Raw genomic sequence first — 139,830 nt, 5'->3', positions numbered from 1 at the left:
GGCAGGAGGGCAGGCAGCTGGCAACATGGGGTATGCCTCCCACCCTCCTCTCCAGAGACTCAGCCAGAAATGATTCCAGGGCCACATGGTGTCAGAATGGAGCAGGTCTTTGGAGAGTCCCACCCAGGCCCCCATTTCACCAGTAAGAAAGGAGACCTAAGGCAAGTCCTGGCTGCAGTATGGTCCGCGAGAACCAGCTCTGGGGGCGGGTCTCAGACCAGCCCTCTCCAGCAGCCTTCCCTTCCTGTCCTAGTCAGCTCAGGCCTCCGTAACAAAATGTCACAGACTGAGGGGGCCTAAACATTAGAAATGTATCTTTCCACAAGTCTGGAGGCTGGAAGTCCAAGACCAGGAGGCCAGCATGGTTGGGTTCTGGTGAGAGCCCTCACCCTGGCTAGTAGGCGGCCGCCGTTTCACTGTGTGCTAACATGCCCTCTTCTGCATGTGGGGGTCAGGGGGGCATGGAGAGAGTAAGCCCTCTGGTGTCTCTTCTTACAAGGGACCCTGACCCCATCATGGGGGCCGTAGCCTCATGAGCTCACCCAAATCTAATCACCTACCAAAGGCCCTGCCTCCAAATACCATCACACTGGGTGTTAGGCCTTCAACTTAGGAGTTTTGGGCAAGACACGCATCAGTCCATAGCAATCCCCCAGCTTACTTGATGCCCGACCCAGGTCACCGGGGGCACTCCCTCGATCTGAAGCTCCCTCCCAGAGGAAGAGCCGAGCCCCTAACCACAGGAGTTCCCCTCGGCTAAGGTAAGAACCCACAGAAGAGGGGACAGGGGAGTCTGTATGTCCCACCCCATCGTGCCAGACACTTCTACATGCGTCACTTCACTTCATCCTCCCAATAATACCATGTGCCCGGCGATCTTGTGAGCTCCATTCTTCAGATGAGCAAACTGAGGATGAAGCGACCTGCCCACAGGGGTGAGTCAAACAAATGTAGTCAGTCCTAAACAGGGACCGAATGTGGTCAGCTCAATGCCAGGCTTCTGGTCCCAAAGCACCTTTCCAGAGCTTGTCCCAAGGAGGAAAGCCTCTGGGCCCAGCTCCCTGCTGTCCTACTTAGTGACGCACCTTCCCTGTTTTGTTTGAGAAAACCAGGTCCCTGGCTGCCCCTCCCTGCCTGGCAGTGCCCCCTCCGTACTCCTCACTCCCTGAGCCCTGGCCCTGAAAGATCCCAGCCGCACGAAACAGAAACAGCCGTTGTTAGTGCCAGCAAGGGGGATGTAGAAACTGGGGAGAGGAAGAGGCCCCAGGACAACAGACAGCAGAGAGGCCCTCTCAGACAAGACGCCTGGAAAAGCATGCCCCCACGCTGCCGGCCCTCAGGACTCCCCTCCAGGGCCTTTTCCAGCGTGAACTGCCCCTCCCTCCAGAGGCAGGCCGCTGGGCAGTTGTCATACCTCCCCGGCCTTGCAGGCAGCCCTCCCTGGAAGTGGGTGCAGGTCACTCCAGATGGGCCTGGATGGTATCATGGGTGTGTGTCTGTGTGCGGACGGCTCTGGGTCTGTGAGGGCGGTGGCAGTGGTTTTTGGTTTGGGGGTCAGATGTAGATGTGAGGAGACAATAGAGGTTACACATACTCAAGAGCCTGCTGGCGCAAGTTCAAATCCCAGCTCTACTGCTCCAGTGCTGTGTGACCTTGGGCACATCACTTGGCCTCTCTGTGCCCCGGTCCCTCATAAACTGCAGCTAATAATAACACCTACCTCCAAAGGCTGTTGGGAAGTCTTTGAGTTCATACATGCAAAGTGTTCAGAACGGCAAGGGCCGTATGTAAGTACGACGTACGGGTTAGCTGTAATTACTGTGTGTCGTATGGTCTGTGTGGGTCTGCGTCTCCCTCGCTAGAGGCCAAGCTGCTTGAGGGCGGGCACCAAGTCCCCCTCTTCTGTTCGGCACAGCAGCCGCCCAAAACATAGCAGGAAGGGAGTTCCGTCACGCCCAGCGCCTGAACGAAGGGACGTGCCGGGGGTTCATGAGTGTGCGGGAATATTGTGTAAAGGTGTGGACGCGTCACAAGCATGTGCACTGGACACGTGTGCGTCAGCAGTGGACGACGAGCACCTACGCCAGCGTCACTGCCGGGCTGTGTCAGCACCGGGCGGCCAGCGTGACGCGCCACCTATGTCCCTTGGATGTGAACGCAGGTTGGTCACAGGCGTGTCTCTAGACTGTGGGTCAGCAACGGGGTGTCTGTGTATTAGTGTTGGGCACGTGTCTACCACGAGCAGGAGTGTACCAGCACGTGTGTCGGCGTGTGTATGTGTGTGTCCCCATCAGCGCTGCGTGAGTGGGCACCGGGGTTTTCATACGCGTGTGTGTCAGCGGCGAGTGTATATGGAAGTCGGGCTCGTGCGTTGCTGTGTGTCAGCGTCCGGAGTATATGGCTGTCAGCGATGGCACGTGTGTAGGTGTGTGTCAACGGCGGCTCCGTGGGGTGTCGGTGAACGTGTATGTGTCTCTGAACGGCAGTGTCCTTGCATGTGTCTGCATCAGCAGTCTGTCCCTGTGTCCGTAAGCTCTGCGTGTGTGTGTGGCAGTGCTGAGTGTGTGTATGTGTGTACCCGTGACAGTGTGTATGTGCTCCAGTGTTGGGCGTATGCGTCAATGAGTGGCAGCTTGGGGTGCCTACGTGTGTCAGTGTTGCACGTGTGTGCGTGATCAGCCCAGAACATGTCCGTGAACCAGTGTGCATGCACACGTCTGCCCCTCAGCTCCCCACCCTCCCTGAGGGAGGAGGCAGGGAGGGGCACCCTCGGACCCTGGGACCCTGGGACCCTGACACCCGTCCTGCCAGCCCTGGCGCCTGCGCCCGCGCAGCCCCTCCCCCACGCAGCGCTCCCTGACTGGCACCCGAGTTAATAAGTGTTGCTTTTCTCCTATTCTACTCAGGCCTGTGATGGAAAATCCTCGGGCTGGAAGTGAGCCCCGAATCGATAGTCCATTCCATTTAACAGGGTGGCTGTCACCATAACGAGATAAAAGTGGATTAACTTCTGCGCTGCTGCCGCGTCCACAGGGAGCCCATCTGTTCCCTGCACGGCCAGCCTGGCTCAGAGCGGACCTGGCCACGGGGGCTCCAGCCACAGCGCAGGATGGGGGGACCACGGGTCAGAGAAGGCTCTAGACTGGGATCCAGACAGGGTCCAGAATGGGGCTCAGGACAAGTGCCAGGTGGGATCACGGTGGGCTCGGGACAGAGATGGGGACAGGGAGGAGGACAGCACGAGATGGGGGCCAGCTGTGGGCCTGTGGGTCCAGTGGAACCTCTGAGAAGACTGAACTCTCCCAGACCTTCATGTGACTGAACAGTATCTGCCAAGGCATGAATTCCAGAAGCTTCTTGGCCTGGACGCTCCAGGAACCACACATAGTACGTGAAGTCACTTCAAGAAAAGGCTCTCCCACTCTCCTAAGGCCTGAAGGATAGAAAAGCCTCCCACTGCAGCAAGAAGGATGCAGGAGGAGCACCAGGAAGAACTTCCTGAGCACGAGGGTAAGCACTTTCATGAGCAGACGACCAAATGTTCACCTCTCCGGGATTTGCCCTAGCTTTTGCCGATTTTTAATCCCGGGTGTCAGGAGCAAACTAAAATGGAGAGTTATTCAATTAAGCCCTACTCAATTTCTTTTTATTTTTCTATAGTGCATACTGTCAAGATATTTTCCCATTTGGTCTGCTTTTTATTTTTTTATTTTTTACTTTTTTTAAGGTTTATTTATTTATGTGAGAGAGGGACAGAGAGACAGAGCATGAGTGGGGGAGGGGCAGAGGGAGAAGGAGAGAGAATCTCAAGCAGACTCCAGGCTGAGCTCTGAGCCCAATGTGGGGCTCAATCCCATGACCCAAGATCGTGACCTGAGCTGAAACCAAGAGCCAGGTGCTTAACCGGCTGAGCCACCCAGGTGCCCCCAGTCTGCTTTTTAATTTTGGGATTCTCTGTTTACTTCATCAGTTCTCACAGCCCTGTCTGTGGCTTCCTTCCTTGTTTCCTTGGGAAGGCCCACCACATCTGGAAATAATCACCTCTTTCTTCTAGACCTTTCATTATTTCATTTTTTATATTAACATTTTACCCATTGGGAATTTGCATGAAGTCGGTTTCCTTATTTTTCCCAAGTGATTAACAAATTGTCCACCTCCATTTCTACACGAATTTGGAATGCCACTTTTATCATTTATGAGGGTCCGATTTTGGACATCTCTCGTACTTTGTTAATTTCTGTGCTAACCAACTCGGGTTTTATTAAGGATAGCTTTGTGATCTGTTTTGATATTTGAGAACGTGTTTCTCTTTCATATTGATGGCCTTATGCCTATATTATTTAATCGCTGTGTAAGTGCTTTACCTAATGTGTAAACTTTACCGATGAAGGTACCAGAAAATCGTACTACCTGAAGCCTGTGGTGACTGCTTTTGAAATGTAAGCACCAGACCCCAAATACTGTCTACATTCAGGTTACTAAAGACCCCCCCTTTTTGCTGAAGCAGTGTGAAGGCATCAGAGCTGAAGCCCTGGGGACCCCCCATGCAATCTTAAGAAGGGAAAGAGAGATATGGGATGTGCATATCCCAAGGCTCCCTCGGGTGTGTGGGATGGACAGACCGAGAGTCCTGTGTTGGCTTGGGGTCCCTAGAAGCCAACTCTGAGACAAGGATTTGAGTGCAAGCTATGTCTTTGGGAGGCATCCCAGAAACCCAGCAGGGGAGCAGGGGAGTGAGGCAGGGTGGGAGGAAGCAGAGACGTGTGCCTTTAGCAAGCCGGTTACTACAATGGAGCATCATTCGACTGGGGACCTCGGGGACTTGTGTAGACAGACCCCGGGCCTCAATTATCCCACCCACAGGGGAAGGAGCTGGGGCATTTATACACCTCAGCCACTGGCCGAAAGGGGAACTGAGAAGCAGGGAGGGCTCCAGAGAAACTCTGCAGGCTTTTGAAAGTAGGGCAGGCAGCAGGTCCTACCTGGATGGAAGGCCCAGGAGGTCTGGGCAGGGCGCCGACCAGTGAGGAAGCAGGTATGGTGGCACGGGAAGAGGAAGAGACATGGATAAGGGCAAAGGGAGGAGAAGGGAGAGTTAAGGGGCCTTTAGGAAGCAAAATGGACAGAGCCTGGGGACCTGACACTGTGAGGGCATGGGAGGGAGAAGAGACTGGGGTGACCCTGGGATTTCTGGCCTGGAAGACAGGATGGATGATGGAGGGAGGACCTAAATGGAAAACCCAAGAGGTAGCGCCAGGATGGAGTCCGGAGAGTCAGGGAGATGTCCAGGAAGCAGATAGGTGCACGGGCCCGGGGCACAGCTGGCAGGTAAGGAGAGCATGGGGAGTCATCTCTGAAGCCATCGAAGCTGGGGGTGTGGATGAGAAGGGGCCATGCCGAGGAAGGATCCAGGTCCGGACCGGAGACGGGGTATGCGAGNCCCCCGCCCCATTCCCCAGTGACTGGGAGGCCCCTCCCATCCTTCTGGGGCCAGGAGGGGTGATGCCAAGGGAGAGGATGGGAGGGGAGGGAGGGGACAGTGTGATGTGGATTCCAAAGGAGCCGACAGCTGTCAAATAATATAAAACCTCATATGTTAATAATTCTTACAATTTTGCCAAAGACTTAATGGCTGGCCTGTCAAGAGCAGTGACAGAAGCTATTATGGAAACAAGATGGGACTATTTTGGAGGCAGCATCGACAGCACATCCTGTACCGGGCCTCCAAGGACCAGGAGGAACCAGGGCCTCCTGCCCAGCACCCCCACGAAGGCCACGTGCTGGGCCAGAGAGGAGCCGGGTCATTGTGGATTCAAGCCATCGACTGTGGATTGATCACCCATGGGGACATTTTAATTAACCATCAGATGCCAGAGCTGTCCCATCCTGCCTGTCCCCCACCCTCCCTGATGTGCAGCCACCTCTGCTCCCAACACGCACACACACGCATACACACAAGGAGCAACCAGCCAACAGCACAATCCAGCAAGAGGTAGGCCCCGGGAGGGTTTCAGTTGGGGGAGGGAGGGGCCGGGGCCTGATCTGGCTGCTCTGGGGCTCCCGGAGGGGTCTGGCACAGCTCGAGGCCGCCAGGCGGGGGACCAGACCCAGTTCCGTAGCTGACTCACTCAATGAGCTTGGACTCCTCACGTGGTTTGAAATGCCTCCATTTCTCATGTTTAAAATGGGAACGAGAGCAGGAAGAGTAAATAAAACATACGCAAAAATGCTTTATGGAGCTTCAAAATCTCAGACTCACCGTCCTCGACTCCCAGAAGCACCTTCTGCTTCATCTTCCTGGACGCCCCAGTCAGCTCCAGAAGGTGACGTCGTGATCTCCAGTTCTACTGGCGGAGACCGTGAGGCGGGGAGCAAAGCTGAAGTGAGCACACATGACTCACTTGCAGAGCCAGACGGTGAGCCCCCCCGCTTCTCTCCAGCCCCGGAATCTGCCTTCACGTGAGGGCTTCTTATCAGACTCATGATCTTGACAGCTACCACTCGTGAGCGCTCACCCTGTGCCAAGAGTTGTGCTAAATGTGGAAATGCAGACTCGGGAACATTCTGGGGTGGGGCCTGGGATTCTGCATTTCTAATAAGCACACCAGGAGATATCGGGGCTGCCAGTCCAGAAACCGTACTCTGAGTATCAAGTATCAGTGCTTTCTCTCATCCAACTGGCACAACACCCTGTTAAGAAGAAAACCACAGGCTTGGGGGGGGCCTGGCTGGCTCAGTCACTCGGGGTTGTAAGTTCGAACCCTACATTGGGTGTAAAGATTACTTAAAAATAAAACAAAGAAAGAAAGAAAGAAAGAAAGAAAGAAAGAAAGAAAGAAAGAAAAAGAAAGAAAGAAAGAAAGAAAACCACAGGCTTAAAATGGCATTAACTAAGGCCAAGTCATCCAACCCGGGGCTGAATGCCTATCCCAGTCACAGCTTCACCCTCCCCCAGAAAGGTAAGTCTCAACCAGTCAGCTGGGAGTTTTGTGATCAGCACTAAGGAGGTAATCTGTCACCTGGACTCTCTCCATCCCCCAAACATGAAGTAACCCACCGAATGAGACCCCCTGCCCTGTATCCACCTCAGGGCCGGTGGCCTTGCCTGAAAGAATCCTTTCTTTCTTTTTGCTAATAATTTTCTTGCCCCAACTGTCCGTTTTGTACACCTCCTCAAAGTTCCCCTCTTCTCGCTAGACAGGATGCCACCTGATTCGTGACTCGCTTAACAAAGCCAGTGAGATCTTCAAATGTGCTCAGTTGACTTTGGTTTTTTAACAACCCCTAAGAAACCAGTACTCTTATTATCGTCCTTGTTTACAGAGGAAACTGAGGCCTTGAGAGATGGAATAACTCGATCAGGTCCCAAGCTAACCAGCAGAAGCAGGATTTGAACCCAGGTCAGCTGGCCTGTGTGCCCACTTAGCCCCAGAGCTCTGTCGCCTCCCCAGCATTTGCCCAGAAGGTCAATGACCAGGGGTGAGTCCCTGAGGATGAGCGGGCCCATCTCCAAATACCATCAAAAGGAGAGTTAGGGCTTCAACATGGAATTTGGGGGAGGGGGGCACAAACTTTGAGTCCATAGCACCTGGTATGGAAGAAGCGTGTTCCCACAGGACAGACACCCCCTCCCAGGGTCCACTCTCCCACAAAGAACAAAGCCACAAAGCTCCAGGCTGTCCCCAGTGCTCTCTTTCCTGCAGCCAGGAAACATAAAGACCCCCTCTCTGGGTCCCCCGGGGCCCCACCTGCCGTTGTTCCCAAGCCACTGGGCTGTGAGCCCACACGGCCTGCAGCCGCCTGCCCACGAGCATTAATTGAAAATTAATCCGCTCAGTACGTGCCGACGAGCAAATCAAAGCTAAGTGTCTCAATTAGGAAGAGAAATGGAGTCGGGCACTCTTCTCAGGAGCCGGCTTATTTATGGGGATAATATCATTTTTAATGAGGGGAGCTACTAAAAGGCACAACAAATGCAACATTTAATAGAAAAATATTACAGCATTCCATCAACGGAATGCTGCTGGGAGGGTGGACTCGGGGCTACACGAATACCCAGGAATCTATCTCGGGCTGTGAGGGCAGCTGTGTACCAGCATCTGTGTGCACGCATGTCCGCGTGAGCACACACATCTGTGTATGTACGCATGCATGCCCGCACACAGGTCCGTGTCTGGATATGTGAGCGTGTGTGCACGCGTGTCCGCGTGAGCACACACATCTGTGTATGTACGCATGCATGCCCGCACACGGGTCCGTGTCTGGATATGTGAGTGTGTGTGCACGCGTGTCCACGTGAGCACACGCATCTGTGTATGTACGCATGCATGCCCGCACACGGGTCCGTGTCTGGATATGTGAGCGTGTGTGCACGCATGTCCGTGTGAGCACACACATCTGTGTATGTATGCATGCACGCCCGCACACGGGTCCGTGTCTGGATATGTGAGCGTGTGTGCACGCGTGTCCGTGTGAGCACACACATCTGTGTATGTATGCATGCACGCCCGCACACAGGTCCGTGTGTGGATATGTGAGCATGTGTGTCTGGGCCTGGGGGGAAGGGTGAAGCATTCCTGAGTTTTTGGCACAAAAGGTGGATCTCCCACCTACCACCTGAAGTAGCCCCATTCCGGGGGCTGGGCCAGCCAGTTAAGGATTCGGAGTATTTCCAGTACTGAAGGGGACCTGGTCCACTTAGTCCCTGGAGAATTGTAGGTCTCTGTCACCCACCTCCCCGGAGGGTCATAAAAGGGGAAATTAGACTCTGGGCCCCAGCCTCCTCTGGGTCCTCCTTGCCCCACGGGAGCCATGGTGGTTCTAGCCCCCACATCACTGACAGCTGCAGGACAAGGCCCTTGGGACGCTACCACACTGCCCCAAGCTGGCCCCTGGGCCCAGCCACCCCCTTTAGCCTTGGTCTCAGGCTCAAGAGCCAAGCACTTTGCTGGCCAGGCTCAAGTCCAAGTTCCCAGCTGCGGCCCGGATCCGACCCAGGCTCCGTAGCCCTGCCCAGGACGGCCTCAGCTTCAGCATCTGTGGAATGAGGAGGAAGTTGAGGTGGGCAGCTCGGAACCCATCCTGCCCTCCCCTTCTCCCAACGCGGCACGCACACGTGGACCTGCTGGCCTTTGCTCACATCAGAGCCCTCCTGGAGCAGGTCCCAAACCCTGTCCTCACTCCCAGGCCCCGAGCAGCACCCCACCCCACCCCCACTCCCCACAGGCAGCTCCTCTAACCACCTCGCCCTCCTCAGGCTCCTCCTGAGATGGCAAGGTCCTCAGCATCCGATGGGAAGAGCAACAAGGCTTGCGGCCCCCCCTCGGCACATGGGCTAGAGTGGCTGGTGGTCAGCACTAGCATTATCTCTGTGACCCCAATGACCCCACCCACCTCTGCCACCACCCCCCGGTCCCATACAAGCCTGTGGAGGCACACAGCAGGGATTTTCAATCCTTGTTTCTCAGAAGAGGAACCTGAAGCTCAGAGAGGTTGAGAGACTTGGCTGAGGCCACACAGCAGCTGTGAAACCTCAGAGGGTTTGCAGAGGTCCCAGAATGCACCAGAAGCCAGGCGCTTGTGGCCAAGACCTGGGCTGTCCCACCTCAGAGAAACTCAGAGAAGCCTCTAAGCCAGGGGACTCAAGTTTTGCCCGGCGATGCCTTCCACCAGCGATGTGACTTCGGACTCACTCATTAACCTCTCTGTGTTTCCCTTTCTTCACTGTAGGATTTGTCAGGGTTAAAGGAGCTAATACCCATCAAGTGCTTAGAATCAGGCCTGGCACGTGATAACCCTCCAGGATGTATCGAGATGCTGTTACTAATATTAGGCCACCCTACCCCCAAATTGCTCTCTCCTTGGTCAGGCAGCAAAAATCATCCATCAAGCAGTCTGCGAAGGTCCTCAGGGCAGGGCCTACCCCTCCCCCAAACGTCTAGCATGGGCGCCAACACCAGCTTCCCTGACTGGGCCAGGAGCCTTCCCGTACACTGTCCTCATTCACCGGGCTGCGTGCTTATGCGTTCTGTGTGCATTCTACTTGAATTTTTCAAGAGTAAAATAACAATAAAATAAAACCAAGCAGGCATTTGTGCCCAGCAGAGGGTCCTAACCAGGCAGTAGTATTCCGGTGATTATTCACTTAATGTCTGCCTCCCCATGACATGACACTCCACGCGGTCAAGAGCAAGTCCATGTCCTGTCCTGCAGTACCCACCACATCTGGAAAAATGTCTGGCTGAGGTAGGTAAGCGACGATCATTGAAGAGAGGGAGGGAGCAGAGGGTGGGCTCTCCCCGGGGTGGAGATCTGAGGCTTTGAACCCTTAGTCTCAGGAGGGGAGACTCTTATCCCAAACCAGGACCCAGAATGGGGGGGCCTCTCCCTCCCTCCCAGACCCCAGGCGCCTCCAGATTGACGACATTTGAAAGTTAACTTCCCACAAAAGTCACTCTCCAGAATTAATATTTATTTCTTATGAAATTTAAATTTTTCAGTGTAATTAAATTTTTATTCGTCGTGAGTTATAGATAAAAATATTTATAACTTTCCCTTTCATGCCACTGAGAATGAGACTTGGATGGAACCAATTACCCAGGCCTCATCCTGGTGACTGCTCCGGGCTCGGGGGCGGGGGGGGGGGTCAGAAGGGCCAGTGGGGGCAAGAGCTGGCATCCATCTCCCCAGGCAGTGGTGTCGGCCCTGCCTCCTGCTTCCGAGCCCTGGAGGTGACTGGTAGAAGGGGAGAGCTCAGACCTACCCCACCCCCAACTTCCTGGCAAATAACTCAGTGTGAGTTGGGATCAGGGCCAGCGAGAGGCCAGAAGGAGGCTGGGAGAAGACAGGAAAGCCTGAGAATGAGAGCAAGAGAGGAGGGAAAGACTGCAGAGACAGAGGACCCGTCTTCCCACCAGGGCGCCAAACATGGTGGAACAGCCTGTCAAAGGCAACCCATGTTGCCAGAAGATTGTGGCTCTGGGCTCTGGGGCCTTGAATCATTTTGTGCCCAGAATCACCGTGAGCATCCTCTTCAGTGAGAAGCTGCCTGCAGGGCGCGTCTTCAGCAGAGACGGGAGAGATGCGGAGGGGGAGCCCCGGGCCTGAAGCCAGACAGGCCAGCATTCCCATCCTGGTTCTGCATGACCTGGTACATGTTACATAACCTCCCTGAACATGAGTTTCCTCGTCTGTAAAATGGGACCTGAAGATCGCATCAGATGATGTATGAAAGGCCCGACCCACAGCTGGGGTGTCATTAATAGCAGAAGATGCTGGCCCTTTCCTCAACACCGCTAAGGTGCTCGGTCCTTCCAAGGAAGCTAAGGCCGAGCTGGGGTGAGGCTCTCACTTCCGCCGGCGGTAAGCACCACATCCGGCAGCGCCCGCTCAGTGCTCACCCGCACCGTGGCCTCCGTCTTGGAGCTGGCCCGCATCTACACGGCCCTCGCTCGTCCCGCACGACAAGGGGATGGTCACAGAGGATACGATGGATGGCCTGCCCTCATTAAAGCAGGGGGTGTAAATGTGGAACCTTTCCAGCCGGGCTTCTTGCAAAGACACTGGCCAATGTCAACATCGGCAGCCTCATCTGTAGGGGATGGTGGAGCCACCCCAGCAGCTGTGCTGCACCCGCAGAAGGTCCGGCTCCCTCCACAGGGCTGCCCCAGCAGAGGAGAAGAAAGTGGAAGCGAAGAACGAAGAATCAGATGAGTCTGATGTTGACATGGGCTTTGGTCTTATTGACCCCACCTCTTATGTAACCTGGTCATTAAAAAGCTAAACTCCTTAAAAAAAAAAAAAAAAAAAAAGAGGATCCTGGGCTTTCTATCCACTGACGGGGAGCTCACTACCTTACAAGGAAAGCTCATTTGAAAACTCCATCTTCTCACTAAACCTGAACCCTTCACCCTTAAAAATGGAGCTATCTGAACCCCCTGCGATGTCACATGAGCTACTCTGGATTCGATTCCCTCGGGGACTGGAAGATCAGAACCCACTCTCAAAACTCGCCCACGTTGATGTTCACTGGCTGTCAACACAGCCTCAAATCCGCCCACGAACTTGTTGCCTTGCTAGGAGACTACTTGGGTCCCACGTGGCCCTTGACGCAATAGCATTCCCGGCGGCCTGCCTCCAACGGCCTTCCCCAAGTAAGACACACCACCAGCGTGGCGACGTTAACTAGGACAGTCAATCGGGCACTTGTACCCCTCTCCGTCCCTCGTCCTGTGTGCCACAGCCCTGAGGTCCAGACGGGACGAGGGTCAGGGCTCACTTCCCTAAAGCCCCTGGGCAGGGACCAGGCTCCCCCTTCCTCCTGACTAGGATGAGGGTCAGGGCTCACTTCCCTAACGCCCCTGGGCAGAGACCAGGCTCCCCCTTCCTCCTCCCTTCGCGGGGCGGCCAGCGGCCGTAGTGCGTGCTAATTAGACCTGTCACTGGCCCTGAATCATTCTCAGGCCGGGCTGGGGAGGTCATTCAGCCAGAGATGGATAAGTGCTAAGCTGGCCCCGCTCTGGAGATTTACGAGGCTCAGGCTGGGGAGGATTTATAAGGTTTGTTAAATTTCTAATTGAGTTTAGAGTGCAGCGCCGTCGTCTCAGGGACCCAACGGCACGGATGAGAATTAAAACAAGTGCACCTATGCCTCACGTGTGGGAAGACGGGGGCCTCCCTCACTGTCCCCCTCTGCGCCGACCCCCTCCCCCCCGCCCACCTGGCAGCACGGGCCAGGAGCCGCCAAAACACCAGCCCCGACCAAGTGGCTCAGCATACCCCGCCCAGCTCCAGGCCCCGCTGCACAGTGGGGCAGGCCCAGCGTCCGTTTGCGGTTGGTGGATCGTCTGGATTTGTTGTTTGTTCTTTTTTTTAAAACTAGTTAATGGACTCACATGGTTCAAAATTCAAAGAGTGGAAAGGACAGCCAGAGTAAGCCTCTCTCCCGCCCTGTATCCCAGCCACACTGTTCTCCTCCCTGAAAAAAAAAAAAAAAAAAGTGGTGTTATCAGTTCCTAGCAAATCCTTCAAGATCCACACACAAGCAAATAAATACATACATGCACACGTGCATACATGCATGTTCTTTGCATGTACACACTCGTGCACCTTGCTTCTTTTCACTTAATACCAGATCTTAGGAATCTGGAATGCCCGTTGGTCAGCACGGAGCAGGCCTGGGTCGGAGTCTCGGCTTTGCCCCCCACGTGCTGAAGCTCGCTCGCACCCGCACCCAGGAGCCGATCGAGAGCCTGTCTTCCCAACCTCACGTTCGGGGATACCGTGTTGGTAGCTTGAAATCCTGTGGGAGTATGTCCACCACAGAAAGTGGCCGACCCCTCCAGCTCAGGCTTCTTGGTTTTGTTTTGAGAGCTAGCTGTTAACTTGACCGGCACACCGCTCGTTTTGCCCCTTACGAGCTGTGGGACCTCAGGCAAGCCCCCGGACTTCTGTGAGCCTCGGTGTGTTCACGCCTAAAGCAGGCATAAAACAGGATCACATGTGAATCCCGAGCGTCCGTGAGGGTTCAGTAAGACAACGTGGCTGAGTGTTCAGCACCACGCTGGCCCGCGGTAAGTCAGGGGCCGCCGTTGACGTCGTCCCACTCCGGGCAGCCCCACTGAGGAGGTAGGGGAGGGCCCGGGAGTGCTGGCTGAGTTCAGGGCAGGGTGACGTGGACAGCACGTTTGTCCCAGAGACACTCTCGAGAAGAGAAATCAGCCCAGTCTCAGCGACCCAACTCACGCGGTGTCACCACCAAATCTGTGGCAGGCCTGTCCCCAAGCTGGGCATGACGGATGCAGAACTGAACAGTTTCGGGCCAGCCTGCAAAGGGCTCCAGTGGGAGGGGGACTGACATCAAAACAGAACATGCCATCGTGCTACAGACAGGCAGAACAGGCTCGATCCAGGGGAAGGAGAACCTGACTCCCCAGGTGGGGGCGGGGTGACTTCCCGGAGGAGGTGCCCTTGAGGCTGGGCATGGAAAGATGGTTAGGAAACCCAGGTCAGAAAAGGCCGGGGCTGGATGACTGAGTTCCAGAGCCAGTCCCAGAAAGCAGGGCTCTTTTCTTCTCAGCTCGATGAGAGGAAGTCACCTGCTCAAGGTCGCACAGCATGGGAGTGCCTGAGCCAGGATTCTAATTCAGGTCTTCCAGGCCCAGAGCCTGTCTCACCTCCTGCTGCATTGTCTGCTCTGCACCCGGCACCGGGCTGTCCTGCAATAGGCACTCACGGCTCTGGGAGGGATCGCAGGGACACCCAACACTCGCACACAGGGAGGGGGTGCCCTCTACAGCCTCCTGCCAAGACCGGTCCTCTAACGGGGAACTCACATTCTCATGCAGGGCAGTCCTCTTGGTCAGAAACCCCACCTACGCACTTAGCCTGAGTTTGGAAAAGCAAAGGCATGGAGCACCTGTGCAATCCCTGGATTCCCTCCTCTAGAACACCAGCGGCTGAATCCACCCCTCACGGTCCATTGCTCCCCTCCTTCCTCCTCCCATATCTTGTCTTTGGTTCATAAATCAGAAATGCCAAGGCTTCCTGTCTGAGGAATATGCTGCTTATGGGGGAGAGGATGAAGGAGTAAGTTTTAATTTTTTTAAAGATTTATTTATTATTATTTATTTGAGAGACAGAGAGCAAGCATGCGCACACATGAGCTGGGGGAGGGGCAGAGGCAGAGGAAGAGAGAGAATCCGCAAGTAGACTCCCGCTGAACACGGCGCCCGACTCAGGGCTCGATATCAGGACCCTGAGATCATGACCTGAGCCAAAATCAAGAGTCACCCACTTAGCCAACTGAGCCACCCAGGCACCCCAAGGATGAAGGAGTAAGAAGCCCAGAGAGGAATAGGCACATCAGCCACAGAGCATCCCAGAGCCTGTGACCTCCAGGGAAGGGTCGGTGTGACTCTGCCCTATTGTCTGGAGACCTGCACAGTGACAGACAACTCTCCATCCCCTTCATTCACTCGCTCAGTAATACCCAGGGGGACCTCCTACTGTGTGCCATGTGTGAGACGTGGCCCATCAGGGAGCAAGCAGGCAAGGTCCCCGCGCTAGTGGCATTTTCATTCTGACAGGGGAGATGGAGCATAAACCATTAAACCAGGAAATTGGCTGATCTCAGATGGTGATAAGTGCTCTAGAAGAAATAAAATGAGCTGCTGAGAGGAGAGGGACCAGGTGGGGCCAGGGAAGTTTTCTTGGAGGAGGTGACATCTGGCCTGTCGTCCAAATGACAGGAAGGAACCAGCCAGGTGAAGGTCTGAGGGAAAGGTATCCCAGGCAGAGGCAACAGCAGGGCAAGGGCTCAGAGGCTATGTTGGCTAAAGGAACTAACTCTCTGGGAAAGGCATGGCCCAGGCATGGACACACACCCAAAACAGAAGGTGCAGGAGAACCAAGTGCCACACGCCGACATGCGGCCTTCCTGTTCCTTGGGCCTCAGTTTCCCCATCCATCTATGGGTCAGTAGCAAAAACAATTCCACTTCTTGAGAGAGAATGAAATGAGCTTGTGTACATGTGAGCCTCCCCACTCAGAAGGCAACTACCCCTCCTCCTGGGCTTGCCCTGCTAGGGCCTCGGAGTCTAGGGTAAAACCTGCAGGCCGGGGTCTTCCATGACCTGAGGAGGGGCAGTGAAGGGCTCAACCTCAGAAGAAGCCAAAGAGCTGGAACAGGTTTGCCAGGATTCTAGCTTCTTTGAGGGACCCCAAGGATAGTAGGGTCACCCTGCTCAGTGATGAAGGGTTTACTTGTCCAGAGTCACAAGTTGATTTTGGAGTCTAGGACACATAAGAGGCCACTGAGCGCCCTGCACGGTTTCCATCCTAGTGGGCCCACTTCTTCCCTTCTGCAGGAACACACAAGTGAATCATTTCATGGGGTCTGTCAATGGGTGGGGAGCCATGGGAAGGTGAGCAGTGAGAGCTGAGACCCCACACCTTGAGCCCTGGAGTCAGGGCTCCTAGAAACGTCTTCCCATTCCCCACATGCATTTACACCACCTGCATGCAGAGGTCCTAACTGATAGTCAATCACAGTGACTTCTACCAACCCGAAGAAGAGTTAGGGCACAGAGGCCACGGTCTAGAATCTAAGCATAGAGCACCCCCTGGTGGTAATCATGATGCTCTGAAGTCATCAAGCCTTGGATAGAGAACATCTGGCCCAAACCCCTCCAGTATGGTGGGGAACACAACAGCTAAGCCCAGGGTTCATGTGGCACAGTGCACGGTGGGGGAGGATGAGCTGACCTTCAGCCACTGCCCACTAGAAAAGGACATGCCTTGAGGTGGAACAGGACTTGTCTACAGTCACACAAGTAGATTGTATTTGATGGCCAAAAAGATCACTCATTCACTCATTCATTCATTCATTCATTCAATCTGCTTCAGTGAGCATCCTCGGTATGTCAGGCACTGTTCTAGGCATAGATAACCCAAGAGTGACCAAGACGAAGTCCCTGCCCTCGTGAAGCCTGCATTCTACTGAGGAAAAGGATGCTAAGCTCATGAACAAATAAATACTCAGAGTGTCAGGTAGGGATAAGTTTCACAATGAAAAATCAAGCAAGGTATGAAGAGAAGCAACAGGGGTGTTATCTTAGATCAGACAGCCATGGAAGGGCTCTGTGAGGAGGGGATACTTGAGCTGAGACCCGGTGAACAGATAGACAGGGAAATGTCTAGGGGGAAAGCTTTCCAGGCAATGGAAAGAGAAAATATTTCCTGATGCAGGGGCATCCTTGGCATGTTCCAGGACCAGCATTTAATCTGTAACTCCAAACCCAGCAGAAATATCTTTCAAAACAAAGACAAAATAAAGACTATTTCAGACTTTCAAAAGCTCAAAGAATTCATCAAGAACAGTCTTTCACTATAATAAATGTTAAAGAAAGTCCTTCAGCTGGAAGAAAAATGATACCAGATAGATATATGGATTCAAGGAATGAAAAACACCAGAAATGATAACTACACAGGTAAATATATTAGTTTTATTATTTAAACCACTTTTTTAAAATAATTAACTACTTAAGCAAAAACAACGTATATTGTGAGGTTTATAACGTGTATAAGTAAAATGTATGACAGCAACAGAATAACGGCTGGGAGATGGGAAATGGAAGCATGCTATTATAAAAGTCTTGTACTATACCTGAAGTGGTACGATACCATTTGTAGGCTATTTTAAGTTCAAGATATATAGCGTAGGGGCACCTGGGTGGCTCAGTCGGTTAAGCGTCTGCCTTTGGCTCAGGTCATGATCCCAGGGTCCTGGGATCGAGCCCCACATTGGGCTCTCTGCTCAGCAGGAAACCTGCTTCTCCCTCTCCCTCTATCTAACTCTCTACCTTCTCGTGCTCTCTCTCTGTCAAATAAATAAATAAAATCTTTAAAATAAATAAATAAATCCTAAAATAATGACTAAAATAACAAAACTAAAACTTATAGCTAATAAGCCAACAATAGAGTTAAATTGGGATCATAGGGGAAAAAAATACCCAATCCAAAAGACCAAACAATATGAGAAAGGAAACAAAGAACAGGTGGGACAAACATAAAACATAAAACAAGTAACAAGATGATAGGCTTAAGTCTAACCACATCAATAATCGCATTAAATGTAAATGATCCAACCACCCCAGTTAAAAGACAGATTTTCAGGTTGGATAAAAAAGCAAGAACCAACTATGTGTCTCAAAAGAGACACATTAAATATAAAAACATATATAGGTTAAAAGGATGTACAAAAGTTATGCCATGCTAACACTAAACAAGAGAGTTGAAGTAGCTGTCAAAGCAGATATCAGTTCAAAAACTATCACCAGGGATAAAGAAAATCATCTCATAGTGATAAAGAGATCAATTAATACAGAGGGTATAATAATCCAAAATGGTGTGCGTCTAAGAACAGAGCTTCAAAATACAAGATGCACCAGGAGAATTACAAGGATACTAGACAAATCCACAGTTAGTCGAAGACGTCCATACTCTTCTCTCAATTGTTGATAGAACAGGTAGACAGAAAATACTTACGATATTGAAGATCTGAACAGCACTCTGAAACGACTTGACCTAGTCAACATTTACAGAACACTCTCTTCAACATCAGAATATACATGATTTTTAAGTATTCATGGAATATTTTAAAAGATAGAGCCATAAATGAAGTCTGAATAAATTTTAAAAGATTCAAGTCATACAAAGAATGTTCTCTGACCATAACAGAACTAAATTAGAAATCTATAACAGAAAGATATGAGGAAAATCACCAATACTTGGAAACGAAAAACATACTTTTAATAACCCATGGGTCAGGGACACCTGGGTGGCTCAGTAGGTTAGGTGTCTGCCTTCGGCTCAGGTCATGATCTCGGGGTCCTGGGATCGAGTTCCACATTGGGCTCCTTGCTCATCGGGGAGCCTGCCTCTCTCTCTCCCTCTGCTGCTCCTCCTGCTTATGCTTCTCAGACAAATAAATAAATACATAATTTCTAAAAATAACGCACGGGTCAAAGAAGAAATCAAAAGGGAAATTACGAAGTATTTTGAACTGAATGAAAATGAAAACACAACACAAAGTAAAAACACAAAATTCATGGTATGCTACTACTGTGACAGTACTTAAAAGGGAATAAATATATAGCACTAAACAGCAATATTAAAAAAGAAGAAAGGTCTCAAATCATTGACTTCAACTTCCACCTTAAGAAACTGAGGAAGGGGATGGGATGGTAGGGGTCAAAAGATACAAACGTATAGCTATAAAATAAATAAATCCCGGAGATGTAATGTACGGCATGGTTAGGGTTAATAATAGTTAATAACACTGTATTGCATATTTGAAAGTTACTAATAGTACATCTAAAAAGTTCTCAACACAAGAAAAAATGTAAAACTATTTATGGTAATAGATGTTATCTAGACTCATTGTGGTGACCGTTTGGCAACATATACAAACGCTGAATCATTACGCTGTGTACCTGAAACTAACACAATGTTATACATCAATTCTAACTCAATTTGAAAAAGAAGAGGCAAATAAAACGAGGGTGGGAAAAGCAAATTAAGCCCGAAGCAAACAGAAGAAAGGAAATAATGGAAATTAGAGCAGAAATCAATGAAATAGAAAACAGAAAAATAAAAGAGAAAATCCCTGAAGCCAAAATGTGATTCTTTGAAGAAATCGGTAAAATTGATAAACCTTTGGGTACACCAGTAAGAAAAAAGAAAAAACACAGATTACGGGTATCAGGAACAAGAGAAATGACATCCCTACGGATTCCACACATATTGAAAGGAATAAGGGAATATTATGAACAGCTTTCTGCAAATAAATTTGACAACTTAGATGAAATGGACAAATTCCTTGAGACACAAACTATCAAAGTTCACTCGAAAAGAAGGAGATACCCTGAATAGCCCTGTATCTATTAAATAAATTGAATTTGTAGCTAAAAATCTTCCAACAAAAAAAACTGCAGGACCAGATGATTTCAGTGGAGAATTCTAGCAAACATTTAAGGAAGCCATAATAACGCCAATTTGGCGAAAACTCTTCCAGAAAATTAAAGAGGAAAGAATACTTTCCAGCCCATTCTAGGAGGCCAGCATTACAAAGCCAAAGGCATTATAAGAAAACTACAGACTGATATCCCTCATGAACACAGAAGTAAAATGCTAAACAAAACTGTAGCAACTTGAATCTGAGAATATATCAAATGGATTATATATAATGACCAAGTGGGGGTTATCCCAGGAATACAAAGTTGGTTTAACATTCAAAAATAAACCCAAGTAATCCATCCTATTAGCAGAAATTATTAATATCCTAGGGCTCCTAAAAGAAATTACTACAATCCTAGTGGCTTACTACAATACCAACTTACTCTCTCACGGTCCTAGAGATCAGAAGTCCAAAGGGGCTTCGCGAGGCTAAAATCAAGGTGAGAGCAGGACTGCATTTCTCCTGGAGGTTCTGGGGGAAAAACGTTTCCCTGCCTTTTCTGGCTTCTAGAGCCTTCCTGCATTTCTTGGGACACGGCTTCCTGCTCCCTATTCAAAGTCACCAACAGCCTAATGTCCTGGGAGAGGACTCTGAAGGTTAAGGGCAGTGGCTGTCCAGGTGTTCTTTATAAGATGGTATTAATTTTTGTTTGGTTGGTTAATGAGTATCCATAAGGATGAACTGTCACTTGACCCAGCCCCTTGCACCCAGAATAACAAGTACCCCAACCCCCAAAATAGAAGAGTCGGATGTTACTGTTCTTAACAGTCAGAGGTTGGGAAGAGCGGGACGTGGCAGAGGAGACAGAGAAGGGCGGACAGAGAGGCGGATGGAGAGCCCGGCTGTGCGCCGCCCAAGGGCAGAAGTGAGTGCTCAGTGTTCTTCCAGCGAGAAGAGAGAATGGTCCACGGAGGTGTAAGAAGTGACTGTGAATTGGCAATGTGGGGCTCACTGGGACCTCGGCAAGAGCTGTTTCACTAGGCTGGTGGGAGGCAAGGGCTGACTGGGTGGGAGAATGGGAGGAAGGAGGTGGTGAGGGTGAGGACAGACAATGCTTTCCCAAGATTCTACTGCTAAATGGGGGAGAGACAACACCAAGAGTCTCTCAGGGGTTTTTTTGGTTTTTTGTTGTTGTGGGTTTTTTTTTTTTTTTCATAGTTCCCATTTCTAGGGCTGGAGTGGTCACTTCCAACTCAGTGCCTGAAACTTTGAGGATCTCTAGGAATGTTAAACGTTCTCCTGCCCCATAGGAGTCTGGAACACCCCACCCCATAGCTGCTTAGAGGCCACTGTCCCCCACCCCTTCCCACCCACAGCCTTAGCTCGCTCCCCTCTGTGGTAGAACAGTCGGTCCTACTCTACAAAATTCCAGGGTTCGTGGGACCCCAGAGAAGGCAGCTGGTGCAGAGAAAAGAACTCTGGCTTCAGGGCCAAGAGGCTCCAGCACCCACTCCATTCTCGCTGCAGGACCCTGGACAAGTCCCCCTGCCTCCACTTCCACACCTGTAAAATGGGGTGTGCCTGATAGAGGAAGTCTCCCAGCTCCTTTGTGTCCCCAGGACTCTCACTGAGGGTGGCGGGGAGATGGGGGAGCCCCATGCGAGGGCACACTGAGCAAAGTGGTTGAGACTGTTGCTCAGGACCCTAGTGTCAATGAATCTAGGCTGCCCACTTACCAGCTGTGAGACCCTGGGTAAGTGAGATAATGTAAGAACGTGCTTCCACCAGTCTCCGGCCCCAGGGCAGCACAGTGCATGTGGGCCATTATTTGCTTCCACCCAGCCCCCCAGCAGACTCGTGTCCCCCTGGGTCTGAGTTTCCTGTGAGCCTGGGTTCCCTGGGAGGGGCTCCCTCCTTCCCACAGCTTAGCCCAGGGAATTCAGCATAATCAAAACCCCCTAATCCTGCCATTCACCCTCTCNCCTCGTGTCCCCCTGGGTCTGAGTTTCCTGTGAGCCTGGGTTCCCTGGGAGGGGCTCCCTCCTTCCCACAGCTCAGCCCAGGGAATTCAGCATAATCAAAACCCCCTAATCCTGCCATTCACCCTCTCGGGGTCTGGATTAGCTCTGAGACCTCCAACTCAGCTGCTTTCCTCCCCCATCTCGCCCCTGCGGCTCCCAGTTTGGGGAGCAGGGCGGAACCCAGCAGAAGAGCATACTCTCCACCCCCTCCGACGTGTAGTAGCCTAGAAGCTGAGCGAGGACTCTGGAGCCTGGCTCTGCCTCCCCCCCAGGCCTGTGACTTTAGGCAGGTCGCTTGACTCTTTCTGTGCCTCAGTTTCAGAACCTATACACCAGGGCTAAGAATGGTATCCCCTCATAGAGTCAGGGTGCAGATCGAAACAGTGAATAAATTCCAAGTGCTTACAGTTGTCCCTGGCACCACGGAGTGCCACGTAAGGATCTGCTATTCTGCCGATGACAATCGTCTTTATCCCGCACGCAGCCAAGCTCACAGTGGGTTCCAGGACATGCTTATCAAATTAATAGGTGGAACGGATTAATTAATCAACCAACCAACCTCCGAGGTTCCTTAGTTCACAGATAACTGATCACAATAGCTATGGATTTTGAGCGCCTAGCAGGTGCCAGGTGCTTCCTAACATGTGATCTCACGGAATCCTCCCCCAACCCAGTGAAGTGGGTATTGTCATGCCTGTTTCACAGATAAGGAAAGCATGACACTTCGGGGTTAACGTGTCCAAGAGCACAGAGTCATTTTTTCCTCCCCTTTCATTTTTAATTGTACCCAATGGTACAAAATCACTGAGGAAGAAATTTAAATAGAGAGAGGCAAAATAAAAACAATAAAGAGAAAACCACCTGGGATTCCACACCCAGACATTTCCATTAAGTTTTCGCTGACTCTCACGTAGACTTTTCTTCACGCACATATATATCTATGTATATACATATTTTTTAACAAAGATGGGCTCCCATTATGCATACGCTGCGCTCTGAGAGACCGTGGTGCTCTCTCTGCCCATAAATCCCCGCCACGGGCAGCAGCTAGCATTCTATTGTACAGCCTGATCACAATTTATTTCACCAGTTTGCTGTTGTGGGATATTTAGTCTGATCCAATTCTCACCATTTTATGTCATAAATTCCCTCCTTATCCATACAACTTTCTGAACTTGTCCAATTATTTCTGTAGGATAAATTCCTAGAAGTGAAATTTCTCAGTCAGAGACAATACATTTATTTAGGGCTTTTCATATACACAAACCGCCAAACTGTCTCCCAGAAACACCGTGCCGATTCACGCTCGCACGGGCGGTGAGTGAGATATGAGCCACTAATATTGGAGAGACACAAAATAGGGCCGAAACGGTGCATTAGTCAGGAAAGGTTAGGTCAAGCTGCAGTAACAAATTAACCCCAAATCACAGTGGCATCAAACAACGGAGATTTATTTCGGGCCGCATCGCAGGCTCAACCGGGGTCAACAGAACAAGGGTCTCTGCCTCGCCCAGTGAACTTCAAAGACCCAGGCTGATGAAGAGAGAGCCCGCCATCTTGTAGCTCTACCATACGGACCACGGGACCTCCAAGGCTGCCCCAGAGAATTGGAAGAGTGAGAACCCAGTTCTTAACTGTCTCAGCTCAGAAGTGACACGTGCCACCTCCAGTCACTATGTCAGCGAGAACTGTGGTCTTCCCTGTGTCCAAACTTGAGGCACATGACACTAGTCAGGTCTGCTATGGGTAGGAAGGGGTCACAGTCATGGAAGGTTTCCTTTGGTAACAGAAATCTGAATCAGATCCTGTAACTTACACTGGGTATGGCTTTTCTTGAGAAAGGATTGTCTCAGGATAATGAAGACAAGCGGGAAGGCCAGGCAAGTGAGTCAGGCAGTGAGCTGGTGACAGGTTGCCTCTTACCTGCAGGGCAGCCCACCCCCAGTGCTTATCCTGGGCTCCTCACCCAGAGCCATGTGGACCCCAGGGAGGCCGGCGACCAAGTCTATCTTTCCTACAAAGTCTATGGGAGGCACAGGAGTGGTGTCCATGAGAAATTCTGCCCTCTCTAGCCCACTCAGCCAGCCCCCCATCTGTCAGCAGAGAGCAGCGGGAGGTCAGCCCACCCCCGTGGGTCAGGTGCAAACAGGAAATCAGGGGACAAAGATGGTGAGACTCTCTGGAGCAAGACTACCTGGGTTTGTGAACCAGCCAAGCCACTTACCATCTCTGCGACCTTGAGCAAGCTACTTATCATCTCTGTGCCTCTGTTTCCCAATCTCTACATGGGGATAATTAAGAGTAGCTATTTCCAAGGGCTATTAGGAAGCTTGAATAAGGCAACGTTCATGCCTTCACTCAACAACCATGCAACAGACACCCTTATAGACACTGGGAGGCAGAGGTGAACAAAACAAAGCCCCTTCCCTCAAGGAGCTTATATTATCTTAAGGGGACAAGGAACAAATAAACCAACAACAAATAACACAGCTTTTCAAGAGGTAATAAGTGCTATGAAGAGAAACTAAGCAGGGGGAGGGGGTGAGGCAGTGATGGGAAGTGCGGTTTCAGCCAGAGTAGATTCCTCTGTAAAGTGACATTTGAGCAGAGATCTAAGTGAAGTAAAAGAAAGAGCCATGTGGTTATCAAGGGACAAAAGTTCAGACAGTAGGATACGTACGTGCAAAGGCCCTGAGCAGGGGCATACCAGCAAGAAGGCCAGTATGGTTGGGGCAAGTGAACAAGAAGCAAGCCAGTCTCAAAATCTATTCATCGCATGAAGCTTCCTGTAAGCCACACAGTCCAGAGTCACCTTCAGATTCCTCACCTCCACGGCCCTTAGGTGCCTGCCTCTGTTCTCTGCCTGTCCCGGGCATGCCACTTCGTCCTCCACGGCCCACTGCCTGTCAGGAGTCTTCAAGCCTGCAGGGAGAGGGACCTGGTTCCCTTCACCCCAGGACAGCCAGCTGGCAGGAGAGAGAAGGTACAGAAGCATCATTACTATATATTTGCATGAAGAAGAAAAGAGGAAGGAAAACAGGTTGAAAGGAGAGAGTTCTGAACAGTCAGACATGTGCCCCTGGCCTTCAGGAATAGTAACTGATGTTTATTGAGAACTTATCCGCCAGGCGCTGTTCAAACCACCAGTCCTACGAACTAGGTGTTGTTATTCTCCTGGTGATACAGAGGTGGAAACAGAGGAACAGAGAGGTTGTCTTGCCTGAAGTCACACAGCTGCAGAGAAACAGAGAAAGGATTCAAACTCAGGACATCTAGTGGGAGTTTGAGCTTTTACCATTGCCCTAGACTGCCTCTTCAAAGGCAGATTTCTTCTAAAAAAAATTAGAGAACTGAATCTTCCTGCCCCTCGAGCAGCAGGTCAGTTCACTGGGAAGCCACTCTGGGCTGAGCTCATCACCCAGCGGTATGCACCAGAAAGGGACTCAACTGCTGAGGGAGGGACATGAACAGGGAGGAGGAGACAAAGGGGCTGTGGCCCTCCAACAGGCCCAGGGAGGCAGCCGCGCTCTGGGGTGGCGTGTCCATTCTGCACAGTCAGCCACGTAGAAGCTTGGCCTGCAGGTGTCCTATCCCTGATCTACGGGCAGGCAGACAGAGCAGAACAAACGTGGCCAGGGAGAAGGGAGATGGGAGACAGGAGAAACTATGGGCCGGGGGCTCACAGTCCTCAGCTCCATCGGCATCACTAAGCCCCGCGCACATCTGCCACCTCTCACCCAGACCCAGACCTTACACCGACCCAGAGTAGGCGGGGGCTTCGGGAGAGGAGACCACGGGGTGTGATAGGGACCCAGAGGCTGATGGCCCTGGAGGCCACCAACCAGGACAAACCCAAATCCAAACAAGGATACAGTCAAGGCTGTAGACCAGACCCAGTGGAGGAAACCCTACAGAACGGGCTTAGCTTTAGAAGCTTTCGAGAGAGAGAGCTGGTCGGGCGAAATAGCCATTTCTGCCATCTGGCTGGGAGTAAGGAAGGGTCCCTCCCAACATCTAGATACCAGAACTCAGCAAAAAATTCCCAATTGAAGCAAGCCAGCTGTCACTTCCCAGCTCAGGGCCGGGAGTAGGACTTCGGAGTTGACGGGAGAAGAGCAGAGAATAAAACGCGCAGTCATAGATGCCTCCTCCCCGAGCCCTGCGAGAACCTGGAAGAGAGAGAGGTTAATCCTGCAAAGCCCTAGCGGACTCTGGGGCAGATTTCAAAGAGCTGGACTGTGAGGACTCAGAGAAGTCGTGATTATATCTTAGCCCACGACCCCCATTTGCTATTTTGGAACATCCCAGCCATCAGGGAAGGCTACAATCTCCAGGGATAGCAGAGAGCTCTACCCACAAAACCTCATGCTCTCCTACGGGAGCACCAAGGAGAGGTGCTGGGGAGAGCCACCGTTAGTGACCGTCTGTCTCATGACGTGCCCCATGCTTAGGTCAGCACATGTGGCCATGGCGTGGAGACAGCCAGAGAAGGCACCCTGACTCAGTCTCCAGGGGAGAGAGAAACGATGCCACGAACAACAATGCAGGTCGTGGGCTGAGAATCTCTGTTGGCTACCATCGCCGTGTCCCAAGTGGGGCCGCCAGCGCAGGCCCCACAGACGTCCCAGTGCGCCATGATATCCAGGGTAGTGGGCTGAATTTGTAGCCTCCAAAGATATGTCCGCCTAGACCCTGGGATTGTGACCTTACTTGAAACAAGGGTCTTTGCAGATTTGCAAACAAGGGTCTTACTGGCCTTAATGAAGGTAAGGATCTCAAGATGAGATCATCTTGGATGAGGTGGGCCCGAACCCCAATGACAAGTCCTGTTTAGAAGAAACAGAAAAGGGAAAACAGAGACAGAGAGGAGACAGCCTGCAGAGATGGGGTGGTGTCTGGACCTCCGTGAGCCCGAGCCAAGGAGCACCGGGGGTTGCCGGCAGCCGCCAGGGACAAGTGAGGGGCACAGAATAGATCCTCCATCAGAGCTCCAGAGGGAACCAACCCAGCTAACACCCGGATTTTGGAATTTGGACCCCAGAACTGTGAGAGAATTAGTATCTGTTGTTTTGAGCCAACACGTTTGGGGTCACTTGTAACAACAGCCCTAAGAAATTAATACATTTGGTGACCATTTCAGTTTTGCTACATAACAAACTACCCCCAAACATAATGGCTTAAAATAGCAACAGTATATTATTTCTGTAATCCTGTGGGCTGGGGACGCAGGCAGGTGTCAGCTGCATAGTTTTTCTGCTCTGTCGGGTTCAGCCGGGGTTCACATACCGGCTGCATTCAGCTGACACATGGACCAGGCTGGAAAGCCCCACATCTCACTCACCTGTCTGGTGTCCCCAGCGCTGTTCCGTGCACCCAGCTTGGGCTTCCTCACGATATGGCGGTCTCAGGACAGTCAGGCTTCTCACACGGCACCTGTCTTCCAAGAGGGCGTGGGGAGCAAGAAAAGTGAAAGTGACAGATATCTTTAGCTTTGGCCTTGGAAGTGACACAGTGTCACTCGTGCTCTTGGTGAAAGCTGTCAGGGGCCAAGTTAAATTCAAAGGGAAAGAAAATATAGTCCAACTCTTAGTGGGAGGAGTGGCACAGATTGTGGAGTGGGACCATCTTTAACCTGCCATGGACACCAAGACATGGGATGCAGCCACATTCGAAGCCCGGAGTGGCTGTTCAAAACCCATCAGGGCTGTGGCAGGAAACAGACTGCTCGCTCAAAGGGCCTCAGGAGAGGGTTTGATGACTGGACCATTTGCAGGGGTGCCTGCAGGGCTCAAGGGACCCATAGGCTGCCACCCTACAGAACCCTCCCGTTGGCCAGACCCACCTGGAAGCCAGAGGGGGAAGGGTGACAGGTGAAACCCCCCTAGAGGTTCTGCCCCCCAGGTGCAGAGGAGGGTGGAGGGGGTTGGAGGCAGGGTGAGGGAGTGGGCAAACACTGGAAAGATCAGGAGAACTTGTATTTGCAGAGCACGCCTGGTGCTAACCCTACTCTGTGCCCTGCACTTCCTGTCTGTTGTGCCTCTTCCCGAGTTTTCCTGGACTGGAGACTGAGGCAGGGCAGGGGCTAGGCTGGGCCAGGCTGGGGGCTGAGGGGTTCTGCCCAGGTATCAAGGGCTGGCAAAGACTGAGGGTGGGGATGCTCCTGGCCCTGCTGCCCTCCAGCCACGTGCCCCCACCCCTACTCTCCGATGGGCCACTCGGGACAGGTCACCCCCACGCACACCTAACTCCATCCCTGGCTCCCTCCCTCCCCTGGCTAGACCCCACCCTCACCTCCTTAATGGAGTTCCCCAGCTGACACCTCCTAATTCCCCAGTGATTAACTTCCAGCGGATTAGAACCAGGACAGCTATTTAATTAACACGCATGTCTGAGATTACTCGGGACTCATTAAGACTCCATGATTGACTTGTTAACGTACAGGAATTCAATTACTTGCCTGGCACTGAACTCCTGGCCAGGGTGTGGGGGTGGGGGGAGGGGTGGCTACAAATGCCCAGCCTGAGAACCCCAGTCTGAGGGAGAACACAGACCTGTCCCAGAAAAGCTCAAGCATGAGGGAGGAGACACAGCTTGACCCAAGGGGAGCCCCGATCTGAGCAGGAAGTCACAACCCTTGTCCCCAGAGAGCCCCAGACTGAGGCGGAAGATACAGCCTCTATCTTTGTCTCCAAGCGTGAGAGGAGAAATAGATTTCTTACCCTCAAGGAGCTTCCTGAGGGGGAAGACCTAACTCATTTCCCTAAGGGGCCCTGGCCTGGGGAAACACAGCCTCTCTCTTTGGGTACCCCCATTCTGAGAGGGACAAGACAGCAGTCAGAGGGGGACAGTCTGGGGGGCCTCAGTGGAAAGACACACCATCATTGGAGGCCCCAGTCTGAAGGGGGAGACATAGCCAAGGCCATGGGAAGTTCAGTCTGAGGACACATGGTCCCTTCCCAGGAAAGCCCCTGATCGAGGAAGGGAAACAGGGCACAAGGCCAGCATCTCCATTGGAGAAACTCAGGGACCAGAAAGACTGAGCAGTCATGGGGTGAGGGAGGGAGGTGTCTGGAATGGCCCTCCCTCAGAAGGGAGCAGGGAGTGGGCCTCAGAAGCTGATGGGGAAGGGATGGGCAGAGTAGGGCAGAGGACACACAGAGCCAGTCCCAGGCGCCCTTCCCCAGGCCTGGCTGCCCCATCCACACACCGGAAGTCTCAAGGGTGGGACCAAGATTATTCTTTTCTGTAGCCCCATCCCACCCAGCTAGGACCTGAACTGTGCCATCGGAGAAGGACTGGGGAAGCAGGAGAAAAAGGGGGGCCCAGGTAACTGAAGTTCAACAAATAAGGTTGGGATGACCACCATATTGATGGGGCATTTCCTGACCACCTCCTTGACACTGAGCATTTTCCACACATCCTCTCAGTTGTTCTCCCCAAATGTGGAAACTGAGTTCCAGACAGGTTAAGTAACTCGTCCAAGGTTACACAGTAGTAAGGAGGGGAACCTGGCAGGCATTCAGGTGGTCTTGATCATTACCCTTTCCTGCATTGTGCCAGAGCCCTTCCAGGGGCCTGGGGGATGGCCCGCTCACACCTGCTGCTGCAGTCCTTGTGATTATAAAACCCTTTCCACAAAACCGCAGGGAGGAAATCTGCAAAGGCAGAGCTCAGGTCAGCCCTTGAATGAAGCCCCCTCTGCAGCCCCGTGAAGAGGAGACCCCATGAAGAAGCCTGGCCCCCTGTGCCAAGTGGGCCCAACAGGATGATGGCAGTGCAGGGACAGAAACTTGGAGCAGATCCCTGCAAAACTCTGCACCACAGTTTCCTGCGACAGATAACAGAGTTAATGACAACCGTGGGGTGGGAGGGTGGGCCAACAGGGTGTGGGCTCTGGTAGAAGCCAGGGGATGGGCTCCAGGTGTGGCTCTGCCTCCTACAAGCTGTGTGGCCTCAGGCAAGTGACTTCCCCTCTCTGGGACTGTTCCCTAACCTTGAAATAGGGCTGGTAAGGGTACCTTCCTTAGAAGGTTCTTTGGGGGAATAAATGACCCCTGGTGTGTGTACTAACCCTGCCTGGCAGGTGGAATGTGCTCAGTGTGTTGGCTGTTCTGTGGTCATGGTCATTTGTCAACTTTTCAGGAAGAAAAGGGAAGTCCCCAGGAGCCCACAGTGGTTCACCTGGAAAAGCTCCATGTGCTAACTGCCACGCGGAATCACATTTCTGGAATGATGAGCAAGAAGGGCAGTAAGGATACTTCCGAAACACGTCCGATGCTCTCCCGAGAGAGCTCGTCGATTCTGTCGGATGTGGGCTGGGTGAAACGTGGTCCCATGTCGACTGAAGCCGTGCCGCGGTGACTACATGGTGCAGAGGCCACGGCATTGGTGAGGCTCGTTGCAAATACTTCTGAACATGACAAGACGGCAGAAAGCTGGAGGGGCGACGGAGGGATGAAGACGGACCCCGCGAGTCCAAAACAGCGCATTTGGGCCGAGAAGACAACGTGTAACGGGAAAAGGGGAAAGATGAGCTCTTTGAAAACCAACAGGAAGAGTGGCCCACCTACCTTTGCTGCTTAGCAGACAAAGCCGTGAAGGAAAACGCGGCGTGGGAAGGAAAACGTGTGTGTATGTTTGTGTGTCCGTGTGCGCGTGTGCGCGTGCGTGTCCGCCCATGGCCTACAAATACCCTTTAAAATCCTTCCTAATTGCCTTACAATATCTTAAAAGATCTTAAAATAGCCTTATATATNTGGCGTGGGAAGGAAAACGTGTGTGTATGTTTGTGTGTCCGTGTGCGCGTGTGCGCGTGCGTGTCCGCCCATGGCCTACAAATACCCTTTAAAATCCTTCCTAATTGCCTTACAATATCTTAAAAGATCTTAAAATAGCCTTATATATCTTAATATATCTCTGGAAATATCCATAAGAAATTAACAACTTTTTTCGTCTGTGGAGGGAACTAAGGCTACAAGACAGGGTGGGAGGGAAATTTTTCCCTGAATAATACCCTTTTATGATTTTTAATTTTGAACCCTGTGAATGTATTGCCTATTCAAAAATTAAATTAAAGAATGTTAACACTGGTTATCTCTAGTTGCTGGGGTGATCGGTAGTTTTACTTTCTTCCTCGTATTTTCCCGTATTGTCTGAATTTTCTTAATGACCATGTATTATGTTTTTAAATCAAGAAAAATAATAGCGCTGTTAACATTTTCTTTAAAAGTCCGCCTCACTTGTATAGGCTGACGACCTGACTGGGCCACAGCCCATGTGATGAAAGAAATATGGGAGGCTTGCAGCTCCAGGGAAGCCACTGAGAAACGGGACCGGGCTTGCTGGGTGGCCACAGAGAGCAGAAGGAGGAAGCGTGGGCAGAAGGACGTGCTGCAGCTCAGGGTGGCACCCAGAAGGAACTTCCTATCAAGGTTGTCCTGGGAAGAAATGAGATCCCCATCCCTGGAGGCGTAAAAAAGCAAAATAAAACAGAAAACAACCTGCTGTGCTGGTCAGGGGGTTACAGAGAGAATTCCTGCTCAGCAAGGGAGCTCTGGGGTTCAAGGTCGGAGCTCAGGGGTAGAGTTTTCTAAGCCCATGGGTGCAGAGCAGGAAGCCCACGTCAGAGGTCTGCACCGCGCTCATTGTCCCCCAGCTGCCCGGACCGACCATCAGGACAGGGGCGGCATCCCCTGGAACGCAGCAAATGTAAACCTGTTAATAATACAGAATCCTAAATGATCATAAAACAGCTAATGTTTATGGATCACGGACTGTGTGCTAGGCACTACCCGAAGCACTTCCAGAGATTAGCTGATTTAATTTTCAGAACTACAAGGTCGGTACAGCTTATCCCCATTTTACAGATGAGGACACTGACGCAGGGCCAGGTCAAGATGTTCTGGACAGAGAACACTGTGCTGGAGAATTGTTCTCTCCCAATGTTCTGAGCTGAATCGTGCCCACCCCCCCCCCGCCAAAATTCATATATTGAAGTCTCGAGACTTAGCACCTTATATGCAAACTCTCATTTCATACTTACAAATACCCTGTAAAGTAAGTGCCATTGTTGTCCTACAAGCGAGGAAACTGAGGCACAGAGTCGCTCAGTAAGCTCTGCAAGGTCACCCCGCTATGAAACAGAAGAGCCAAACCCTCGCTTTGACCCATCTGCCCTATGCCTCCCGGTACGCACCTTCTTTCCACCTTTCCCTCGCTCTGTGGAGGTATATAATTACTCATCATACAATGGTCTAATATTAAAATGAAATTAGCAGTGACCCAGGCGTGGCAGACACTTTGAAACTTGGTTCCCTCCCCCATTCCCTTCCCAGGGAAAGCCAGAGTGGTTTTAAATGATCGTACATCTCTGCATAATGGCTTTTCCCTTTGTTCTTTTTCTTCCTGACGAAACTGGCCAGAAGGCACACCTCTGTTAAACCCAGAGGCATCCAGACTGGGTCTGATGATAAGCAAGCTTTCGGGTGGGAAAGGTGGAAATGTCCGTTCCCATCGCTCTGGTCTGCACTCTAGAATCCCAGATTTTTCAAGTTTGGCTGAGGGCACCAAGGGGTCAACTGATGGCCTATTTGGAAGATGAAAGGCGGGGCAAAGAGCCTCCAGGACAAAAAGCAAAAGTCACAGCCACAAATTTCCTCTCCAGCCAAGGCCCACGTGTCCTATGAAAACGGAGAGGAAATTGGTAGGAGATACGGATGTTATTGTCCCTTTCGGGTTTATAAAGGCTAAGAGGACATCTTTCTCTTGGAGTCAAGCTGGACCCAAGACTTTGCTGCCCCTCATCCCGTGGAATACACCACCTGTCGATAAGACCTCCAGAACATTCTGCCGGCCAAGCAATCTTGGTCTTAATTTTTGTCAAGCCATGCACAATGCTGGAAGCCCCAGCTATGGAAGGATGGATCCTGATATGAAAACACAGTGGTGAGACCAATATTTATGAAGTAGCTATTATGCGCCAGGAGCTGAGGATGTCTCTGTGAAGAAGCCATGGTCCAGGCCCTCATGAGGTTCGTGGTAGGCTCTGAATAGGGGACACCCCAATGCCAAGTAGGAGCAGGGATGGGCTCTGTCCCAGGCCACAGCCCTTCCTGGGACCTGCTGTGGGGGAGGAAGGGCAGGTGGCAAGAGTTTCCCCCTGTCTGGACACACAGCTTGGAATCCCTTGTACACGGAGAGATGCAGGACCGTTCCCAGAAAGGACAGTGAAAACCCCAGGGATGTTCCTGACATAAGACTGAGAGGTCTCAGCTTGAGGGAAAAGGACCCGTCTCCCTATCATGCCCCTTCCCTACTCCACCCTGTCTTCTTTGCCAGAGCTTCTCCTCTCTCTCTCTCTCTCTCTCTCTCTCTCTCTCTCTCTCTCTCTCACACACACACACACACACACACCCACACACACACACACACACACACCCTCTGGCTCTCAGGACAGATGGGCACCCCCACAAGTAAAGGGTGAGACAAAGAAACCAAAGTGTCCCCAAGCAGCCTTCAGGAGAGGGCTCGGACGCTCATCGCCAACAACAGAAGGCCAGAAGCCTTGGCCCCCGGGGGTGTTCACCACAGGCCAAGCGCACAGCAAGTGCTTTACGGAGCCCACCTCACTTGTCTACACACAGCAGCCCGTGCTGCTGTGCGGGGGTGATTTTCACAGGGCGCGCTCGGGGCTTCCAGGCCGGAAGCAGGGGCTGCCTGGGAGGGCACAGGGCTCACTGAGCAAAGCATCTTTGTGAAAAAAGGCATCCCGCTCAGCCCTACGGCCCCAACCGGAACCAGCACGCCGGCTCTGTGGAATTTGCTACTCCCTCCGCTCCACCCACAGTGATGGGTCGCAAGGGGCAGCCTCACTGAGGTCACAGCTAGAAGTCCGCAGATGTGGGATTTGAACCCAGGTCCCCAAAGCCAAGGCACATGCAAACTTGGCTCTTCGGCCTCCAAACGTGCACACCCCCAGCTACGCATTCACAAGGCGCAAGCTGGGGGGTGCCCCGGGGGTGCCTGGGGACACCTGACTCTCTCTTTAGGGGTCCCTCGATCTCAGAGGAAACATCCCCACACTCAAGGAAGCCCCAGTCAGAGAAGGAGGCCGAGTCTGACGGGGGGAGATCTGGCTGCGTCCTCGGGCAGCCCAGTCTGCGGGGGGACACGGCCGTGGCCCTCCAGGCAGCCAGTCTGAGAGGGAAAGACACGACCCTGTCCCCAGATAGCCCAGTCTCAGAAGGAGACATGGCCATGGCCTCAGGGAGGCCGGGATGAGGGCATGACGGGGGAGACTGGACACAGCCCGCCGCTGGGGTTCTCCACGCTGGTGAGAGTGCTGAGACCGAGGTCAAGCAGAGAAGTCCCGACAGATGACAGACGGACTCTGCCCTTCCTGCCGGAGCAGCCGCGGGCACCGGCCCGGAGCGCAGGCCCCGCAGGGCCTCACCTCCGGGGAGCCGCGCAGAGAGGCGGGAGCCAGGCTGTCACTCAGCAGCGCGGCTCCCCAGGGAACGTTTTACAACTTCACCTATTCCGTGTCGCCTGCTTGACGGAGCAGCCGAAGCAATTCCAGGACTATATTTCATTGTCACATTTATTTGCAAGGGGTGTCAGTCAGGCCCTGGGAGTCGGCTGCTCTGCTGTTCCTCGCTCTTTGTGACACTCGCACAGAGGCACACGCTCACTGGTACCCGCGTTCAGGGACGCCTCGAGACGCACTGAGCACGCCCAGAAGCACCCAGTCACGCACGTGTCGTGGACACCCATGAACCCGGAGCACACAGATCGGGGCCATCACATCGCAGCGCCCCACAGGGCGCCGTTCGTGTCACTGTTCCTCTCACACTTGGCTGTGCAGGTGCGCCCGGCAAGGCGCATAGATGGAGCGTCCCTTGCACACGCACGCACACACATACACACACAGAAACAGACCCTCGGTCACACTCAGATGCCCAGAGAGCCAGAGTCCTCAGGCCAAGGGCAGCACAAGTGAGCCCTTGCCAGGCGAGCAGGCAGGAGAGCCTCCCCATGCCCAGCCCCCCAGGGTCGCTAAGCCCAGGAGATCTGGAAGGAGAGAAGAGCCGGGAGCTCTCCAAAGCCTCTCTCCTCGCCCCATGAGTTCCTCAAGCTGAGAAGGCCCAGCTACCCCCATACACGCATGCACACGCACGCGCAAACACACACATGCCCAGCAGGACCCCTTCAGCTGCGGAGCAAGCTGCAGCCTCCCATTAGCGCTAATTACCACGCTTGCTAGAGAAAGGATTTAATTAACTCTCCACTGAGGCTTCGGAGGGGAGCCAGGGCCCAGGGCAGGCTCGCTGAGGCTGGGCCTCTCTCTCCAACCTCAGGTAGCTTCCCAGGTGTGGGGGAAGCATCTCCAGTGAGGAACTGGAGGGGGCCACCTGTCTGGACGGTGGATATACACCGACACCCGTCACGTGCGTTCAGATGTATGCATGCGTTGCACAGACACACTTGGCAGTGTCCCCACATACATGTGACCCCAGAGTTAAGAACAGATGATACATAGATAAATGGATGGATGAATGAGGAATGAATGGATGGAAACGATAAATAGATAATAAATGGATGGATGAGTAATGGGTAAATAATAGATAACGGATGGTAGGTGAGAGGTAGAGAGAGAGATGGATGGATGGATGGATGGATGGATGGATGTGAGTGGGTAGGAGGACGGTAGAACGATGCACGAATGAGCAAGTATAGTTGCACACGGTCAAGGACACAAGGACACAAGCTATGCAGTCTATGCGGTTCGACGCTGGGCCGTGCACTATAGTCACTGACATACTCACTTAGGTGAACATTCTCTCCTCCTCTCCCCCGTCTCCTTCCAAGAAAGGAGGCTTCACGGCTTAGTGGTTGCGCAGTGAACTCTAGAGTTCAACTACTTGGATTTGAATGGTTGTGCCATTGCCTCACTCTGTGAAATCGGACACGTTCCTTAAGTTCCGTGTCTGTTTCCTCATCTATGAGAGGAGACAATNTAAGTTCCGTGTCTGTTTCCTCATCTAATGAGAGGAGACAATGGGACTAGCATAGAGGGTTGGCGTGAGGAGTCCAAAAGGTGAACAGTCCCCAGAATACGCGGAAGGTGGTTAGGAGATGCCTGGTCTATCATAAAGGCTCAATATACCTCAGCTAATAGTGCTAAGACGGGTTTCTCTCCTCCAGGGAACAATCTGGAGGCCACAAAAATAGCCAGACCAGGCCCATGTTCCCAGGGAAGGAAACTGAGGGCCTGTGGCTCCACTTCTCTTCCCTCCCAGCCCCCACCACTTATACCGCAGAGACCACGTCCTGGACAGAGTCCCAAGGGTGGAAAGAGATGCCCTGTGGATCCCAGGCAGGCAGAGACGCCGTGAGTGCAGACACGGGCTGAGCCAGGCCCCCAGCAATCAGTCAGGGAGAACCAGCCTGCGAGGCCCCCAAGCCCCCAGCCCCAAACAATGATCTATCTTTTCAATTTTCTCAAAGATTATCATTTTTTCCCTCTAGACGTTCATCTTGTGCGTTTTGACCAGAATAAACTGAAAAATAACAGAATCCAGATGGGAAAGAGATAGTCACTCATTCTGCAGACCGTGGTTCTGGCACCAGCCCCCCAGCCCCCGGGGGGCCACTATGGAGCCAGCGGTCAGGCTAGTGCAGGAGGCAGGATCGGTCAGGAGGTGGCTCACAGTCCCCTGGGATGCTGCAGCCCCCACTGGCCTCCTCCCAGTCTGGCGGCATGGAAAGATCCAGAGTATGGAGCTGGGACATCAGGGTCTTACCTCGTTATTCTGACCTTACCTAACCCACTCCCTTCTTGGAGACTCATTTTCCTCCTCTGCACAATCAGGATGGTAATTCATCAGTTGTCTACCTGAAGCGAGGATGGGAAACTTGAATGAGCTCCCATGAGAGGGCTTTGTGAGATGTGACCCCATCCCACACAGGCTGCGTCTGTATCCTGTGGGCCCTGGCATCCCCCACCCACACTCCCAGGGCTGGGCCTTGGGCCTATGTTTAACAAATGGGCCTCTTTATCTCTTCTGTAATTTTCCCTGTTACGTCTCCCTGACTCTGTCATATCCCATCCCTAGACCCTCAAACTCCCTTGGATCGGTTGGAATTCTGTAGCTCCAGAAATCTGTCTAGCTTAGAAAGACTACCAAGATGGTCCCTCTTGTTCTGAGTGACCACCAGAGAAGGCAAAACCACAGACTCTCATTCATCTATATTAGTGTCCACTCCTTTAGGAAGTCCTTCCCAGTGTCTAACCCAAATCCACTTTGTTGCAATGCACTTGCTTATTCTTTTCTTTTCTTTTTTTTAAGATTTTATTTATTTATTTATTTGAGAGAGAGAGAAAGACAGCATGGGGGAGGGGCAGAGGGAGAAGGAGAGAATCTCAAGCAGGCTCCTTGCTGAGCACGGAGCCCAACGTGAGTCTTAATCTCACCACCCTAAGATCATGATCTGAGTCCAAATCAAGAGTGGGACGCTTAACTGACTGGGCCACCGAGGCACCCCATACTTGCTTACTCTCATTGCAGTCCCAACCGGATCAAAACCTGGTTGACCAAGGTCTATCATTTTCTGCTGAACAAAACATTTCTTTTCCAATGCTCCTTCCATGGACACAAGGCTGACTAAGAAATAAAAAAGACATTGGAGTTTGGAGTTCAAGTACCAGCCCTGGCTGGCTGTGTGACCTTGGACAAGTTACCTAACTTCTCTGAGCCCTGATCTCCATAGAGCTCAGAATCCTGCCTTGCCTGTCTCCAAGGCCGATGTGAGATGGGGAAGTCTTGGGTAAACTGAGATAATCCTTGCAAATTGGAGGGCTGCCTGGCTCCCAGGGACCTGTCTCCTCCTCTCCCATACCCCAGCGCCAGCCTCCCCGCCGGGAGTGAGACTTTATCTGCCCGGAGCAGGAGGGCGGCGATCTGGAAGGCGAGGAGAGGGGCTGCGCACTCTGCCCAGAGTAATTGGTGGTAATCCTGCCGCAGAGCCTATCGCCTCACTCCCAGCTGTGGGGAAGCTGTGGCCTCATCATCCGTCATTAACTGGGGCTCTTCTGGCGGTTCCATTGTAGAACATGATTTTAATAACCCTGGCAGGAGGGGATCATTTTTCTTTTGTCACTTAACTCCGATCCTGTTGGAGAGAGACAGAGACACAAAAAGAGAGAAAGACGAGCTGACAGAGCAGCAGAGACAGAGTAAAAGAGAGAACTGGGGACAGACAGTCGGGGAGGGAGAGGCATCTAGATACCCGGGAACTGGAAATGAGGTCAGGAAGAGGGAGAGGGACGCGCCAGGGAGAAGCAGGGTGAAGAAGCAGCAGAGGCTGGGACAGCAGTGGCTGGGACAGGCACCCTTTCTGCCCTGGATGCCCACCGTCACTCCCTCGTCCTGCCCCCCACCCCCTGCACTGACTGCGCGTGTGAAGTCAGGGTAAGACACCGCCTGCCCTGGCAGGCCCACGCTGCTCCCTCAAGCTGTCCCCTCTGGCTCAGCTCAGGGTCCCGTATGGATGCTCAAAGTACCCCAGGGTCACGGTGGTGGAGGAGCAAAGGAGGGTCCCAGATTTGGGGCCATTTGCCTAAAAGCAGTAATCCCTCCAGGACACAGCTACAGTCTAATGATGGGATTAAAACACAGGTGTGAGTCAGACAGGCTGCAGGCCTGGCTCTGCCACATGTTTGCTGAGTACCCTGACCTCGGTGTTCTCATCCGGACAATGGGTACCTACGTCACACAGTTGTGTGATGAGTACCTGAGCTGCACCCAGCACAGTGCACAGCACATAGAAATCGGTGGGGAATGAAACAGCCAGGCCGCTAAGAACAGGCCACCTGGGCAGCAGAGAAACCTCTGAGGATAGCAAGGAGCTGGGATGAGGGGCATGCCATGAGCTTGTGCTGCCTCTGCCAGCCCTGGGAGACATCCTGCCCCCACCAGAAACCACCAGCAGAGGCAGGAAGAGAGCCACGAAGGGGCCTTGGCAGGATGCAGCCCAGCCTCCAACACCAGCAGAGCCCAACTGCAGAGCCAGACCGGAGGCTGGGCAAAGCTGGGGACACAGCACCACCTGCTGGCCATTGGGGAAGATACAAGCAGCCCACGGGAGAGGGAAGCCAGGTTCTTTGTTTTTGGGAGGACCAGCTTTGGGGGCCTGGGTCCCAGGGCCCTTCTCTCTGCCTCAGAGCTATCCAGATCCCCTGGGTAGGGTCAGGAGAAGGTGGTGGCCAGGTCACAGCTCTCCAGATTGGGAGTGACAGCATCAGCAGCTCCATCATCTAAATGGCACATTTCCCTCCAGGCTCCAGGGTCTGGGCCTATCACAGTGAAAGGAACATCTTCTTCAATTCAAGTCTCCAAGACTTTGCTGTGGACTAGGGGTCTCCGAGGAGAGAGGATGCATTTCCCATCCCAGGGGAGCCACAGGCTGGTTGGGGTGAAGGGGCTGAAAGCAGAGCCTGTCGTGGGTCGGGGCTCCCCACAGGGGAGAAAGAACCTGGGATGGGGGGGAGCATGGGGAGCAGCTAGGGTCCTAGAAGTAAGAGGAACCCCATCGTGACTGTCATTAACTCAGTGAGACTCAGTTCCTCCAAGTTTCCATGCACAGGGTTGTTATTCCCAACTCTGTCTAGTGACCGTAAATGTCATCTTCTTTCTGGGTCTCTGTGTTTCCCCATCTGTGAAATGGGACAGGTCTTTGACCTGAGCCCAGGGTTTACAGCCCAACAGTGCCACCTCTGATTTCTGCTTTCTCATGTCCAGGAGGAAGCCATGCTGTTCTGAGACTTGCTGGTAATTCCTCTTTCCCAGGAATGGTAGGCAGGCCCAGGGGTGAGCTCAGAGCCTGGACAGGAAGAGGGGACCCTGATGTCCAGGCCAGGGTTTGAGCGGGGGCAGAAAGGACTGACCACATATTCTCAGCCGGGGAAGCAAAGGCTCACAGCCTATAGACCAGCGGGCTCCATCTCTGTGGCTGACGAGCACAGGTCAGGGTGTCCCAGGACCCTACAGAGCTTCCAGGACCAGCCTGAGGGACAGGCCTGTGGCCAGCTGAGGCCTTTGTCCCCAGGCTTGGACTTGAGTGAGAGGTCTTGCCCTGAGCAGACTTGGGCCCCCGAGCTCCTGGGACTCCCCACACCCTTCCACCCAGTATGGGGCTCCAAGGCTGTCCCAGCAGCCCCTGACCCCAGGGTTCCGGCCTCCTGGAAGAGGGCAGCAGGCAGTCTCCATAGCCCCACTTGACCTCCCGCAGCACCTGCTCATTTTTGGTCTCTCCCCAGAAGCCTCCTCTGAACCGGGATATGGTTCGTTACATGGGGACCTGCCTCGGAAAGGCCCCCCGGGGCATGGCCCCCAGCATCACACTTAGGCAGCCAGGACCATCTTTACATCCTCCGATGGGAGGGAAAGTATGTCCCATGTCATGTCCCCCTGATCACATCCAAAGAGTGTTCAAATCCTCTTGATTCTCCCTCCTTGAAATCCTGCAAATCCATGCTGTTCTCTTACTCCCATGGCCTGGGCCACCTACAGCGGCCTCTGCTGGCATCCCATCTCCCTCCACACCACCCCAGGGAGCAGCACCTTCCAACCCATGTGCCCCTCTCCAACCACAGAGGACAGCTCCAGGAGCTCCTCTGCCACCTCTCCCAGGCCCACCTGAGGACGCAGGGCCAGCAGACTGATTGTCCCCTCACCTGGGAGCAGAGCACCCCAGCAGGGCCCCCCAACAGAGTGCTGGGGGCTGTTCTCAGATCCCAGACATCGGCAGGATGCCCCAGCATCCAATGACTGCTCCCACACCACTATCAGGAGTCAGGCTGGGCTCCCAGCCCAGGAGCCCGCCCCTCACCCCTTCTTTCCCACAGGCTTCCCTCCAGTTTCTCCCTGTGTCAGTCCCAGATCTGTCTGTCCTCAGAGCCCTGCCTTGCTCCTCGGACCCAGGGGCTGGCCCCTGCAGGCTGTGCGTCCCAGGCCCCTGGGACAATAGGAGGCATTCATGGGAGACTGGAGGGCAGGAGGAAGGGAGAGGCCAGAGCACTGCCGTCCTCCCTCCTCAGGTAGCATCTCTGACGACAGCTGTGTCTCCATCTGGGGCTTCAGCTTGTGCCTGGCAGGCCCTCCATGGGGTGACGTGACCCAGCCCTGAGTTTCAGGAACCCTGCTTCTTGCCTTGTGTCTCCTTCCAAGGAGTGGTAACGGCTCCCAGCTGTTAACAGTATCAGGTCTGCCTCATGGTCTCCTTGCTAGCTTCTCGCCCTTTCTATAAGCCATGTGGCCAATACCCTGCACTGAATTCCCTCTGCTTAAATACTCTGAATGGTTTCATTTTCCCGGTTGGCCCTTCCCTCCACGCCACACCCTGGCTCCCCTTCTTTTCTCCCACAGTAGCACTTGAAGGACAGAGCTTAAAGGGCCAGCAGAAACCCACCAGCTGGGTCGTCCCAAGATGCCTTGCACTCACATGCACACACTCACTCCCTAGGAGAAGCCAACCATTGGAAACACAAAGGGACCTGGGCCCCCACAGAGAAGTAATGTCTTTTCATTTATTCCTGCTGATTCAGCCTTGCCAACCAGGGCAGAAGGGAGGGCTTCAGAAAAGAAAAGATGCTCCCACTCTGTAAGACCATTTGTAAAAGCTATAACCTCAGAGCCTTGCAAAGAGCATTGACCCTGGAGGAGAGGGACACGGCTGGTTGTGCCAGCTGGACACCAGAATTCCTTGTTCTCGGCTGCGTCTCCCAAAACAGTCACTATCCCTGAAAAAGAGGCCCTCATCGTGTGGCCACCCTGCTCAGAGGACCTGGGGAGGAGCCTGGATCCTTGTTAACTCCTTGCTTGATGGCCTGGTCTTTCCTCACACCCCCAGGCTGTCCACTGTGTGGAAAGCCCCAAGCGCTCTGGTCCTCCCAGTCACCCTAGGTGAGTAATTCTCAAAGGGGAACAGAATTAAGCACCCTGTCCCACAAGCCACTGCCCCTACATCACCACCCTGACCCTCGTCTGTCCTCACCTCTCACTCCCCACTCCCCACAGCTCTGGGGTCACCGTCCTCAGAGTCTATCTAGAGGGGGGCCCATCTTCTGCCTTGATGATCCCCATGCACCGAGCTCCAACAGGGGCACTTTCATCTGCAGGGCCATCTATCACTTTTCCTGTGGCTCCCCTGCACCTGCCCTGTCGCCCTCTACCTGTCCCATACACACCAGCAAAACCCCACATCTCTCCACCATGGAATGAGGGGCAGCTTCCAGCTCTGTCCTTCCGGGGTGGTTCTCACGCCCCTGCCTGCAGTGACCAGCATCACCAGGGCCCCAGGGCTGGTCCTGTGCTGTTGCAGCAAAGGGCACCCACAGCCAGCTGGCTCAATTCCTGAACTTACCCCGGAGGCTGTCGGCCCTGCGAAGCCACCCCACAGCCTAGCGAAGGGCAGCAGCCCCACAGGAGCGGACCAGCAGAACGGCGCAGGAGCTGAGCGCACGAAGTGTAAAGCTAGGTTGCCTGGGTCTTCCCCGCCCCCTGGCTCAGACACTTACTGGGCAATGTCAAATTGGTTACCGAACCTCTCCTATTCATCTAGAAAATGGGGGTGCTGCTTATAGTTGCCCTGTCGATTCTTGTAAGGACCAAATGAATTAATATCTGTAAAATGCTTAGTTAGAATAGTGACCGGCACGTAGCAAGCCATATATGAATATTACATAATCAAAAATGCTGTCAGGGGAGGTTGGCTGGCTCAGTCAGTAGAGCACGTATGTGACTCTTGACCTCCAGTTCATGAGTTCAAGCCCTGCATAGAGCTTACTTTAAAAATTAATTACTTTATTAAATAAAATTAAAATGCTGCCCATTGGTTCCACTCGTATTCAAGTCAGGATGCCCTCCACATAGACACCCAGGTTCCACAGCCTCCAGCCTCCCTTGCAGCCGGCTCTGGCCCGTCACTAGGGCCTGGTCCTGAAGAGGTGTGTGGCCGCTCCTGGGACCTTATTTAGAAGGAAGCTGGAGCTCGCCTTGCATCTTTCTTCATCCCATCCTCCAGACTGTTTCCTAAAATGTGGATCTGTCACTTTGGACCATGAGGACAACAGGTGCACCCTGGGGATGGTGATCGATAAGCTGCCAGGAGCCAGAGTCCATTAACATCCCAGAGCCCCTCCAACCCTGGACTTGTACATGACAGGGAAAGAAATTCTCTGCTCTCTAAGCCCCCCAGAAAACACACCTTCCCAGCTGCCATGTGAATGGAAATGCTGGCCTCGGACGCGGGCTTTGCAGCGGGAGAGGCATTTCTCACAGTCAAACACCTGCAAAAATGTCCCAATTCAAGTCAATTCCAGAAGGAACCCACATGCTGATGGCTGCCTCGCTCACACCACTGAGGCCACTGTGGCTGCCTTCCGACCCCCACCCAGCACAACAAGCCTGGGCGTCGCAGGCAACTGATGAATCCCAGCCAAGAGGTCTTGATTCTCAAAGGCAAGAAATGTCAGGACGTTCACTTCTGAGGCCCAGTGCCTGGAAGGCTCACCAGGTAAGTCTCCTGCCTGGCTTCTTACACGAGAGGTCAGGGTCCCATTTGTACTTGACATTCTCTGCCATCTCGGAGCAGAAAGACAGTCCGACTAGCTGGAGTTCTGTGCATCTTCAAGGGGCCAAAGCCATCCAGCAGGGCTCGTAAGGTCAGGGAGCAGCACTGGGGGGGCAACCAGGTCCTTCCCCATTGTTCCCACAGCCCTTGGCAGTGTCTCACTGGTGAGTCTGTCTACCTGGTCCTGACAATAACACGGAGGTGCCCGTGGGAAGAGTCCTGATCCTTCCAGCCAGGCCCCTGTTCTTGCCTGCCATCCCCACTCTCTGCCAGAGGCGTGGGGGGCCCAGTGCTCAGCAGGAGGATGCGGTGGGCACCCAGCGCCACGTGAACAGCCACGGATCCCCGCCACCTCTGGAACTCTCCTTCAGGAGTCCCCCTGACCCTGCGGGTCTCCCTGGTGGCCTGTGGGCAAGTCCAGCAGACAAAGCGTTCCCATTCCTGAACTTGTTCTGATGTGTCTGACAGCACAGAACTCGCCAGACTTAGATGTGACGGCAGTCCCAGGCTGCCCAGCATGTGAGTGGGCCTGTCCCGCCCCCATGGCTCTGGTCCTCACCTGAGTGGAATCCGCCCTTTCCACATTTGTCACACCCCTGCTTCTAGCTCTCTGGCCTCCCCCAGAGGACACCCCTGCAGGACTCCCCAGGCACACAGCAGCCCAAGGGTATCAGCGGCCACTTGGCAGGGCAGTTATGGGGAGATCCATCGCTGGCCCCAGGCTTGGGCGGTCCGTGCACCTGAGCCAGGTGAGAGGTGGATATGCCCCTGTCACCCGGACCCCTCCGAGCTGCCGTGAACACACGCGTCTCGCTGCTGCCCCTGACCCTGCGCATTAGCCTCCCAGCGGACAGCCGGCGCAGCCCCCATCCTCCTGACCTCCTGGGGCAGGGAACGGGGATGGCGCTCTTCATGCTGTGAGGGTGCTGGGGAGCCCCCAGTTAGGATCGGGGCCGGGAGTGGGCAGAGGTGGTTCAGAAGCTCAGCTGGTGCCAGGAGGATTTTGTCGCAGGATACGCCGGCAGGTTAGGGATTCGTGGGGCTCTGGGGGAGCTGTGCCAGGCTACTGGCCCACCCCGGACTCTGTGTAATAGGAAGCCATGAAAAGTGACCCACCTGTCAACACGGCCCTCTTAGAAGGGATGATCTCATTTCTGGCTGATGGAGAAAGCATCATCAGATTAATTCGGAGTCAGCCCCATGGGTAGACCTGGCACCAACCCCCAGCCCCAGGGAAATAACCCCTCCTTCCTTGCCCCCTAAGACCGAGACACTTCGGGGAAAAGTTGAGATTATCGTCCTCGTTCCCCTTCAAGTCCCAGTCTGTTGCTTGTCTTTCAGCTCTGTGTATGGTGTCATTTGTCTTACAGGAGATTTTTATTTTTATGAGGTCAAACTTGACAGTGTTTTCTTTTATAGCTTCTGACCTGTGTGCCTTGCTTAGAAAAGCCTTCTCTGTCCCCAGAATGTAGGTGACCTACGGAGGGCCCCCCGCAGCTGTGAAGTGGGAGGCAGCCTCCAGCAAGCGCACAGGCAGCGGACACCAAGGGGGCAGGGAGCGGGAGCCCGAGCCAGAGCACACGGCGGACGCCGCAAGGCACCTCAAGCTGGTCGGATCCTTCATGAACACCGCGCAGAAGCCCCTGGACGCTCCCAGAAATAACTGGACGAGCCCGGCAGGCTTCTGGAAATCCTGGTGAACAGATGGGGAGAGAAGCCAGCCAAGGACGGGTTGTGACTGTTAATGTGACTCCACGGGTACCTCTCCCAGGCTGGCGAGGCCTCGGGGGAAACCGAACAAAGCACCTGTGCCCAGCCACCACCAACATCGAGATTCTCTTACAACCGCATCCTTCTTCCCTGCTTCTTGTCTCTACAACCACCCAGGCTCCAGTGTTCAGTGCGAGACCTTCAAAACAATTGGAGGTGGGGACGCCTGGGTGGCTCAGTCGGTTAAGCGTCTGCCTTCAGATCAGGTCATGATCCCAGGGTCCTGGGATCGAGCCCCGAGTCGGGCTCCCTGCTCAATGGGGAGTCTGCTTCTCTCTCTCCTGCTCCCCCTGCTTGTGCTCTCTCTCTCAAATAAATAAATAAAATCTTAAAAAAAAACAACAAACGGAGGTTTATTCTGTGGCAGACCCCACGTTAAGTAATTTTCAGGAACTATGCTCGTTAATCTTCATGGTGACCTTTTAAAGTAGTGACAATGATGATCCCTATTACAACGGAGGACACTCAGAAAGGTTATCAAATGTGCATGAGAGCTCCGGGGGAGTGACGGGCAGAGCTGGGATGTGCACAGGGGCAGTCGTGCCCCAGGACCACACAGCTCTTGCCAGCACCCCACCGATTCACCCCCTGCTCCCCCCGCCCCCCATCTCTTTGTGTCGTTTCAGTGACTATGCTATGAGTACTGTCATAGTTTTGAAACCCCTGTGTGCTGTATTTCTTTCCCAAAAGGGAACGAGACGGCTTACAACAGGAAAGCCTAATTCGTTCAACAGATTCGTATTGCTCAAGAATAAAAATAGCCATCTGAAGGGTTGCCATAGTTGTTGTAATTGGTCCTGAAATCTGACTTTGAGCTTCCAGGTAGCCAGGGCAAGAAATGAAATGCTAAGTTCTGATACCGATTTTCAGAAAGGAGGAAGCAGATCAGTTCCTCCACAGGTACACTATTTCCAGGAACTAATTCTGAAAGAGACTTCTCATACAGGGCCTCACGTCGGGGACATGGTGTGACATAATAAGAAAGCAATCTTCTTCACGATGTGACAGCAAGAGCAGATGGAGAATCTCGGTATAAGCATAGAGGGCATCACGCAGTCTTGGAAACGACAGATTCAGGGGCCACAGCCTGTGGACTGCCTGTAAGGCTCAACCTCAGAAAAGCTAGAATTTCCCGCCAAGTGTCTGACCTCTTGCTGGGTTTTGTCTTTTGAGAACAGAAAGCTCTAATTGGTTTTGACAGATCCCAAAGTACTGTGGGGTGGGGGTGGGGCGTAGCCACAGGCTACGGAAACCAGAGATGCCCCAAGAAGGGTAGTCCTGTTCTGAAAGTTGAGGTTTCATGCACACAGGCACTTATCAGACATTAACTGTATCCCTTTTGTGGTAGGTCTTGTACCACATGGAGTGGGAACCAAGGAAATAAATAACACAGGGTTCCCAACCTTAAGGAATTCAATCATTAATGGAAAAAAGGACCTAGATTTTTTTGAATACCTACTGTGTGCCAAGCCCTGAGCACATAGCACCTCATTTAATATTTCTAACAAACATATAATAAGTATTATCACTGCTAGCCACAACACAGGACGGCACAGAAACTGAAAGAGGACAAGACCCACAATGGCACATGCCCAACAAGGAAGCCAGATACCCACCAGTCCGTGTGTCCAACAGACCTCATCTAGCTAAAGGAACTTTCTTATTCTGAGCCCCGGTAGGGAACCTCACATCCATGACATCAAAAGATGTCCCCATATGTAAAAGTGCTTCTCAAATAATTTCAGGCAAGAGAAATTTCAGGATGGGAAAAAAGGGTCTGTGTTCAATCCAACAAATGTTATGGAGGGACTTCTCCCTGCCAGGACTGTGCCAAGCAGTGTAAATACCCAGACAGTGAGAAACCATCCCTGACGTCAAGCGGCACCCCCAGTTTAGTGGAGAAGCAAATGCATAAATGGTAACTTTCAACATGAGTTGGTGACTGCTGAGAGAAAGGTAAGCCCGGGGGACTCTGGGAAGACAGAGGAGTCTATCCAGGGGATAGAGGAGTCCCCCAGCTTGTTCTCTCTCCCTCTCTCTCTCTCTCTCTCAAACAAATAAAAAAAATCTTTAACAAAACTGAGGCACATGGGGGGCACCTGGCGGACTCAGTCGATTAAGCATCTGCCTTCAGCTCAGGTCATGGTCCCAGGGTCCTGGGATTGAGCCCCGCATCAGGTTCCCTGCTCANGGGAGGCAGCCTCCAGCAAGCGCACAGGCAGCGGACACCAAGGGGGCAGGGAGCGGGAGCCCGAGCCAGAGCACACGGCGGACGCCGCAAGGCACCTCAAGCTGGTCGGATCCTTCATGAACACCGCGCAGAAGCCCCTGGACGCTCCCAGAAATAACTGGACGAGCCCGGCAGGCTTCTGGAAATCCTGGTGAACAGATGGGAAGAGAAGCCAGCCAAGGACGGGTTGTGACTGTTAATGTGACTCCACGGGTACCTCTCCCAGGCTGGCGAGGCCTCGGGGGAAACCGAACAAAGCACCTGTGCCCAGCCACCACCAACATCGAGATTCTCTTACAACCGCATCCTTCTTCCCTGCTTCTTGTCTCTACAACCACCCAGGCTCCAGTGTTCAGTGCGAGACCTTCAAAACAATTGGAGGTGGGGACGCCTGGGTGGCTCAGTCGGTTAAGCGTCTGCCTTCAGATCAGGTCATGATCCCAGGGTCCTGGGATCGAGCCCCGAGTCGGGCTCCCTGCTCAATGGGGAGTCTGCTTCTCTCTCTCCTGCTCCCCCTGCTTGTGCTCTCTCTCTCAAATAAATAAATAAAATCTTAAAAAAAAAACAACAAACGGAGGTTTATTCTGTGGCAGACCCCACGTTAAGTAATTTGCAGGAACTATGCTCGTTAATCTTCATGGTGACCTTTTAAAGTAGTGACAATGATGATCCCTATTACAACGGAGGACACTCAGAAAGGTTATCAAATGTGCATGAGAGCTCCGGGGGAGTGACGGGCAGAGCTGGGATGTGCACAGGGGCAGTCGTGCCCCAGGACCACACAGCTCTTGCCAGCACCCCACCGATTCACCCCCTGCTCCCCCCGCCCCCCATCTCTTTGTGTCGTTTCAGTGACTACCTGCTATGAGTACTGTCATAGTTTTGAAACCCCTGTGTGCTGTATTTCTTTCCCAAAAGGGAACGAGACGGCTTACAACAGGAAAGCCTAATTCGTTCAACAGATTCGTATTGCTCAAGAATAAAAATAGCCATCTGAAGGGTTGCCATAGTTGTTGTAATTGGTCCTGAAATCTGACTTTGAGCTTCCAGGTAGCCAGGGCAAGAAATGAAATGCTAAGTTCTGATACCGATTTTCAGAAAGGAGGAAGCAGATCAGTTCCTCCACAGGTACACTATTTCCAGGAACTAATTCTGAAAGAGACTTCTCATACAGGGCCTCACGTCGGGGACATGGTGTGACATAATAAGAAAGCAATCTTCTTCACGATGTGACAGCAAGAGCAGATGGAGAATCTCGGTATAAGCATAGAGGGCATCACGCAGTCTTGGAAACGACAGATTCAGGGGCCACAGCCTGTGGACTGCCTGTAAGGCTCAACCTCAGAAAAGCTAGAATTTCCCGCCAAGTGTCTGACCTCTTGCTGGGTTTTGTCTTTTGAGAAGAGAAAGCTCTAATTGGTTTTGACAGATCCCAAAGTACTGTGGGGTGGGGGTGGGGCGTAGCCACAGGCTACGGAAACCAGAGATGCCCCAAGAAGGGTAGTCCTGTTCTGAAAGTTGAGGTTTCATGCACACAGGCACTTATCAGACATTAACTGTATCCCTTTTGTGGTAGGTCTTGTACCACATGGAGTGGGAACCAAGGAAATAAATAACACAGGGTTCCCAACCTTAAGGAATTCAATCATTAATGGAAAAAAGGACCTAGATTTTTTTGAATACCTACTGTGTGCCAAGCCCTGAGCACATAGCACCTCATTTAATATTTCTAACAAACATATAATAAGTATTATCACTGCTAGCCACAACACAGGACGGCACAGAAACTGAAAGAGGACAAGACCCACAATGGCACATGCCCAACAAGGAAGCCAGATACCCACCAGTCCGTGTGTCCAACAGACCTCATCTAGCTAAAGGAACTTTCTTATTCTGAGCCCCGGTAGGGAACCTCACATCCATGACATCAAAAGATGTCCCCATATGTAAAAGTGCTTCTCAAATAATTTCAGGCAAGAGAAATTTCAGGATGGGAAAAAAGGGTCTGTGTTCAATCCAACAAATGTTATGGAGGGACTTCTCCCTGCCAGGACTGTGCCAAGCAGTGTAAATACCCAGACAGTGAGAAACCATCCCTGACGTCAAGCGGCACCCCCAGTTTAGTGGAGAAGCAAATGCATAAATGGTAACTTTCAACATGAGTTGGTGACTGCTGAGAGAGAGGTAAGCCCGGGGGACTCTGGGAAGACAGAGGAGTCTATCCAGGGGATAGAGGAGTCCCCCAGCTTGTTCTCTCTCCCTCTCTCTCTCTCTCTCTCAAACAAATAAAAAAAATCTTTAACAAAACTGAGGCACATGGGGGGCACCTGGCGGACTCAGTCGATTAAGCATCTGCCTTCAGCTCAGGTCATGGTCCCAGGGTCCTGGGATTGAGCCCCGCATCAGGTTCCCTGCTCAGCAGGAAGTCTGCTTCTCCCTCTCCCTCTGCCCCTCCCCCTGCTCCTGCTCTCTCTCTGTCAAATGAATAAATTAAAAATCTTAAAAAAAAAAAAAAGAAAGAAATGTATTTAGGGTAGTGCAGTTGACTGAGCATCCAACACTTGGTTTCAGTTCAGGTCGTGATCTCAGTGTTGTGAGATCGAGCCCCAAGTCCAGCTCCATGCTCAGCACCAAGTCTACTTGAGTTTCTCTCTCCCTCGCCCTCCCTCCCCCCAATTTCTCTCTCTCTCTCTCAAATAAATTAAGAAATATATATTTTTAAAAAAGAAGAAGAAGAACAGCCCTCCAACCTGGAGGAGGATAAGGGAAGGCTTCCTGAAGGACGTGGCACAAGTAATAAGCCTTATAGGATGTATAAGATTTATCCAGGCCAAAAAAAAAAAAAAAAAAAAAAAAAAAGAAGGAAAGAAATGGTGGCAGGTGATACAGTTGGAAAGGGAATTTCAGGCAGTAGAAAAAGCTTGGGCTCAGCAAGGAAATAAACAAATGACATGGAAATGGACTCAGGTGAGAGCCACAGAGAAGTTAGGAATTACTAGAGCATACAGTTTGAGGCCAGAAGCCATGGGGATGAAACTGGAAAGACTACCAAGGGCCAGGCCTTGAGGATCCTGAACTTTATCCTGTGGGCAGTGGGGACCCCTGGAAGGTTTTAACCAGGGAAGTGACTTGATCACATGCATGCTTTGGTAATTCTCTTTAGCATCAGTACGGAGAATGGTTAATAGCCTGGAGACAGGAAGAACATACAAGTCACAGGAGAGAGAGTAGGGGGTTGCACAAAACAGAGGAGTCGTCTCCCAGCAACAGTGTGGCTATCGGGCCCTCAAACTACAATCCTTGAAAGAAAGTGCCTTTCTTTTAAGGCATTGCTAGGCATGCAGGGATAAGGGATTGCTCTGAGCACACCGGCACCATCAGCAGAGAGTTAGGAAAACTTGAGAGCTGAGATCTAGGTGGGAAGAGAGCCGTAGGGAAACAAGGGAGTGAGAACAAGTTCTACCGTCAGGAGACCAAGACTGGGCTAGAAGCAAGGTGTAGGCCTTAACACTAACCCAGGACACACACTGCAACAGAGGCTCACGGGACCCCAGGCAGGGGTCACTCTTGACCCCTGACAAAGGCAAACGAATCCTCGCTGGAGGACAGCATCTCCAATTCAGGGACTCCGGATTCCCAAAGAATATACATATAGACCCACAATTTTTTGAAAACTCAAATACACCAAGAGGCGAGAGTGAGTGGATGTAACAAACAATAGCCTGAGATCACCAAGGATGTAAGAAATTGTTAGCTGTTATAATTATAGTATATTAAATAACTGGTTGAAATTTCCAAAGAAATAAAAGATGAAATCATAAGAGTTACCAAGCAACAAGAAACAATTTAAAAAGTGGCTCGCCAGCTCTAGAAAAGAACACACTAGAACTTTTAGAAATAAAAACGGTAACTTGCAACTGAAAGTCAACAAATGGGACCCACAGTAGATCGGACACGATGGAGGAGACAAAGGGTGAGCTGAAAGAGAGATCCGAGGAAATCACACAGAGCACAGCGCAGACACAAGCAGATGGAAAATGTGAAAGGCAAGGTAAGGGCAAGGTGGCCCGAACGAAGGTCCCATAAAGAGGCAAGAGAGAAGGGGAGGGGGGTTAACTGAAGAAATAATGGCTGAGAATTTTCCAGAACTGCCGGAAGTCACGCCTGCACAGATAAGGAGAGTAAAACACACATCTAACGAGACAGATGAGAAGAAATCCACGTCTAGCCACACATGGAGAAGCGGCATAGCAAAGCGCGCCCTCAGACAAAGTTCTTCAAAGCCGCTCCGTGGAAAAGCCACACCAGCTACAAAGAAAGGATAATTAGACGACAGCACACCTCTCAAAGGCAACTGTGGAAACCGGAAGACAGGGAACAGCTTCAAAGCACTGAGAGAAAATAACCATCAACCTAGAATTGTGAGCTTAGCCAAACTATCTTTCAGGCGGAGGCTGAAATGGAGATTTTTTTTTTCAAGTAAGTAAAAAGAGCCATAGGCAAGTCTCTACCAAGAAGCCTCTGAGGGATGTGCTGTAAGAGAAAGGAAAATGATCCCAGAAGAAAGATGGGGTGTGCAAGAAAGAATGGTGAGCAAAGACTTTGATAAACACGTAGCCAAGTCTACACAAACATTGTATACAATAGTAACAACACACCGGAACAGAAAGAACTAAAATGCTGCCTGCAAATAGCATGCACATCTGTAGGTGATCAAAGTTCAAGTGTTCAAAGCTCATTGCATTCCTTAGAAAGGGGTTTTAAGATACTAATAAGTCTCAGACTTCATTAGGTACGTGGGATATTTCAAATATATTTGAAATTTCAAATTTCATGTATTTCACTAGAAATACAGAAGTAAGAGTATATACATTTCATTTTTTTTAAAGATTTTATTTATTTATTTGACAGAGATAGAGAGAGGGAACACAAGCAGGTGGAGTGGGAGAGGAAGAAGCAGGCTCATAGCGGAAGAGCCTGATGTGGGGCTCGATCCCATAACGCCGGGATCACGCCCTGAGTCGAAGGCAGACGCCTAACCACTGTGCCACCCAGGCACCCCCATGAGTATATACATTTCAAATCAATAAAGGGAGTAGAAAAGGATAGAATAAGAAAATAACCAAACAAAGACTCCCAAGTGGGGGAAAGAATAGGGAAAAAAACAGAATAAGTAAGGATTAAAAAAAAGTAAGTCAAAAGACAACAATAATCACAATAAACTTAAAAGTACTAAACGGGCCATCAAAAAGACATAGTGTTAGACTGGATTTTTTTTTAAATCCAACTCCTTGCTGTTTACAGTTTACAAAAGCTGTTTACCAAATGCATTATTAGGGGGAGAAAAGGTGGGACACAAACATTTAAAAATTCACTTTTCCTGGAAGACAGCAATTCTAAATCTGCATGCACCTAATAAAATAGCCTCAAAAATTAGGCAGCAGAGGGGCGCCTGCGTGGCTCGGTCGGTTAAGCGGCTGCCTTAGGCTCAGGTCATGATCCCAGGGTCCTGAGATCAAGTCCCGCATCGGGCTCCCTGCTCAGTGGGAAGCCTGCTGCTCCCCCTGATTGTGTGCTCTCTCTCTTTCTCTCTCTCTCTCTGGCAAATAAATAAATAAAATCTTTTTTAAAAATAGGAAGCAGAAATTGATGGAAGTGCACGGGAAGATAGAAAAACCCACTTCATGGGGGTAAATTTGAATACTCACCTCTCCATTACTGGTAGTCCAAGCAGACAGAAAATTGGTCAGAAGGACTTAAACGACATAATAAGCAGATTTAATGGAAGTTTCTAGAATGCTGCATCCAACAATTAGAGATTATACTTCTCAAGCACTTATTTTTTCTAAGTTATTTTAACTGATTACATACTAGGTTATAAAGCAGGTTTCAATTCCAAGGAAATGTCACACAGATCGTGTCCTCTGACTGCAGTGCATTTAAAGTAGAAGTCAGTAAGAAACAGATCAATTTAAAATCCCCATACATTCAGACATTTCAAAGTTTTCTTCAAGTAATTCATAAATCAAAGAAGAAATCCAAATGGAAATCTAAAAACACTTAGAACAGAACAATGAAATGAAATAGTGCCTGTCAAAACCGTGGGGGTAGAGCCAAAGTAGTGTTTCTAGTAAAATAGAGAGCCTTGAAAGTTTCTATCAGAAAAGATGAAAAGCCAAAAAAATTAATGAACTAAGCACCCGATTTAAGAATTATAAAAAGAGGTGCCTGGGTGGCTCAGTCGGCTGAGCATCTGCCTTCGGCTCAGGTCATGATCCTGGGGTCCTGGGATGGAGCCCCCCCCCCACCCCTCACCCCTGCCCATGGAGCACCCCCACTCCCGCTCCCTGCTCAGTGGGGAACCTGCTTCTCCCTCTCCTTTTGTCCCCCCCCTGCTCATGCTCTCGAGTGCTCTGTCTCTCTCTCTCATAAATAAATCTTTAAAGCAAAAAAAGAATTTATAAAAAGAACCACAGAATAAACCCAAAGAGATTTTTAAAAAGTAATAAAGCTAAGAAGAGAAACTAAATTAATGCAAAGCAAAGCAAAAACAATCAACAAAGTCAAAAATTGGCCTTGTGAAAAGAATAATAAATAGACAAATCTCTGGCAAGGTTGATCCAAAATTCTGTATTAAAAAATAATTTTTATTTTTTTTAAAGATTTTATTTATGTATTTGACAGACAGAGAGACAGCCAGCGAGAGAGGGAACACAAGCAGGGGGAGTGGGAGAGGAAGAAGCAGGCTCCATAGCGGAGGAGCCTGTGCGGGGCTCGATCCCATAACGCCAGGATCACGCCCTGAGCCGAAGGCAGACGCTTAACCGCTGTGCCACCCAGGCGCCCCTAAAGAATAATTTTTAAAGGAACATATGTTCCAGAAGAGATTAGGAAGACAGAAAGTGAACACCATGAACGACTCTGTGTCAAGGAGAAGATCATTGCAACCTATACAAACTTACAGAAACTAGAAAAAGAGCACTTCCAAGCTCATTTCATGAGGCCAGTATAACCTTGATTCCAAAACCTAACAGAGAGAATACAAGAAAGGAAAATTATAGGCTAATTTCACTCAAGAGCATAGACGCAAAAAATCTTAAACAAGGTAATAACAACCTGAACCCGGCTGTGCATAAAAATGATAATATATTATGGCTAGGTTGGGTTTATCCTAGAATTGCAAGGATGTTTTAATATTTTAAACCTACAAATGTTATTCATCACGTTAACAAATTAATGGAGAAAAACCACATTATCTTTTCATTAGATGCAGAAGCGTTTGAGAGGATGTAACAGCTTACTCATGAGTTTAACTCTTAACAAACTAGAACTAGAGGAGAAAATTCTTTTTTTTCCCTGGAGGAGAAAATTCTTAAATAATAAGGTTACCTACCCAAAACCTTTAGAAAACTTTGGGGTTTTTTTAAGATTTTATTTATTTATTTATGCGACAGAGAAACAGCCAGCGAGAGAGGGAACACAACAGGGGGAGTGGGAGAGGAAGAAGCAGGCTCATAGCAGAGGAGCCTGACGTGGGGCTCGATCCCGCGACCACGCCCTGAGCCGAAGGCAGACGCTTAACGACTGCACTACCCCGGCGCCCCAGAAAACTTTATTCTTAATGGGTAACATTAGCATCTTCTTTAAAATAATAAACAAGACAAAGATGCTACTACCCTGTCTCCTCTTCAAAGCCAAACCAGTAGTCCTAGCCAGTGCAGTGAGACCAAAAAATGAAATAAAAAATGTAGAGATCGGAGGGAAAGAAACGTACATCATTCACAGATTACATATTTATTTCTATAGAAAACCCAAAAATCTACAAAGAAAGTGTTAGGATAAGAGATGTAACAAAGTTGTTAGATTTTTCCTTTTTTTAAAGTACACTCTATGCCCATCATGGGGCTTGAACTCAGGACCCAAGATCAAGAGTTGCAGGCTTGGGGCGCCTGGGTGACACAGCGGTTAAGCGTCTGCCTTCGGCTCAGGGCGTGATCCTAGCGTTATAGGATCGAGCCCCACATCAGGCTCTTCCGCTATGAGCCTGCTTCTTCCTCTCCCACTCCCCCTGCTTGTGTTCCCTCTCTCGCTGGCTGTCTCTCTCTCTGTCAAATAAATAAGTAAAATCTTAAAAAAAAAAAAAAAAGAGTTGCAGGCTTGACCAACTGAGCCAGCCAGTTGTCCCCAAAGTTGCTAGCTTTTGAAAACAATATGTAAGAGGGAAGGAGAAAAGTATCTTTTCCTGAATGGGAAAAAAAAAAATCAGTTGCATTTAGAAGATGTAATTTTAAAATATGTATCATTTACAATGGCAACAAAACCAGAAGGTAACCCGGAGTAAATCTAATAAAAGATGTATAAAACCTGAATGGATGGGGCGCCTGGGTAGCGCAGTCGTTAAGCGTCCGCCTTCGGCTCAGGGCGTGATCCCGGAGTCCTGGGATCTGAGCCCCACATCGGGCTCCTCCGCTATGAGCCTGCTTCTTCCTCTCCCACTCCCCCTGCTTGTGTTCCTTTCTCGCTGGCTGTCTCTCTCTCTAATAAATAAATAAATCTTAAAAAAAAAAACCTGGGGGCGCCTGGGTGGCACAGCGGTTGAGCGTCTGCCTTCAGCTCAGGGCGTGATCCCGGCGTTCTGGGATCGAGTCCCACGTCAGGCTCTTCCGCTATGGGCCTGCTTCTTCCTCTCCCACTCCCCCTGCTTGTGTTCCCTCTCTCGCTGGCTGTCTCTGTCTCTGTCAAATAAATAAATAAAATCTTTAAAAAAAAAAAAACCCTGAATGGAAAGAATCCTAAAACTTAAAGACATTTCCAAAAGAAAAAAGAAGAAAAAGAAAAGAAGTCCTTCATGGATAGGGAAACAGTATTTAAAGATGTCAATTCCTTCTAAATTCGTCTATAGAATCAATGCTGCTCCAATGAAATTTTCAACAAAATTGTTGTGGATCTAATAAAGCTAAGTCTAACCGCCTTAGAAGAGCACACGCCCAAGCATAGACGCTGCTGGCAAAGAAAAATAAGGCGAGGGCACTTGCGCTACCAAATATTAAGACTTTGAAAGGTCACATAATAAAAATAATACGGCATTGACATAGGGACGGTCAAATAGACCAACAGAACAGAATGGAGAGCCTCAAGCCACAAATATTTGGAAATCTGATCTATGACATAGAGAGCAGTGCCACTGCAGATCACTGGGGAAATCAAGAGCTATTATACGTGAGTAATTGGATATCCACACAGAGAAAAATGAAACTGGATCCTTTCCCCAAATCATAAATGACACCAGTCCCAGGTGGATTAAAGCTTTAAATATGAAAGCCAAAATGCGTAGACTCATAGGAGAAAATATAGGAGGGTATCTTTATGACTTCAGAACGGGAAAGGCGCTCCCCAACAAAATAAAAAGCACCCACCATGGGAGAAAATATTCATAAATTCAATTACCTTAAAATTAAGAACTTTTACTCATCAAGACATCACAAAGAAAATGAAAAGACAAGCCACCAGCTGGGAAGAAGTTATTTGCAACATGCACAACTGACAGCCCCGTTGAACACACGAGCAAAAGACAGGAACAGGCATTTCCCAGAAGTAGGACATGAAAGCCAATCAACATATGAAAAGATCAACTTCATTAATAGTCAGTAAAATGCAGACGAAGACAACACGAGCTACAATTTTACACCATGTTGGCAAAAAATGAAGAAGCCTGACCTTGCTGAGGGTTGTTAAGGATCCGGATCAATAGGGACTCTTACACGTAGCTGGTAGGAATGCAAATAAGCACGTTGGAAGCGTGGTGGAAGACAAGATGGTGATCTTTGCAAGCTGGAACATTTGCATATCCTCCTTGCCGGGTAATTTCTCCAAAGAAACTCAGGAACTCTGCGTCAGGGAAGCTGTGCAAAAATGTCCCTAGGAGCAAAAAAAAGGGGGGGGGGAGAGAACTACCTCAACCTCTATTAATAAGAAATGCATAAAACTCATTTTTGGTATGGCTATACAATGAACTCTACAGAGAGGAAGTGAAAAAGCTCCAATCAGGGGCCGCCTGGGTGGCACAGTGGTTAAGCGTCTGCCTTCGGCTCAGGGCGTGATCCCAGCGCTCTGGGATCGAGCCCCACATCAGGCTCCTCTGCTGTGAGCCTGCTTCTTCCTCTCCCACTCCCCTGCTTGTGTTCCCTCTCACACTGGCTGTCTCTATCTCTGTCAAATACATAAATAAAATCTTAAAAAAAAAAAAAAAGAAAAGAAAAGAAAGAAAAGAAAAGAAAAGAAAAGAAAAAGCTCTAATCACCCCAAGCAACGCAGCAGAAATCCAATGCTGACAGAAAAAATCAGGTGGCCAAAGACTGCATTTCCTATGACGCCATTTTTATAAAGTTCAAAAACAGGAAAACCAAACAATATGTTGCTGATGGAAAACAAAATAGGTGATACCTGTATTTTAATATACATTTCTGGATAGAAAGAGAATAATAAATCCAAGATTCAAGACAGTTGTTAGCTCTGGGGGTGCCGAGGAGAGGGAGAGGTGGAACAGGAAGGAGTTCACAAGTGGATAAAAAGGCTTGGGCCGGGCTTTCCAGCACACTAACCATTAGCCACACTGGGCCTATTTCGATGGATATTTAAGTGAAAATTAAGTAAAATGTAATCAGTTGCACTGGCCAGATCTCAAGTGCTAAATAGAGGAACAGGGCTAGTGGCTACGCTCCCACACAGCATGAATTTATAGGCCACTCCCGCCCTTCAGGAAGTTCTATCGGACGGCTCTGTCATAGACCAGAGGCTGGCAAACCGTTTTGTAAAGGGCCACGTGGTCGGGGCGCCTGGGTGGCTCAGTCGTTAAGCGACTGCCTTCGGCCCAGGGCGTGATCCCAGCGTTCTGGGATCGAGCCCCACATCAGGCTCCTCCGCTGGGAGCCTGCTTCTTCCTCTCCCACTCCCCCTGCTTGTGTTCCCTCTCTCGCTGGCTGTTTCTCTCTGTCAAATTAATTTTAAAAAATCTTTAAAAAAATAAAAATAAAAAATAAAGGGCCACGTGGTAAACGGCCCTTGTGGCTACAGTTGGCCTTTGAGCATGAGGTCTCGGTCACAACAACTTCACTCTTCATTGTGGCCCAAAAGCAGCTACAAACATCAAGTAAACGCACGGCTGTGACTGTGTTCCAGTAAGTTCTTATTAAGGAAGACAGGCCATGGGCAGGAATCGGCCTACAAGCTCATAGTTTGTGGACCCTTGTTCTAGACCGGAAGTTGGGTGATTGATGGACAGATGGTCATTTTATTACAAGGCTTCATCGTTTGCAAGCATGCTTACATACCAAATAGTAGAGAAGAATTTTTTAACAAATTTTAAAAACATATCTAGGGACGATTGGTGAAATCTGAATAAGCTCTATAGATTAGATAATATTACTAATTTTTTATTTTTATCATTGTACTGTGGTCAGGTGAGAGAGTGTGCTTGTTTTTAGGAAGTACACAATGGTAGCACTGAAGGGCAATGGAGCATCACGTGTGCAGCTTACTCGTAAATGGTTCAGAAATAAATTGTGTTCATATATGTACGCACACACACACACACTGTATTAGTTTGCTAGGGCTGCCATAACAAAATACCACAGTTCAAGTGGCCTAAATAACAGAAATGTATTTTCTCGCAGTTCTGGAAGCTAGAAGTCTAAGATCAAGATGTCAGCAGGGTTGGTTTCTTCTGAGGCCTCTCCCCTCAGCTTGCTGCCACCTTCTCACTGTGTCGTCACGGTGAGGGCTTTTCAGGGTATGTGTGTACCCCTAGTGTCTCTTCCTCTTTATAAGGACACCAGTCCTATTGAATTAGGGCCCTATATTAATGGCCTCATATTAACTTAATCACCTCCTTCAAGACCTTATTTCCAAATACAGTCACATTCTGCTGGGGGTTGGGACTTCAACATATGAATTGAGGGGGTGGGGCACACACCTCAGTCCATGATAGATTGATGATAGATGATAGATAGATAGATAGATAGATAGATAGATAGATAGATAGATAGGAAGGAAGGAAGGAAGGAAGGAAGGAAGGAAGGAAGGAAGGAAAGAAGGCAGGAAGGAAGGAAGGAAGGAGGGAAGGAAAAGAAAGAGGGAGGGAGGGAGGAACAAAGGAAGCATGCATATTTGGCAAAATGTTAAGGATCTGGGTAAAGGACAGAAAAAAGTCTTCTGTACTATTCTTGGGACTTTTCTACAAAGCAGAAATGATCTCAAAATAAAGAGCTTAAAAGTACATACGTAGCTATAAATACTAACAATAAGGCCAAAAAATACACTTAAAATTTTACAATGATGCATATATGTTATTCCTCAACAAAAATCCATTAAGTCAAAAGAAATAGGAGGTTGACCTTGGCAAAGCCAGCAACCCAGCTGAGGAAGGAGAGGACTGAAAAGAGTCCAGTCACCAGAAGGTTGTGGGTGATCTGGAGAATGACATTCTTCTGGATTGATGGGGTGGAAGCCAGATTAGTTTGGGCAGCAAGGAAACGGAAAGAGCACATGTTGACAAATCTTTATCGTATTTTGGCTTGAATGGGAGGAGAAAGATATAGTACCGAAAAGGAGATTATGTTAAAGGAATGGAAGAAACTGGATCATGGTGAAATGTGCTGGCAGAGCCACAGAGCAGGAATAGCCCACAAGCCCATGGTATATCCACAGTGGAGTCAAGCTGACTGGTTCAGAACCGGATCCTGACTCTGCCACTTGCCCGCCCTCTCAGTTTTCCCATCTGTGGTATGGGTTGATGTGAGAACAAATCCTACCCATTGACCAGTCATAAAGATTAAATAAATGAATAAATATAAAACACCTAAAGGAGGTTATGGCCGTTACTATTAGCACAAAAGCAGGGGAGAAGCGATGGAAAAGAGGGCAGGGAAATGGAGGAACTTGGGAGAGCAGTGCAGGGTGAAGTTGGACCATGAGAGGGGTGCCTCATTCTTGGGAAATACCATAATACACATGGTGGAAAACCAAGAGTCGTCTCTCTTCCCAGCCAATCAAGGGTTGGTGGGGAAACTCTTGAGAAGGGGACTCAAGTGTCTCAAAAGCACTGAAGGGACAGTTTGAGGGTGAAAGACAAGAACAGAGTTTGAGGGGCGGCTTGAAGACCCAGGGAAAACTGGAGCCAGGACCAGGCCTCTGTCTGATCTTCCAGGAGGGTCTTCACAGGACCCATGGCAGGCCTGGATGGGGTGGGGAGGGGGAATGGCTGATGACAGCCGGGTCCGTGAGGCCCTTCTGGCTAGGGAGGGGCAGAGCTGCCAAGTACTGAGCATACAGGAGAGAATCACCAGTGAGTTCAGGCTGGGCTCCTGAAGCAGGAGGAAGGAAAAAGACAAGGTCAAGGCTGATAACAAGAAAACAGGGGAACCGGGGCCTGGAGGTCTCCCTGAGCTCAGAGAGCAGGAGCTGTGAGAGTGGCCGGGAGGACAGCTACACAAAGAGAGGGGGATGGTCAAAGAGGGAGGTGTGGGGTGTAAGGTCTTAGAAGTTGAGCGGTACCAGGTGACGGTGAGGTCCACAGTGTGGCCACTGTATTCGCGGCTAACGTGATGAAGGCCTTGCAGGTGATTGGTCAAGGAACTGAACAGCCAGTATGTGGGTACATCACCCATGTGGCTGAGAAGACCCCCAGATGGTGGCAGGATGGTCGTGGAGAAGGACGACGATGAGGCAGCACCCAACTCAAGAGAATAAGGCCAAGTGACGGGAGAAAGTAGAAGAGTAACAGGCAGAAGAGGGTGTCGCAGCTCCACTGAGGGCAAGGGCTTCACATGAGGACCCAGGAGCCACGTCTAGATCCAACACTGGGATCAAGTGGGAAATTCGACCATGCTTCTGGCTCGTTTCATACCTGGAACTCGATAGAAGGAGCTGCCTGCATTCCTAACGGCTGCAGGGAGGTATCCTTAGGGATGGGAGGCACTCAGAGGTTCTGTGAAGAGCCTGAGGGGATGGCAAGTTTGTTCATCAAAGACCACACAAGCTCGCCTTTTATTCATACACTATCCTCAGGCTCACATGCAGGGCCTGGTTGATAGTAAGTGCTCAAAAATATTGGCTGAATATGGATGGGTGGATGAGTGAGTGCATGGTTGGCAAATGAACAATCGGATGGGAGTGTGACGGATAGATGGGTGGAAACACGAGTGGATGGATGGATGGAGTGGTGGATAGGTGAGTGTGAGGGATAGGTGGGTGGGGAGACAAGTGGGTGGATGGATGGATGGATGGATGAGTGGATGGATGGATGGATGAGTGGATGGATGGGTGGGTGGATGGATGGATGGATGGATGGATGGATGGATGGATGGATGAGTAAGGGGATGAATAGAAAAAAAAAGAGTGAGAAGGTAGGGCATAGGGGTGAGTGAATCAACAAATGCGTGAATTAAATAAACTGGGTATTCCGGGAAACATGAGAGGCGAGCCTGGGTGGCAGAGGTGATACATCAGGCCCTTCCCTTAGCAGTCCAAACCACTCATAAGAACAGTTACAAGCACAGGGAGGTTGCAAAAGCCGCCATCCCTCTGCTCCCTGGTGGCCCCCCCACCGCCAGCCCAAAGGCTTATCTGTGGCCAGAAGCCCCCACCTGTGGCCCTTGCATCTAGACTGGTGGGGCAGAGGACATGGCACAGGGAGCACTGGATAGTGCTGGGGACCCCTCTTCCCTCTCAGGATCCAGATCGAGCACCCCAGGAAGCAAAGAAGAATGCAGACCCCAGTTCTCATCACAGGAGTTACAGACCTGCCTTCACCTCTCTCTTGCCTTAAACAGGTCATCAGGTTTCTCCTGGATACTCTTCTTGGCAGGATTTTTAGGAAAAATGCCCCTGTCTTGTCCCTTCCATGGGCCCACCCCAGTGCTGTGGGGAGGCGACCAGCTGCCTGATTTAGCTCCCCCACCCAAGGAAGCCCCTGGTGAGGGCAGTTGCTGGGCTGGCCTGGGGAATCTCCCCTTTATCCGGCTGCCCCCCACCCTGCCTGCCAGCCACAGGGTTGCAGAAGGAATAGGTTTCCTCCAAGCCAAGATAAGTATCTGAGCTTTAACTCCCCTCAGCCTCTGATCTTCCCACACCCTGCCCCCAGGACTGTACCCCCTCCCTGGCCACACCATGGAGAGTAGAGATAAGGCCCTCCTGGCCAGCAGACCACAAGGGGGGGGTCTTCCCTTTTGCCCACCCAAAGCTCGAATTCTGCTTCCTTCCCTAGAGGCAGGCCCTAAGAGAGCATCTGGACAGCCATCCCGGCCCCTTCCCAGCCTGGGCCCTGCACTTCGCCCTCCAGCATCCAGCATTGATTGCATCCTAACGGATTCATTTCTCATTTGGGGGCACCAAACCGAGGGGAAAACTCTGCCCATTTGGGCACCGGGAAAGCAGGATAGCAGAGTGCTGGCTGCCACCGGGTGGAAGAGACTCCTCCAGATTCTTGGCAGGAAAACTGATGGCTGCTGGGACCCCTCAGGCCTGAAGACCTGGGTCCACAGTCCGAATTGCTCAGCATCCTTACACGGACACCTCCTCTATGCCAAATCCCATGCTGGCCACTGGAGTCACAGATCAAGTCCCTGCCTTCACAGAACACCTGGGAGCCCAGGTGAGCAGAAGCTAACCCAGCCTTTGAAATCCAGGGAGGCTTCACAGAGGAGGTGACATTTCCCCTGGGTTTTAAATGATGAAAGGGATTTCTTCAGGCATAGAAATAAAGGGAAGGGCATTCCAACCACAGGCAACAGTGTGGCGAGGTCTTGGAGCTGTGAAAAAACAGCATGTGACTGGACAGGGGTAATAACTGGAGCAGCAGGGCTATCGGGTCCAGGAAGGGGAAGAGGAGGCTTAGAAAGAGAGCACGAAGAGAGGCGCCTGGGTGGCTCAGTCGGTTAAGCGTCCGACTCTTGATTTCGGCTCAGGTCATGATCTCAGGGTGGTAAGATCGAGCCCCACGTCGGGCTCTGCACTCAGCGCACAGTCTGTTTGAGATTCTCTCCCTCTCCCTCTGCCCCTCCCCCCCACTCCCGCGCACTCTCTCTCTCTAAAATAAATAAATAAAATCTTAAGAAAAAAAGGTGGGGGCAGGGAGCGTGAAGAGATGAGTCTCCAGCATCAGGGAGGGTGAGGGGCTGGTTTTGAAGGGCCTCGAAGGCCAGGAGGAAGACTCGGAACTTTAGCCCATGGGCAACAAGGCACCAATGGAAGGTTTCCGCTGGGGCAGTGGCCAGCAGGGACAGTGTTTAGAAGAAGCTCTCCAGCTGAGTATAGCAAGGGCGGTATCGCAGGAATGAAGATGGGGAGAGCAAGCGGAGGCTGCCGCCGTCACCCCAAAGAGCGAGGCTGGTGGCCTGACTCCCGCAGTGGCAGGGAGGTGGCAGAGAAGGGGCGGACCCACACAAAGGGCTGACAGGCTGGATGTGCGGCAGAAGGGACAGCAAGGAGTCCAGGTTTCCAGATGCCGTTCACCGGGATGGAAAAGCAGGTTGTGAGGGGGAAACGTGCAGGAGCTCAGTGCGGGGCCGTGTTTAGCCTGGGCTATCTCTGGAGTGCCAAGGGCAGATGGGGATCTGAGAGGCAGACCTGTGAGGGGTTGCCCAGGGTCATACAGTCAATGCTCTGGGTCCAAAATGCAAGCCTGCCCTACCCCCTTCCCCTGCTGGTGCTGTCTCTTCCGACGATGCCCTCCATACACCCTCTTCCTGTTCCTTTGGTCTTGCTGTTCCCCTGCCCAGAGTACCCCTTCCTCCTCTGTATAATCCCACCCACCCTCCAGTTCCAGCTGGAGTCCCAGCGCCATTTAGGGGCTGGAGTACAGATCCACAGTCAGAGGTGAGCGGGGTTCAAAAGAGGGATGGGGAGCATGACAGAAAGCTCAAAGACCAGACTTAGAGCCCAGCTCTGCTGTGAGCTGGCTGTGTGACATGGGGCAGGTCACTTTCCCTCTCTGGGCCTCAGTTTCCTAACCTGTCTGAGGTGAACAAGGAAAGGTCCTTGTCCCCAGGGAGCTCAAGGTCTAGAAAGGGCCACAAGGTAAAACAGGACCATTGATTTAGAGGCATATCGCATCCCTGGAGAAGTTTATGGAGAAAAACTCAGTGGTATTTTCTCTGAGCCATGAAGAATGGGTACAATTTCAGCAAGTGGAGAGAGGCAGGAGCGGGCCCTCGGGCAGAGAGACCGGCACCAGCAAAGGCCGGGAGGCACAGAGTTCGGGGTGTGTTCAAGGAAGAATGAGTGTCCAGATTCTGGTTTCTTTCTGAGTCAACAGCTCAGGCACTTTTTGTAAGCAGGCAGTCCAAGGCAGGCAGCCTCCAGTAAACACCTATTTGCACAATCGAGGTCACACACAGGGACGTGTTTGCACAATGACCTGTTTGCACAATCTCAGCCGACGGCTATATTCCAGCCAAACCAACCCCGCGGCTGATGAGCACAGCCCCCACTTCCGGACACTCACCCTGGCCGGCCCACCCACTCCTGCCCCCTGGGGACAAACAGCTCCCTGACCCACTCAGGGAGCCCCACGCACCACGGGCAATGACAGAAACTGAAACGATCCAACCTGCAGGAGGCCCGCCAAGAGCAGGGTTCCTCCCCTGGGCTCCCTGACTGGGCTTTCCAGCCCACCGAGGTCACTGTCTGATGGAGGAGGGGGCCAGAGACAGGAGCGCTGGAAGAGGAAGTATCCACAAAGCAGACACTGGGTGTGATGGAGGGGAGATGACCACATCTGTCTCATGCCATTCAGCTCACCAGAGTAAACATTTATTGAGCACTTACTGTGTACCTGGCTCTGATCCACGTGCCTCACGTGCATTATTTCACCAATTTCTCTCAAAAATCCCGTAAAGCAAATACTACTATGCCCATTTTAAAGATGATGAAACCAAGGCTCAGAGAGGTTAAACAACTTGCCCGGGACCACACAGCTAGTAGGTGGCAAACCCAAGCAGCCTGACTCTTCAGCCCCACTCTTAACCTCTCAACACTAATATAACGTCGCCAAGGTCTCTCCCCTAAGGAAAATTCTTCCTTCAATCTAACTTTCATTTCAGCTGCTACAGTTTTGTTTCCTGGTGCAGGTCTTCGGCGGAGAATGAAGCACAGATGAGTTCAGTAAAATCTTGCTCTGAAATACTGAACTATGCACTGGGGAGAAGGGAAAAGAGTTTCACTGAACACCTACCACGCTGGGGTTTATGCCTCCCATAGTTCATTTAACCCTCACAAAACCCCTGGGAGGAGTTATTTTCCCTGTGGTGGATAAGGCAACGGACGGAGGCTTGGACAGGGAGATTCTGCAGCCTGGGAGATCCTTTGTGCGGAGGCTGGAGGCAGAGATGAGACTATGGTTCCTGCCCTCAAGGAGTTCACAGTCTAATGGAGGAGGCAGACAGCCAACAGCCCACTGCAGTAATACGGGATCGCCAAGGAAGGAGGGCACCCGACCCAGCCCAGAGAGATGCTCAGCACAGGCTGGAGGTCTGAGCTGGGTCAGAGGCAGGACTCAGCCAGCTGGAGGTGACAGGGGGTCAGCAAAAGCAAACACACGGAGGTGTGCAGAGCCTGGGGCAGGCAGGGAGATGAGAGCCAGTGCTGCATGACTACAGCCCGAAGAAGGGTGTCTGGGGAAGCGGAGGCAGGTAAGGCAGGGGAGGGATGTGGTGCCGGCTGGTGGGGTATCTTGATTGTTCTGTGAATGAATTAGGATGTATCATAGGGCCTCTGAAGAAAGGGGACCAGCATGGTCAGCTGTGTGTAAGAAAGCTCATTCTGCCAGGTGCTGACAGAGGGTGGAGGGAGAGAGCCCAGAGCAGGGAGCCCGCGGGGAGTCCCGGTGAGGGCTGGGGAGACCTGACAAAGGCAGGGAGAGAAGATGAATTTCAGAGTTGTGGACAAGACAGAGAGCTCCGTAAAGGCAGGACTGAAAATTGCTTTGGTCACCATTATACCCCTGCACACGTTTTCTGAATGCTGAACCAAAGGCCCATTCTCCTTCATGATGGACTGGTTGGATATGGGAGTGTGGAGAAGGGGGTGTGAGGAAGGACTCCTGGGTGCCTGCGTTGGGTGACTTGGGGGAGTGGGGACAGTGATACACTTTACCGAGATGAGGCACATGAGGACTGGGGACAGGTTTGGCAAAGTGGGGGGAAGATTCATTCATTCAATCATTCATTCGGTATGCACTGAGGGCTCACTAGGTGGCCGGAAGTGTTGTAGACAATGGAGATAAAGTTTTGAACAAAACAGACTAAAACCCTTGCCCTCGTGGAGCTTCTATTCTAGTGGGAGGTGGGGGGTGGGGAAAGCCAATGACAGATGGTGAAAAGGGACATGGGAAAAAAGAGAGGGCATAGGGGGTGCAATTTTTTGAAAGGGTGGTCAGAGAAAGCCTCAATGAGAAGTTGATATGTGAGCAAAGACCTGAAGAAGGAGAGGGAGTGACCCATGTCATTATTTGGGGGGAAAGAATCCAGGCAAAAGAAACAGGAAGTGCAAAGTCTCTGAGGCAGGAGGGAGCTTAACAAATGTAAGAAACAACAAGAAAAACAGAGTAGCTGCAGCAGAGCCGCAAGGCGGAGAATAATAGGAGAGGGGGCCCCGTGTTGAGTGGGGCCTTGTAGATCATCGAAAGAGCCTTGACTTTGACTCTGAGTGAGATGGGAACCACTGGGGGGCTTTGGGACAGAGGATGACATGAACTGACTATTTTTTGGGTCAGTATCACACTGGCTGCTGAAGGTACAATAGATCGGTGGCGGACAAGAATGAATGGAAGTAGGAGACCAGGAAGGAGACGACCTCAACGACCTAAGTAAGAGATAAGGGTGGTTTAATCCTGACTGGTATTGGGATAGGTGCAATTCATATTCTCCAACTTTTTATCATGAAAATATGGAAACATAGAGCCAAGGTGATCTATGTAGGAAATACCCGTCTACCCAAGATTCTGGTTATATTTTGAAAGAGCAGTCGACGGGGTTTGCTGAGCACGCGGGGCCTACAGGACATCTTGGGGAGGTTGCCACAGAAGGTGGGTATTTCCATCTGGACCCTCCACAGCAGCCCAGGTCTGCCCCTCACACCAGACTCAGAAGACTTCTTTTCCTAAAAAGGATCATATGTTATGGACACTCTGCTAGCCATTTGGTATCTAACCTTACTGGTTATAAATCCAACAAGCTATGAACAGTCTGAACCCTCTGCAGAAAAATGCACAGAAAATTATTTATAAGCAGTTCCACCAGGCGCCTGGGGGGCTGAGTCAGTGAAGCGTCTGCCTTCGGCTCAGGTCATGATCCCACGCCTCTGGGATCAAGCCCCGCCTCGGCTCCCTGCTCAGCGGGGATCCTACTTCTCCCTCTCCCTCTGCTGCTCCCCCTGCTTGCTCTCGCTCTCTGTCAAATAAATAAATTTTTAAAAAATCTTTATAAGCAGTTCCAAGGGAATCATAGATACAGACAATGAAAGACACAAAATTTGGTCTACCGCACTCAATCCAAAAATATTCACAACAGAATCGTGGTGAATAAACCAATTTCAAGGCAGCATACAAAGACCCTGACCCTCCCCACGCCATCCCCCTGTCTTGTTTCCAGAGTCCCCATTTCCCCATTGCCAGTTAATGGTGGAAAATACACAGTGAAGAGGGGCACAGTGAGTCAGGTACAAAACTTCCCATAACCTGGAGGCTGCCCCCTCAAGTACTGTGAGGATTGGGGTCCCAAGGCTAGAGCCAAAAAGAGGCTTAGGGCTGAGCGAGCCTGCGAGTCAGGGTCTGTCTCCCACTGAGGCTCTCCCAAGGGGTGGGGGCATGGGAATGGCACCCAGGCGGCTTGAAGCCTGGGCCCTGGCCAGCCCCAAAGCTTTGAGGTCAGGAAATCCGGAGGCAGGGGAGAGGGACACCATTGCCACATTCCCCGGCCCCTTTGAGACCCCCGAGGCAGGAAGGCTGTCTAGCCTCACCAGCTTCCCTCCCAGGCTCCTTCCTGGGAGGAAGGGGCTGCCCTGTGCTTCAGCGACTGACTGACAGCGCAGGGGAGGGAAGGAGGCTGGGCAGGTGTTGCAATCGGCGGCCCCTGGGTCTGTCAGAGACCGAGCCAGTAACGACAGGGCTGGGGAGAGAAGCTGGACTGAGGCTGTTTTCAGGAACTTGCCCTCAAGAGGAGAGCAGAGACCAGGGAGGCCAGGCGGGTGCCCGCCGCAGGCTCCAGCGTGAGTAGGGGATCCACAGGGAGGGCTGTACCTTGGGCTTGACGGGACCCTCGAGTCCCGGGTCCGCTCCCCCCAGCTCTGCCAAGGGCCCATGGGCAGGCCTGGGACCAGGGCTCCTGCCTTCAGCATTGGTCCCTGGGAACCAGGAGCCCTGGACAAGGAGTCTCTTTTACCAGGGCTGCCCCCACTTTGGGGGGGGGGTGCATTGGGGAAGTCACAAACCGCCGAATCTCTCTTTGGGGACACCGAGCTGGGCTCGGGGAAGGGCATGATCACCATCTCTCTCCACGTCCCCATCTCAGACCCTATGTCTCAGCCTGTCCCTGTCTCCCCTGTTTCTGTCTTGCCTCCCCAGCCCCTCCCTGGCCTATCTGGGCTCTGGGTCTCTGTCTGTCCATCTGTCTCCAAGTCTTTCTGTGCCTTTCCCTATCTTTCACATTTCCCTCTCTCGAATCTTAAACTCTCCTGGGGACCTCTTGCTTCTCGGCCTTGAGCACCTGGGCCTCTGGGTCAATGTCCTCGTCCCCTGGGCTCTTTCTCTCTGCACCTGTCCCACCCAGCCTTCACCACCTGTGTGCCCATTTCACATTCTTACTTCAGCAGCTCTGCCTCCCTCTTTGTCGCCACCACATCTGGGAGGGCCTCTCCCTCTGTTCAATCCCAGCCCCCTCCTCCCACAGGAAGAATCTCCCTGAAGGAGAGGAGACATGACAGGGCAGAGACGGTGTGAGCTGGGGCAGGGAGAGGAGGGCAGAAGGCTGAGTGCAGGGAAAGGAGAGGAGAGCAGGAAGAGGCGGGTGATGGCAGTGCCTCCAGGAGGCAGCGGGTTCCGCTGGGACTGATCAGGGAGAAACGAAGTAAAGGGGAGACTGGGGGGCCAAGGAGCTACAAGTAAGAGACCCAGAAACGGGGCTTTGAAACCATGTAGTGTGACACAGACAAAAACAAGGTGGCCGTCCTAGGATGCTGTGACCACACAGCCTGCGAGGGGGAGAGGAGGCCACATGCTGGATTCCATGACACGGTGTCCCACTTCACGGAGCGTGAAAACAACTTTTGGTCACTGAGTGTGCTTTTATCCCAGCCCATCTCGGTGCCTTCTCACTACCATCCTGAGAAGTGCATGCTAATGGTCTCCCTCTTTCACAGATGGGGAAACCAAGGTTCAGAGAGGTGAAGTAACTTGTTCACGGTCACAAAGCTGGTAAGTCGCGGAGCTGGGGTTCAGAGCAGGTGGCCTGCTTCAGAGCTGGGCTCCCACCCTCTCCACATACTGGCCCCCAGAGAGTGAGCCGTGTTCCAACAGGTCCCTGGTCACACTCAATGGGGCGGGGGGGCACCCCGGGCTGCCGTGAGGGACCAGGGACTGCTGCCAAACATGCCAAGGGGAGGATGCCAGGGCCTCTCGGAGTGGGGCTTGGTTGCCCATTCTGGACAGGAGCCGGAGGAGAGGGAAGAAGTAGTGCCCTGCTGGGCACGGGCTAGGCCTTACGCCGATCCTTGCTGGGGCGGCAGGGCTGGGCTGTGATCAAAAGCACATGGAGATGGAAAACGGTGTCCCAAAGTCTGGGCCTAGGAGGCTAAATCTTCCCCAACGAGTGTGCTTGGGGGATAATCAAACTGTTATGCTATAGTAAGAAAGTTGCCAACCACTGATTGGCAGACGGGATACTCTGAACAGTTGTGCGTGTTTCTCACTGCACAAAGCTGCTCAGCTGAGGAGCAAGTGGAGGCTGAAATCCAGCCTATTCTTCAGTTGCCTGGTCTTAGTGTCAGGCTGCATCTGTCCACAGGAAGGGGCACGTTTTTCCTGATTTGCAAAAAAAAGTGACGTATGGGCTAGCAGTCCCCTGGCATCCTGATATGGAAATCTATATGAATAGCCCAGGGGCTGGGGTAAGGCCCCTGTGAGAAGGAACAGCCTGGGCAGCTCTTATGCACTCTTATGCACACCTCTGTCTGGGAGGGAGAGAAAAGGGAGAGAAGCTTTCCCGCCTCTAAGCACAGGGGATCCCCCGGGACACCACGTGCACACACGTGTTCCTGTACATACATGTAGGCTCGTCGGGGATTTCCACTGACCAGCTGCCAAGAGCGCCAACTGGTGCTGGAGAATCAGGTGCCTGGTCCCAAGACCCCAGTGGGGGCAGAAGGGAGGGTTAGGCTAGAAGCCCACCCCAGTGGCAGAACACGCTTTGCATAGTTCCTGGGACACCTGGCCCCGGAACACCTCCACAGTTCTGAGCCCAGAACTGGGGGTGTGTTGGACCCCCTGTGCCCTCCCGTTCCCGCCATCGCCATGGAGGCCAGCTTCCCACAGGCGTAACCTGACAGCCCCTTGCCTCAGCTATTCTGTGCCATTACCCCTTTCTGCCAGGGAGCGTCTCTGACCCTTCTTGCACGGCTCCTCCAGGAGAAACTGCCTCGTACTCACGCGTGTGCAAGCCGGATGTCCCAGGAAGTTAATACCCCAAAGAATACCCCTTGACCGATAGGGGACAGAAGTCAGTAGGCAAATGTTCCCATCCTCCCTCGTGTTCAAGGGATAAATTGTCCCTTGAGTGGATAGTCCTGAGTCATGTTCCACACAACTCCTTGGAAGGTTCCAGCAGGATGGAGCCCCAGTTGCCCCTAGAAGATGACCCCAGTTCCATGATGTACCCTTGTGAAAGCTTTCCTTCCTTGCCTGTTTCATTCTCCCCAACCCCTCACTCTGGCCCTGGGATCTTTCCAAAGTAAACTACCTGCATACCATGCAAGCCCAGCTAAGATAAAAGGGAAGGGGGAAGAATGCTGTTCCCTGATGCTCCTGTCCCTGCTCTCTCCCGAAAGGCAAATATAGTAATGACCGTGGCCGTCACTTACAGAGTCATTGCCTATGTGCCTTCCATCATTTTGTGTCTTCTTCCCAAAGTCCAGTCCAGTATAGGCTGTTATTACCTCCATTCTGCAGACAAAGAAACTGAGGCTCAGAGAGGTCAAGTCACCTGGCCAAAGCCACACCGTGGCAGAGCAAGGGTTAAGCTCAGCTCTGACTCCAAAGCCCATGACCTTCACCATCCCCCTCTACCTCCAGGCGAACACCAAACTGGCACTATGGCAGGGCTGGGAACCTGGAGCCTGACCGTGGCCGCCCTGATTATCCCACTGCTCCCCAGAAGTGAGTATGGCCGGGGACAGGGGTGCTGTGGGGAGAGGGGAGTCACAGGGAGAGAGATACAGGGGTAGAGGAGGGAATCATTTGCCTGCACTGCCACACTGCTCCAGGGGTTCCCAGTGTATCAAGGCTGAGCACAGATGTGGGGTAGCCAGGCTGCCACCCACAGACTTCTGGGGGCAAACCACCACCCATGCAGAAAGGCCAGAGGGCCTGGGCTGGTCAGCCTGGAAAAGGCCAATGGACCCAGGTCTTGTCCGCAAATCTCTGCCAGGCTTGTCAGAAGGGGGCTCTGGGTGCTCCACAGCCTTCATGGGCGACAAAGGAATCGGGGTGGGAGCCATAGGAGGCAGGTGTCCTCCTGGAATAAGGAAGCCCAGGCAGAGCTCTCCAACCATGGAAACTATCTTGAGAGGTGGAGAGCTTCCCATCTCTGGGGGTATGCAAACTGAGGCCAGAATTGACAGGGATGCTGCATAGTAAGGGTCAGCAAACATTGCTTGATAGCCATAGTTAGGCTTTGCAGGCCACATACAGTTTCTGTGGCGTGTTCTTATCTGTTTTCCGTTTTGTTTCCACCCTTTAAAAATGTAAAACCCACTCTTAGCTGGCAGGCCGTACAAAAACGGGCCACCCTAGCCCTGCTGAAGAGGATCCAATGTTAGGTGGAGTCCTGAAGTAAAGAGTTTTGCGAGGTTCCTCCCAGTCCGAAATTCTGAGTCGGTGAAGTGATAGGAGCCCCACGTTGAAAGTCATGAACTTGCTCTGTGATCCTGGGCAAATTCCTTCTCCTCTTAGGGCCTCAGCATCTTCAACAGCAAACAGGCGTCAGAACACATGACAGAGGAAAGACGGCACGGTGGGCAAAGTACAGTGCTTCGTTATTTGTTCATACAATAAATATTCACTAAAGGCCTATTCTATGCTAAGCTCTGGGCATACAGTAATGAGACCAACAGCCAAGGTCTCTGGCCGCACGGAACCTCTGGTCTAACTGGGGAGACAGACGAGCAACTTATCACGTGACTATAACTATGAAGGAGAATAAGAGCTTTAGGAAAATTCAGGGCACTTGGCCTGATCTGGTTGATCAGAGCCTGGTCTGATTCCCCCAAGATGCTAGATGTTAATCAGGTGAGCAATATGAAGGTGGGGACTACTTTTCATCCCCATTCTACAGATGAGAAAAATCGAGGCACAAAAAGCCTCTGTAACCTGCCAGGGTCCTATAATTAAGAAGCAATAGAACCCAGGCGGTCTAGTTCCAACACCCGTGCTCTTATGCACCACACCACTAAGGTGCTGGGTAGCTGTGGTCCAGACGGGGTAACACAATCAGATTTGAATTCTGAGAGCTGTGGCTGTGGGCTTCTTATCACTCCAACCATTGCTTTCACCACCTCTGGGGAGGGAGCCGCGGAGGGGCCTCGTCCCTGCCAGGCAGTGTGCTGGTGGTGGCCCGCAAGACCTAAGTGTACACATTTCCTCCCAAGTTCACGTTCAGTGATGTCACGCTGGCAGCTTGACAATCCGTCTTGGAGGGAATATTTACACCAGAGAAAGCAGCCTATGCTACCCATCGGGATCTGGTTTTCTCGTAGAGCCAGTTGAGAAACATTGATCAACACATCACCAGCTCTCTCTCACCCCTGAGAGCCCCTCACCGTCCCCATAGGCATTCACCCCATCCCAGCCCCCATATCTTAGGGGGTGAGGCAAGGGGGTAAGGGCCTTGAGTCTAGGAATACAAAGGCCTAGGTTTATAGCTCAGCTCCGCCGGGCATAGGAGTGACTCACGGCCCATCCTCTTCTACCCCAGGCCTGGAGGAGTGCGGGCGCATCAGCCTCCCAACCCCCATTGTCCACCTGGGGGATCCCATCACAGCTTCCTGCATCATCAGCCCGAACTGCAGCCACCTGGACCCCGAGTCCCAGATTCTGTGGAAACTGGGAACAGAGATTCAACCCGGAAAGAGGCAGCGTCTGGTGGATGGAAGGCAGGAATTCACCATCACTGTGGCCCATCTCAACAGCCCTCGGGTCCTTCTCTCCTGCTGCCTGCGCTGGGGCACCAGCCTGCAGATCCTGGACCAGGCTGAGGTGCAGGCCGGCTGTAAGTGCCCGCGGCCATCCACCCACTCCGCCTCCACGCCCTCCTGCCGTCACTCTTAAGAGCTCGTAGTATTTCCTGAGCTCTTGCTGAATAAGCACGCTACGGGTACGGCATCAGATAATCTTCCCTACCAGTGCAGAGTGCTGTGCAGCCCCATTTTGCAGATGAGGAAACTGAGGCTCAGGGAGAGTAAGTGATTTGGTGAAGGTCACAAACTAAGGATGTAGCTGAGATTTCTATCAGGCGGCATGGCTCCAAAGTCGGTGGAGTAACCACGACTCCCTCTGGCTGGCAAGGAACCCCAAATACTCAGCCATCGGACGGTGTGCCCAGGGAGGACACTCGACCAGCTGGGCCTGCTCCTAGTTTCTCAGCCTTCTACTCAAACTGAGAAGCGAGGACTTTCTGCCAAGCCAATGCATAAGAAAAACACTAAGACCAGTTTCTTTCGTTAAGAGTCACTCAGAGTACGCCTAACACTGACATAGCACTTACCAGGCATGGCTCTGAGCGCTGCGGAAATAGTAAGTCATTCAGCCCCCACAACCCCAGGGGGTAAGCATATTACCATCACCCCTGTTTCACAGATGAAGAAACTGAGGCACAGGGCAGTTAAGCGACTTCCAGATCTGCTAAAAATGGCAGAACCAGGATGAAAAGCCAGGTGGACACTGTCCCTGTCCAAGAGGGCAGAGCTGAGGGGGTGGGACGCTCTGTGGCGCTTGCCCCTGTCCAGGCCTGCATTTGACTTTCCCCACGGCTGCCCCTCCAGGGTCACCTGATAGGGAGACGAGCAAATAGACAAGGTGACCCCAGAGGGAACTATCTAGAGCAAGGAAACAAAGCTGACTATTTCCGATCGGAGCTTTCTGCATGGTCCTACCCAAAGCCCTCACTCTTCCCACCCTATGTCCAGACCCTCCCGCCGCACCCCACAACCTGTCCTGTCTCATGAACCTCACAACCAACAGCCTCATCTGTCAGTGGGAGCCAGGACCCCACAACCACCTGTCCACCAACTTCACCCTCAAGAGCTTCAAGTAAGGGTCTCTACACTAGCCCCTGGTTCTTTTGGATCCTAGGGTGGGGCATGGGCGGGACTGTGGGTTGGGGGAGCCAGAGGCAAACATGAGAGGGAGAAGGGAGCCTCTCTTTCGTCTTCTGCTAGACACCCAAGCCTGGCCTCTTGGCAGGAGTCGCGGCAACTGTCAGACCCAAGAGGACTCTATCCTCGACTGCGTGCCTAACGATGGGCAGAACCACTGCTCCATCCCACGGAGACACCTGCAGCTGTACCAGAACATGGGCATCTGGGTGCAGGCCGAGAATGCGCTAGGGACCAGCAAGTCCCCACAGCTGTGCCTCGTTCCCATGGATGTCGGTGGGTGACGCCGGGTACGGGGGAGGGTAGAGGCCCCCACAACGGGCCAAAACAGAGAGGCACAGCGAGGAAATGACAGACCCAGACAGACAAGAAGACACTGGAAGACCTAGAGACTGAGGCAGACAAGAGGGACAGAGACAAAATGGAACACAGGTGGGGACAGAGCCATGGAGACACAGACACACAGACACGGAAGAAACGGAGGCAAGGAGACACCTTCATTAATTCTCTCAGCAAGTTTCTCAAAGCGCCCACTAATTACTAGGCATTGCTCTAGGTGCGGGAGAGACAGCACTGAACAGAATATCAAAACTCCTGCCCTTGGAACATTACATTCTAGGGGGCAAACTAAATAAAACAGAATGTCAGGTGACAAGAAGTGTGATGAGGAAGTTAAAACAGGGAAGGGCATAGGGAAAGCTGGGGTTAGGGGACAGTTGCCCTTTCAGTAAGGCGGTCAGGGGTGGCCTCACTGAGAAGGGGACAAATTGGAGAAAATCCTTGAAGGAAATGAGGGAGCAGGCCATTGGATATCTGAGGGGAAAGGGCTCCAGGCAGAGAGAACAAGTGCAAAGGCCCTGGGGCAAGAGGATGAAACAGACCTAGAGGGAGACAGACACACGTACAGAGACAGACCCGCAGAAACGTGATGACATGGAGATGAAGAGACACAGAGAGACAGAGAAAAAAGAGAGAGACAGACTGACAGAGACCCCAGGGGTGGAGACCCGGGGCTGAAAGTGCAACAACAGGCAAAGAGAAAAGCAGCAGTAAGGCAGACCCCTACGGGATGGGGCAGGGGACGTTTCTGACAACGCCCTCTCCCTGCAGTGAAGCTGGAGCCCCCCACCCTGTGGGCCCTGGCCCCCAGCCCTGAGGTGGCCCCACCCCAGCCAGGCTGCCTGCTATTGCGCTGGGAGCCATGGAAGCCAAGCCTGTACATAGAACAGAAATGTGAGCTGCGCCACCAGCCACAGCCTGGAGAAGCGAGCTGGGCCCTGGTGAGGCGGAGGGCGACCTCAAGAGCCTGGGGGGTCGGGGGGCTGAGGGGAGGCTGGCTGAGCTGGCCCTGAAGGGCACAGGATCCAGGCTCAGAGCCTCGGCCACCCCACCAGGTGGGCCCCCTGCTGTCACAGACCCTCCAGTATGAGCTCTGCGGGCTCCTCCCATCCACAGCCTACGCCCTGCAGCTGCGTTGCACCCGCTGGCCCCTGCCTGGCCACTGGAGCGACTGGAGCCCTAGCCTGACGCTGACCACTGCGCAACGGGGTAAGTGGGCGGTGAGCGGCTGGGAGTAGCTATCAGGGCAAAGTCCAGCCTCCAGGGCCCTCCCTGACCCTCTTCTTGCTCCCTCCACAGCCCCCATCGTCAGACTGGACACATGGTGGCGGCAAAGACAGCTGGACCCCAGGACGGTGGACGTGCAGCTGTTCTGGAAGGTGACCCATTCTGACATCCCTCCATCCCTGAGACTCCTTCCACCCGGACAGATCCCTGCGGGTCAGGACTCCAGTTGGTCTGGGAGGCTTGGATTTGTATGTCATTTGCAGGCACTTTGCATGTGCCTGGGAAGCTGGGCAGTGCCCTTCTGGCGAGACTAGAACGCAGGACTCACTTATGACAAAGGGCCGGTTCAGGGATGAGTTAAGTGCCAACCTGCTTCTTCCTTTCCGCCCTCCTAGGACCTGGCACAGGGTAAACAGGGCAAGAAGGAAGGGAGGGAAGAAGGCTGGTTCCCAGCCTGTCGACTCAGTTCCTATGACCCAACCACCCCATCTAGAAGCCCCACCCCACTCAAGATGAGCTGTGCAGCCCCCTTATCCTCTTCTTCCCGTGCCCACTGCAGCCAGTGCCCTTGGACAAATACAGCGGACAGATCCAAGGCTACCTGGTCAGAGCTCCAGATCAGGCTGAGACAGTACCCCCCCTCTGCAACACCACGGAGCTAAGCTGCACCTTCCACTTGCCCTTGGAAGCCCGGGAGGTGGTCCTTGTAGCCTATAACACAGCCGGGACCTCTCATCCCACCCCAGTGGTCTTCCTGGAGAGCAGAGGTAAAGGGGGCTGGTGGCCAGTAGAACGTGGTGGGTAAGCATGTTAATTTGGAAGCTAGGTTGCCTGGGTTCACATCTAGTCCTGTCACTTGCTGACAGCATGACCGGGGCAAGTGACCTAACCTCCCTGGCCTCTGTTTACTCACCTAGCAAAGGGGGATGATACAGTGCCTACTTCAAAGCATTGTTATGAAGGTTACATGCGTCCAGACATGTGTCTGGCACCAAGTTACTGCTCAGTATGTGTTAGCTACTATTATTATCACGAGCCAGAACCAAGTTAAGCTGGTGGTGGTATCACACACACACACACACACACACACACACACACACACACGAGTGCAGATAGTCATAGGCACACACTCCCATGTGCACACACAGAGGCCATCTGCCCAGGAAGATGGGGAGAAAGCCCTATGTTTTTCCAGCTGAAACATGGTCCCTGAGTTAACTGCTCGTTCTCAGGGGATCAGCCACCACCACCCCCCCCAGGTTCCCCGAATATGGTGAGACTAGTGATAACAAGAACGAATATTCCAACTTACTAGCCATGTGACCTTAGACAAGTTACTTGGCCTGTCTCAGTTTTCTCCTTGATAAAATGGGGCCAGGGTGGCGGCTCCCTCAAGGGACTCTTAGTGGACTCAGGAAATTAACACGCTCCAAGGACCACAGCGATAACACCACGAATGACACAGCGTTAGCATCGATCACCATCAGGCACTCCTCTGCACGGGGCACTGTGCTAGGCTCGTCCTAGGCATCATCTCATGGGATCTGCACCAGACCCCTTGCAGATGAGCAAACTGAGGTCCTGAATGTGACTGACTCAAGGTCACCCAGCTTGTAAGTAACAAAGCCAGGACTAGAACCCAGGCTTCTGGCTCTGGTACCTGCATTCTTCTCGCTTTGTTCTGTCACCTCCTACTCTGTCTCCAGGCCCGCCCCTGGCCAGACTCCACACCGTGGCTCGAGATCCCTACAGCCTCTGGGTGGGCTGGGAGCCCCCCAGCCCTCGGCCTCGGGGCTATGTGATTGAGTGGGGTCTGGGTCCCCCCAGCCCCAGCGGCAGCAATAAGAGCTGGAAGATGGAACATAATGGAAGCATTTCTGGGATGCTGTTGCAGGGTGAGGCGGACCCCGGGGGCGGGGCGGGCGGGCCGGGCCTCGGAAGCAGGGAGGCAGTGTTAGTGGGACAGTAAGCAAGAGGCAGCCAGAAGCACCTGAGAGAAGCATCTTTCTTTCTTTTTTTTTTTTTTAATGATTTTTTATTATATTATGTTAGTCACCATACAGTACCTCCCCGGATTCCCATGTAAAGTTCGATGATTCATTAGTTGCATATAACAAACACCCAGTGCACCATGCAATACGTGCCCTCCTTACTACCCATCACTGGCCTATCCCATTCCCCCACCCCCTCCCCTCTGAGGCCCCTTCTTGACTCTTTACTGTCATCTCCTATCCCCAGGATCAGGACGTTTTCTCCCAGTGTGACCAGATGCTCACTTTTCACAGCCCTGACACTGCCACCTTTCTAGCTTTCCCAATTTCTGCCCTTACCCCCAGCGAATGATCCGAAGAAGAGATAGAAGAGGCTAGCTCTGCAGTGAGAGCCTGGGTTATCCCCAACTGGAGGTCTGAGGTTAGCTCCCAATAACCTGCAGAGGTCAGCCCCTCACCCAGGGGCCTGCCTCATCTTCTGTCTACAGAGAACATCAGGCCCTTTCAGCTCTACGAGATCACTGTGACCCCCCTCCACCAGGACACCGTGGGACCCTCCCAGCACATCTACGCCTACTCCCAAGAGATGGGTGCGTCAGCCACCAGGCCCCTCCCAGAATCTTCTCCTCTCCCTGCCTGCCTGGGCCCCAACAATCAGGATGATGAGGGAACACTTCCTTCCTCCCCCACCCCTGGCCCAGAAGAGGCTCTCTCCCAACCCCAAGATTACCCCTGGCTTACACTGGACCCCTGCAACCGGACAGAAGTCAGGTGGTGGGGTGATAAAAATTAGGGATTGGGTTTGGCAAAATTCGAGAAGCAAATCTGACAAATCTGGCAAAAATTAATCAATTTTGCCCTGACAGAAATCAAGTGTCACGTGTGGCAGAAATTAGACAGAAGGCCTGGCATAAAGTCAGAGAGCAAGAGGCAGAAATCAGATAATGAACCCAACAAAATGAAGCCTGTCAGAAATCAGGCAAGGCTTTGGAGTCAAAGAGAAACAAGTTCAAATCCTGACTTAGCACACTTATTAGCGGATGGAATTCAGTCAAAGGTCCTGGCAACATGAGGCTTAAGGCACGAGTCCCCTTGGACTCTCTTTTCTTACTCCACACCACAGCGTGTCTCAGTTCTGGGGTCTGGGGAGCCACAAGATGTCCCTCTGGCCCTCCACTCTGCCCTGCTCCTGTCAGCCCCTGCACCTCTCTCTCCCGGCAGCCCCCTCCCACGCCCCAGAGCTGAACTTAAAGCACATTGGCAAGACCTGGGCCCAGCTGGAGTGGGTGCCCCAGGCCCCCGAGCTGGGGAAGAGCCCCCTCACCCACTACACCGTCTTCTGGACCAATGCTCAGGACCAGTCCTTCTGTGAGTCTATCCTCAGCACCGCACAGCCCCAGAAGGCTTGGGAGGGGGGAGCTCAGCAGCCTTGGAGGGAGCCCCGAAATCTGGACCTAGGCTGACCATTCTCTTCTACTCCCAGCCACTGTCCTGAATGCCTCCTCCCATGGCTTGGTCCTCCACGGCCTGGAGCCTGCCAGCTTGTACCATGTTCACCTCATGGCTACCAGCAAGGCCGGGGCTGCCAACAGTACAAGCCTCACCCTGATGACCTTGGCCCTAGGTAAGGGGAGATGGGGGCCGGCCAGACAAGGCTATTGGGAGGGTTCCTCACCCATCGGATCTTTCATTCTGAGGGCTTACCTGGATCCACTGGTCTGAGGGAGGAGACCCAGCCCTGCGCATGAAGCTCAGCCTGAGGGAGGAGGCCCAATCCTGCCTTCAGAGCCCAATCTGAGGAAGAGACCCAGCCTTACTCGCATGTACTCTAACGTCTTCTGGCTTTCCCCTCACCCCAGAGGAGTCTGAGCTGCATGTCCTCCTGGGCCTGTTTGCCTTCCTGCTCTTGTTCACCTGCCTCTGTGGGGCTGCCCGGTTCTGCTGCAGACCCAGGTGAGTCCTTTCAAGAGACCTGAGCTAGCCCTGCCCACAGGGAATTGCAGCCTGGAGTGGGCCAGGCCAAGGTCCTCCTCGCCTTCGCAGGCCTCAGGGCCCATGTCTGCATCAGGCCCTCCACCAGCTCCTCTCCACCCAAGGGGCCTTCAGCTGCTGGGACTGGGTGGGAGAAAGAATGGAAAGATGGGAGGGCATGACTGACCCAGCCTTCACTTGCCTTCTTCTGCAGCAGGAAGAATCCCCTGTGGCCAAGTGTCCCAGACCCAGCCCATAGCAGCCTGGGCTCCTGGGTGCCTACCATCATGGTGGAGGTGAGAACCCCAGAGGGAGAGGGAAATGGGGCCAGAGGGTGCTGGTCCAGGCTCCAAGTGAAAGGCTACTCCTCCCATCACTTCCTGGCAAGGTCACCTCCCTCTGGAGGAAAGCAGATCTGAGTTTGAAGCCCAGCTCTATCCATTTCAAAGCCTCGGCCATCTCACTGTGAAATGGGACGTACCTCATTCAAAATTGTTGGGGACATTCACCAAGCTGTCTGAAGCACATAGCACGTATCAGGAAAATATGAGGTGCTTTCCAGGTGTCATCCTTTGGGTCCCAGCAGAAAGCAGCAGGAATAGCCCCACAGCTGTCCCAACACAGGAAGGGACAGTGGTTGGGATGAACATCTGAGATGAATCATGCCCTCACCCTACATCCTTATGTCCAGGAGACCTTCCAGCTGCCTAGCCTTCGGGACCCCGGCATGCCACCCATCACCAAGATCACAGTGCTGGAGGAAGAAGAGAAGAAGCTAGGGCCCTGGGAGTCCAATGACAGCTCAGGGTCCTGTGGTCTCCCCACCCTGGTCCAGGCCTATGTGCTCCAGGGGGACCCAAGAGCACCTTCCACCCAGCCCCAGCCCCCGTCTATCACCAGTGACCAGGTCCTTTATGGGAAGGTGCTGGGCAGCCCCACAAGCCCAGGTCCAGGGCACTACCTCCGCTGTGACTCTACTCAGCCCCTCTTAGGGGGCATTTCTCCCAGCCCCAAGTTTTATGAGAACCTCTGGTTCCAGACCAGCCCCCTAGGGACCCCAGAGCCCCTGGTCCCAAACCAGGAGGATGATTGTGTCTTCGGGCCACTGCTTGACTTCCCCCTCCTGCAAGGGCTCCAGGTCCACGGGGTAGAGGGGCTGGGGGGCGTCTAGCACTTCCTGGGATCCCACCCCCGGGCCTGCCTCTTGAAAGGACTGGCCCATCCAGAGGAGAGGAGAGTGTCAATAAGCCCATCAGAAGGGCAGAAAGGGTACCGGGATCTCCCTATCTCCAGCCCCCAGCACCCTTCCTCTATCTTCCCAGTCTCCACAGGCTGGGCCTCTCACTTTTGTGGCCAGAGAATGTTTCGTCCAACCCTGCCCACTAGCCTCTTATGCTTATTTCCTGTAATTTCAGTCTTTTAAACCGGTCCACGGTTTGGTTTGGTTTGATTTTGAGAAACTCGAGTGTGCCTGCGCCTCTGTTCTTTTTCTTTTCAGGGCCCTCACAGTGATGGGGGTACTTATCAGAAGTGTTCTTTTGGGTACTCCTGCCTTCGCTCATTCATTCCACCGCCATCAGCTAGCATGTAGGCCCTGTGCTGGCAGCAGGGATTCAAAAATGATTTGGCTCAGTCCACACTCAAAGGACTCAGAGACTTGAAGACTGGCCATTAGGACACAGTGGTCAGGGTTGAGGGGTGTCACAAAGTGCTGTGGGACATGGGGAATAGACTCAAAAAGCCCAACCCTGCTGGAGAAATATAATTAAAAACAAAATCTACTAGGGCGCCTGGCTGGCTCAGTGAGTGGAGCGTGCAACTCTTGATCTCTGGGTTGTGAGATTGAGCCCCATGTTGGGTGCAGAGATTGCTTAAAAATAAAATATTAAAAAAACACAAAATCTTCTGCCAACCTAGAACACCTCTCCATGAGGGTAGAAGAAGACGAAATCAGTTTTATTACTGAATGAGCGTTAAACCAGGATGTGATTCACATCACCAGCAATCTCCTAAAGAGCTTGAAAAGACAGAAAATCTTACCCTTGTATGTAGCCAAGTGGATACATTCTCTCAGGATAAATAATACCTAGGCCTCAAGCAAGTGGACTTCATGACACCATCTGTCACACAGAGGTCATCCTAAATTCACCTGGTAAATGGGGTAACCACCTGTGTTTGCTAATTGCCTTTATCCCAAAGAAATCGAAATTTCTCATAGCTTTATGAGAAGAGGCGGGTTCGCAACTTAGAGCCAGGCAGAAACTGGGAGTCAGGGCCACTGTCTTCCTTAATGATTACATTTCAAGAGATGACTCCTAGATCCTCGAGAAGGACATTCCTGGGCTGTAAAACTGGCAAGAGGCTTACTTAGTTTTTGAAAAGATCTGCATGGGTCTCAAAAGGACAGAGGAAGAATTCACAATTACAACTTTTCAAAAGTCAGTGCTTTAAGAAAAGTGAGGGGGAGGAGAGCTTTTTCCCTTTTTGCACTAAGGGAGAATTAAAATGTTATTTTTATTTCATTAAAAATTTATTTTTTCCTGCTTTTAATTTGTAGTTGTCTTTACACACCTCCTTTCACAAATATTATCACAGCAAGTTATCTATTGAACGTCTACTATACAGCAGGTCCTCTGCACACAAGTGCCTCAGTTAATCCCCCAACAACCTAGAAAGTGGATAATATTATTATCATTCCCGTTTGATGAATGAGCACACCGTGGCCTAGCAAGGTGGGGTGGTTTGCCCACAGGATCACAGTACACGGCTGAGCTTCAGTTCCAGCCCAGGGCTATCCCATCCCCAAAATCAGCGACCTTCATCATGAGGCTTACAAGGCTGCCTGAGAGGACGCTGAATGAACCCAGCAGCTCTTCCGGGGCCTCATCCTGGAATGTGGTGGGAGAGAAAGAAGAAAGACTAGGTTGGGGGAGAAGGCTAAGGCAGCCCCTACGAAACCTTCCAAAATAACCTGGGCTCAAGGCCAAGAACACAGAGTGAGATTAAGGGCGGGATGCACGCCCAAGAAAAAAAAAAAACCAGCATCTTAGAATTTATACAGCACCGCACACCACTGACCAGGCCCGCAACCACCCACCCTCGTGCCCTGCGCAGCTGCTAACCAGACCTCTCCCCTCGACCCAATCCCGCCGCACCCCGAATCTTGCCTTTCTAATCCATTCTCTCGGTCCTCATCTGCTCTGGTCTCGCAACTGCGCTCCATTGGTCGAGCCTGAGCCAGCATGGCGGCGCCCATGTAACCCTGTCCGTGCCGCGAAAGAGACGGCGGCCGTGGTGCCGGCCCCGCGGGGTCACAAGTCACCATGCTGAGGACGGCGTGGAACGCGCTGAGGTCGCTTCGGACCCAGGCAGTGGCCCAGGCCCCAGTCCTTGGGCTTCCGGGCGGAGCGTGTGCCAGGCCTCCCTCCCGCCAGTGGGGCCTTCCCTCTCCTCGAGGTGAGGCGCTGAAAAGCGGGGCAACGCATGGAGGGAATCGGGGTTGGGCGGAGATGGAGGATACGGGGACGAGGATAGGGGAACAGAGCAGTGGCAGGTTGAGGGAGAAAGGCCGGTGGGTGTGGAAGAAGTAAGACGAGGTGGGAGAGGTGTGGCGCAGCGGGGTGCGGAAGAAATGGGGCGGCGGTTAGGCGCCGAGGCGCAAAGACCATGCAGGAAGGGTACACAGAAGACCATGCAGGGGCCACAGAAAGGAATCGAGGCTGGGCTAGTTAAGATGGACCTCAGCCCTCTCTCTTCTGCGTAGGTGTCATCTTCCCGGCCGTTCGCGCATATGCAGCCCAGAAACCAGGTAGGAGCTCTCGGGTGGGACTTCCGCGGAGAGGGACTGCCTGGAGGGGCGCCGGGTGGCCAGAGGGACGGAGGTGGCTAGCTAGAACCACTTGATGGTGTGGGCAAACGCGTAGGCCAGAGGTCCTGAGCAGAAGACCCCCACGTCTGCCTTGCCACCAGGCTGTAGCCTGAAACCTGTCTGGGGTGGAGAGAAGCGGGGGGGTGGGGGGGAGCCTGCGGACTGGGTTTGAGTGAGAATGAGCTAGCTTGAGGGAGGGGGTGCGGGCACTACCCAGGCCTACCTAGAGTATAGGTAGACCCTTTGTGTCTGCCCTTCTGAGGTGGAAAGCTTGGTTTCCCATTCCAAGGCAGTCTGCATAGTGGGAAGATCTCTCTTCCTAGTTAAATGATACTGGACGAGTTACTCCCTCTCTCTGAGTCTCATTCTAAAAGGACTGTAAAAGTATCTATTTGAAAGGATTGTTGTTAGGATTCAGTGATAACACGTGGAGAGAGCATTCTCCGGACTGGGTGCAAAATATATAGTATATATTAGCATTTGTTGCTGTGATTTGCATAGCGGCAGAGCAGGATCAGACTGGAGAGGACCAGTTGATCTCCCTCGTGCTTCTCCCTCACTTCCAAGGGAATATGACACACACCAAAGTTGAGGGTTTCCTATATGTGGTCTTTGTTTGGTGCTTACTGCGTCCTAAAGCTCGTGGTCCCTCCTCAGCCCCCTTATTTCATTCATGCTGTCAGCCAGCAAGTGTTTCTTGAGTGTCTGTTTTACATGAGGCCATGGACCAGACCGGGGAATTCAAAGAGAGGCAAACTCTGGCCATCCATAAAAGGACCCATCCTGGTGGGGGATCTAAAGAGGTGTGAGAGGTAAAGGCACAATATGGGACCTTAGGAAGGGTTGTCTACTCCCAGCGTGAAATGTCAAGACAGTTGCCTGCAGGGTTTGCAAAGGAGAACATGAGCCCAGAGCTCCCTGGTACCTTGCTAGAGGTCCTGGGTGTCTGTGACAGAGTTGGTGAGAAGAGCCAGGATGGAGAGGATGGGCAGTGAGAGTTGACTCTGGGTGTTTTCTGTCTCTACACTTGACAGTCCAACCCAGCCAAGTAGATGACCTGCCCCCTTCCACGCTGCTCAAAGACTACCAGAACGTTCCTGGAATGGAGAGGTAAGCAGAAAGATCTCTCTCTGATGAGGCATGGAGACCTAAGAGAATTGGGGAGGAGAGAGGGAAGACAGTGGCTTCGAGCCCTGGCCCGCTGTATCTGAAGCTTGATGATAGAATCAGGCAGAGAACTACTGAAGCCCAGGGTTGATGAGGGGCAGCAGAGGCAGACTGGAGTTCGTGGAGCTCAACTGCTTGCCTCTTTTTCCTTCTGTGGTTCAGATAGAAGGAGGCAACGTGCCTTACAGGTCTTTGTGAGATCTCCCGTCTTTTGATCCTCACAAAAACCCTGTGAGGGAAGAAATAGTGTCCCCATTTTATAGATTACTAATGTCTGCCCAATGTCATACAGCTCCTTGGGGGCAGGGCTGAAAGACACCAAAGCCAGGATCCTTCTGCTCAGCCCCTGCCTGGTACAGCGAGAGCTGGGCAGTCCTTCCACTGTACTGTGTGACAGGTGAAAAAAACAATGATTATAGAATTGAAATGTCTCAAGACAGACTGAGCCATATTCTAGCTGAAATGAAAATCTTCCCTTTGCCCACCCTGTGAGGAGCCTGGAACAGTCAAGCTGACAGCCCCAATTTTGTGCAGTTATCACATCATTCCATGTTCTCAGCACAGCAAATCAGATTCGTGCTGACTTTTAATCCCCGACAAATGGCTCCCCACTTCCACAGAGACACTTTTTGTTATAAAAGAAATTTTCGATCATTCTTGCTTTTCAAACTAAAATGGAAACAGCATCGATTCCCCTTTCCCCCCACACACACCTGTCTGTCATTGCTATGTTTTTCCCCCAGGTTTGACGATGTCGTGAGAAGACTCTTGTCTTTAGAAATGGCCAACCAGGTGAGTGGCCTGTGTCAAACCTCGGCCTCTCCCAGTCCTCTCCTCTGGGACTCGCTCCTACTGTGGTAACACCTCCATCCCATGCTTCTCAAGTCACAGTATTTATTCCGCTGTCCTTCTGTGTCCACTTGTCCATCCCCCAGACCAAGCATCTCCAGGGCAGGGATAATCTTGTTCTTTCACTGTATCCCTAGCACCCAGCACCCAACAAACAGTAGGTACTCAGTAATGATCTAATGCCTGAATGAATGAGCACGGTTTGGGGACCCTCATCTAACAAGCTATGTCACCTGTCATTGGCCTTGGGCTCACCTAGATGTGAATAGCCATGTGCTGACCAGAGGCCATGCCCTGGTGATGTGAAGAGTGAACAGAGTGAAGCCAGGCACTGAGCTTTATGGCCTGGTTTCTATGACTACAGCCAGGGCCTTTGAGGTATGAAGGCTAATTCTTGGGGGGGGTGGCAGACCTCACAGATTCTCTGTCTCTGTCTTCAACAGAAGGAGAAGCTAAAAATCAAGCAAGAGCTGCTGATGAACAAGATTTTGGCAAACCCTGAGGACACCAACTCCCTGGAGGCTCGAAGTTGGTCAGGGGGCCCTTGGGGAGTGGGAATGCAGGGGGGTCTGCTAGCTGGTACTTGATCCAGGGCCCTTGTCTCCAAGGGCACCAGGTATCAGATGTGGCTTGATGAAACGAGAGACAAGAAGGACCCAGGGCAATGAAAACTGGACTCTGTGATGCTGGAGTCAGCGCCCAGGTCCCTCCTCCTACCTCTCTTGCGAGCTCAGGCAAGTCTCCTCAGGAACCAAAGCTCGTCTCTGTGTCTCTCTCTACTCTGCGGCTAAGGTGGTGCAAAGGGCCAGGTGGTCCGGGCCAAGGTTCCACCTCACTCTACAATCAATGCTGCCAACACTTATTGTGTGTATCGGAGGGGCCTGCTGTAGTGAGAGCGTCCCCTTGGCGCCACCTTCCGCTTCTGCCTTTGGCCCCATCTTTGCAGCACAGGCAGGAATCAAACAAGAGGCTACCTAAGGAAGGATATTGCAGGGCTTCAGGAGAGGATTGGGAGCTGATAATTCTGAAAACTCATTAGTGAAAACAGAATTAAGGGTGGTAGCTGAAAGGGGAGAGGCAAGGAGTAGCCCCTTGACAGTTCAGGAATCTAATCTTGCCTGTTGGCTAGGACTGCCAGCTCAGGGTTGAATCATTAAGAATGATAACATGTATCGTAGACTAATTCCTGAATTTAATAGGAATGCTCTGAAGCTTTACCATTAAGAATGCTATTTGCTACGGTCTGGGGATAATACCTTTATAAGAGTAAGGAACGTTCCTTCCTTAGGCTTTGCTTTCCGAAGGAAAGATAATCCAGAGTGTTTTGAGATCGTGAAATTCAGAGTGCTTTGGGAATTGTAGAGAGCTGCACCAGAGCATTGCTGATTGTTATTCCTTGAGGTCTTAAAACACAACCCAGGCCTGGGCGCTTCCTTCCTCTGTGCCAGCTCTCATCCTCTGTGGTTTGTGGTTTCAGTTGTTGCCCTGACTGTCAAGATCCGCAGTTACGAAGAACACATGCAGAAACATCGAAAGGTAAACCTTGGCCATGGCTCACGGCTAAGCACCAGCCCCCAGGGGAGAGGAGTCTGAGAGGTCAAGGGCTCTGGGTCCAGGGAAGCAGCTGGAGAAGGCGAGTGGCTGCAACACCAGGGCGCCCACCTCTCAGCTGCAGTGGGGAAAATGTTTCCCTCCTGCCTCCAGTGGAAAATGGGAGCCTTACAGGGCTGCGCTGAGTGTCACCCATGGTCAGGAACACGACATTCAGGACGAGGTTGCAGTGTCTGGCACATAGTGGGTCCTCAGTAAATATTTCTTGAATATTCTGGGACTCCGTTCAAATTCTCAGCTTTGCCATTTCCACTAACCAGACGTGTGACTTTGGGGAAGTTACTTTACGTGCCTAGGCCTCAGTTCTCCTGTCTGTAAAGTAGGGATCACAGTAGTACCTGCTGACAGGATTGCGAGGAGCGCGTGAAATAACAAAGTACCAGCATGGTCACGGGAAGTACTAGGCCTGGTGCTGCGTCCTTCACATACATCAGCTCATCTAACCCTTAAAACTGCCCGTCTGTTCCATTTGACAGGAGTGGTCCAGGCATGGGGTGATTGGGTTATTCCTCAAGGCACAGCACTGGGCAATGATGCGCTAGGACTTGAAACCAGGGGGTCCCGCTCCAGGGCCCATACTCTTAACCATGATGCCATATCCCAGCACAGCACTGGGCACAGAGTTGCTGTAATTAGGCAATTGCTGGTATTTTTAACAAACGTACCGTTGTAAACACAGACTGGTCCCAGCGCCATGCAGGGGCGGCCCCTCAGGGGCACCTGGAGCCGGCTGCGCCTGCTCTTTGGAGATGAGATTTTTGCTCATCCGGAGTGTGGAACAGCAGCCCCACTGCAGAGGTCCCTTACAGAGGAGCCCCAGGCCTTCCCTTCTCTCCACCCCAGCTGACAGTTGGCCAAGCTGTGGGGAGGCTGAGCAGGGGGTGATAGGGGAAAGAGCCTGAGATTTAGAGTGAGACCCGTAGACGCAGATTCAAGACCTGACCTCACGCGAGGTCCCCACCCTGCATAATTCTAGGACCTTCTATGAATCAGGTGACATCTTTGAGCCTTTTTTCCCCCATCTATAAAATGGGAATAAAATGACAATACCTACCACAGAAGGACACTAATGTTTGCATCAGATTGTCAGGAGGTTTCAGTGAGATGATAAGATGACGGTCCTTTGTTACCGTAAAGTGGCACACCGCTTTTTTGTGTAATACTAAGAGCAGTACACCCCCTCTCTCACAGGACAAAGCCCACAAGCGCTATCTGCTGATGAGCATCGACCAGAGGAAGAAGATGCTCAAAAACCTCCGGAAGACCAACTACAGTGTCTTCGAGAAGACGTGCAAGGAGCTGGGGATCGAGTACACCTCTCCCCCGCTGTACAACCGGAAAGGCCACCAACGCTGGGCAGCCAAGAAGGCCCTGTGCATTCGGGTACGAGTCAGAATTGCTGCTTTGGTTGGCCCCGCTCTGGGACTGTGGTAGGGAGAGCAGCAGGGAGGGTTGTCTGTTCCTGCCTGAGGCACGGAACTGGCCCCCAGACCCTGAGGAGGTGCACTGGCCATCACCCCCACGGAGAAAGGCTGGCATGCCCATCCAGGAAGGCCTGTTCCCGCCCCACCTGCTCCACACCGGAGGTTTTGCATAGGATTACAGTCTCTTCCTGCTCCCTTTCATCCCCAGGTCTTCCAGGAGGTACAGAAACTCAAGAAACAAAAAAGGGCCTTAAAAGCTAAAGCAGCAGCCCAGAAACAAGGCCAGAAGAACCCGGAGAGCCCTTCCAAAGCCGGACCAGAGGCAATCGAAGAAAACCAATAAATTTTATTAGAGTTATGTCTTTCTGCCTAAAAGGATAATAGGAGAGAAGGTGGGGCTCTGTGTGGCCTGAGGAGGAGGAATTCATTCTTTCATTCAGCTCCGAGATCCCAGTCTTGTCGGAGGCAGAGCCTCTGCCCTCAGACACTAGAGGACACATTCTCACAACACACCTCACACACACTCACATAAACAGCACCCTGTGGTCCAGGTGACGTATCTGCAGAGGTGAGACTGAGCGCCCAGCTGCACAGAGGAAGCGTGGCTGGCTGGCTGCCTGGCTGCCAGGTGAGAAGGCCAGCTGTAAGAGCTGCCTTTGGTACTGGGCCCTGAAGGATGAGTGGAAGTTCACCGGGCGGAAATGGGGTGGGAAAGCATCCTGGGCAGAAGGCATTGCAAGTGCAAAGGCAAAGAAGTCAACAGATGCATGCCGTGTTCAAGGAGCAGTGGGAACAGGAAATAAAGCTTGACGGGTAACCTGAAGCTGGGCTGGGAGAGGCTTGATGTGTTGGCCACCCCCTAGGGAGCGGGGAGACAGTTACACTTTAAAACTGAAGGAGTGATGACAGCACCAGGTCTGTGTTTTAGATAGTTAAGCAGCAGCAGTGTAGAGGGTAGACGGGAGGTGGAGACACGAGAGCAATTTATTGGTTTGGGGTCAGGGGTACTGGTGCTCAGATTGAGAATCGATAAAAGCTACAATTCCTACCCTCAAGAAACTGCGCATATGCAAAACATTCCTGATAAATTCTGGGGAGTTATGGATACCCTTTTCCTGCAAAACTCACCCAGTCACACCAAGTGAAATGTCAAGGTCTTGCCGTCTGAGTATGCTTAACATGTTTGAAGAACCCAAGGAAGACAGTGTGTCTAAAACTGAGTGAACAAAGAGAAGAGTGGGGAAAGATGAAGTCAGAGGGGAAAGCAGACACCAGATAATACATGGTTTTCTGGGTGTGTTAGTCTGCTCAGGCTGCCATTAAAAACTAAACTGGCTTAAATCACAGAAACTTAACCTTCTGGAAGTTCTGGAGACTAGGAAGTCCAAGATCCAGGTGCCGGTCAATTTGGTTTCTGGTGAAGAATCTTCCTGGTTTGCAAATGGCTGCTTTCTATGTCCTCACATGCAAGGAGAGAAAAAAAGATCTCTTCCTCTTCTGGTAAGGGCACTAATCTCATCATGAGGACCCTACCTTCATGACCTCATCTAATTAATTACCTCCTAAAGGCCCCACCTCCAAATACCATCACACTGGGGCTTAGAGCTTCAGTATAAGAATTTGGGGAGGTATACAGACATTCAGTCCACAACAGTGGAGGAAAGACTTTGGACTTCATTCTGAGAAGGAAAGCCAAAACGGGGAAAGTGTATTAAAGTGACGTCCAAAGAACAGCTGGAAACAGATCTGGGACTACAGCGAGGCCTGAGGTAGAGACAGGCTTAGGGGTTAGGTTTAGATGGTGACTGAAGCCATGGGTGTGAGTAAAATTGCTCAGGGAGGGAGTATAAACAAAGGGCCATGTCAGGAAGGGAAGGATATCTCAGGAGCAGCTGAGGGTCCTGGGTGAGGGGAAGGGGGTAGAGTGAGGATAGAACAGAGCCTGGGGTCCTGCAAAATTAGAAGTGAGATGAGAGGCTAAGAACTGCAGACTGGCTGTTCAGATGTCACCTCCAGGAACAGTAGGTAAGGCCCTTTATGGAGCAGGACTTTGAGTGGACATAGCTACATGCAGATCCCGCACTGGGGGGCCAAGTGCTATCATTTAGGCGGACCAGTGGAGGTGAGAAAAGTGACACCATGGAGCAGGCCCTACAGGAAAGGCATCATTGTAAGTGCTACCTTAGGCATAATATCTCATCTCCTTAAAGCCACCTTCGTCACCCATCCACCTCATATTGGCATGGTTATCCTCATTTTACCGTGTAAGAACTGAAGCTCAGAGGTTAGGTAACTTATTGAAGTTCACACAGCTGCTTAGAGACAGGCCTAGAATCAAGGCCCCATCCATTTTTACTCCAAGCCTGTGTTCTGCTCATTATACTACACTGCCTAGGGGCAAAAAATGACCTGAGATGCTATGGGAGGATTCTAGAGCATACTAAAATGCCTAGCATTTTAGAGCTGAATCCTAGCTGCAGTGGGTAGGGAGTGAAGATGTTAAGGAAATTCAGGTTGTGAATGTAGACCACTTAAAAACTTGGCTGGGAAGGAAAGGGGACCAGAGAAGGTGTGGGAACAACTTGAGCTTGCAAAGGTCAGAGCAAAACTTTGGTGGTAGGTGTGATTAGGAGGAAGAGGTGATGTCCCATTGAGGGGGCAAAGCTGATGAGGCAGATGAGTTCAGCTGGATTAGGGAGCAAGAAGGGAGCGCAGAAGGCATCTCTAAAAAGGTAGTTGGAGGGGGCCTGGGTGGCTCAGTCCGTTAAGCCGTTCAGCTCTCAATCTCAGCTCAGGTCTTGATTTCAGGGGTGTGAGTTCAGGCTCCATGTTGGCCTCCACACTGGACATGGAGCCTACGTTAAAAATAATAATAAATTAAATAGAAAGGTAGTTAGAGTCTGAGTGGAAAGTCCTGAATGCCATGTTGAGGCATTTAAACTGTGATCTGGCAAACAGCTGGGAGCCACAAAAGGGATGCCTCATATTGACCATGGCAACTGCTGAAATTTAGCCTAGCAATCAGTGCCAGTGTTGGAGAGAAAAGGGCAGTTGACACGGAAGAACATACTAATGCGGGCAGAAAAAGAAAGGAAGAGATAAATGTGAGAACGATTTTGGAGGAAAAAGCAGAAGTAGTGACTGATAATTGATAATAGGACCCAGGGAAACAGTTGGAAGCCAAGGGCCAGATTTCAAGCCTGAGCGGCTGGAGGGAAAGATGTTTCGTAGGTTTTAGGAGTATTGAAATTTCCGGAAATGGTTGCTCATCAAAGTAAAAATGTACAGCAGATAATAGGAAGGTGATGCTGGAGCTCAAGATGGGGATGAAGTACAGGGTCGACACCCTTAAAACAGAGAAGCAGGTGGGGGGCCTGCTCAACAACACGAAAGAGAGCTTCGGAGAAGCCCCAGCAGGCGTCCTCCGGGAACAGGACAGACAAGAAGAGGCCTGGTTTGCTTCACTCCAAGTAGCTTTTAGGAAGGAAACGCAAACTGAAGGACTTTCGGTCCGTCGCCATTCAAAAGCAAAGTCCGTTCTCATTTTGAGTGCTTTCGTGGCATTTTGCATATCTCATGGATTCCCCTCTGCACCCAAGAGAGGTGGGTCACGCCTCCACGTTCCGAGCGGGGGAAGGCCAGCCTCAAACACCTGCCCAGAGTCACACAGCTAGGAAAGGGCGGAGCCGCCCGGAAGTTCTGCTCGGGCTTAACTCGCTCCCAGGCGGGGTGGGGTGGAGGGGGTCGCGCGAATGCGCTGGGCCAGGCCCTCTCCCTGCCGTCCGCTCGGGAGGGAAAACCGCCTCGAGAACCACGGACCCACACAACCTACCGCGAGGGCGCTGCCGCCGGCCCAATCAGCGTCCGCTCCGGGTGCCTCCCAACAAACGGCCCGCTGATTGGCTTCTTCTGCCATCCGCCGCGCTGCCCTGGCAACCAGGCGACCGGACGCGGGGGCCGAGCATCCAGGCCTCTGGCTACCAGCCCCGTGGCCCTTCGCCTGCCCCGCCGGCATCCGACACCATGTCGGTGCGGACACTACCGCTGCTCTTCTTGAACTTGGGCGGGGAGATGCTTTACATCCTGGACCAGCGGCTGCGGGCCCAGAACATCCCGGGAGACAAGGCCCGCAAAGGTGAGAGGCACCCGGCCCCACAGCCAGCCCCACGCCCGGCAGCCCGTTCCCCTCACCGCCGCCGCGGCGCGCGCAGCCGGACCGCCACAGCCAGGCCCCCCTGCAGACTGACCAACACCCCTGCACCGCGCGCTCCTATAGCCAGGGACCTTTGACACAACGCCACAGCGCCATCTGCTCAGGGCCCCTCAGGAGTCAAATTCCCCCAAAAGATGTTTTTACAGCAGAAAGATTTAATACCCGCGCTGTTATTAGGGGACCTGACACACACACACCCATACCCTCATCCCCTCAAATTGGAGAGATGATTTCCCTATTTCTCTTGACAACCAGTCCCTCCCAAATGTGGGAGACCGAGCTGCCCACCACCTGGCCAAACATTCTTTGCTAGTCCAAGCATCCTCTCCCCCCACCCCCACCCCAACAGGTGCTGAGTCTCCCGTCCTCTGTGTGGTATCCTCCTTCATGAGCTGGAGGCCAGTCTTGCTCATTTCGGAAGCTAATTCTGGGTTCTGAAATAACGGATGAGTCTATGGCCATACCACCCTGAACGCACCCGATCTCGTCTGAAATAACAGATGAATAAGAAAAACATAAGAAAGTTATGTTATTCCCTTCACAGTTATTGGAAGAGAAGGCAGTTCTGGAAATAATTATATGAGAGTTTCTAAAATGCAAAATCTGTCACCCATATACATAATCTCCAGAGAAATGACCACCCAGAACTCTCTGCTACCATTTTCTTCATCTTTTCCTCCCTTCTCAACCAACAACGGCTTTCACCAGGTTTCCTGGGATTAAGTACAGACGAAAATATATATTTCAAGGTAGAGAAAGATAAATTGGTACAAAGGAAACTGACATGACCCCAGATTAAAAATCTACTCTCTCAGAGATCCGTGTGCTCAACTGATGTTAAACGTACATATTCAGATGTTAAGCATACATATTCAGATATTCACTACTGTGTCTGTGAGACTGAGTCCAAGTCCACGCACAAAGAGATTAAAAGAACTCCCTATCGCATACCCCCTCCCTTCATTCTGCACACTGCTGCCCATGAGCTTTCTAAAATGCAAATCTGTCCATACCCCCTGCTACTTAAAACCCTTTGTCAACTTTCACTGATGTTTGGATGGAGACGACGTCTTTGGCAGGACATTTCAGGGCCCCTGCTGACCTGATCTCTCTCCACCTCTGCAGTCCCACCTTCCACCACTGCCTACCTCCTACTTTGTATCTTAATACCAAGCTGCTTATAGGTCTACATTTAAAGCACGCTCATTCACATTTACCTGCTAATAATCCCCATTCTCCCCCAAAGCTCCCATTTCTATGCTAATGGTTCCTCTTCCATACTGCATTATTCAGCTTGAGAATCAGCTCCTTCAGGAAGCCTCCCCACATGGGGAAAGGGTCTGAGAATACTCCCATAGCACCCCATGCATGCCTCTGCCTATCTTATCACTGGCCAAGTTATACGGAAATGGTCTGTGGGTGTCTCCCCCACAGACCTGGGGGGGCACGTAATTATCTTCATCTTTGTACTCTAGCACGTAGCAGAGTGCCTAGACCAGAATGAACTGGTGTTCAGTCAATGTTTGTAGCCGATGATCTAAATTGGCTGTTTTATATGATGTCGCCATTTCTTCCTCAAGAGGGTTCTGTTTTCCTTGGCACATATGTTCTGTGATTGCATTTGGGCTAATGGCACAGTGAGCTGACAGGTAGCCCTTGCACTGGCGCTCTGCTTCTTGGAAAATGGCATAAATTAGCAATTAAGAGCATACTCTCTGCAGCCATACAGTTGGGTTCCAATTCCAACTTTGCCATTGAACTAGCTGTATGACCTTGGAGTGTAACTTATATAAGCCTGTTTCTTTTTTCTTTTTTTTTTTTTTAAAGATTTTTTATTTATTTGACAGAGATAGAGACAGCCAGCTAGAGGGAACACAAGCAGGGGGAGTGGGAGAGGAAGAAGCAGGCTCATAGCGGAAGAGCCTGATGTGGGGCTCGATCCCAGAATGCCGGGATCACGCCCTGAGCTGAAGGCAGACGCTTAACCGCTGTGCCACCCAGGTGCCCCTGCCTGTTTCTTTTTTCATAAAATGGGCATCATACATACTAACAGCAAAGTTGTCAGAATTGAATGAGATCATGTATTCAACATCAGGTATTGGCTTTCAAGAGGGGGTCTGGGCAAGACCCTGTGAATACAAAGGGACTGGTTTCCTTTGTTTTCAGGAGCTATAGTTCTTCTGGGTTTGCTAAATACAGCTTTAGGGAGTTTCAACCATTTTCAGTAATTCACATTCACACACTCATTCCTTCCTTCCACAGTTTAGGTGAGTGTCAGACATCATGTGGGATGCTGGATGGAGCCTGATCCAGCCCTTTCCTGCATTCACGGGAGGTAGGGCTTTGGATCATTCTCGTCCAGTAACTGCTTCTAAAACTGGGGGTCCTATCTTCCTAACAACAACAACATTTATTAAGCACTTACTGTCTACCAAGGACTTCTCTGAAGACCTTAATCCCCACAACTATACTATCATGTAGGTAGTATTATCCCCATTTTACAGATGGGGAAACTAAAGTTAATTTGCCTGGGGTTACATAGCCAGTAAGAGGAGTTAAGGTTTTGAACCCAGGTCATCAGGCTCCAGAGCTCATACTCTTAGCCAATATGTTCTTAACTGCTACACTATACTTCCATATGAGGGGGGATTCTATCAGAATCTTTGGGGGTTGGGAGAATGGGAGGTCAGGAAGAGAGGGAGAGCTCTGAAAAAACTGTCCAGTGGACCCACTGATTTTATAAGAGAAATGACACAAAGTAACTGGCTCAGGGGGGCTCATAGAAGACAGCGAGAAAACAGGGTGGAGGGTGGAGGGTGCAGGATTCAGAAAGCTGAGAAACACCCATCTGTCCCACCACTGAGCGCTGGTGTAGCTGCAGGAGCCACTGTGACAGCTGCTGGTGCACAGAGGCCTAGACAACACCAGACACAGTAAACGAGGCCCCGTTGATGCTGTGAATGGAAATCGTATTTCTTCTAGGTGTTTTCATTCTCTTGCACAACTAATTGGTCTCCTGGAGGCCCTGCCGCTCCCCAGGGCCAATGCAGATACTGCAGTTTTTCACCACAGTGGAGCCTCTAGTTTAGGATTCAACAGAAAGGAAGTGTTCTCGCCATGGGGCAACTTTTGAGTGTTGCATATGAATGTCGTTCTCCCCCCCCTCCCCGCCCCGTTTTAAGCAATACCAAGAATAATAAAAGCTGCCTTTGCCTCACTCCAGTCCTCTTTAAACTACTCATAAATAAGGCCCTATTACATTTTGTTTACATTCCTCATTTTACAGAAGGGGAAACTGAGACACACAGCCAGTAAGTGGTTTTTCCAGGACGAGCAGATCACAGTGAAGTACTGAGCAACCAAATGGTGGTGAGGTTCTGTTTTTATTTTTCTAGTTCCAATTTAGCAGGCAGCTCTGGATAGCCTTGGGCCTTCGTCCCACTCAAAATATAACTAAAGTGAAATTGGCATAAGCAAGTCATCTGGAAAAATAACAGAAAGAGGGGGCATCCTTTACCTTCCCCTGGATCCTCCGGAGTCCTGGGGCGGGGCGCGCGCAGCGCTCCAGCGACCTCTGCCGGAGCTGAGCATCATTGCCTGCAGGAGTGCGCGAACACTGGGCATGCTTCTGCCAGCTCCACTTTGTCAACAGCAGGGAGCCGCTGTCCCCTAGTGTATGTGAGCCCCTTGTGGCACCACCACCCCGGTCCTCCTGAGTCAGATGCTTAACTGACTGTGCCACCCAGGCGCCCTTGTAAAGCCTTCTTTTGAATGATGTGTATTCTCATAGCATTACAGAAAGTGACCTCTCGGGCCTTCCAAGATAAATCCCAGGGGAGCTAGTTCTGGGTTTCCTCTCCCATGAGGCCCCTCTCTGGAAGGTATAGTCTTTCCAGGGCTTTTTTGGAACTTGTTATTTACCCATCATCCTTTTCAAAGTTTCAAATGGAAGGCAGAGTATTGGCATTAGACATTAATGCAAACATGCAAAAATAAAGTTTCATAGACCAGATCATTGGAATTGGTATTTTTAAAGCCTCCTTGAAAAGAATGTTCTTGCTTCATGAACCGGTGTTTTCTTTTTATATGCTTCATGTAGATGAATGGACAGAGGTGGACAGAAAACGAGGTACGCTATCTCTGGGCTGCATGCGTTCAGTCTGCATCCACAGGCTCACTCGGTCCTTCATCACTGGGCTTACTGGGGGACCCCTCTAACTATGTCTAAGGAAGAACACAGGCATGAGTTTCTCTTTAGCCAAGAGACTGGTTGTACGTTGGAATCTCTTATTAAATAAATATAGCATGTAAGACGAAAAGCAAGCACACTTTGGCCAAAGGACCATGTGGCACCTGCGGTATTTGTCTCTTCATCTTGTCCAAGTTTTGCAGGGATTGCTGGGGCAGTAGCTACACTTCTAGGTCAGCTGTCCTATTTGGTAGTCCTTTAAAACAATTCTGTGACAGTATCGCGCAGCCAAAGAATTGTGCTTTGACACCAGTGCACCCCCCTGAGCCATTCTCCCCAGCACACAGAGCGCTCTACTGAGCAATGGAGGAAAATGGAAGCAGGTGGCTGCAGGGCTGCCAGACCTGTGGGCCGAAGCACGCCTGCACTATGGGCTTGTCGTGCCAAATCTTCAGTTTCCCCTTCACCCACAACTAGCAGCCAACCTGAAAAATGTGCCGATTCCTCAGAATAAATCCTTAGCCTTTCTTACCCTTAAATGTCGCAAGGACCTTCCATCACTTGACATTCGGGTGCAGTCGATGCATGTCCTCACCCATCGTCCTCAGTATTTTCAGTGCTCTCAGCATACCAGCTATGCTGAGGAGATGATGCATGTCACGTTTAAGAGCACGGGCATTGAGATCAAACACCCCATCCTAATTTCACTTCCACCACCAGCTGTGTGACCTTGGACTTTAACATCTCTAAGACTCAGTGTTCCTCCTTGATAGAATAAGGAGAATAATTCAGAGTTGTCTTGGGGTTTAAATGAGAGAATGCATGGAAAGTTCTAGCCCAGTGCCTGCAACATAGTAAGGATTCAAAAGTGGTAACCATCCAGAAGCTATAGCTTCTCCCTTTTACCCTGGGTTCTAAACTGCATGTTCCCAGTAAATAAATGTATAGCAGAGGTAGTTGGTAAAAACTCAGTTGCTTTCATCGAGAGAATTATTCATCGGGCCAGGCTCAAAGAAAAACCCAAATGAAGTGCTTGATAGAATTCTTTTGTCTTTTACCATTTCCTGTGAGCAGTTTTTGGCCCATCTCTTGATGCGGGGCAGAATTTCAGGCAAGAGACGTGGATTATGAAGACTGTGAGCGTACATAATTTAATCATTGGAATTTATTTTAACTTAGGCATTACAAAATAATGAGCAGAAACTGACTTCCTAATCAGAACCCAGGACGAGCAACCCGATCTGTTAAGAACTCAGTTACTAACACTCGTGATGCACCTGTGAAAAATTACCTCCTTGCCCGCCCTTAGTCTCTGCCCCACCCCCAACCTGGCTTCTAGTGCGTTCCTGCCTCATGAAAGCTCATGTGAGTGCCAAAAACTAACACCAAAACCGACCGACAGGTCTGCTTAAACCCATTTCTCAGGTTTAACTTAGATACCACGTGGGCTGCTTCCCTAGGACAGGGATAGCTGCCAGTTCCACTTTGTGCCCTGGTGTTTATCTCATGTCTGGTACAGATTTAGGCCCACCTCAACCAAGTGCTAGGTAAAGCACAGTGTGAGATGTAAACTTGTCAGTTTGTGCCCCCATATTCTTTCCAAAGACTTAAATTCAAGAGGCGGGAGCTCCGGGTACCAGGGCCCAATCATCAAACTGCCATTTCCTCTGTGGTTCAGTGCTCCGCCCACAGGGCAGGGCGTGCTGTACTCTTAACAACAGGTAAACTTTCTGGTAGTTAGGGTGCAAGGAGCCCTGATGATGTATATAGCCTATTCACTTCCCAGGGGGAAAGGCTTCATTTTGCTTTTCACTTTGCCAGAGTGACTAACCATGCCCCTGCAATTTTCTTTCTTTTAGAACTGATGTATTTGGGTCTAAGCTATTTTCATTGATACTGCTAGGGACTCAAAGACCCTAGAGAAACAGCTCAGCACCCAGGCGAATGGCAGCTTCTGTAAGCATTGACATAATCGGGGCTGATGCGATCCTTCAACTGGAATTCTTCCCCTTGGGCACTCCTCTTTGCCCTGCATAAATCCGTGGAAAATTCTTCAAATTCTCTCAAGGGCTCATGTGTGGCTTTTCATTTGTACCTATTTCCTTGCAAATTCTGCATTTGATATAGGCTATGGTAAGAAAAAGGTAGAAAACCCAGTTTCTTGCAGGTCCTTGCTTGCTTAGGTCAAGGACAAAAGACCATTCATGAAGCAAACCCAGAGAAGTTCCTACGTCTGCAAGCTGTCCACACTGCAGAAATGTTAGCGTGCATTAAGGGCAAGCTGCAATGCGTTCAAATTGTCAGATGTGAGAGGTAGCCTGTGTTGGTAATGGATTTGGTTCTTCCTCACAAAGAGGATGGAGCCTCAAGTAAAGTCCAAGGTCAAGTGTGAGTTCAACACATCTGTAGGGAGTTAGTCATTTAGTTCTTTTGTGTCAAAATGTGGGGAATCCCCTCCCCCATCTCTGTAGCCCTTCCATATAAGATTTAAATACAACCAGCCCTCAGCTCCCCCTTGTCACCAAAAATGCTCTTTGAGATGCCTTTTTTTAAAGATTTTATTTATTTATTTATTTATTTATTTATTTATTTATTTATAAGTAGGCTGCACACCCCGCGTGGAGCCCAACACAGGGCTTGAACTCACAATCCTGAGATCAAGACCTGAGCTGAGATCAAGAGTCAAACGTTTAACCGACTAAGCCACCCAGGCGCCCCGAGAATTTATTTTTTTTAAGTAATCTCTACACCCAAAGTGGGGCTCAAACTCACAACCCCACGATCAAGAGTCGTGTGCTCTACAAACTGAGCCAGGCAGGCACCCTGATGCTGGCCTGGCCCCCAGGGTACTTCTATCAATTATTTAAAGTTGGACAGAGTGCCTGAAACCATGACCTGAATGAGCCACCTTGCCTTCTGTCTCTAAAATACACCGTCACAACCAATCACCTGGTGCAAGAGAAAGGGGCATTTGTATCTTTCAGGAATAATCACTCATGTTTAATAATTGATTTTGTATAATTATTGTAAGTCGTCAGTTTTCTTTCAGGTTTTAATTACTATGAATGTATATTCTCAGCATCCATATACTGTCACCCTTAGGCCAGGATATATCTGGCTTAATTCAGAATAATCTGTGTTCATACATACCTGTTCCTATTTCTTGTACCAGAGGGTTTTCCTAGCCTTCAACTAATATTATTTGAGTAGCACAAAATATCAACAAGAACAGGTGAGTGAAGAACTAGAATTATAGACACTTGAGTTTGCACATGCCTTAGGATTTTCATTCTCACCAGATGGAAATTTTCCATTTGAACAAAATATAAGACAAAATATAATATCAATATTATAGATCAAATGTAGAAATTAGGGCATTTTAAAATGGGGCTAATCTGAAGTACATGTCTTGTAGAAACATTAGAAATGTTTTCATCTCTAACCAGTGGGCAGGCTGGTCTATTTTCATAGAATGTTTTTTTCTTTGAAAAGAGTCAATTACCATTATTGGTCCCGTTTTTATGAAATTTAATTTTAAGTAAAAACGTTATAGATGAGCTAAACAAACCAAAAAAAAAAAATGCTGTTTCTCATTTTAAGGAAGAGCTATAATCTAAAACGTTCATAGGAATCTTTTTTAAAGAAACATCTCCCCTATCATCAAGTGAGATAACGTACATATCAAAATCGTTTATAAGCACTGAAGCACAACATATCTGTACATTGTCACATTTATGCTTGCTCCGAGACAGTCCCATAAAGCACTCTGGACCCTGCTTTCTATCGGGACACCTGCGTGGTTTCTCCTGAGGGAGCAGATCTCACAGCACATCAGCAACCCCACTCTGCATAGGCCCAGCTCCTGCATCCCATTCATATACAGAGAGCATTTCCTGCATAAAGCTTCCTCTGGCACCTTACTCAGCTGTATTCTCTCTTGTCTCTACAGTTCTGAATGACATCATCTCAACCATGTTCAATCGAAAGTTTATGGAGGAATTGTTCAAACCCCAAGAGCTCTACTCCAAGAAGGCCCTGAGGACTGTCTACGACCGCCTGGCTCATGCCTCCATTATGAGGCTGAACCAGGCCAGCATGGATAAGGTGAGCAGACAGCTGCTTCCATCCCGTCGGTTGCATTTCTTGTACCTTTGGTGCATGAGCACAGACTGGGTCAAATGGGATGATATACGCAGGGGTGCCTTGCCAAAAAAAGACACTTGTAAGTATCAGTTGTTGATATTGAGTTCCGGAGTTAGAAAGAACCCGAAGTCATCCATCCCGTCCCCTCTGATGTTAGTGTCATTCCACCTGCCCAAAGAGAGAGCTGGCATTCATGGCCATATTTAGGAACACACAGTTCAATCCAATGCAAGTGTCTAACCCTAAAAACTTTAATTCTGCTTCATTCTTAACAAATCTCAGCTCTGTAATGAGGAAACCGGGCATTTTTAAAGCAAATTCAAAACTGCTCAGTCTTTACTTAGAACATGAACATATTGGGGCACCTGGGCAGCTCAGTCGGTTGGGCGTCAGCCATCATCTCGGGTCATGATCCTGGGGTCCTGGGATCAAGCTCTGTGTCGTGTGGGGCTCCCTGCTCAGCAGGGAGTCTGCTTCTCCTTCTCCCTCTGCCCCTCCCCCTGGCTCATGCTCTCTCACACTCTCTCTCTTAAATGAATGGATAAAGTCTTAAAAAAAAAAAAAAAGGAACATATCTATTTCTTTGGGAAACGAATTATCTGATTTTTAAAATAATAATTCTAAATAAATAACGGCAGAGAATAGACAAACCTCCTATTCAAAAAACTCTCCAGTTCAGAATACAGATACCCCCTCCCTGTGTGGGGGCTATACTCAGTGACTTCCTTCCAAAGGGATGGTATGGAGAGGGAAGAGAACAGGTGATTTCTAGTGGAGAAATGACAAACACTAGAAGGTCAATGACAATGGTGATGAGTCATGTTGGTTGTATGCACCCTGGTGCAGTGTGATGCGGATAGCACTCTATCTCCGTGGTCTTCCTTCCAAAAACCGACACCCCATTCTGATTGTGAGAAAAACATAAGACAGATGGGGCGCCTGGGTGGCTTAGTCGGTTAAGTGTCTGCCTTTGGCTCAGGTCATGATCCCAGGGTCCTGGGATCGAGCCCTGCATCGGGCTCCCTGCTCATGAAGAGCCAGCTTCTCCCTCTTCCTCTGCTGCTCCCCATGCTTGTGCTCTCTCGCTATCTCTCTCTCTGTCTGTGTTTAATAAATAAATCTTTTTAAAAAAAATCAGACAGATAACATTTGGAGGTCATGTTACAAGTACCTGACCAGTACTCAAAACTCTCAAGGCCACCAAAAACAAGGACAGTTAGAGAAATCATCACAGCCAAGAGAGAGAGGCCTAAGGAGACCTGATGACTAAATGTAACGGGTCCTGAAACAGAAACAGGACATTAGGGGAAAACTAATGACATCTAAATAAAATACGGACCTCAGTTACTTTTAATAATAGCAATAATAATAACAATTTTAAGATAATTCATTTTTTAGTTCCTTCATTATGTGAATTTTTTTGAATCCTGAGGACTGATGGTAAGCGCCAACTGTACAAAATCCATGCTCACTTCCTGCAGGTACCTGGCAATCTCAGGGAGCCATCTCCCTTTAACTGTGCCCTTACCTCCTCTCACTTACTTCTGGAAAGCTACTTTATCTCCTTGAGCCTCCATTTTCTCATCTATAAAATGGGGATAATAGCTCTTTCATCAGTTTCAGGATTCAGTCAGAAAACATAACACACAGAGGCCTGGCACATAACTGATGTTCGATCAGTGGTGATCATCTCTACTCTGGTTGCTCTTCTCCTTCTGCCTTTAAGAAGGTTTAAGTTTCCATGGAGAAAGGGCACAGAATTTGGAATCAAAAAACCTGGATTCAAGTCTTAGCTCTACCAGTTACTAGCTGTAGACTCAATTTACTGAATAGCTCTGAACTTTCATTTCTTTATCTTCTACCTGGTTTCATCCTTTATTCCTCTCATGGTGTCCTAGCCACAACAGGAGCTCAACGTGTGATAATGATGGCAGAGAGTCCCAAGTCGATATCTTTAGTATTATACATTCCCCCCCACACACACACCCCAGGGTATTCCTGGGTACTTCCCTCTCTAAATGAAATGTTTATCTGCATGTTGGAGAAATGGAATCATCTAGAAAGTTCTAGCAAATGCCTTAGGATTTGAACGTCCTGAGTTCAAAGCTCACCCCGCCACTTATTACCAGCTACATGAAATTAAGCCAGTCTCTTCATTTTTGAGCTGGGACTAGCATCTTTGTCATAGAGTCCGTGTGAAGATTAAATGGGACCACAAAGGGGATGTGTGTGAGTGTCTTAGCACTACCCTCCATGGGTGTAGATTACGGTCTCCATCCTGCATCGGTCTCGCCCACAGCTTCTCTCCCAGACTGGTTCCTTCCACCTCCATCCCCCAGACTGCCCTGCCACTGGCAGTGTCAGCCTTCTCCAAGGCACTAGGTGGGAAACACTGTGGTCATTTCGGACAGCCCTCGTCTTCGGCCCCAAACCTACTCAGGCAGTCGCCGTATGTGACAGTTATTCCTTCGAAGAATCACACGCGCTTCTTTTCCTGGCTTTTTCCGTGCCCACCATCTTTAGTCCAGGCCTTACATCTGGATTATTCCAGCAAAGTTTCTTTCACTCTTGTCGTCACTAGATGTTATTGTGCACCTATCAGGAGCCAGGTACTAGCTCATCTCCCCACCTCCAGCCTCCCTTCCATCCCATCTCATCATTGCCAGATTCACTAATCTGGCTTAACGATCACTTCCATCACGGTAGCTCAGAGAACTTCAGGAGCTCCCCTAGGCCCTACCATGTCTAGTCTGAATTATTTTGCCTGTCTTTCTAAAATCTTCTAATATTCTAGCCTTGCCATATTTATCCAACTGTGCTTCCCACCGACCCCAACACGAACTGCCCTCTCTTATCAGGCTGTTCTCCTCATTCTCCCAGGAAAAGAGCACACTCGTTGCTGCCTCCAGACCCCCCTGTGCACCGTTCCCCTTACCTAGAACGCCTTTCCCCTCCCTCAGTCCGTGTGAACCTGTGACTGCAGCCTTCTGCTTCCACAAAACCTATCTTGACCACTTTGGTCCACAGCAGTGTCTCGCCTCCGATCATTCGCAGACGGTCAGACCACACATGGGCCTTGCCGATAGCTCATTAAGTATTGTTCATCATTTAAAATTGCTTTGACACGGTGGTAGGACTTCACACTTGCCTCCTGCACACACACTGTCTCCTTGACTCCTCTCAGCAGTTTAGCAATGACAGGAAATTAGGGAGTATTGTTTTAAGGTTTTATTTATTTATGTATTTATTTGAGAGAGAGAGAGAGAGAGAGAGCTCGAACTGGGAGAGGGAGAAGGGGAGAGAAGAATCTCCAGCAGATTCCACACTGAGCCTAGAGCCCGACACGGGGCTCGATTCCATGACTGTGAGATCATGACCTGAGGGGAAATCAAGAGTTGGCCACTCAACCAACTGAGCCACCCAGGCGCCCAGAGAATATTTTTTACACATGAGAGAATTCAGGCTCAGAGAGGCAAAGAGACGTGGCCAGGGCCATCCGCATGTCAGCCGTAGCTGCAGAGGGCTGGTTTTTGAACTTTCTCTCTCCGAGGCCAGCACCCAGTCCGGGACCCCATGGCTGCCGATACTGTTCCAAATGTGTTCCCTCAGCAGCACACATAAGCTGACCAGAAAGCCTGGTTTTCCCGGGAGTGCCCTTGTTTCTACCTGTTGTCCTGGCTTCATTATTCACATCATCCCCTTTTACACTCTTGGTTGGAGTGGTAACTGACATGGTCACCTGAGCTGTATGACATGGTTTTCAGTAAATTCTTGGCTGGCCGCTTGTGTGGAGGTGCTGACGTCTGCCTCTATTTATTTCATTCAGCTCTATGACCTGATGACTATGGCTTTCAAATACCAAGTACTGCTGTGTCCCCGCCCCAAGGATGTATTGCTGGTCACTTTCAATCATTTAGACGCCATCAAGGGTTTCATCCAAGACTCCCCAGCCATCCAGCATCAGGTGGAGGAGACTTTCCGGCAGCTGACTGAAGTAAGCGGGTCACCGGGTCATCACCTCTCAGCCCCGTTCTTATCCTCATTCCCCCGTGAAACACAGCCAGATTCTATGACAGACAGAACAGGATGAGGGATGACAAAGCCTGCCACTCTCCCGATAAATTCTAAAATCCTACAAGGATCCATTTTGGTCACATAATAGGCATTACCACCTTAGGCCCTCTCACTGTCGCCTTCCACATCGGGAAAGCAACGACCCAGAGCATGGCCTTTGTCCCCTGACTTCTCTGAAAGGGAGTTGGTGGTGGACGTTCGGCTAAATGTTGGGGAAGGGCCCCTGCAGGGGTGTGGGGAACAGGAGGGGTGACGTGTCCCCCTGCTCGGGTGTGGCATGATGGGGTCAGCCGTGCTGGCTGTCTGCTGCCCCCTCACCCCTGCAGCTGAGTCCCCTGCCTGCTCCTCTGGCTCCCGCCCCCGAGCGCCCAGCTAGCCCTGCCTGTCTGCACTTCTCACCTCGCTTCTGGAAGTGAAGCACTTCTCTCTGCTTTGCCTCTGGCAGGTATACGGAGGACTCCCTGCAGGCGAGTTCCAGCTGATTCGCCAGACCCTCCTCATCTTCTTCCAGGACCTGCACATCCGGGTGAGTGAACGGGCGGCCCCAGGAGCACCCTGCCACTGCCGTCCGAGGGAAACAGGGTGCCAGGTGGTCGGGCAGAAGAGGGCTAAGGTTGCCCAGTTAGTGATTCCTCCGTGGTTGGTTCCATGATGATAAATTTTCTGATAACAAATCTCAGCAGTTTTTAAATGGGCCAAGGAAGACTGATACTGCCACTCCTTCCCAGTTACTTTATGTGTTCCTTTAAAATATGATTTATTCTCTTCTCTGGAGGAAACGTGTTCTCAAGGCTACCAGCCTGATCTCCGTGATAAAGCTTTTTCTCAAACCATTAATATCCTTGACGTATCCAGTGTCTGATGCTGTCAGGAGGCTGCCCTCCCACCCCACGAAACTCACCTTTCCTGGACTCTCGCAGACCGTCCCAGCCTTGCCTTACCCCTCCCAGCTCTGTGCCCCTCACTCCTTCCTCCCTCTTTCCTTCACCTTCACCTAGGACTTCGGAGTCTCACCTACACCCTCCCCTTGCCCAGCCCTGCCACCTAGACCCCCACCTCCACCTGCTTGCTGAGCTCTCCATGACAAGGCGCCCAGTGCCTCCAGTGTAAGGTCTGCAGCGAAACTCCTCTCCAGAATTCCAGTCCTGCCCCCCTTCCAACTTCCCGATTTCTTTTGAGGGTCCCCCCACTTCTTCACTCAGCTCAGAAGCAGTGTCACCTTTGATTCCCCTTCTCTGATCTTCATCTCAAGTTCTACCAAGGCTGCCTTTTCAGGGTCCATGTCCTCTTTTCCCTTCCAGCTGCCCCTAGGCCGGCTCAGGCCCCCCTCTGCTTGTTGGCTGTTGCTCCCAACTGACGCTGCCTCCTGACTTTTTGGGGCCTACTCAGGACAACTCCACATCCAACTTTTAAAAACACATTGCTGAGCCTCTGAATGTGGGGCCTGTCTCTCTGGGACAGGACTTCGTTCCTCTGCATAACAACACACTACTAAGGAAAGGGTGGATGATAGGGCAAAACGCGCGGAGGCTCGGGAGTCAGACATCCTGGCGTCTGAATCCCAGCTCCCAACACAGCTCCATGACCTGTCTTGAGCCTTACCTTCTTCACGTGAAAACTGGACATGATGATGCCTAATTCCGAGCGTATAGCTGATGCGGCATGTGTAATGCGTGTGTGTGTACGGTATAGAGAGCTTCCTTCCAGAAACTGGTCACAGGGATTACCTCCTGGTTGTAGAGAACCACATGCAGGATGGGAATAGGACAGAGGCTTATGTTCCATTGTGTACCCTTTAAACCTTTTGAATCTTGTACTTGTGTAGGCATCACACATTCACACAATACAATTCAAAAAACAGAAGCAATAGGAAGCACTTAGGGCCTGATCGTTATTTCCCTTCTGTGGACCAGGGAAGACAAACAGATCTCAACTCGGAGGCCAATTTTATGTTTAACCCTCATGAATAATTTTGTTTGCTATGGATCAAGTAATAATAACACCAATATAAATTAAGATCTCTAATAGTCATTGATTAAAATAAAAAATATGAAAGTACAAATAAGATTAAGTTTTGTATTGCTTTAAAATATGGAAAACCCTGCATCAGATTCTTGTCAAAATGGTGCCAATTTGGACGTTGTTTTATGGACTGTAGTCATACAAGCTGCCATATTGCTTTCTCAGTTCTGACAAGATACAATTCATTATAATGAAAAGACACTCCTAATAATAAGTTTATAACAAAATCATTAAAATATATTAAACTACAAAATATATTAAGCTTTAATTGCTAAATAGGCAAGCAATGAAACATCAGAATGTTCATAAAGAAAAATAGGAATCACATATCCTGACAACATTCAGCCATGGCTCTGTGACACTTGGCTGGTCTTCTGAGTCTGGTCTTGAATGGTATTTCTGCTCAGCCACAATTTGTGATTGCCTCTGCAGATTTTCTCTGTTTTCAGAACAGCCTTGATAGTCTTTAGATTTGTCAGTAAAACCAACTAACTAGGGGTGCCTGGATGGCTCAGGCGGTTAAGCAGCTGCCTTCAGCTCAGGTCATGATCCCAGGGGTCCTGGGATTGAGCCCCACATCGGGCTCCCTGCTCTGTGGGAAGTCTGCTTCTCCCTCTGCCTCTGCCCCTTCTCCCTGCTTGTTCTCTCTCTCTCTCTCTCAAATAAATAAAATCTTAAAAAAAAAAAAAAAACTAACTGAATCAAGACAACACAGGTCTGATCTAACACTCCCTTGCTCACTGTTTAACCAAAGCAAATACAAAACGCCTCATCCTAATAGCCACAGCTTTCTGTGGTCTCAAGAAACAACCTGAAGTGGTCTGAATGTGCTCAAGGGCCTGACCTGCGCTGGGGCCTGGCCAGAGACTGCCTGAAGACCACTTCCACGTGGAACCCTGAGCAGTTCTTTACAACCATCCCAACCCCCAACCCCCTCCGCCCTCCAGAGTTCTTCCAGGGTTGCCTCCACAAGGGCAGCCGCCTCAGGTCGCCCACCCTGTCCTGTGCTCTCATTCCCATTCATGCTTCCTTCCCTTGTGGGCTTCCTGTTGTTTCAGTCGTCAGAAAACATCATTCCATCTTCTCCTCTTCGTAGAATGTTCCCTAATACCTCCCCTCCATGATCCACTCCACTTGGAAATATTTCATGCCTGTAAAACTCGTCAGGCTAACACATGTTTATAGAGTGCACTGTTTCCAGTGTTACAGATACATAGGTGAACACAACCGAGGCCCTGCCTTAACGAGGCTCTATGCTAGTAGAGACAGGGAGGATAAGTAAGTCATGTTCTTGTTCCGGTAACTTTAGAAAGATGGCAAGATAAGGTAAAGTTATAAAGGTCAACAGGGATGAGATATCGCGTGAGACCGGTGCTGTCCGATAGCACTTTCTGTGATGATGGAGAGGTTCTCTATCTGTGCTGTCCAATACGATAGTCACTGGCCACCTGGGGCTATTGAGCACTTGAAATATGGCTAGTGTCTGAGAAACCGAATTTTTAATTTAGCTTCATTTTATTTGTTTTGAAGATTTTATTTGTTTATTTGTCAGAGGGAGAGCGTGCACTAGCAGGGGGAGGGGCAGAGGGAGAAGCAGACTCCCCGCTGAGCAGGGAGCCCAATGCGGAACTTGATCCCAGGACCCTGAGATCATGACCTGGGCCGAAGGCAGATGCTTAACCGAATGAGCCACCCAGGTGCCTCTAATGTAGCTTAATTTTAATAGCCACACTTGACTAGTGGCTACTGTAGGGGACAGCACATGCTTAGATGACAGAGTTAGAGTTAAGTCAAGGGCAGGCTTTCTGAGGACAGACATTTTAGTTGAGAGTGTAACTAACAAAGATCTCAGGCAAGCACGTCTAAATGGAAGGGACAGCAAGTTCAAAGGCCCTGAGACGGAAAAAGCACGATGTGTTCCTTGGACAGAGAGGAAGCCAGTGTGAGTGAAGCCCGTCTAGGCAGGAGTGCTACAGTTCACAGGTGTAGTGTGCTGCGTGGGCTCTAATCAGACCAGACGCCAGTCATAACCAAACTAGTACCAACCAGCTCACTTAGCTTTATACCCTAGTGAGGAGTTTGTTCTAAGAGTAAAGAAAACACTTCAGGCCTCCTAAGGTGAGTGGTAACATGATCTGTTTTGTGTTCTGGAAGATGAACTGCATGGGACAAGGGTGGAGGTAAGACAGCAGTGAGGACACTATTGTAGAAATCTAGGTAGAAAGTGAAAGTTCTTGGCGTAGGTGCTGCCAGTGGGGCTAGTGAGAAGTCGTCACATCTGGGTATACCTTCAGAATTTGAACATGGGGAGGAAGGAAGAGAAGAGTGAAGAATGACTACTATGTTTTTGGCCTGAGTAGCTGCTGGTGTCGGGTGCCACTGAGAGGGGGAAGGACTGAGGGAAGTATATTTGGGTAGAAAAATTAATTAACTCTAAGTCTGATTTGCCTATTAGACATGCCAGTAGCAATGTCAAACAAGCAACTGCATATGCAAATCGAGAGCCCAGAGGAGAGATTATCAGCGTACACCATAGAGATGGCATTTGAAGGCTTCTGGCTCTTGATGGAGGCTGGTCATTCGCCCTCATCCACTGGTAGGGTGTGAGAAGCAGGGTCGGCATCCTGCCACCTGCCCCCTCGCTTTCAGATCATCATTCTCCTGCCCTCACCAACATGCCCCTCCTCTAGTGAGGCCAGACCAGCAACCACAGCACCGGGCAAAGCCCTGCACTCATCACTCACTGCTGAAGCTGCCCGCCAGGCCACCCCTCCGTGTTCCCGGGGCCTGCACATCCCTGGCTCCCTCACCTCCTGGCCCCCAGAGCCCTGCCACCACCCTGGGGAACGCAAATGCTCAGAGACACGCCTCATCCAGCCCTCTGGCCCCACAGCTCTGTAACCTTCATTTCCTCTTTCAGAAAGCCGTCAGGAACTCATTAGAGAAGGGGAAAAGGCAGCAAGGGCCTTACAGATGTTTGGTTTTAAAACAGAAGAGTGGTCTGTGCTACCTAAGAGAATCAGAAAAGTCAGGGCGCCTGGCCGGCTCAGTCGGTGGAGCATGCGACTCTTGATCTCTGGGTTGTGAGTTCAAGCCCCACGTTCGGTGTAGAGACTACTTAAATTTTAAAAAAAGAAAAAGAGGGGCGCCTGGGTGGCACAGCGGTTAAGCGTCTGCCTTCGGCTCAGGGCGTGATCCCGGCGTTATGGGATCGAGCCCCACGTCAGGCTCCTCTGCTGTGAGCCTGCTTCTTCCTCTCCCGCTCCCCCTGCTTGTGTTCCCTCTCTCGCTGGCTGTCTCTATCTCTGTCAAATAAATAAATAAAATCTTTAAAAAAAAATAAATAAATAAATAAATAAAAAAAGAAAAAAAGAAAAAGAAAACGAAAATNTCCCTCTCTCGCTGGCTGTCTCTATCTCTGTCAAATAAATAAATAAAATCTTTAAAAAAAAATAAATAAATAAATAAATAAAAAAAGAAAAAAAGAAAAAGAAAACGAAAATTCTTCATAGAGGATCTGATATCTTTTTTTAAAAACGGATTTTCACAGGCCCATGGGAAATCAGGAGAGGGGTTAACTGGACACGCAAGGGGGAGAACACCATCTCAATGAAGGCATGAGGCACGTAACCACCTGGTGTGTCTGGTGGTCCAGGGGGTGCAGAAGGCGGCAAGCGTCTGGGAGTGTCTGGAACGTAGGATTCAAGGAGGAACGTGCCTACAGAGAAGAACAAGGCCCAACTGGACGTTATCTGGCAGGCAATAGAGAGCCACTGAAGCAGGCGAGGGACATGGTCAGACAGAAGTTGAGGTGTCTCTTCAGCAGCCAATTGGAAGAGCGATCACAACCGCATGAGAGGGGAGGCAGGGAGGCCAGCTCGGAGGCACCCGCAGTGGCCAAGTCAGACATAACAAAGGTCTGCACTAGGGACTGGAGTGGAGAGAAGGGACCAGACACAAGGCGTGATCGCTGGAGAGGCAGGGCTTGACGACTGAATAGACATGGGAAGGTGGGGGTCAGGGGAGCTCAGATTGCTGGCTTGGTACCCTGGGGGCGTCATCTGCTACGACTGGGAACACCAGACGAGGATCAGGTTTGGGAAGGCAAATGGTGTGCCCTGTTCTGCACAGGGTGAGTTTGAGATGCACCCTGTGGAACCTGTAGGTGGACATGTGTAATAGGCAATGGGCTAGATGCATCAGGCACCCAGGGAAGAAGGCTAAGTGGGAGCCATCAGCGTGGAGGTGAACACTGGGAATAGACGGGATCAGCTGGGCGGGGGGGAGGGTGGAGTAAGAGGAGAAGGACAGGGGAGAGTCACACGTACAGCTGAGGGCCAGCAGAGGGGCTGGGCAAGCAGACAGACCCCACAGTCCCATCCAGCTAAGGGCAGGTTGTTGGGTCAAACACAGCTACACACTGGACTGAAGCATGTACATTCCAGACCTGCTGTGACATAGTCAACCTTGTTAGAATTAGGCTTCCAGGGGCGCCTGGGTGGCACAGCAGTTAAGCGTCTGCCTTTGGCTCAGGGCGTGATCCTGGCGTTATGGGATCGAGCCCCACATCAGGCTCCTCCGCTATGAGCCTGCTTCTTCCTCTCCCACTCCTCCTGCTTGTGTTCCCTCTCTCGCTGGCTGTCTCTATCTCTGTCGAATAAATAAATAAAATCTTTAAAAAAAAAAAAAAAGAATTAGGCTTCCAGAGGGTCTAGCACATATATATTCCCACTTCTGCAAATTTTCTTTCTCCATGCTCATGTTCACATCCCTTGGTCACAGAATCTCAAGGTTAAAAATTCCTTAACAGTCGTCCAGCCAAACCTTCCAATCAAACAGTTTATACATTCCCCCCAAAACATGCCTTGTGCCCTCCCACCTCTGCTTCTAAAATGTCTTCACACCCACCTTCCTCTAGGCCCAGCTCCAAGAACCCACAGTTACCCCTACCCCCATGCCTGTGGTCATTCTCTTCGGTGGGTTACTTAACTATGCATATGCTACCCAGCATCTCCCGCTTTATACTGTCCCTGTTTCCCATTTTATGCTTGGGTCCTGTGCCGGTTAGACTGAAATACTGAGAATAGTAGCTACCATGTATTGAGTACTCACTATCTGTGATAACTGCCTTTTCATTATCTGATTAAGCAGATAACACTCGCCCATTGAATAGATGCTGTTATTACCCCTAGTTTACCAAAGAGAAAACCAATGCATAGAAAGGTTGTGTAACTTACCCAAAACCCAGAGCCAAGGAGTGGCCCAGCTGGGGCATGAGCCAAGCCAGTCTGACAGCAGCGGGCCAAACTGCCAGCTTATGAGTTCTTACCGCTTCACATTGTCACTCATTTGCCCGCAACAGATGCTTACTTTTGATGATATTATAAATATAATCTTGTAGCATTTTAGAGTTTGAAGGGATCGTCAAATTTATCTCATTTTACAGATGAGGAAGCCAAGGTCCAATAAAACTGATTAACTGCTACAACCTTTACGGGATTTAATCTGACCCTGACCTTGACACAAAGGATGCAAACCAAGGGGGCCCCAGCGGGCTCAGTCGGTAGAGCGTGCGACTCTTGATCTCCGGGTTTTGAGCTTGAGGCCCACGTTGGATGTAGATATAGAGAGTACTTTAAAAAAAAAAAAAAGTACTATACAAACTAGGGAGTAGGAATAAGCATAATGTGGTGTTTTCAGTCACATAGAAAACCTTCAGACCCTAATGCCAACAGAAGCGACGTGCTCTGGCCCCTTCCCACCAGTCCAGCACATGGCCAAAAGATTGGGCTCCGGAGTCAGAAGCACAAGGGTTGAATCCTCAGTTCTGCCCCTTACGAGCTGGCTGGCCTTGAGAAAGCATCTCAACCTCGGGGCTGCCGATTCCTCATCTGTAAAATGGAGGCTCTGATAGCTCCAGCCTCACAGATGTCTGGGAAGTTCCACAGGGAACCAAGGAACGGGTGCGGAGTTAGTTTTGAATCCTGGCCCTGTCTCTTACTATTCTCTTCGGGCGAGTCACCTCAGTCTGGGAGCCTCAGCTTCCTCATCTCTAAAATGGGGGTAATACAGTTCACCTGGAAGACTTGCTATGCACTTCCGAAGAAGGTCTGTTTGTAACAACACCATAACTCTCCAGGGCCAGTCATGCTGAGTCTTTCTCTCTTGTTGTTATAAATTCACTAGGTAACATCCCCAAGCCATTATACATTTCCCATCCTGAGAGTGCTTGTGTCTAGGAAAATATACCAAGAAAAATGACAGTGAGTATATTTTTGTTTCCAGGTATCCATATTTCTAAAGGACAAAGTCCAGAATTCTAATGGTCGCTTTGTGTTGCCAGTGTCCGGGCCCGTTCCCTGGGGAACTGAAGTTCCTGGACTCATCAGGTGAATTCTCAACTGTAATTTTCAGACCAGCATTTGGGGTGCCAGGAAACCAACATGTGGGCCACCACAGAGAACGCGGCCCTGCTGGGTCCCCCCCTTCCTTCAGTAAAGCATGGCAGTGAGAAGGTCAGGTTCTCATCCCAGCTGTGCCACTGAGCAGACACCTGAGGCCAACCACCCAGTTCTTCAGGATTCACGTCCTCATCTATTAAATGATTGCTGTGAGAGTGAATAAGATAATAATGCTCTAAAGTGCTTCCACAGCACCCAGCACATAACATGTACTTGGTAACTAGTATTATTATTGCATTATTATTATTATTATTATTATTATTATTATTATTATTGCTTCAACCAGCATCTTTATCTTGAAAGAGTGCATGAATTCCTTTTTATCCCATAGTACAAAGAATAAAGAAGCCTCCAGGACTCCCCAAGCTTGGAGAACCTTCCATCATGTCATATTTGTATTGTAGAATGTTCAACGACAAAGGCAAAGAAGTGAAGAAGGTAGAGTTCAAGCACGGTGGGCACTATGTCACTGCACCAAAAGAAGGTTCTTTTGAACTTTATGGAGACCGAGTCCTGAAACTGGGAACCAATATGTAAGCAAATTCTCCCTCCCTGAATGAATGAACTCAAGTCCGAGGGAGGTCACTTCACTTAAAACACCAGCTTGACTTCCGCTATGAAAATCCCTGCTGACAAGTGAAATCACTTCCCCTCAGATACAGTGCATGCAGAGCCCTGACATTTTCAGAGGGCCCCCAACATTTCCAAACATAAGGCAACTCACCAGGCTGAAAAGATAAGTCATTGTAAATAGCCACGGAAGAGAACCAGCCCAAACCCATGTCGCAGTGGAGGTCAGAAAGGTGAGGCCTGCACATTGTGCTCACGCTGTTTGCAGTAATATACATTCCTTTGCCAGAAAAGCCATTTCCATGCAGGTTTGCGGGTATTTTTCTCTGGGAAAGCGTGAAATCTGAGTGGTTGACACCCACTGTACTCCCAGCACATTTTTGGATGCTTTTTAATGTCTCAAAAGTTGCTTGCTATATTTATGAGTTAGAAGGAAGTCAGTGTGAAAGGGCCGGACAATGTTTTCACGGTTTTCCATTGGTAACCAGGTACAGTATGAACCGGCCCGTGGAAACCCACACGTCTGGAGCATCCAAAAGCTTAGCTTCCCGGACACAGGTGAGCCGCTGCCTTCCTCCTTCACCTTCAGAGCTATTTCTCGACACAGAAATCTAGATGGGGAGGAGGGTGGAAACTCTAGACTTCAAAGCTAGCCAGCATTTCCCTTGGTGTTTGCAATCTTCTCAGTTCAGCCTCACAAGTACAAAGGTTTTTAATTGTAGTTTCTCATGAAAACTTCCAGTGATCTGACTAATTAGGTAATTTTAGGCTTGGCTCAACCACCATAATTAAGCTGGAACCACACACCAGGCCACGTGAAATAGCATCGTTCCAGTGCCACTGGGTCTGTGGTTGCTGAGTCCAGTACTCCTGTCTTCTGATCATTACAGCAACCCTTTTCAGCGCGACCCTATATAATGCCATGGTAGCTAAGTTCAAAACGGGGTTTTAGATTCTCTGAATTCCCTCTTTATAAATTCTCACAGAAGTAGCTACTAGCTAGCTCTAGGACAGATCAGGAAATACTCAGTTATTTGGCAAACAGTTACTGAACTGCTTCTATGGGCTGGGAACCCAGGGACACAAAGCTGGCTTAGAAGGAGAAATGGGCATGCAGATCAAGGTGTCAGTATAAGCAAAGGCACCAAGGGACAAAAGAGCAGAGTGGTATTTGGGGGAAGCAGGGAGGCCGTGTCTCTCCCACATGGCTAGATCTTAATGCAACTGAGGCAGGTGGCCAGAGATTCGCCTATACCAGGACAGTGGGTCCTGATTGCAAAGTGGCTTAAGCAATTTGGACTTCGCCATTTAGGCAAGAGGCGGAGGGGTCTGTCTCCACCGAGGTAGAAGTGAGAGAACTCTAGGTAACTGGCAGCAGAGTAACCCCCCCCCAAAAAAAAAGACAGCCAAAGAGGCACAGCAGGGGACTGGGTTAGAGGAGCGGGGCTTGGAAGGAGGGGAGAGGGTTGAGTGGGGCCAGACAGCAAGAGGAGGGAATGGATCCCGGGTGTGTTCACCACAGTCACCACCTGAGGGCAGTGTGGTAGCTCCTATGGAAGGAGTGCTGTTGGCCCTGGGCCGTTTGCTGAGGCTACTTGTAAAAGCCCAGGGAAGAAGATCGATGGAAGAGGAAGCAGTGTTCTTCTCCTTCAAGGAGGAAGGTCGTCTGAGGAGAATGGGGATGCCTAGGGCACTCCACTCATCTTGAAAGTGTGAGAATCTGGTTTGCTGCCTTGCTAAGAGTCCTTCTGCTTCTGATGTGGATTATTTCTGTTTGGGTTAAGCCTATTTTCTATGCTTTATTTGGACACAGTTCTTCCCAGGATAATTTAAACAGTTATTGTTCTGCCTGGTTCTATAATACCACCGCGGGTCTCTGGGGTCTCAGCAGGAAATGTGATCACCTTCATGTGGCCAAAAGTCATGCAATTGTTTCTGCAGGAAAGCATTGCTCCAAACCCTCTTGCTAAAGAAGAGCTGAATTTCTTGGCCAGGCTGATGGGAGGAATGGAGATTAAGAAACCCAGTGGCCCTGAGCCAGGATTCCGGTTGAATCTCTTCACCACCGATGAAGAGGAGGAGTACGTTTTAAAACCTGTTTCTTACAAGGCATATCTAAAAATCCTAAGTGTGATAAGAACCAAAAAATGGCCATTATAAACCAATAACACTTATAAATATAGACGTAAAGGTCACAGAGGAAAAACCAGCAAATTAAATAACCTAGTTAAAGAAGAATCCACCAGTATCAAATAGTCTGACCCTTCTGGATGCATTCAAGAAATAGTTCTAATGTTTTACTTAGCAAAACATAGCTGAACAAGAAGTGTTGGAAGTCAAGATAATCATAGTAAGAAAAATCTGTTAAGAAGCCAGACGGGAGTCAGGGCCTGATGTCTTTGGGATAAGGCAGTCTCCCGCAAAACCAAAAGGGAGGGTAATCCACCCAGAGTTCTACAGAGCTTTACAGTTCATAGAGCCCTTTCGCACCATTATCTCACGTGATCCTCCTTGCAACCAAATATTTGGGGTGGGGGTCACCTTCTATTTCCGTATCCATTGAACTAACTTCTGTGCACTTCTGTGTGACAAGTACTGTGGTAAGTGCCAGGGACACAAAGTTGGGAGCGTGAGACCCAGAGCCTGTCCTCAGGAGCTCGCAGGGTAGGAAGAGAACGTACCGGACACGAGTTATTTCAGGGCCGTGTCATAAATGCTCTAATGGAGGACACAGTGATTGACTTTGCTCCGGCAGATGGAGGGAGCTGGCATCTGGGCTTGGTCTTGGAGTTTGCCAAGCAGAGGAAGGGGAAAAAGCATTCTTGGCCCAGTTCAGTACATGCAAAGTCACAGAGACAGACAAGGGCTTGACTTTCTGGAGCATAGGGTGTACTGCTTGGGGAAAGGGCAGAAAGCTGAAGGGAAGTGGCAGAAGGCGAGGCAGAAAAAAACAGGCTGCCAAAGTATCAGATGCCAGTGTGCCACGCTGGCAGGGATACAACCCTAACCTTTGGCCCGTTTCTCTACCACCTCCTGCAGACAAGCAGCACTAACCAGGCCAGAAGAGTTATCCTATGAGGTTATCAACATACAAGCTACACAGGTGGGTGCAGGCGATGACACGGGCCAAGCATCAGTCCCTCCTCATCTCCTGCTGACCTGAACGTCCCAGGCCCTCCCTTCTCTCTCATCAGCATGTATCCAGAGTCCCTATTCTGACACGCATCACAGTGGTGGGACAAAAATTCAACACCATCTGCTCGGAGAAGCCACCATGCTGACACAGCCCCTTCTCGGCCTTGCCCTCTCACTTTTCCAATAGGACCAGCAAAGGAACGAGGAGCTGGCTCGCATCATGGGGGAGTTTGAGGTCACGGACCAGCCGAGGCAGAGCGCCAGCAAGGGGGACGATCTGCTCGCCATGATGGATGAGTTATAGCTGTGCCGGCCCGGCACACCCCCCCCGACCCCCCATGGGACAGGCTGCCTGATAAGGACCCTGGGGATGTCCCAGGGAGCACAGTGATGCTGCTAGTTTTCTCCCAAGTGAGCAGTTACCTCCCGTTCCCGTTTATGTTGTAACGAGCTACAAGTCTCCCTCAAGGAGCACCGTGTCTGGAAGACACACGCACACACGTTTTCAGCAAAATAGATTCTGGCTTTTAAATTGGACCTTTTCCATTTTCTTCTGGTTTTATGGCAACCATCCAAAAGCACCCTGAGCTGTAGGTTCAAGCGTCAGAGTCGCTGAGGGGGCGCTCCCGTTGCTGCATTCAATTGTGGCTTTCCTTTGGATACCTGCGGCCCACAGATGCCTGTCTGCGAATCATCGCGGAACTTCAGAGCTTCCTGGGAGGTACTCGGCCTTGTGAGTGAGTTTGAAATAGGTGGCAAAGGCGGTTGGGGCCGAGTTTAGACAGTCCTCCTCTGCCCGGCACCCTGGAAACTGTAACCTCAGAGGCTGAGTAAGCCAGGCCATGACAGGGAACACGCAGCTGGGCCCCACTCGGAGCAGGTGGGTGTCCGTTGTTCTCTGCACATCTCGATATCCGTATGTGGGGTGGGCTTATCCCACATGGAAATGCGTACCAAGGAAACGGTTTGCTTGATATGTACGCCTCACCCCCAGTGTCTTCCTCAGTCACTTAGTGTTCTTGCCTTCCAAAGATCCCCCAGCATGACGGGCCTTGACATCTACCTCCACTTCCTCCTCAGTGGCCAGGCAGAGCCTTAAGTGAGTGCAATACGTGGGAGCCACTTTCCCTTCCACAGGCCAGATGAGTTACTTCCCCTGGCAGGAGGCCAAGTCTAATAAGATCCACGTAAAACATCTCAGGCCAGGGCTGCCCTAATTGCTTTGGGAAGGAGCATTAGCCCTCCACCACATGCGCATCCTGGACGGAGTTACTGGCAGGCTCAGAGCCAGCCAGCATCTAGAGGTCAAGTCCATTGAGTCCCATGGAGGGAATATCCAGAATGGCAGAAGGCAAGAAACGGAGCTAAGCTGGTCATTGCCTGAGGTGGAGCCCACCACAGGGACCAATCGGGCCCCTCACGCCGTGGCAAGAGTGGAGGCAGATGTGGTTCTGGAATGTGAGGGCCAGGGAAGCTGCCCTTAGCCTGCCTAAGGCATAGTGTTTGGATACAGAAAGATAAATCACCAAATGAACTTACTTATGTTGCTTCCTACCGACGAGAGTTACACTTCTCACCTGCAGAACCCCGCAGAAGGTCTCTTAGAAAGGAGAAGCATATCGTGCCATAAGCTGCTTGTTACAGCTTACAAAGTACCCTCTGCTTTAGTCTCTTAGCCAGTCTGGCCACCAGCGGGGTGGCCTAAAAGGGTGACAGATGAAGGGAAAGGCTCTATCCTGTTCTGAGTTGGGCTCCCACCACGCTGCTACAAACCCAGACTTCACTGCCTGCTCCAAGCCTGTCCCAGGGCCTTGGAGGTGGGCCACCAGCTGCCAAGAAGCAGCCTCCTCCCTTCACCTATTCCAGAGCCATGTGGATGATTTCAAGAATGTCTGTTCCCTCAGTAAATAAACAAGATACAGATCTCTGGTAGGGCAGCCTTGTGATGAGGCAACCTTTGACTTTCATGTCTCTAGACTTGCACAGATATTGAGAAAAACAAGTTTACCTGCGTGGTGGTTGAGGGCATGCAGAGAAAGGAGGAAGGAGGAGGCAAAGAAAATGGAAGACAGGGATTGCTCTGGCAAGAATGTGGACTGGGTACTGATTGGGTACTAACAACGCATCAGCGTTCATTTAAAACCAGAGCCCCAGGTACGAGGGTGTCCTACCACAGTAACCAGTGCGCTTCAGGGGAAGGTGGCCCATCGTCAGAGTCAGGGTACTGGGCTCTGGCCCCAGCCCTGCCCTGAATTCACCATGGCCTCTTGGGCAGTCACTTTCACTCAGCCTCAGTTCCCTTATCGGGAAGAAAGAAAGAACTCATTCACTGGCTTAAAGCCGGCTCACCCAGATAGTGTTGAGTGTACAGATTGCTAGGTCCTGCCCCAGGTGGGAGCCGAGAACTGGGATTTATACCCGCGCTGCCCCCCACTCCATGCTTTGGGGGTAGATCTGCTCTCTTTCAGCTCTCCTGTGACTAACCTCTTCTCAGCTGAGTTTCAGACTGTTCCATTCCTGTTCATATAGTGTTGGCATGCCCTACGTATTATGGAAGGCAAAGTTCTAGAAAAGTCTTCTGAACTAAAGTTCTTTAATGGCTCCCAGAAGAAAGGTGTAAAAAGTAAGAGTGAAGGAGAAAAAGAAAAGGGGAAAAGGTGTATTTAGCACTCAGTTCTAAGAGGAAAGCCACCCCATCTAGTCCACATATGTATCTAGCAATTTTTTTTAAGATTTTATTTATTCATTCGACAGAGAGAGAGAGCACAAGCAGGGGGACCAGGAGAGGGAGAAGTAGGCTCCCCGCTGAGCAGAGAGCCCAATACAGGGCTCGAACCCAGGACTCCAGGATCATGACCCAAACCAAAGGCAGACGCCCAACGGACTGAGCCACCCAGGTGCCCCAGTATCTAGCAGTTCTTAAAGGTGAACTCACTTTTTCCACCCCCAGCATGGTAACCAGACCCCCGAGATCCCCAGGTCTAAACAGGAAATCAATCTCTCATCCACTTGCACCTGGTTTATTACTGGTTTATATCCGGGATAGAAGCCAACTTAAGCCACAGGAAACCACAGAAAGAGAAATGCAAACTTTAGAAAATATATCTATTTACCATAGTACCTAATCATAAAGACCCAAATTAAAGTCTGAAAACTAATACAACCTTTATTAACCTTCACTCCCCTATGCCCTGGGTAACTCCTCTTCGGCTGCCGAATTCCTGGGCAGCTGGCAGGAGAGGGAGTTAAAGGAAGTGTTTACCAGGGGTTGGATGAAGGAAGCCCCATCACAGCTGGATCTTCCCTCAGAGCTTTGTGACTTAGTGTGAAGTAAATTCTCAGATCATAACTAACCCTTTTCAAATGTCAAAATGCATTCCAAGGGCCAATGGAAATTACTCTGAATTATTTTATTAACACTTCCCCCCACTACACACACACACACCATTCTTTTTGTTTCTGGCCAGGGGTGCCTCTCCTGACAAAAAGAACATTACCTTCTCTGTCAGTTCCCCAAACGACGTGAAACCCCAGTTGTCATGGTGAAGCCACTCCACTAAGAGCTGGGGGCAGGCCCAGGACCCCTAAATCTGAGATGCGTGCATTTTCCTCAGATCACTCTGCCCTCTTTTGTCTTTATAGAACTCTCTTAACTTCCTTTTGAAATGTTGGGGCCATCATTTTTTTGGTTTCTCAAGGGGAAGTCATGGTGTCGGCCAAGGACCTTTGACACGGTTTTCTGGATGCCCTATCCTAAAGACCTCTCAGCTTCAGTTAGACTTTTTCATGTGCTTTCCTTCGTCTCTCCTCCCCACTTCAGCATATCTTTTATCTGTACCCTTCCTTCCCTCAGTCACACCCAGCCTTCTTTCTGCACCTCAGACGTGTATCTGAATGGCTGCTAAGGATGAACTCCCAGCCAAACTGCTCCCACCCACACCTTGGGCCTCTGCTTCTCCAGGTGGTCCTTGTTCCCCTGTTCACTCACCCGCACTCCAGGCTTCCTGGCCACCTCCCCTCCCCCTCCTCTAGCTCCTGTCACTACACAGATCCTTCTCCCTTCTCTTCCAGCCCCGACTCTGAGATTCTGCCCCATGCAATGGCCTGCTCTCCTCCCCTTTAACCTGAGCCTTTGGAAGGCTCTTCTTGGCCCTGCTAAACTCCATTTTCTTCCAAAAACTCTCTCTGCTTTTGGCCACAGTAGCTCACATCCTACTTTCTGACCACACTTCCTGTCTCTCCCTCATTGGCTCCTAATTGAGGATTGCCCTGCATGGTACAGATGTTGCTGTAGCCATTTTTAAAAGTCTGTCAAAATGGCCAGGTCAGGAGCACCTGGGTGGCTCAGTCCATTAAGCATCTGCCTTCAGCTCAGGTCATGATTCAAGGGTCCTGGGATTGAGCCCTGGGGTGAGCTCCACACTCAGCAGGCAGTCTGCTGTTCCCTCTCCCTCCTCCCCTCCCCATACTCGTGCTCTCTGTCTCTGTCTCTCTCTCTCAAATAAATAAAATCTTTAAAAAAAAAAAAAAAGGCTAGGTCAATTGCCAGATGGCCCCTATTTTACCCCTGGCTTCTCTCCCCATTCCTCACTCTCCTCTCATCTCCCCCCTTACCCTGCCCCCCAGACCACAGGCTCTCCTGCGCCCTGCAGCACCCAAAAGCGTTGACATCACTTTCTTTCCAAAAGGCTGTTATTTTCAACTATTACTATTGACTCGCAAATCTCTGTGACCCCCTCCTCGCCTGGACTGCAGGCTCACTTTCCTTGAGATCTTCCACGTCACCTCATAACTCAGTGCCCAACACTGATGTCATTTTTACTTATATGGTACATTTTCCTTACTTTCAAAAGGCTAAAGAAACTTCTAAAATTAAATATAATACAGGGGCGCCTGGGTAGCTCAGTCGGTTGAGCGTCTGACTCTTGGTTTTCGCTCAGGTCATGATCTCAGGGTTGTGAGACTGAGCCCTGAGTGGGGCTCCGTGCTCAGCAGGGAGTCTGCTTCTCCTCTCCCTCTCCCTTTGTCCCTCCCCAGCTCCAGGGTACACATGCACTCTCTGTCTCAAATAAATCTTTAAATGTAACACACAACAGGACAGTTTTCCATAGAAAGGAACTAGAAGCAATGGGGAGAAGTTACCAAAAACATCCTAACAGTGGAGTCAGACACCTGGGAGCAAGTGACTGTTGAGGGGTTTGGGTACTGGGTGCTGAGTTGGAGCAGGTGACCTGGGAATTGCCGCCTCGGGATTCTGTGATCCTCTGACAATTAGAAACTAAACCACTACAGCTCATCTAAAGGGAACAGAGACATTCAAGGCTCCTGAAATGAACGCAGTCCAAGTGGGCCCAGTACTAGGCTAGGTGTTTAGCTACAAAAAATTGAAACCAATTCTGGCTACTTAACTAGAGAAGGAATCTACTTAAGGGACTTCAGGCAACTCACAGTTGTCAGGAAGACTGGAGAAGTGTGAGAGAACGGCCAGGAGCCAAGGAAGGGCAGACAGCACAGGAGAGGACTCCAGCCCCAGCAGCAGCCCCAGCAACGAGGCCTAGATGGTGCAGACACCAGGATGGAGCCTGAACAGTCCCTGCTGGCTTAGGTCACAAGCCCACGCCATAGCTGACAAGGATCAGAGACGATATCTGGCCCTTACATCATCTGTCGCGGGCAGCAGAACCCCACTTCCCACCGAAATGCATAGAATGTCCGATTTCCCCAAATGCGGGGGAAGGAGTTTAATTGGCTGAGTAGCCAAAAAATGAGATATCCCCCACAGAGTCATTCCACCATCTCTTGAGGTACCCAGAGTTAAAATTTATATCATTGAGGGACTCCTGGCTGGCTCAGTCAGAAGAGCATGCAATCTTGATCTGGGGGTTTTGAGTTTGAGCCCAAGCTGGGTATAGAGATTACTAAAAAAATAAACTTAAAAAAAATGTTTAGGTGTGCCTGGGTGGCTCAGTCAGTTAAGCGTCCAGCTCTTGATTTCAGCTGAGGTCATGTACTCAAGTGGGGAGGAGAGATGAAGGAAAGCCCATGAAAAGGTCTAGATCATGTGCTTAGCGGGGAGTCTGCTTGAGATTCTCTCTCTCCCTCTCCCCCTCCCCCAGAGCATGCCCACTCTCTCTCTCTCAAATAAATAAATAAATCTTTTATCCATTTATTTGAGAGAGAGAGAAAGCATGAGTGGCGGGGAGGGGCAGAGGGAGAAGAAGCAGACTCCCCGCAGAGGAGGAAGCCCGATGCAGGGCTCGGCTCGATCCCAGGACCCCAGAATCATGACCTGAGCCAAAGGCAGACACTTAACCAACTGAGGTATGCAGGCGCCCCAATAAATAAATCTTTTAAAAAAAATATGTTAGTCATTGATTCCTCCTCTTCCCGCCCACACTCCCAGATCTAATCAGCCTTCAGGGAGGCAGATTAGCTTGTTCAGTCTTTAACATTCAGCCCTTCTTTCCATTCCCTCTGCCACCATCTTCATTCAGATCCCAGTCACCTCACCACATTCATTAAGCCAGTGTTCCTCATATAACCGGCTTGTAGTGTGAAGCATTCGGGCCTCCTAAGGGCTTCTCTTTGTCTCAGCACCCAGGAGACTAGTAGGGGAGGAAGTAAGATTAACATAAGTATGGTGAATCGGCCTACGACAAGCAAACATACAGCAAGCAATATGTTACAGGGGTTAGAGGAAAGACATCACTCCCAAATGGGATAATCAGTGAAGACTTCAGAAAGGTACAGCAATTGAGCCAGGCTTTGAGGGAGGGATTGGATTTAACATCCAAAGATAAACAAGAGAGGATCCAAGGCAGATGCAGAAGGATAACAAAGGCAGAGGCAGGAGTGGAGGGCTTGTCTGAGTTGCTGAGTGGCTAGGCCTAACTAGAGAGGAGAGCACTGGATCTCAAATTTTAGCATGGTTGTGCAGATTTCCGAGCTCCGCTTCTGATTCCATGAAACAAAGCCTTCCATGAAGGGAACTTGTTCCCATACCACACTTTAAGAAACACTGGTTGAAGGGTTTTGAGTAGAGAACCTGAAAGAGATCCAGCTGGAACGTGAGTTGGAATCAGGTTCATGTCAGCATTGGAACATTTATTCTGCTAGTGAATCAAAAGTTTTCTTAGCAGGTAAATGATAAGATCATAACTATATTTTGAATCTGTTGGCAAATGATCATGAGACACAAAGACCAGTAAGATGGTTTTTTATAATGAATCAAATGAGAGAAAGAAGGTCTCAACTGGGTTGGTGGCAGTAAGAATGAAAAGACAAGTGAAGGGTGGGAGACCATTCTTCCAAGAATTTGCAGGGCTCAGTGACTGACAGGTGTAGGGAATCAAGAAATGGTCAAAGTTATCGTGTTTATTCAAGGTACCCAATTTGAGTAGCTGAAAAATGGTGGTAGCAACCACAGAAATAGAAAAATTCAGAGCAACAACTGATCTGGGATGGACTTGATAATCTGTCTTGTAGACATGCTGACTTTCAAGTACCACTAAGACATATGGGAGTAAGCAACAGACAGTTGGAAAATGGAGTTCCGTAGAGCAGTCTGGGCTGGTGAGCTAGACAAGAGACTCAGTACATAGTAGCAGGCAGCATGGACAGACGTGACCAGTTAGAGAGCAAGGCTGGGAACACAGCCTCAGAGAAAGCACACACATTAGGGAGCAGGAGAATAAAATGGGGTTTAAAAAAAGAGAGAGATGGAGAAGAAACAATCAGAAATCTGTGAAACCAAATTATACAGTGCCCCGGGGTGGGGGGGAGGAGAATGGTCATGAAGTTGGAAAAAGGACTACATTTGGAGAACCACAGGTGTAGAGGCCTTCTTGAGAAGTTCAACCGTGGAAGGTAGGAGAACAAGAGTAGCTTACATGGAGGACAAAGGCAGATTCTATTTTTAGGATGAGAAGAGACTAACTGTGATCTTTGGGAAAGGGGGAAGGCTCCTGGGGGAGCTGGAAATCAATGAATTAGAGAGTGAAGGAATGAAACAAACCTACCTCCTATGGACCCAGGTGCTTTCACATATGAATGAAGGTCAATTCTTAGACAGACATTACCTTGCTTTTTTCTAACAGGGAAATTGAGGCTTTTACCATGGCTATAGAATGACCTTTGAAAAATGTAAATCAGATCACGTCACACACACCCCCTTTGATAGCCCATCATTGCACTTCTAGTAAAACATGGGGAAACCTGGGCACAAAGAGGATGATTCACTTGTGCAAAGTCAGTTAGCAGGAAACAGATTTGAAGCTAGGTCCTGCCTCCAGAGCCTGCACTCCTAAACAGGTAATCCAAACCCCTTACCTTGGCTTACAAAGCCATAAGTGCTCGGGCTCTTGCCTTCCTCTCCCACCTCTTGGCATACCACTGTCCTGTCTTACTGGCTTCTCCGTTTTTCCAAACTGGCGAGCACATTTCTACCAGGGCTTTGCACAAACACTTCCCTCTAATTGCAGTGCTGCTTTCCTAGTTTTCACAAGTTGGCTTTATGTCATTGATCTCAGCTCAGATGTCACCTCAGGACATCCCTGATCATCCAGTAAAAGCCACCCAGTCACTATTACATCACCCTATTTTTATTCTCTGAAGGACTTTTTATCATTTTCTTGTTTTCTTATGGACGCCCGCCCCCAAGTAGATTTATGGGTCACTAGATCAGGGAGCTCGTCTCCTTGGTCACTGCTGTGTGTCCAGAGCCTGGGAGGGAGGCCTGACGCACGGCGAAGGCTCAATGAATATTTGTTGAAAGAATGAATGGCTCCAGTGTAGGAGACGCCCCAAGACGCAGGCCCAGAGTCGCCCGAGCGCGAGCACGCTGCCCGCGAGGCATTCTGGGGGTTGTAGTTCCGGGCGCGTCCGCGGTGGCGCGGGCCTTCCGCGGCCGCGCTCTCTATGCTCCAGGAGGACCAAGCGGCCCAGCTGTTGCCATGGCTTCTACGTCCCGCGGCGGGAGGGAGGCGACCCCTGCAAGAGCCCGCTAGCTTGGGCCGCGAAGTGGACCGGGAAGCGGAAGAAATCCGGTGCGGTGGGTCCGGGATCCTGGGGCGGAGCGCGGGGGCGCCGGAACCCCGGAGAGCGGCGGGGAGCGGGAGAAGCGCTTCCTTCCCTATTTGCTGACTAGAGCCCATCTCCCCACGCCCACCCTCACTGCTCCGTGAGTAAAGGGTCGTCGCCATCCCCATTTTCCCGCTGGGCGAACAGGTTGAAGCAGCTAAGCGGCTTGTTCGAGGGCGCTCTCCTGGGAAGTAGCAGAGTCCGTCCTAGAGCCGGGGACTGCCCCTTTGCAGTCCCCGGGCAGCCCTTAGCCTCATCAGGGCGCATTCTGGTGAAGCCTGGGTGGGGTCCTTACATTCCTCCGGCCCGACGCCCCCATCGGTGGTGTGGTCTGGCTTGCCACACTTAATGCCACCCTGCACAGCCCCGGTCGGGGTTGAATGAGGTCTTAGGGAGGGAAGTTCCACCACCTTCCACTGAGGGTCTGGAAAGAGTGGCTAGGTAAGACAGAGTTACATTAATACAACGTCAGGACGTGAGGAAAGCAAAGTACATTCTGTTAGCCTCTGGTTTAATAGATGTGGAAACAGGTTCAGAGATATTGAGTAATTATCCTAGGTTTACAGAGTTTGTGGGTGGAGTGAGGATTCCAACCTGTTTTTCTTTGCCTTCAAAACCTATGTGCCTTATATGCTGCCATGTTGGGGTTTTTTGGTTTTTTTGTTTTGTTTTGTTTTGTTTTTGCAATTTGCCAAAATTTCTACTTCCATGGTGGCTGCATGGTGTAGACCGGTCATTCCGGGAGCATGGGCCCCAGACCAGCAATATCAGTGTTAACTGAGAACATGTTAGAAGTTACCATTATTGGGCTGCACCTCAGACCTACTAAGTTTGAAACTGAGAGGTGAGCCCAGCATTCTGCGATTTAACAAGTCCTCCAGTGATTCCAATACACACTAACATTTGAGAGCTGGTAATTGATGTAGGGGTCAATACAAAGTGCAGATTCTTTCAGTTGGTCTGGGGAGAGACCACAGATTCTACATTCTTTTTTTTTTTTTAAGATTTTATTTATTTATTTGAGAGAGAGAGAGCTCACACACAAGCAGGGGAGGGGCAGAGGGAGAGGGAGAAGCAGGCTGTCCACTGAGCAAGGAGCCCAACGTGGGACTTGATCCTAGGACCCTGGGATCATAATCTGAGCCGAAGGCAGATGCTTAACCAACCGAGCCACGAGGCGCCCGAGATTCTGCATTCCCAGCAAGTCCCTGGGTGATGCTGAAAGTACTCATCCACAGACCATTCTTGAGTAGCAAGGGTGTAAACTACACTTTAGAGAACCACTTCTCAAACTTGGATGCACATCAGAATCACTCGTGGAGCTTTTAAAAATAGGATACCCAGGCCCCACCCTTGACCAAATGAATCAGAACATCTGAGGGGTGGCAGCAGGTAAAAACTCACTGGGTAATTCTAAGGTGCCGTGAGGGTTCAGAAGTAGCAGTGTGGGGTTGGGAGTAGACAGTGATAGATTTGAATCAACTATGTGACCTTGGGCAAGTCACTTCACATCTCTTGGTCATATTTTCCTTATTTGCAAAATGAGTAGAAGTAATTCTTGGCTTGCCTGGTAGCGTAAGGATTCCGTGAGGCGTGTGCACGAAGCACCTGGCACAGAAGGGGGTTCCGCAGGCACAGAGACTGGGGAGGTCGGCAGACTTGGAGAGGTCTGTGCCAGAGCCTAGTGGAGGTGAGTGGGCAGCTGCAGCCCCCAGCCTGCTACAGCCCCCGTCTGTGTGCTCCTCCTCCCACAGCCAGCAGCCTTCCGTGTGCAAGAATGGCAGTGAGCCACTCGGTGAAGGAGCGGACCATCTCTGAGAACAGCCTCATCATCCTGCTGCAGGGCCTCCAGGGCCAGGTGACCACCGTGGACCTGCGGGATGAGAGCGTGGCCCGCGGCCGCATCGACAATGTCGATGCGTTCATGAACATCCGCCTGGCCAACGTCACCTACACAGACCGCTGGGGGCATCGGGTCGCGCTGGATGACCTCTTCGTGACGGGCCGTAACGTCCGTTACGTCCACATCCCAGATGACGTGAACATCACGGCGACCATAGAGCGGCAGCTGCAGGTCATCCACCGGGTACGCAACTTCGGCAGCAAGGGCCAAGGCCGGCAGGAGTTTCCCTCCAAAAAGTATAAGTGAGCCTTGTCCTCGGCCAGCCTCTGTCCCCACTCAGGTTCCTCCAGAGTTCTACTGAGCCAGCCGCCTGCTACCCTCCCTGCCCGGAGCCGGGAAGGAACGTGGGGCCAGGCCAGAAACTGGTGTCTCCGACAGACGCCCCCTGTCCCAGCTGCCTTTCACAAGGTCCCGTCTCCTAGACTCACTTGGGGATCCTACTCAGCTGTCTGTGGCCTCGATCATCGACAGCAGAATCTGATGCACTGATTTAGGGAGTCTGCCACATAGTTTTCAGCCCTCTCCCAGTGAGGGTTCTCGAGTGTACTCAGCCTGAGCCAGCCCCGAGTGTTCCAGGTTCTCACAGTCCTGTTTGCTTTCTCATAAAAGTTCACTATGAACAAGTCCATGCCTCATGCTTTCCCTGATGTGTGCTGGGCTGCCTGTGCGTCCTACGTAGTGGGGCAGTGGTGCTCAAAGCTGGCAGCACATTGTCCCACCATAAGCTCTTCAGATGTAATCGGTCTGGGTGTAGCCTGGACATTGGGATTCTTTGTAAGTTTCTCAGGTGAGGGGTGCCCGGATGGCTCAGTCGGTTCAGTGTCTGCTTTCGGCTCAGGTCATGATCCTGAAGTCCAGGGATCGAGTCCCATGTCGGGCTCCCTGCTCAGTGGGGAGTCTGCTTCTCCCTCTCCCTCTACTGTGCCCCCTGCTCCTTCTCTCTCTCTCTCTCTCTCTCTCTCAAATAAGTAAAATCTTTAAAAAAGAAAGTTTCTCAGGCCATACTAATAAGCAGCGAAGTTGAGAAATGTAGGGAATGCTTCAGTCTGGCCAGATGGAAAGTGGCTTTTCTGTTCAGATTCCCTGTTGAAGAGGCTCTTCGTCTCATTGCTCTTTCCTGAGGTAGAGAGGTTGAGGTAATCGGGGGCTCTCCCCCCGAGTGTGGGAGCTCATCCAACAGCAAGAAATCAGGCTCCGATTCTGAGAAGTGTTGGGGTCCTCAGGAAGAAGGGGTTCTTGGGTAGAGCCCAAGTCTTTGCCATAGCTGCCTTGCAGCCCTACCAGCCCTGCCACAGATGCACAACCATCTCAATAAAAGTAGCTGTGTCCTCATCAAACATCCACAGAGCAGCAGCTGTGTGCCGGGCCTTCTGCTGAGCACGCACTGTCGAATTAGATCCAGTCCCTTCCGGAGGAGGGCTTACAGCCTAGCGGAGGAGATGGTCAAGAACCATGAGCTGAAATCCAGCCTGAGAATAGCTGCATGACAGTCTCAAGTGAGGCAGGGCCTTTGACCTTAAGATGCTCTCACTTCTGCAGGGGGACTTGAGAGGAGTGCCCACTTGCGTCCTAGCAGCCCGGGGCATCCCGTTCACCTTCCCTCTCAGGCTTTGTCGAAGTGTTGTCCTTGGGCCGCCTCATCAGAACCAACTGGGACGTGTCTGGAAAAGCTGCTTTGCTGGCTCCCCCTCCCCAGATGGGAACCAGAATCCAGAACCCAGGAATCTGCATCATTAACACCCGCACAGCCACCCACTGTGATTTTTTTGAAAACTGTTTCATTGCCTAGAGGTCCCAGAAGTCCCTGAGACTTGACCTGTGCCTTCAGGAGAGAACAGTGGCTTCTAGCAGGGAGAAGACAACTCTGAGTTTCCAGGCCCCTCTGACAGCCCCAGCTAAGGGAGTGACACCACAAGGTGACTGCTGCTCCAAGAAACCGGAGGGCAGGCACAGAAGGGAGGTCCTCACTGTGCAGATGTCGGGGAGCTTGCAGTAAGCCAGGAAGGCCACCCCATCTGGAGTGACAAACCGGCGGGGAGTCCCACAGCGGCCTCTTTTGCAGACATTTCCCGCACATCTGCGAATGTTTCCAAACGTGAAGAGAGCTTATGCTGGGAGTTTGGCCTGGAGATGAAAGAGAGGTCCAGCTCTTTTAAATGATGTGCCAGCAGCTTCTGCAGCCTCAGCAGAGCAAGGGAGAGCCTCCGGGCTGGGGAGCAAAGCTATGAGGCTAGTGCGGACTGCTGAGACCAAAGCACCATGTCCTCCTTCCACAAGCATCGTGCGCCAGACCTCGCAGGCCCACTGTCATCCCTCTGTGAGGGGCTGGAAGGATAGAGCAGGAGAGGAGATGGGCCTGTGGAGACACACTCATGCTGAAACCCCTGGGGTAGAGCACAGCTAGATCTTCAAGCCCCAGGGATATGGGGCTTTTGGCATCTGGTCCAGGATTGCTGGGAAAGGCTGTCAGGGCCCCAGGAAGGGAGAGGGGGAGCTTAGTGCCCACCAGCCTGTGGCGAGCCAGATTTCCCCAATTGCTGCCCACGATTCGTTCCACTAAGCTATCTCTAGTCATGATGCCAGCTATTGAGGGAACATCAGGATGGACAAGGGTCCTGCCCTCAGGAAGCTGACATTGTAGAGGGGGAGACTGACAATTTAAAAAGTAAAAATTCTTATCGATGTCATGAAGGAAATAAACAGGGTAACTGAGAGACAATGCAGAGGTGGTTTTATCTTGGAAAGTGTGGTCTGGAGAAGTGAAATGTAAACTGAGAAGTCTGCCATTTAAAGAGCCAAGGAAAGGGTTGCCTGGGTGGCTCAGTCGGTTAAGTGTCTGCATTCAGCTCAGGTCATGATCCCGGGATCAAGCCCTGCATTGGTCTCCTTGCTTCTCCCTCTCCCTCTGCCAGCTGTTCCCCTTGCTTGTGCTCTTGCTCTCTGTCAAATAAATAAATAAATAAAATCTTTAAAAAAAAAAAAAAAAGCCAAGGGAAGGCAGAAGAAACTGCCAGTGCAAAGGTCCTGGGGTGGGAACCCTGGGGGTGGGGGGCAGTAACAGGACCACTGTGACCATCAGAGGGGAGAGAGTCGGGTGAGGCTTCAGAAGGGGACAGGGCTGGGGCAAATGATACCCGGCCTGTGCGTGAGGAGTGTAGCTGGTTCCAGTTTCCAGTGCGTGAGAAATAGAACTTGAATTTTTCCTTACTCAGCTGAGTTCCTACTTCACCCCATTCAGCCAGAGTGGCAGAAACTCAATGCCACTGATTGAAAGTTCTCCCTTTCCTGGGAACTGGTTGAATTCTAGAATTTCCCTTCAAGGTGGCCAGCGTGGGAAAGACGGTCTGATGCTCACCCAATCACATCAGCATCGCTGAGATGTCCTCATTTTCTTCTGGCCTTTTGTGGTCAGTCCACTCAGGCAGCCACCAAGTTGCTCCTTCCTGACCCACAGACCCCTTCAGGAGTAACCCATACCTCTCTCGGCATTCAGATTTTTATTCTACTTTTCCCAGGCCTTATTAGGCCCGGGAAATTCTTAGGCTCTTGGCTTAGTTCGGCCCTGTTTGCCCAAATGCAGCACACAGCTGTTTCTTTGGAGGGTTTTGTTCCTTCCTGGCACCCCCCAGGAAAAGAGCATAGCTCTTGGTGCTCCCCAGGCCCTGAGACCCAGCTGACACCCTCCGGCTCCCAGGCTCAGGAGAACCTTGTCTAGTCTCAGGGACCACCCCCCTCCCCCCCAAGTCTCAGTCTCCCAGATGCCCCTTGCTACACAGTTTTCTAAATTTGTACGTGCACAGAAATTCTTTCCATTCCTCCCTGAAGGCTAGGCTTTTGGAATTCAGAAGCTAAAAATGAGCTCTGCATGCTGTTGTATCGTTTGTTTCCCGAAGTCACGAAGGAAGAGTAACCTAACTATCTGCATAAGGGAAGGGAGGGACACCAACGAAAAGATGATAAACATATTTCCAAATGGTATCGACCCATTGGATTTGGTGTTTTGCTGCTCATTGCCGTGGCCTTTGTTCAAGCATGTGCACACACCAACGTGGGGGGGCCCAGTTGATGACTGAGCCCCCAGAAATTCTGATTGCTCAGGTGGCCTGGTGGGTCCCCATCTTGCCCTCCCCTCCTGGTGAGAAGAGTGCAGGGGGTCTCTGTCATTCGGAGGAGGGGACTGCCAGGCTGGGCCATCCAGCTCCCTGAGCTCCGGTCTGGTGTCCCCAGTTGAATGGCCCCTTCCAACAGGGGTCCTTTGAGCTCCTGTCGATATTCCATAAAGGACCCAGAGAAACAGCACATAGTATGTGAGGGGTGATCAAGCTGGTGTGCTCTCTGCTTCGGGCTGTAATTACACGAACAGAGCGGTGGTCACGCTGACTCGCTCCCCCTGATCACAAGCCCTAACGTCTGTAAAATGCTTACGATCAATAAAAGGGAAGAAATGACTTGATGTAGGTTGTATGGGAGACAAAATCTTAACCAAAGATGAGGTTCGTGTGGAGGGAAAATACTAAGAGAAGCTTTGATGGCAAGAAGATTGGGAACCACTGATCCAATCCAACGCCATCATTTTACAGTTGAGGAAACGGAGGCCCAGCTTCTTCAGCGTGAAGGGGAAGGGCTCTCCCCAAGTCCCGTGGTGAAGTTAATGGCTGAATGCCAAGATGGTCATCATAAATAGCTACCACTTGCTGACCCTGATTGTGGGCCGGGGCCTGTGCCAGGGACGGCAGGAGGGCAGAGCCATGGTCTGTTTGGTCCCCCTGGGCCCCCACCGTCTAACTCAGTGCTCTGCAGGTAGCGGGCACACCGTAAATCTTCACGAAATGGAAGAATCATCTCCTTTCATCACAACAACAAGCCTCATGTTCCAAGTGGGTCAACAGGCCCAGAGAGGTTCCGTGCCCAAGATCTCAAGATCGAGGAGCCAGGGAACAACACAGTGGGGATTTGAACTCAAGTCTGTATGACTCCAACTCCATGATCTTAACTACCACACCGTTCTGCTTCCCAGCGCTCCTGACAGCACACCGACGGCAAATAGAGGCAGTGCCTCTGCTCACCTCCATGGCGGCCCCCACCAAGCATGGGGCTGGCCCTCGAAACTTTGCCGTACCCGGGCCTTGGGGCTTGGCCACCAGGAGAAGCCTGAAGCCAGCAGGAAGTAGGGTGTGCTGCTGGGTCACAGCAGCCTGAAGAAGTTCCTCAGGGTTGAAGGTTTCTTCCTCTCCTTCTGTGACAGGCAGATCTGCCTATGCCTCGTCAAGCAAGCATCTCTGCTGTTGTGACAGGCATCACTTTGTTATGGCAGTACCATCTGCCAGCGTGCCCAGAGTTGGAGAGCCAGCAGGAGCGTGTGTCACCGTGTGTGTGTGTGGGGGGGTACAGCCAGTCTCCTCATGTTGGTGTCCTGACAACAGTTTTGCATTTCCTCTGGCTGGCACCTTTCATTTCTATTCATTACCTCTTCTCCCCTCTTTTTTCTTCCTCCTCCTCTTCTTTGTTAAAATGCTATATTGTGAAGCAACTGAAAGTCTCTGGGGGTTGGGGATGGTGGTGTCAGCTCCAAGTGATTCATCTAGCTGATAATTAGAGCTCTGGAAAACCCAAAACTCATTCCTGGCAGAGTCAGGGCTTCCGGAATCCCTAGGCTTTTCCCTTTGTCAGAGACAGAAGCTGGAGGGCCGTGGCCTGGCTCCTTTGTGCCTGACTTTCAGGCCCCAACTTTACAGAAGTGAGTGTGAGTGCTCTCACTGGCCAAGTCCTGTGAGAAGCTGTTTCCATCCTCACCAAATCCTCTTGGTGAGCCCATGAAGTGCAATCCCTATTCGACAGAACGGTAAGGTCAGAGAACTCACACGGAGTCCCTCAGCTTGTGAGAGATGCAGCGAGGACTCAAATCTAACCTTTCTGGAATCTGCCAGACTTGGTTCAAATCACAACCCTGCCATTATTAGCTGTGTGTCTTGGGAGAGGTTATTTCCCCTCTCAGAGCTCTAGCTGCTGCTTCTGTAAACAGACTCCCAACACTGATGTCTCTCAAGTGCTTAACACAGCATGTGACACAACAGCAGGAGCTGTTTTGATTCCTGTTGTCACTTAGCCCTGTCAGCTCAGTGGGCACCAGGCATTCAGAGAGACAAAGAGATGGACACAGGATGAGGCGGCCAGACTCACTCACACCGACTCTCAGGTCCTGGCACTGCCTGTATGAAGATAACAAACGCACGTACACGGAAGCACCTGGCCACACGCCCCTCGGAAAACCCAGCAGTGCACACAGGCTTGGAGACGTGTGCCCACATATGGATACAATGTGACACAGGAGACAGCTGGAAAGACACCCGGGAGTTAGACAGTCACATGCGGCCAGCACACTGGCTCACACCTCTGAGACAAAGGAGTGGGGCCACGGTCATTGGTGCGGCTGCCACTGAGCCCTTCTAGCTGCTTCTGGATGCCAGAGGAGGGAAGCCAGGCTCTCAGAGGGCCCCAGTGAGTCACCCGCCTGATGCAATCCCTTTAAAGGGCTCATCTGCTGGTGCAAGAAGCTGATTCATGGAGGGCGTGGTTGCTGGAGGAGGAGGAGAAAGGGACCGAAACTGCAGCAGGAGGGACTGAGAGGTTAGATGGCTGGAATCGTTAGTAGGACCTCTTCACTGTAAACCTCCCTGGTCAAGGCTCCAGGAATCTTCAGGTTGAAGCAGTGTTTCTACAAAGACGAGGGGCCCAGAGTGAAATAAATTGTGAGGGCTGAGAGAGGAATTCCTGTCATTTTATTGAGCCCAACTACAGCGCTTTCTGCACAGAGCTCCAGAAACCGAGAAATGGGCATCAAGGAAGAGCCATTTTTCTGACAAATACAAGGCAACTGGCCGATCCTCCAACTGCGGGAGACTTCTCCCCAGACGGCAGGGCGAGCGTAGGGCACGCGAGGTCCTGCGGAGTCGGGGCGGGGGCGGTGTGAGCGTCCCAGCCTCACCGCAGACGTAGATAAGCGGTAAGTACCGCCCCTTTAGGGTCTCAGCCTCCAATCGTTTCACAGATTTCGGCCCCGACCCCACCCTGAGCCAATCCTCAATCGGATTCCGGCCTCCTGCCTGAAGGCTTCCGCCCATCCTCAAGATGACGCCCCAATCCCGAGGCCGCGGGGCTGCAGACACAGGGGAGGGGCGGGGTCCGGGGAGAGGGGTGAGGCTGCGGCTCTGGCCCGAGAGGAGGGGGCGGTGCGTCACTTCCGTTGTCAGGTGGCGGCGCCGCAGCCATGGAGGGAGGCGGCGGCGGCGGTGGCGGCTCCGGTGGCTACGCTGGGAGGCGGCGGTGAGCGGCTCCCACGCCCCCGGCCCGGCCCCGGCCCCCCGGGACGGAGCGCCGAGCAGTCCCGGCTCCGGGCTACGGACTATGGGCGAGCAGCGCTGAGTACCGGGGGAAGGTGAGGGCGAGGGTCCCGGAGCGGGGAGCCAGGCGGGGGGTGCGGATTGGCGGGGCGGGCCTCAGCGGCCGTGGCGGTGGGACCGGGTTGACAAACCCGAGGCCGTCCGGGTGCGACAGAAATGGCAACAGCGAACGCCCTCTCCTCTGCTGGGGTCTGCCCTTCCCGGGCGGCGGGGGCGGGGGCTGCTGTGCGCGGGGTGCTAGGCGGCCGCGGGGATCCTCCGTCCGGCAGCGGTTCTGGGAGATGGGCACTGCCAGCCTTGCCCGGAGTCAATCGGCCAGTGAGTGAGGGCACCGGCGTTTGAACTCAGCTAGGTTTTCCCCCAGGAGACACCCTCTGCCTCTCCATGCTTCCTTCCCGATCCCGAGAGGGACTTGAAAGTTAGAACGAGTCCCCAGGGCGGGCCAGCCAGGGCTTCCTCCAGGACTTCTCACCCGTCGCAGCTGGGGAAATTTGGGCATCGCGGGAGATGTTCAGGTGCGGGTCAGAGCTACCTGGTTGCCAGTGCTATGTTTGGCCGGTCTTTTCCTAGGAGATAGCACGCCCCTGTGGTCAGTTTCACCTGCCGTGCCCGGTCAGGCCTGCCCATTCCCACGCCACTCGGCCACACCTTCCGGGCAGTGGGTAAGGGCTTTGGGATTTCCGACGCTGCGTTTTCTGCCAACCCCCACTCCCTAGGTTTGATGCCCGTTTGTTGGCGGAAGGAAGAGATGACAGCTGCCTTTGGTGGCAGGATAGACTTTGCTCTGTTTTAAGTCACGGGAGAAACCGGTTGGCTTTGCTTAGTTTTGAGAGCAGTGGGGAAGAAGGTAGTCACTCTGGGCTGGGCACATTTCCCTCTTGGCTTAGTTTTGCATGAGATAAGGCAGAGCAGAATATGTAACTGTATGGCCAAAGAATCCTTGTTTGTAAACAGTGCTTGTGAGTTGCTCCGGGACTCCTGACAACGCTGCTGTGCCAGTGATTTGTGGAGGTAGCCTTCATTTATTCATTCATTCCCCACAGGACAACAACAGTGTCATTGCCTGGAGAGGCAAGGAACCTCTGGTATAGTGGTGAAGAGTGGGCTGTGGAGCCAGACTCCCGGAGTTCCAATTCTGGCTCTGCAGCTTTCTAGCTGTGTGACAGTAGCCGAGTGGTATAACCTCTCTGTGCCTCAGTGTCCTCATCTATAAAACAGGGGTGATAACATAGAGTTGTTATGAAGATTAAAAAAGTTAACACATGTAGGGGTGCGTGGCTGGCTCAGTCGGTGGAGCTTGCGACTTTTTTTTTTTTTTAAGATTGTATTTATTTATTAGAGAGAGAGAGAGCACCTGCTTGCGTGCACAGGTGGTGGGAGGGGCAGAGGGAGAGGGAGAAGCAGGCTCCCCTCTGAGCCAGGAGCCCCATGCAGGGGCTTGATCCCAGAATGCTGAGATCATGACCTCAGCCGAAGATAAATGCTTAATCAGCTGAGCCATCCAGGCGCCCTGAGCTTGTGACTCTTGATCTCAGGGTTGTGAGTTCAAGCCCCACACTGGGTGTAGAAATCCCTTAAAAATAAAATCTTAAAAAAAAAATGTTAACGCGTGTAAAACGCACAGAACCACGTCTGTCACATGATAACATGTAGCTATTATTCTTATTTCAAGAAGGTGGTGGTCTGGTTAAGGGAGACTGACCTGTAAACAAGTAGTTGAAATAAGGTGTAAAAAAGCTAGTAGCAGCAGACACAGAGGGCTGTGGGAGCCCAGACTGGGTTGGGGGGGCGGGTCCTGGGAAGGCTTGGCCGAAGTGGTGACAGTGGAGCTGTGTCTAGAAGGATGGGGAGGCTTAGCCAGTGAGAATGAAAGGGTAAGGTGTTCTACTTAGAGATAAGTGCATGCATAGTTTGTTTTTTAAACTTTAAATAAAGTTTTAATTAATTTATTCATTTAAGTAATCTCTACACCCAATATGGGGCTGGAACTCAGGACCCCAAGATCAAGAGTCACACGCTCCACTGACTGAGCCAGCCAGGCACCCCTGAGTACATGCATAGTTTATTCCAGAAAGCTCAGATTGTTCCATATGGTGGTATGAAAGTCAACATGGTGCAAGGTAAGGCAGTATAGGTTGACAAGGAAATGCCACATTAACAAGTTAGGACCTTATGCCAAGGGCAGTGAAAAGGGTTTTAAGCAGAGGAGTGACATGATTGGATCTGTGTTTTAGAATGATCTGTCTGGAGTCAGTCCTAGCAGAGGAGGGCAGAGGAGGGGAGAGCCTAAAGGACTGGATGCCTCTCAAGAGGCCACTACAGACTTCTGAGCGGGGAGAGTTGGTGCCAGAGTGGGGAATCTCTGCTGAGAAAGCGCTGTAGGCAAAGGGTGGCAGGTGTCAAGCTTCCTGCCTTGCTCTGAGCTTCTCCGCCCAGCACAGAATTGCCTGGTGCATGCGCCCCTCTCTTCCTGGGGTCGCAGGTCACTTGAGCAGCTGGGGAGGTAAGGCTGCCCTCTCAGAAGGCCTGTCGTAGGGGTGCTGCTCTGACTCCCCTGTGTCTTCCATTCGACCTGGGAAGGCAGCAGCCTGTTGTCATGAAGCCAGTTTGGCTCTGCAGTAAGACAGATCGGAGTTCCAAGCCCAGCCCTGCTGGTCACTAGAGGTAACTTATTCTCTTCATGACCAGCTTTGTCATCTGTAAAGTGGGGACAGCAAGGCCCCTCCCTAGGAGGGCAGTTGTGAGGATTAAGTAAGATGTTGCGGGTGGAACATTTAGCGCACACCGAGTGAGAAATACTTGGTAAGTGTTATTACAGACTGTGGGAGAGAACTTCCAAGAAAGAGTTGAAGCAATTAGTCTCCACTGGAACCGCGTCCCATGGAGCTGTCAGAAGTGTCCTGAGGGAGCGCAAGATCACAGAGTTGTATTGTGTTCTTTCTGAAAAGGCAGTCTGGGGGGAGCTTACCCAGTCTGTATGGGAGCCCTGTGGATGATTCAGCTCAGCTCTTTGAAAGAACCTTTAAAAAAAAAAAAAATTGAAGGAGTGCTGAGGAAAAAAAAAATCATATTTTAAAGTATTCACGAGAGAAAAGGTAATTTAGCATTTCTTCTGTGTGTGTCCCTCTTAGTGACCCTGGTCTGGTCTCTGAATAAGTACCCTCAAGAAGCATTGCACACACGGATGTGTGTAGTGGCTCCAAATCCAGAGCCCCAGTCGCACATCCACGAGCCCCCTGTGCGGCAGGAGGACAGAGAGCAGCGCCTGGCCGGGAGGAACCTGCGGGCAGCAGGGCGAGGCGGGCCCCTAAGCAGTCAACACTTGCAGTTTGGCAAGTCTCTCACAGCAGGCTGGGTAGCGCGTAGTGGACCCACTGGGGAAGGAGGAGGAGATTGGGGAGAACTTGGGAGAGCCCTTAGAGCTTAACTGGCTCCCAAAGAGGGGGAGAGTT

General features: G+C 51.1%; 5 protein-coding genes and 2 long non-coding RNA genes across 19 annotated transcripts in view; 5 read left to right on the top strand and 2 right to left on the bottom strand.

Moving 5' to 3' along the window:
* Window positions 1–10,453: 10,453 nt before the first annotated feature.
* Window positions 10,454–30,217, bottom strand: LOC109490545. 4 transcript variants are annotated; one of them, XR_004622387.1, is made up of 4 exons: window positions 29,659–30,217; window positions 26,819–26,914; window positions 24,305–24,443; window positions 10,454–12,976 (listed from the first exon to the last, which is right to left on the bottom strand). It is a non-coding gene; the product is annotated as an uncharacterized LOC109490545 (long non-coding RNA). The 4 variants fall into 4 exon arrangements; XR_004622386.1 differs by having other exon boundaries at window positions 26,819–26,910; XR_004622389.1 differs by having other exon boundaries at window positions 24,305–25,646; window positions 26,819–30,217.
* Window positions 30,218–35,532: 5,315 nt separating this feature from the next.
* LOC117797432 lies at window positions 35,533–57,859 on the bottom strand. The gene is made up of 3 exons (XR_004622391.1): window positions 57,551–57,859; window positions 56,825–57,025; window positions 35,533–36,370 (listed from the first exon to the last, which is right to left on the bottom strand). It is a non-coding gene; the product is annotated as an uncharacterized LOC117797432 (long non-coding RNA).
* A 10,346-nt stretch (window positions 57,860–68,205) lies between these two features.
* CSF3R (colony stimulating factor 3 receptor) lies at window positions 68,206–82,821 on the top strand. The gene is made up of 17 exons (XM_019805873.2): window positions 68,206–68,368; window positions 69,518–69,572; window positions 71,445–71,528; window positions 73,345–73,638; window positions 74,555–74,678; window positions 74,832–75,019; window positions 75,854–76,023; window positions 76,138–76,291; window positions 76,382–76,461; window positions 76,869–77,076; window positions 78,016–78,204; window positions 78,789–78,890; window positions 79,522–79,668; window positions 79,784–79,924; window positions 80,160–80,253; window positions 80,486–80,567; window positions 80,963–82,821. The coding sequence occupies exons 3-17, from the start codon at window positions 71,465–71,467 to the stop codon at window positions 81,440–81,442; spliced, it is 2,517 nt and encodes an 838-aa protein (XP_019661432.1). The 5' UTR covers window positions 68,206–68,368; window positions 69,518–69,572; window positions 71,445–71,464; the 3' UTR covers window positions 81,443–82,821.
* Window positions 80,512–89,548, top strand: MRPS15 (mitochondrial ribosomal protein S15). Its single transcript, XM_002925160.4, has 9 exons — window positions 80,512–80,567; window positions 83,475–83,727; window positions 84,035–84,079; window positions 85,174–85,249; window positions 86,050–86,098; window positions 86,599–86,683; window positions 87,633–87,691; window positions 88,958–89,149; window positions 89,399–89,548. The coding sequence occupies exons 2-9, from the start codon at window positions 83,595–83,597 to the stop codon at window positions 89,531–89,533; spliced, it is 774 nt and encodes a 257-aa protein (XP_002925206.1). The 5' UTR covers window positions 80,512–80,567; window positions 83,475–83,594; the 3' UTR covers window positions 89,534–89,548.
* Window positions 89,549–89,559: 11 nt separating this feature from the next.
* OSCP1 (organic solute carrier partner 1) lies at window positions 89,560–118,534 on the top strand. Of its 6 annotated transcripts, none has more exons than XM_034649389.1 (12): window positions 92,876–93,325; window positions 96,690–96,769; window positions 97,503–97,532; window positions 101,542–101,696; window positions 105,562–105,729; window positions 106,255–106,335; window positions 114,117–114,220; window positions 114,697–114,825; window positions 115,351–115,420; window positions 116,804–116,943; window positions 117,902–117,965; window positions 118,185–118,534. In XM_034649389.1, the coding sequence occupies exons 4-12, from the start codon at window positions 101,565–101,567 to the stop codon at window positions 118,299–118,301; spliced, it is 1,005 nt and encodes a 334-aa protein (XP_034505280.1). In that variant the 5' UTR covers window positions 92,876–93,325; window positions 96,690–96,769; window positions 97,503–97,532; window positions 101,542–101,564; the 3' UTR covers window positions 118,302–118,534. The 6 variants fall into 6 exon arrangements, 5 of the variants coding, with proteins under 5 accessions (XP_034505273.1, XP_034505280.1, XP_034505276.1 ...); XM_034649385.1 differs by having other exon boundaries at window positions 96,690–96,772; XM_034649393.1 differs by lacking the exon at window positions 97,503–97,532 and having other exon boundaries at window positions 96,690–96,772.
* Window positions 118,535–124,310: 5,776 nt separating this feature from the next.
* Window positions 124,311–129,602, top strand: LSM10 (LSM10, U7 small nuclear RNA associated). Of its 2 annotated transcripts, none has more exons than XM_019805877.2 (2): window positions 124,311–127,046; window positions 128,830–129,602. In XM_019805877.2, the coding sequence occupies exons 1-2, from the start codon at window positions 126,914–126,916 to the stop codon at window positions 129,222–129,224; spliced, it is 528 nt and encodes a 175-aa protein (XP_019661436.1). In that variant the 5' UTR covers window positions 124,311–126,913; the 3' UTR covers window positions 129,225–129,602. The 2 variants fall into 2 exon arrangements, with proteins under 2 accessions (XP_019661436.1, XP_019661438.1); XM_019805879.2 differs by having other exon boundaries at window positions 126,904–127,175.
* A 6,355-nt stretch (window positions 129,603–135,957) lies between these two features.
* The window catches only part of STK40 (serine/threonine kinase 40), a 38,730-nt gene continuing 34,857 nt past the window's right edge, over window positions 135,958–139,830 (top strand). For 3 of the 4 annotated variants that reach the window (XM_034649339.1, XM_002925158.4, XM_034649298.1), the window contains exon 1: window positions 136,206–136,413. The gene's annotated coding sequence lies outside the window, so the exon portion shown is untranslated. Of the gene's footprint in view, window positions 135,982–136,205; window positions 136,414–139,830 lie in introns of those variants that run through there. The other variant, XM_034649318.1, reaches the window with a different exon arrangement.

Source organism: Ailuropoda melanoleuca, chromosome 2, assembly GCF_002007445.2.
Source record: "Ailuropoda melanoleuca isolate Jingjing chromosome 2, ASM200744v2, whole genome shotgun sequence".
Taxonomy (NCBI): Eukaryota; Metazoa; Chordata; class Mammalia; order Carnivora; family Ursidae; genus Ailuropoda; species Ailuropoda melanoleuca.
The sequence above is the reverse complement of the archived record's forward strand: the minus strand, read 5'-3'. Positions and strand labels throughout refer to the sequence as shown.

What these genes read in the sequence shown, in the direction of transcription:
- CSF3R (XM_019805873.2), top strand. Translation starts at nt 71,465, where the DNA reads ATGGCAGGGCTGGGAACCTGGAGCCTGACCGTGGCCGCCCTGATTATC. An exon ending in GGTCTTCCTGGAGAGCAGAG is followed by an intron (nt 77,077 to 78,015) that starts GTAAAGGGGGCT and finishes CTCTGTCTCCAG; the next exon opens with GCCCGCCCCTGGCCAGACTC. An exon ending in TTCTGGGATGCTGTTGCAGG is followed by an intron (nt 78,205 to 78,788) that starts GTGAGGCGGACC and finishes TTCTGTCTACAG; the next exon opens with AGAACATCAGGCCCTTTCAG.
- MRPS15 (XM_002925160.4), top strand. Translation starts at nt 83,595, where the DNA reads ATGCTGAGGACGGCGTGGAACGCGCTGAGGTCGCTTCGGACCCAGGCA. An exon ending in ACATGCAGAAACATCGAAAG is followed by an intron (nt 87,692 to 88,957) that starts GTAAACCTTGGC and finishes CCTCTCTCACAG; the next exon opens with GACAAAGCCCACAAGCGCTA. An exon ending in AGAAGGCCCTGTGCATTCGG is followed by an intron (nt 89,150 to 89,398) that starts GTACGAGTCAGA and finishes TTTCATCCCCAG; the next exon opens with GTCTTCCAGGAGGTACAGAA.
- OSCP1 (XM_002925159.4), top strand. Translation starts at nt 93,214, where the DNA reads ATGTCGGTGCGGACACTACCGCTGCTCTTCTTGAACTTGGGCGGGGAG. An exon ending in ACCAGGCCAGCATGGATAAG is followed by an intron (nt 101,697 to 105,561) that starts GTGAGCAGACAG and finishes TATTTCATTCAG; the next exon opens with CTCTATGACCTGATGACTAT. An exon ending in ACCACCGATGAAGAGGAGGA is followed by an intron (nt 116,944 to 117,901) that starts GTACGTTTTAAA and finishes CACCTCCTGCAG; the next exon opens with ACAAGCAGCACTAACCAGGC.
- LSM10 (XM_019805877.2), top strand. Translation starts at nt 126,914, where the DNA reads ATGCTCCAGGAGGACCAAGCGGCCCAGCTGTTGCCATGGCTTCTACGT. An exon ending in AGCGGAAGAAATCCGGTGCG is followed by an intron (nt 127,047 to 128,829) that starts GTGGGTCCGGGA and finishes CTCCTCCCACAG; the next exon opens with CCAGCAGCCTTCCGTGTGCA.